This window comes from Bombina bombina, chromosome 9, assembly GCF_027579735.1.
Source record: "Bombina bombina isolate aBomBom1 chromosome 9, aBomBom1.pri, whole genome shotgun sequence".
NCBI classification, from domain to species: domain Eukaryota; kingdom Metazoa; phylum Chordata; class Amphibia; order Anura; family Bombinatoridae; genus Bombina; species Bombina bombina.
Window position 1 is genome coordinate 64,788,558 of NC_069507.1, and position 111,319 is coordinate 64,899,876.

A 111,319-nucleotide genomic window follows, 5' to 3' on the forward strand; every position below is an offset into this window, starting at 1 on the left:
ACAAAGTTTACCTTCACTTTAAACAACTTTTCATTTTTTACTTCCCTTTGTTGAAGGGAGTAACAATGCACTACTGCGAGCTGGCTAGCTGAACACCATTGGGTGCCAATGATCGTGGTATTGTATATCTTAGGTATGCTTTTCAACAAAGGATTCCAAAAAAGGTAAATTGAAAGTGTTCTTAAAACTGCATGCTTTAACTTTATCAAACTTTTTTTTGAGGGGGTTCTCATGCCTCTTTAAACTATCTTGAGTAAACAAAAATGGAACAGCATAAAAGTAATGCTTATCAATGGTCTTTTTTTATTTTCTTCTCAGCAAGAATCTTGATCTAATTCCGTTCACAAGGGTCTGATAGGCCAGATATTTTATTGTTTCAAATAAAATGTTCTTCCAATCTTTTATTATAGGGACAGTCGACTCTAAAAAAAAAAAAAAAAAAAAAAAAAAAGTATTGTGTTAAAGGATAGATAATCCCTTTATTACCCATTCCCCCAGTTTTGCCCAGCCAACATGGTTATATTAATACACTTTTTACCTCTGTGATTATCTTTTTAAGCCCTCTTCTGACAGCCCCCTGATCACATGATATTTATTGACTTTCGTTTTAGCCAATTAGTGCTGTATTGTGCACAATCCACGGGCGTGTGAACACAATTAAGTCTATATGGCTCACATGAACTAGCAGTCTCCTGTTGTGAAAAACTAATAAAAAAGCATGTGATAAGAGGCTGTCTTTAGTGGCTTAGAAAGAGGCAGGACATGTAGAGGTTTAAAGGTTATAAAGTATATTATATATCAATGTTGGTTTTTGCAAAGCTGGGAATGGTAGTAAAGGTGTCATCTATCTTTTTAAACAATAACAATTTTTGTTTTGACTGTCCCTTCAAAGATTGACAAATTTTATTTCAAATTGGTAGCCAGCTCAAAATATTATAATACCCACTGAAGTTATCTTTATATTTAAAGATATGTAAAAATATACAAAAATATAGGAGCAATGGCTCTTCAGGTGACTGGAATGTAATGGGCAAGGAGTGTTATTCAAAAGCCTCAGAAGCACCCCCCCAAGTTTTCAAATTGCTATACAGCATCTATAATCCTTATAAGTGACCCACTATAGAAGCATTTGTATGTCCGTTACGTATAGGGAGTTGTAGGTATTTTGTGCTGTAAATGTTTCCTGGGGTGGAGGATATCGGTGTTCTCCTCAGAAACCTTTTGCAAGCCGGGTGGCATTATGAAGTAGCCTTGGGTGGGGGGGCAGGAGTGTAATACTTTGAATTTATAACATTTTATGTTCTATCCAATGCACAAATTAGTTAAATAATTTAACATAAATTGAATTAATAAAAAAAAAATATTAGCTTAATTTTGGTTTCATTTTTTTTAGCCAGGTGGTGTGTAAAGATCAGCATGGTGGTGTGCCCCTTTTAATAGGTCCTGGGAAAACACTTGGGTTTCCTGTTGCAGGGGAGAGCTCTTAAGGGCCACAAGTTGCACAACCTTTTGCTTAATAAGTTTCACACTTATATACACAGTGTGACTTGTGTCTGCAAATGCAGTAAAATAGTTGTATATTCACTCTTCTGTCCTTCATATCGGCTTATTTTCACGTTCAGTTGCTTAGCATTGACATGTCATGTTGTTTGGTTTAATGTTTGCTGGTGTAACCTTGGAAAGAGGACTAACTGTTATTTATTTATTTTTTAAAATACTATTCAATTTTTTTAAGGAAAGACGATGACTTGTTCTGTAGCTCATCTTTCTTCCTAGGTGGGGAAAAAATAATCACCCTTCTGTATCTCAATACTGGCTGTCACCTTGCAGTATGACTTTGCATTCCTGAGTTTTGGTAGTTGATTTATGTTCTCCTTGTGTCGCCTGCAGTTCTGCCTATGACGGCTGTTTCTAGAGAGACATGTTGCCATCAAAAAGCTGAGCCGGCCTTACAAAACCAAACGCATGCCAGAGGGCTTTACAGAGAACTGGGCGCTCATGAAATGCGTCAACCACAAGAATGTAAGTCTGCATTTCCTGTGAATGTGATCTAATATGTGTGTCTAACTGTAGCCCCTTTCTCTTATGAGAGTTTATAAATAAGGACCTGCAATTCCAAATTTATATTTTAGTAATAGTAGTATTCTTAAATGAGGCTATAGAACATTGTATATTTATAAATGCATGTATAGATCTACTACTGCTGTGCTTCTAGAACTGTGTATAAGGCTGGGTATGCATACATCACTGTATTTGGAAGGATATATGACTTATTTTCAAATCTTTATAGAAGCTTGTCATAAATAATTTAAAACTGCATTGTTCTGTATGAAAAATAATTATTAGTTTTTGTTTTTTAAGGGGACAGGAAACCCCAAAATTTATTTCATGATTATCAGATTTGCTTCATTGTCTTATCCTTTGCTGAAGGAGCAGCTTTGCACTACTGGCAGCTAGCTGAACACCTCTAGTTAGCCAATCACAAGAGACAAATGTGTGCAGGCCACCAATCGGCAGCTAGCTCCCACTAGTGTATGATCTGTGCGTATTCTTTTTTAACAAGGAATACTAAGAGAACGAAGCACATTCGAAAATAGAAGTTAATTTTAAAGTGTCTTAAAATGACATGCTCTATCAGAATTATGAAAGTTTAATTTTGACTTTTCTATCCCTTTTTACGTAAGGTTCCCTTTGTGGTTTTTAAGTATAGTTTTGTATTTATTTTTTAATTCCTGCATGTGCTTGTTTCTCCCACAAAAAAAATATTTATACATGCTATTTTAAATTAATTGCACCAAATGTAAGGTTCTAGAAATATAACGATTAGTTCAGGGTTTTTTTTACTCAATTAGGAGGATTCCCATAATTTTGGGAAAAGAGTCAGTATTTTTTTTTTATTTTTCCTACTTAGACTGCTCAGTCAGGTTTTATGTAAATTCCTGTTTGAGTAGAGATCTTGTTGGTTAGTCATTGCTGTCGGGATGAGGGCAAGTAGCTTTTACCACTGGGGATTAACAGTATAAAGGATTATGATCCTTTGACCCAGCACAGCTATCACTGAGGTTTTAAATATGGATGTAAGACCAGCTTGACAGGAAATTGCAACCTGCTCCACATTCCTACTGTCATCTAGTCGAGGTGACACATATTTGACTTGTATCTAAAATATATTAAAATATATCCTGTTCATTTTGTAGTATCATAGGAGCAAAGACACTTCAGTTTTGGCCCTCATTTGTCGTCTTTTCTCTCCTCCTTTCTTTTTTTTTTGTCTTTAGATAATTGGGCTTCTAAACGTCTTTACTCCCCAGAAGTCACTTGAAGGTTTCAGGATCTGTAAGTGTCCCACATCTTTAGTTTTTTTTTCTGACTTTTTTGCTCACAATCACAAATTTTTGAAAGTATTCATCATATTAACAAAATTACCCCGTTTGTGCTATTCCTTAAAACTACTCCGGAGTTTTAAGTTACAAACATTTTTGGATAGTTATAGGTTAAAAAAATACACGGAAACTCTGCTAATGTAAAAGTAGTAATCTAAAAATACATTCAATTTTATTGCAACCTTCATTCATTAGTTCTTTTTATGCACCTCTGTCCGCCCCTCACTAGACTGGTGTTTTTTTTTTTTTTTTTTCCTGTGCGGCATCCAATCACATTTTGTGCTGTACGGCAGGTAATGGGATGGATGCTGCATGGAAACAAAATCAGTCTAGTGAGGGGTGGATAGAGGTGCAATATGATAGGAAGTCTGATGAAAGCATGTATTTCAAACGATGCATAAAAAGATATAATGAATGAAGGTTGCGGTAAAATCGTAACATTTTTAGATTATCAGAGTTTACATCACGTTAATCTATTTATTACATATGAATTGTGTACTTCATTTTACTTTTTATATCAACATATTTCTTATGGTAGAATTTACAGTCTCCAAACTATGAGTTGGCTACTAGGTTCCCATCACTGCTACTGACTGGTGGACTGAAGTGTGCAATAAGCATACTAAAACAATGTCAACAAAGCAGGTGAATAACAAAATTTATGCTATGACTTAAAAATGTATGGTAAAATAAATTATAAGTAGTGTGCACATTTTTCAGATTAATACTCGAAGATTTATTAACTCTTAGCTAAGAGGAAATATGTGATATAATTGTTTTAATGTATCTGTGTAGTTACCACCTTTTTATGTGAGTATGTAACTTTAAACTTCTGGTTTAATCTGTTATGTGCATCTCAGAGCATTGATTGACTAATTACAGTTGTGCTCATAAAGTTTACATCCCTGGCAGAATTTATGATTTCTTGGCCATTTTTCAGAGAATATGAATAACACAAAAACTTTTCTTTCACTCATGGTTAGTGTTTGGCTGAAGCCATTTATTATCAATCAACTGTGTTTACCTCTTTTAAATCATAATGACAACAGAAACTACCAAATGACCCTGATCAAAAGTTTACATACCCCAGTTCTTAATATCGTTTAATGCCCCCTTTAACATCAATGACAGCTTGATGTCTTTTTTTTTTTTTTTTGTGGTATTTGTGGATGAGGCTCTTATCTTCTCAGATGGTAAAGCTGCCCATTCTTCCTGGCAAAACGCCAGTTCCTGAAATTCTTGGGCTGTCTTGATGAACTGCACGTTTGAGATTGAGTCAGGAGAGTGAGATGGCCACTCCAGAACTTCACTTTATTCTGCTGTAGCCAATGACAGGTCGACTTGGCCTTGTGTGTTTAGGATCATTGTCATGTTGGAATGTCCAAGTACGTCCCATGCGCAGCTTCCGGGCTGATGAATGCAAATTTTCCTCCAGTATTTTTGATAACAACATACTTCATCATCTTGCCATCAATTCTGACCAAATTCCTGTGCCATCAATTCTGACCAAATTTCCTGTGCCTTTTGTAGCTCACACATCCCCCAAAACATCAGCGATCCACATCCGTGTTTTACAGTAGGAATGGTGTACCTTGTTGACTGCTCTCCAAATGTAGCGTTTTTGGTTGTGACAAAAAAGCTCAATTTTGGTCTCATCACTCCAAATGACTTTGTGCCAGAAGGTTTTGAGGCTTTTTCTCTGTGTTGTTTGGCGTATTGTAAGCGGGATACTTTGTGGCATTTGTGTAGTAATGGCTTTATTCTGGCGACTTGACCATGCAGCCCATCTTTCTTCTTACTGTGCATCTTGAAACAGCACATCACATGTTTTCAGAGAGTCCTGTATTTCACCTGAAGTTATTTGTGGGTTTTTGTTTGCATCCCGAACAATTTCCTTGGCAGTTGTGGCTGAAATTATAGTTGGTCTACCTGACCGTTGTTGGTTTCAACAGAACCCCTCTTTTTCCACTTCTGATTAGAGTTTGAACACTGCTGATTGGCATTCTCAATTCCTTGAATATCTTTTTATATCACTTTCCTGTTTTTATACAGTTCAACTACCTTTTCCCGCAGATCCTTTGACAATTCTTTTGCTTTTCCCATGACTCTGAATCCAGAAACATCAGTGCAGCACTGGATGAAAGATGCAAGGGGGTCTGTCAGGAGTCTAGAAACTCATTGACCTTTTATATACACACACTCTAATTACAAGCAAACAGATCACAGGCGAGGATGGTTACCTTTTAATAGCCATTTCAAACCCCTTTGTGTCAACTTGTCTGCATGTTATCAGGCCAAAATCGCCAGGGTATGTAAACTTTTGATCAGGGTAATTTGGGTAGTTTCTGTTGTCATTAGCTTGCTGATTGGTGGCTACATTTAGACACCAATCAGAAAGTGCTACCCAGGTGCTGAACATAAAAATGGGCCAGCTCCTATGCTTACATTCTTGCCTTTTCAAACAAAGATACCAAGAGAATAATAAAAATATGATAATAAGTGTAAATTAGAAAGTTGCTTAAAATTGCATGTTCTGTCTGAATCATGAAAGTTTAATTTCGACTAGACTATTCCTTTAAGGCACACCCTTTTCAGGAGCTGTTTGAAGATATTTGTATGGGTATATGCTGAATAATGTAAAAGCCAAGAAGCTCTGTCGTCCTGATTGTGAAGTCTGAAATTGATTCATTTTATATTTTTTTTTAAAAAATTACCTCATGCACAGTGAAGATGAAATATATGGATTGGCTTCCATTAATACCTTGTGTTATCAACGAGCATATCTGGACCAAACTATGTGCATTTCTTTCCAATGGCATGGAGAGTCCATCCACGATTCCATTCTTTACTGTTGGGAATTCAACACCTAGCCACCATGAGGAGGCAAAAACAACCCAGCAAAAGCTTAAGTGTCCTTCCCATTCTCCCCCAATCATGTTTACCTCTGTAACTTGGAGGTTTGCGAAGATGGTGCTCTAAAGAAATTTTCTACAAAAGGTGGTCTCTGTCGGCAATAACAATCAGGAGATTGTAGTTCCTTCCTTTTGTCCTAATCCTTCTCAGAAGGAACATTTTGTTGCACAACCTGGATGTGGTGCGTGCTTTTGAAATTCTATCTCCATGCTACCAAAGATTTTAGGCAATCTACCTCTTTGTTTGTGGTGTATGCCGGTAAGCACAAGGCCTAAAGGATACTACTGGTTGAGGAGTGTCATTCGTTTGGCTTATGAAGGTAGCAGGATTATGGCTCACTCTACCTATGCTGTGTTGTCTTCTTGGGCATTTTAGAACCAAGCTTCTATGGAACAAATCTGTAAGGCGGCAACCTCGGTCCTCTTTGGATACATTTCAAAATTTTACAAATGTTATGTTTTTTGCTTCAGCTGAGGCTTCCTTTTGGGGGGGAAAGTGCCTTCAGTTTAGATCTGCCTGCCTTATTCTCCCTCCCTGTCCACTTCTGTGTCCTCTCTAGCTTGGGTTTTGGATTCCCAGCAGTAATGACTGGAATAGTGGACCTCTCCATGCCATGGAAAGAAAATAAAATTTCTTTCCTATGGCATGGAGAGTCACAACGTCATTCCAATTACAAGTGGGATTTTCAACTCCTGGCCAGCAGGAGGAGGCAAAGAGCACCCCAGCAAAGCTGTTAAGTGTAACTTCACTTACCCATAATCCCCCAGTCATTCTCTTTGCCTCTGTCAATGGAGGATGTGGGAAGATGGTGTCTGAAGATATTTAATCCTTTTATGGGTACTTTTCCCTGCAAGCAAGGATTGGGCTATGCTGTGTCCTTGTCAATCTCTTTAGTAAGAGTAATGGTGGCTATTAGCGGCGAGGTAGTCTTTGCTTTATTTCTATATATGGCTATATTACTCTGCACACAGTATGGCACGGCACACAATATGGGCGTTTGGGTAATAGAGCGCAGGTGTTTCTAGCCGCATTCGTGGTCCTCAGCTGGGGAGTTTGTATAAATATGGTGCTGGGGTGTATGACTACATTTGCAACACTCAGTATAGGCGCAGCTCACGATCTGGGCGTTTGTGTAATGGAGTGCCGGGGTTCTCAGCTGGGGTTAATATGGCGCTGTGGTATATGGCTGCTTTGCAGAGCACTGTATAGACGCAACCTTAGTATGGTGCGCTGGTGTCTCCTTAGTGCTGGTGTATTTAGTCACATTCGCGGTTGTCCACTTGATAACAGCTCATTCCCGAGAGTTTATTTTATTTAGCCTTAAGCAGCTAATTCTGTCTTGTCTTACTCAGCTATGCTACCTGCACAGTACACTCTCACGCTTCACTTAGGTGATTGATTCTGGGCTGGCCCTAGGGGGTTATTGCAGCTTACAGCCGCTTAGTTATTTAGAGGGCTTGGTATTTTTCCTCACAGCTAGTCCGGTTATGCAGTTATAACTGGGATTGCTGGTGTTTGGGGTTTTGATAGTATCAGAAACTCCATGGCGGTTTTTCGCACCACGGACTGTGACGTTGGATAGAAAAGCTCCTTCATGGAGTTGACTCAGCATGTTTTCTAATTTAAGCGCTTCCTTCTGCATTTAGTAGGGGTTTTTCAGTTATGAAGCTGTAATGTTCCTTCTAACAGCCTCTGTTTATTTTTATGTTCAGTATTATCTGTAACTTTTCAGATACACATTTTTGTAACCCCTCTCTGTCATGGGGTATGTGTGCGTCTTGGCTTAAGACTTTTTTACAATTCTATACTCAGTCTTCTTATCAAAAGGGTTGTCGCCATCTTGTGGCTTTTTGATGTAAAGACATTTACTTACATAGCCCTTTTTTTATATACCTTCTATGTATTGGATGTAAACCATTTGGTTTGACTACTACAGATATTTCGTCTCAGGAATGAATAGATTATTTGACGTTCTCTAATTTTTCCTTTTCTAATGTCCCTCTAAGATACATTCCTCTTGTTAGAGGTTTATCCGGGGGACAGTGTCTATTTCCACGTGTTTAGCTCTAGTATTGGGACACTTGTATAGGTTACGATACTTTTCTCATTCTGAGGAACTTGTTTATACCTGTACGGTATTACGTAGTTTGCATGTAATTTCCTTAGTTTTCTAAGTAACCTTGCCGATTTCATCTTTTATTTATATTTTTTGGCTCAATGGATGCTTATTTTTATTATTCTGTTAAAATTATCCTTTTTTGTTTAAGGATTTTTTCAAAATATGACATTGTCCTTGTTATTGCATATTCTCTGTAAAGAATTTGCTCAGGCATATCAGGTTATTACTATATGTCCTTTCTATTTGAGGAGACTATTTCTCTCCTTGTTTTTGGTTTAGTTTAGTTTAGTTATCCTTATCAGAGATAATTTGCAGAAAGCCCGCTGGTGGCTTAGTGGTAAGTCACTGGGATATTACCTGAGAAAACCAGAGTTCAAGACCCCAACATGGGCATGACAATATCCCCTTTCCAAGGCTGACCTCTGGGCGGCTTTAGGTTTTCATCTTCATGCATTGATTAATATCAATCTCTCTATATCTAAAATCTTTATCTAAAATCTATATCTAAAATCTGTCTCTCGTGTATGGACTCTATTCCTTTTATATCCCCTCATATTGAGAGGATTCCTGAAAGGGTTTGTGCCTTATGTTAACCTATATAAGTTTCTTTTCAGGTTACCCTATTTAAGTAGGGCAAGCTATTTTAATCTCCCTCTCATTGAGGCTATTTCTGTTATGTCTAACATTTTTGTATTCCTTTTTATTAATGTTCCTAGGACTCTGTTTATTTACCTATATTAGGTATATGAAATCAAGTTTTGATTTATCTTAGATTGAGATGATCCGACTGAGGTTTTTTTTGTTATTACGGCTGGTCCTATGTAGCATTCTTCCTCTTAGAGGTCTATGGACTCTAAACTGATTTAGGTGGGATGTGGACTAGTGCCACCTCTCCTGAAACAGTGGGTTATGTTTTTGAACACAGGTTAAACTCTGCCTCCTCATCCAACAAGTGTTTCCACAGTGGAGTTCTAATAAGACAAGTCTTTTCTTCTAGTCCTTCTAGGACGATTTGTCCAAGGAAGGTGGCATTTTGTGTCCTTGGTAGGACAGTGATCTTAGGGATCTAGCATGTTTATCCATGCTATCTCTCTCCCAGTTTTCTCCAACATAGGTGTGTCCGGTCCACGGCGTCATCCTTACTTGTGGGATATTCTCTTCCCCAACAGGAAATGGCAAAGAGCCCAGCAAAGCTGGTCACATGATCCCTCCTAGGCTCCGCCTACCCCAGTCATTCTCTTTGCCGTTGTACAGGCAACATCTCCACGGAGATGGCTTAGAGTTTTTTAATGTTTAACATGTCTGAACTACCAGATAGATTGTGTTCTGACTGTGGGGAAGCCAAGGTTCCTTCTCATTTAAATAAATTTAGTAAAAATGATGCCCAAGATGATTCCTCAAGTGAGGGGAGTAAGCATGGTACTGCATCATCCCCTCCTTCGTCTACACCAGTTTTGCCCATACAGGAGGCCCCCTAGTACATCTAGCGCGCCAATACTCCTTACTATGCAACAATTAACGGCTGTAATGGATAATTCTATCAAAAACATTTTAGCCAATATGCCCACTTATCAGCGAAAGCGCGACTGCTCTGTTTTAGAAAATACTGAAGAGCATGAGGCCGCTGATGATATTGTTTCTGAAGGGCCCCTACACCAGTCTGAGGGGGCCAGGGAGGTTTTGTCTGAGGGAGAAATTTCAGATTCAGGAAAAATTTCTCAACAAGCTGAACCTGATGTGATTACTTTTAAATTAAGTTGGAACATCTCCGCGCTCTGCTTAAGGAGGTGTTATCCAATTTGGATGATTGTGATTATCTGGTCATTCCAGAAACACTATGTAAAATGGACAAGTTCCTAGAGGCCCCGGGGCCCCCCGAAGCTTTTCCTATACTCAAGCGGGTGGCGTACATTGTTAATAAAGAATGGGACAGGCCCGGTGTACCTTTCGTACCTCCCCCCATATTTAAAAAATTGTTTCCTATAGTCGACCCCAGAAAGGACTTATGGCAGACAGTCCCCAAGGTCGAGGGGGCGGTTTTCTACTCTAAACAAGCGCACCACTATACCCATAGAAGATAGTTGTGCTTTCCAAGATCCTATGGATAAAAAATTAGAAGGTTTGCTAAAAAAGATGTTTGTTCAGCAAGGTTACCTTCTACAACCAATTGCATGCATTGTCCCTGTCACTACAGCCGCGTGTTTCTGGTGCGATGAGCTAGAAAAGGCGATTATTAGTAATTCTTCCTTCTTATGAGGAGATTATGGACAGAATTCGTGCTCTTAAATTGGCTAATTCTTCACCTAGACGCCACCCTTGCAATTGGCTAGGTTAGCGGCGAAAAATTCTGGGTTTGCTATTGTGGCGCGCAGAGCGCTTGGTTAAAATCTTGGTCAGCGGATGCGTCTTCCAAGAACAAATTGTTTGACATTCCTTTCAAGGGGGAAAACACTGTTTGGCCCTGACTTGAAAGAGTTTATCTCTGATATCACTGGGGGCAAGGGCCACGCCCTTCCTCAGAATAGGTCTTTTCAAGGCCAAAAATAAACCTAATTTTCGTCCCTTTCGCAGAAACGGACCAGCCCCAAGTGCTACGTCCTCTAAGCAGGAGGGTAATACTTCTCAAGCCAATCCAGCCTGGAGACCAAGGCAAGGCTGGAACAAAGGAAAGCAGGCCAAGAAACCTGCCACTGCTCCCAAGACAGCATGAGATGCGGGCCCCCGATCCGGGACCGGATTTGGTGGGGGGCAGACTCTCTCTCTTCACTCAGGCTTGGGCAAGAGATGTTCTGGATCCTTGGGCGCTAGAAATAGTCTTCCAAGGTTATCTTCTGGAAGTGATTCATTCCTGTTCCATTAAAAGAACGAGGGATGGGGTTCTACTCCAATCTGTTCGTAGTTCCCAAAAAAGAGGGAACGTTCAGACCAATCTTAGATCTCAAGATCCTAAACAAGTTTCTCAAGGTTCCATCGTCCAAAATGGAAACCATTCGAACAATCCTTCCATCCAGAAAGGTCAATTCTTGACCACGGTGGATTTAAAGGATGCGTATCTACATATTCCTGTCCACAAGGAACATCATCGGTTCCTAAGGTTCGCATTCCTGGACAAGCATTACCAGTTCGTGGCGCTTCCTTTCGGATTAGCCACTGTTTCCAAGGATTTTTCACAAAGGTACTAGGGTCCCTTCTGGCGGTGCTAAGACCAAGGGGCATTGCTGTAGTACCTTACTTGGACGACATTCTGATTCAAGCGTCGTCCCTTCCTCAAGCAAAGGCTCACACGGACATAGTCCTGGCCTTTCTCAGATCTCACGGATGGTAAGTGAACGTGGAAAAGAGTTCTCTATCTCCGTCGACAAGAGTTCCCTTCTTGGGAACAATAATAGACTCCTTAGAAATGAGGATTTTTCTGACAGAGACCAGAAAAACAAAACTTCTAAACTCTTGTCGGATACTTCCTTCCGTTCCTCTTCCTTCCATAGCACAGTGCATGGAAGTGATAGGTTTGATGGTAGCGGCAATGGACATAGTTCCTTTTGCGCGCATTCATCTAAGACCATTTCAATTGTGTATGCTCAGTCAGTGGAATGGGGACTATACAGACTTGTCTCCGAAGATACAAGTAAATCAGAGGACCAGAGACTCACTCCGTTGGTGGCTGTCCCTGGACAACCTGTCGCTAGGGGTGACCTCCCGCAGACCAGAGTGGGTCATTGTCACGACCGACGCCAGTCTGATGGGCTGGGGCGCGGTCTGGGGATCCCTGAAAGCTCAGGGTCTTTGGTCTCGGGAAGAATCTCTTCTACCGATAAATATTCTGGAACTGAGAGCGATATTCAATGCTCTCAAGGCTTGGCCTCAGCTAGCGAGGGCCAAGTTCATACGGTTTCAATCAGACAACATGACGACTGTTGCGTACATCAACCATCAGGGGGGGAACAAGGAGTTCCCTGGCGATGGAAGAAGTGACCAAAATCATTCAATGGGCGGAGACTCGCTCCTGCCACCTGTCTGCAATCCACATCCCAGGAGTGGAAACTTGGGAAGCGGATTTTCTGATTCGTCAGACATTGCATCCGGGGGTGTGGGAACTCCATCCGGAAATCTTTGCCCAAATCACTCAACTGTGGGGGCATTCCAGACATGGATCTGATGGCCTCTCGTCAGAACTTCAAGGTTCCTTGCTACGGGTCCAGATCCAGGGATCCCAAGGCGACTCTAGTAGATGCACTAGTAGCACCTTGGACCTTCAACCTAGCTTATGTATTCCCGCCGTTTCCTCTCATCCCCAGGCTGGTAGCCAGGATCAAATCAGGAGAGGGCGTAGGTGATCTTGATAGCTCCTGCGTAACCACGCAGGACTTGGTAGGCAGATCTGGTGAATATGTCATCGGCTTCACCATGGAAGCTACCTTTGAGACGAGACCTTCTTGTTCAAGGTCCGTTCGAAACATCCGAATCTGGTCCTACTCCAGATGACTGCTTGGAGATTGAACGCTTGATCTTATCAAAGCGAGGGTTCTCAGATTCTGTTATTGATACTCTTGTTCAGGCCAGAAAGCCTGTAACTAGAAAAATGTACCACAAAATATGGAAAAAATATATCTGTTGGTGTGAATCTAAAGGATTCCCTTGGGACAAGGTAAAGATTCCTAGGATTCTATCCTTTCTTCAAGAAGGATTGGAGAAAGGATTATCTGCAAGTTCCTTGAAGGGACAGATTTCTGCCTTGTCTGTGTTACTTCACAAAGAGCTGGCAGCTGTGCCAGATGTTCAAGCCTTTGTTCAGGCTCTGGTTAGAATCAAGCCTGTTTACAAACCTTTGACTCCTCCTTGGAGTCTCAACTTAGTTCTTTCAGTTCTTCAGGGGGTTCCGTTTGAACCCTTACATTCCGTTGATATTAAGTTATTATCTTGGAAAGTTTTGTTTTTAGTTGCAATTTCTTCTGCTAGAAGAGTTTCAGAATTATCTGCTCTGCAGTGTTCTCCTCCTTATCTGGTGTTCCATGCAGATAAGGTGGTTTTACGTACTAAACCTGGTTTTCTTCCAAAAGTTGTTTCTAACAAAAACATTAACCAGGAGATAGTCGTGCCTTCTTTGGGTCCGAAACCAGTTTCGAAGAAGGAACGTTTGTTGCACAATTTGGATGTTGTTCGCGCTCTAAAATTCTATTTAGATGCTACAAAGGATTTTAGACAAACATCTTCCTTGTTTGTTGTTTATTCTGGTAACAGGAGCGGTCAAAAAGCAACTTCTACCTCTCTCTCTTTTTTGGATTAAAAGCATCATCAGATTGGTTTACGAGACTGCCGGACGGCAGCCTCCTGAAAGAATCACAGCTCATTCCACTAGGGCTGTGGCTTCCACATGGGCCTTCAAGAACGAGGCTTCTGTTGATCAGATATGTAGGGCAGCGACTTGGTCTTCACTGCACACTTTTACCAAATTTTACAAGTTTGATACTTTTGCTTCTTCTGAGGCTATTTTTTGGAGAAAGGTTTTGCAAGCCGTGGTGCCTTCCATTTAGGTGACCTGATTTGCTCCCTCCCTTCATCCGTGTCCTAAAGCTTTGGTATTGGTTCCCACAAGTAAGGATGACGCCGTGGACCGGACACACCTATGTTGGAGAAAACAGAATTTATGTTTACCTGATAAATTACTTTCTCCAACGGTGTGTCCGGTCCACGGCCCGCCCTGGTTTTTTAATCAGGTCTGATGATTTATTTTCTTTAACTACAGTCACCACGGTATCATATGGTTTCTCCTATGCAAATATTCCTCCTTAACGTCGGTCGAATGACTGGGGTAGGCGGAGCCTAGGAGGGATCATGTGACCAGCTTTGCTGGGCTCTTTGCCATTTCCTGTTGGGGAAGAGAATATCCCACAAGTAAGGATGACGCCGTGGACCGGACACACCGTTGGAGAAAGTAATTTATCAGGTAAACATAAATTCTGTTTTTTCTAGAATCTTTGTTTTTTTTTCTACATATTGAATTCTTTGTTGGAGTTCTGGATATTCTGTCTTCTCTTCAGGCCTCTATATGTCCTTCAGGGCTCTGTGTTTAGAGGTCATTGGTATATTGGGCTTCTAGGGTTTTTATTCCTTTTGCTTGTTTTCATCTAAAATCTTTTCAGCTATACATGCTTCGTCTATGGTAGGGGTCCTCTCAGACTTCTCGCAGTGGATATTTCCAAACTCCCTAACTAGAGTCTCTCTATCCAAGAGGATTTTGCAGGACCGCCTGGCTCATGGTTCATGCTTCCTGAGACTATCCTGGTGCTTGTGACCCCGGACTTCAGTTTTTTCATTTGGTTGCTTTTAAGTTATTTTTGTGGAAAGTTTTGTTTCTCCTTGCTATTTCTTCTGCTCGCAGAGTTTCTGAGCTTTCAGCTCTGCAGTGTGATTCCCTGTACCTTTATTTTTCATACAGATAAGGTGGTCCTTCATACTAAATTGGGGTTTCTCCCTAAGGTAGTGTCAGATCGAAACATTAATCAGGAAATTGTTGTTCCTTCTTTTTATCCTAATCCTTCTCATAAGGAACATCTTTTGCATAACTTGGATGTTGTTCGTGCTCTAAAATTTGACCTACAAGCTACTAAAGATTTTCGGCATTCTCTTGCCCTGTTTGTGGTTTTCTCTGGAAAGCCCAAGGGTCAGAAGGCCACTTCTACTTCCCTTTCCCTCTGGTAAGAAGTATAATTATTTTTTCTTATGAGACAGCTGGACAGCAGCCTCCTGAGAGAATTATGGCTCATTCCACTAGGGCTGTCTTCTCATCTTGGGCTTTCAAAAATGAAGCTTCTGTGGAACAGATTTGCAAGGTGGCAACATGGTCCTCTTTGCATACTTTTTCCAAATTCTAAAAATTTTATACTTTTGCCTCGGCTGAGACCTCTTTTTGGAGACAGGTTCTTCAAGTGGTGGTGTCTTCTGTTTAGGTCCTCCTGCCTTGCTCTCCCTCCCTTTTCATTCCGTGTCCTCTAGCTTGGGTATTGGATCCCGCTAGCTATTGGAATGACGTGGACTCTCCATGCCATAGGAAAGAAAACAAAATGTATGCTTACCTGATAAATTTCTTTCTTTCCGGGCACAACCCCACCCTCCTTTTTTAAATTATAATTCGGCAGGTTTTTTTTTAGTAAACCTCAGGCACCTCTATACCCTTGTGTTTTTTCTTTTTCCATTTTCCTTCGGCTGAATGACTGGGAATTATGTGTAAGGGAAGTTGTACTTAACAGCTTTGCTGTTGGAATGACGTTGTGGACTCTCCATGCCCGGAAAGAAATAAATTTATCAGGTAAGCATACATTTTGTTTTATACTTACTTGATAAATTTATTTTCTTTCCTGGCATGGAGAGTCCACGAACCCGCCCTTTTTTAATGCGGCGTTTTTTCCTAATCTTTTGGCAACTCTATAATCCTAGTGTTTCTCCTTCTCTTCCGTATTACCTCTGCTGAATGACTGGGGGAGTATGAAAAGTGAGAGGTATACTTAAACTTTTGCTGGGTTGTCTTTGCCTCCTCTTGGTGGCCAGGTGTTGAATTCCCAACGGTAATGAATGGATTCGTGGACTCTCCATGCCAGGAAAGAAAATAATTTATCAGGTGAGCATAAATTTTGTTTTCTTGTAGTCTAATACTGAGTTTCAGAAGGTCATACGCCTATGGTAATAGAAATCTTGTTTAGGTTGTGTTGTATTTGTGCAGATGTCTAATGCACATAATTGTCTCATGCTATTTGGCTGCGCTGTATTCTAAGCCAGATATCTCTTTTATTAAATCTAAAAACAATAAATCTCTTTCAGGTACATTGTGATGGAGCTCATGGATGCTAATCTGTGCCAAGTCATACAGATGGAATTAGACCATGAACGCATGTCCTATCTCCTTTACCAAATGCTGTGTGGCATAAAGCACCTACACTCTGCAGGGATTATCCACAGGGTAATTATGTCAACGTGTCTTTAAGTGTAGTATTTATCTACACATTGTTTACCAATCCTGTACCAAAGTAGTAGTTACTTGTTTGAATTAACTTGCCACCTGCTAAAACACCTGTAATGATTCATTTTCAAACTGTGGTTATTTCTTTAATGGGCGGATAAGCAGTTTAAACAATACTGCATGTAAAGGCTTATATTTAAACGGACATAATACTCATATGCTAAATCATTTGAAAAGGATGCAGCATAACTGTAAAAAGCTGAAATAAAAATATCACCTGAACATCTCTGTGTAAAAAGCAAAGATATTTGACTTCACAATTTCTTTAGCTCATCAGAGTAAGTGCTCTGTAAACAGTTAGAGCTGCTGTAAAGCTGTAAGTTGGGGAGGGGGGCAACAATGACCAATCAGCAGTGCTGAGGTCATGCATTGCACTTCTTTGCTGTGATCTCATGAGATTTAATTTAAACTGAATAGGAAAATAACATGGCTGTGTCTGCACATGCCAGATGCACACTCCCTTGCAAGTCCTGGGACAAACATCCTGACTGGCTGCTTAAAGTCTCTTTACAGTGGGGTGAGAATACTTAAGACATTTTGAGTTAAAATATCTTCCTTTTTTACATAGAGATGTTCAGGTGATATTTTCTAGTCCGCTTTTTACATCTATTAAATGCTTTAACAGTTGGGTAACATGTCTCTTTAATTTTGGTGCCGTGATACGGTGGGGGAACATTTAGTAAGTTAGATTTTTTTTTTTTTTTTTTTTCTCTGAAGCATTTGCACATTTTAAGGTTACCTAATCAAGTGCATTTAGAGCACACTGACGTTGTTGCATGTTTTCCCATATCGGGATTTAGTCATGTTACAAACCATTTATTTTTTTATCCCTGAAGAGCACGTTGGTGATAAGATTGTGAAAGAACAGGTTTTTGTATATTTTTAGATTTCAAACGTAGAATATTATAACTACAATTTGTGATCTGCTGGTAGAACCGAATCTACTATTTAGGCTTGTATTATTTTGACCTATGAGTATATTGTTTTTATGTTTTCACTGACTTCCCTGTCCCCTCAGAACAAAAGGACTATTGTTAACCAATCTCAAACTAATAAATATATAATTATATAATATATAATTTGAGCATAACTGTTTGCAGATGAGTAGTTAAAGAAAGATCTGGGTACTGCTGCCATCTTCTCTTAAAGGGACTGTATACATCAATTTTCATTTAACTGCATATAATAGACACTACTAATAAAGAAAAATATGCAAAGAAACTGATATAAAAATCCAGTATAAAATATTTTAAAACGTTCTTAGAAGCTCTCAAATTAGCACTGTTGATGAGGTTAGGCTGGGACACTCACTGAAATGGTCTGCGAAAGCAAGAAAATCAGACACTCCCTCCCCTACATATGAAAAGGTCCAATACACAAGCTAGAGTCTGTAGACATCAGTATACGGCTTGGTTAGGAGTCTGAAAATCATCACAATGTTATTAAAAAAAAATAAGCAAAACTATACAATTTTACAAAAACACCCTCAGATGGGCTATATAATGGATTGTCTACAAAACATTTATGCAAAGAAAAATCTAGTGTACATTGTCCCTTTTTAAGGTTGTTTAACACGGATTCAAACTAGTTAAAGGGACATAATACTCATATGCTAAATCACTTGAAACTGATGCTGTATAACTGTGAAAAGCTGACAGAAAAATATCACCTGAGCATCTCTATGTAAAAAGAAGATATTTCACCTCAGCTCACCAGAGTAAGTGCTGTGTAAAAAGTTATACTTCAGCTGCTGTCCAGCTGCAGGTAGTAAAAAAAAAATGAAGAAAAGAGCTCCAGCCAATCAGCATCAACAGTGCTGAGGTCATAAACTCTTTTACTGTGATCTCATGAGATTTCACTTAACTCTCATGAGATTTCATAGTAAACGTCCTTAAACTGAATAGGGAAATAACATGAGTGTGCATGAGGCTCACTCCCTTGCCTGTTCCGGGACAGGGATACTGATTTGCTGCTTAGAAGTTCTTTACCATGGGGTGTGAATACTTAGGACATTTTGAGGTAAAATATCTTTCTTTTTTACATAGAGATGTTCAGGTGATATTTTCTAGTCGGCTTTTTACAGCTATGCTGCATCACTTTCAAGTGTTTAAACATTTGGTATCATGGCCCTTTAATAAAAATGTGTTAAACCATTACTTAAACAGACGTATATTCCATTCTAATCACAATCGAATAGCTTAAAGTACATATTTAAATAATACACAATAATATTCATTTCTAAATGACCTAGTATACCCGCCGCTATTGCAAATAAAGCTTTTTCTATAGAAGTATTTTTGAGGCAAAACTGATAATCCTCCTTAAAAGAGCCAAGTAGAGCGAGGGTTTATGGTAGGGGACACTGATTCACTGAAAAAGTAGATAACCATAAAAAGCAGAGCAAGCACAATTGTCTGATTGTGGTTTACAGCAAAAGGCAGAAAGATAAATAATCTATATTACAATATTATTAGATTTTAAATCTTGTTGGAAACAAAACATAAGTATAATTATAATATATTAGGTATTCATTTTCAGAATTGGTGGAAAAATGTCAAGAATCATTATAATGATGTAGTAAACTGAACAAAACTACTGTGTGTGTGCTACTAATCCTGTATATGTTGATATCACAGGACTTAAAGCCTAGTAACATTGTAGTAAAATCTGACTGCACCTTGAAGATTCTGGACTTTGGGCTCGCCCGGACGGCAGGAACAAGCTTCATGATGACCCCGTACGTGGTGACTCGTTACTACAGAGCCCCAGAAGTCATCCTTGGCATGGGATACAAAGAGAACGGTCAGTGATCTTGTCCCCTCTTATTCCAATTTTTTTTATTTAAACACAGATCTTATGATCCTATAATTGTTTTCATTGTATTAATGATCCAGAGAAGTAATATATCTGCTCTTAAACCCTCCATACTATTATCAATCATGAAGAATAAAAGTACAGCAACCCCCCCCTCCCCTCCCGCCACTTTAAGAAATAGCCTGGTACTGCAGGATCCACTCCTTTTTAAGGAGATGTTTAATTTTATATTGTTGCCAGTACTTGAATCTCTTACCAATAACCTCTTTATGGAAAAAGAATCATTATAGGGGGATTCTCTTAGATCTGTGTTAAAATGTTTCATGAATCACAAGACAAACCTGGTGCACAATATGGATCACCTCATTAACCTCTTTGCTGCCAGTGAAATTAGTATTGATTGAATTCCATTGCTGGTAGCAACAAGGTAAATGATCGTCTAACCCCTCTGCACTGGCTTTGCTCCTCTGCCTTTGATCTCACCTTTTCAGGTTCTGTCTGCACTTGGCTGTTCACTTGTTTCCACTGACACCTTTTCTTTTTCTCTTGCTTTCTGCTTTTTTTTTCCACTATATTCTTTTTTTTTTTTTTTTTTTCTCTTCCTTCTTGTGCTATCACACTTAGTGGACTTGTGGTCGGTTGGGTGCATTATGGGAGAAATGATATGCCACAAAATTCTCTTTCCGGGAAGGGACTGTATCCTTGCACATATCAAGGTGGAAAAACAGACTAGCATACGTACATCATTCTGTCTAAAAGGGTCCATCTTTCTAAGAACCCAACTGAACATATGGTAGTGACATTTTAAGGGTTTGCCTCTTTTAGGTTTAGTTGTACTGTCTGTGTATCCAAAGCCTAACTAAATGATTTAGGACAGATTGTCAGACAATGCAATAGGTCTCTACTCATCAAAATGTTTACAAGATAGTGTGACGGATGTTGCCAGTCACTACTAACCTTCTAGAGTATGTGGATACATACAAATTAATTAGTTGCTCCTGTAGCACTGATGAACATATAAAGTGAGAATAGGCTGGAAAAAAATAGTCTGTTTAAATGTATAATGTGAGATGAGAAAATTTGTAATAGTTATTCTGGTGTAATTGCTATTTAAAGGAATATGATCCCAACATTTTTTTTTTATCATTCGGATAGAGCATGCAATTTTAAACAAAGTTCTTATTTACTTCTATTATCAATTTGTCTTTATTCTTATGGTATCTTTTGTTGAAACGAAGCGACATATGCTTAGCAGCCGGCCCATTTCTGAAGCACTATATGGCAGCAGTTTTGCAAAAGCACTAGAGGGGGGCAGCACTATTTCCTGCCATGTAGTGATCCAGATGCCTACCTAGGTATCTCTTCAACACAGACTATCATGGGAATAGATAATTAGAAATAAAATGGGAACTTTTTTTTAAAAAAAAAAAATAGTATGCTTTGTCTGAATCACAAAATACATTTTTTGGGGGTTTTCTTTTAAAAAAAAAAAAAAAAAAAAAAAGATAGTAAAATGTGATTTTAAAATAATTTTATTTCCAAAAAGAAAAATGTTCTATCCAATCATTTTAACATTTGAATGATGGTATTCTTTTAGAACCTGCAGTTTTAAATTTGGTAAATAATCTGAGTACGGACTAATAAATATCAAGCTAGAAAATCTCAATTTCACAAATCATTTATTGTTTTAAAATATATAATCATTTTAATACTTTTGCTAAGCAGCAAACTGCAAACACCCTGTTAGAATCTGTCACTCTCTGTGGTTCATGTTTGTTCTCAGCAGGATTGATCCTTCGCTTTATTTTTTGCACTAGAGAAACAAAGGTGTCTACCAGCACTAAGGGTTAAAGGAGAAATTCAGATAACAGAATGCACTTGAGAATAAACATGCAGTACTATGTTATGCTACAGAGGATCACAGTAATCTCTGAGCACTGTATAGCAGCTACACTTTTTAATAATGTTTTTGATATCCACATACAGCTGTTTGCATTGGGGCTGGGCTATTACTGTAAGAGGTCTGGGATTTGGAAGATGTTAACTTGTTCTCCTCTTTATATTAACGCATGTTTGTTCTGAAAGGTGGGATGCTTGTTTAACCCTCTCAGTGCTGAGTTCTGGCAACATCAAGCTACAATTCCGCAGGCTTTTTAACCTTGTTCTGATTTATTCCTTGGCCTACTGTTAAATTCAGCAGACAGATCACATAAGCAAGCGTCTGAGCTATTACTTGCATGGTGATAGCTTCTTCTTATGGGGTATCCCACAACATCTTTCCCCTCTATTCACCTTTGGCCAGGCACCAGGCCTCTCATCTATTAATGTCCCCTACATTTTGTTTTCAGTTGACATTTGGTCAGTGGGTTGCATCTTGGGAGAGATGATCAAAGGTGGTGTTTTATTTCCTGGCACAGATCGTATCCTTCCCATTGGCTTATAGCAATCGCCACCCACCTACCCAACCCTAAAGAGTACTGCCCTGCTTCCGCATGTCTACCAACACCAGAATTTGTTGCTGGAGCTGTCTCCATAAATCAGGTTTTTTTATGTAAGCTTTTCTTGTCAAGTGTGCCCTTTCCATCTGTAGAAGGCTAAAATGGTCATTATTAGTGAGCATTCAGTATCTATGCAATCAAGTGGCTTTTCCTGTTAGTTTTTTTTTTTAAATATATACATAAAATATTTGTATGATTTTAGTTTGCTGCACTTTTATATTAATTCTGAAAAAAATAGTTAAAAATTGACTAAATATTGTAATAGTCCATTATCGTTACCATTGTGAAAAGGAGAACGCCCTCTAATTCTTATTTTGTTCTGTGGAGCATCTTTTAAAGTTGGAGCCATTGTGCAACTTTTTAAGTAGATTTCATAGATCTTGTAAGAAAACGAAAGACCAAGTAGCCTGGTATTCATGGTGGGGATTTTGCTGCTTGATAATTCAGAGCTAGATCCTAGTTAAAGGGACATTTAAATACCACATTTGAATTCCCCATTTCTCTTGTTAAGTGTAGTCAGTCCACGGGTCATCCATTACTTATGGAATATATCTCTTCCTAACAGGAAGCTGCAAGAGGATCACCCAGCAGAGCTGCTACATAGCTCCTCCCCTCACATGTCATATTCAGTCATTCTCTTGCAGCCTAACTAGATAGGTCGCTGTGAGAGGTCTGTGGTGTTTTTTAACTTAGTTTATTTCTACAATCAAAAGTTTTATTTTAAATGGCACCGGAGTGTGCTGTTTATTCTCAGGCAACATTAGAAGAAGAATCTGCCTGCGTTTTCTATGATCTTAGCAGACGTAACTAAGATCCACTGGCTGTTCTCATCTGAGGAGTGAGGTAACTTCAGAGAAGGGGAATAGCATGCAGGGCCCCCCTGCAAATGAGGTATGTGCAGTAATTATTTTTCTGAGGAATGGAATTGACTGAGAAAATACTGCTGATACCAATGTAAAGTAAGTTCAGCCTTAAATGCAGTGATAGCGACTGGTATTAGGCTGATGAGTGTGTGTACACTGAATGTATTTTTCTAAGGAATGGAATTGACTCTGAAAATACTGTTAATACTGAAATAATGTATGAGCCTTAACTGCAGTAAAAGCGACTGGTAGCAGGCTTATTAATAACAATTCATAACTTTTCAAATGTATGTTTAAAACGTTTACTGGCATGTTAATCGTTTTTTGTGAGGTACTTGGTGATAAAACTTATTGGGGCATGATTTTTACCACATGGCCATCTTTGTTTTCTGCATAGAAACAGTTTTCTGAGCTTCCCCACTGTTGTAATATGAGTGGGAGGGGCCTATTTTAGCGCTTTTTTGCGCAGTCAAAATTCAGTCACAATCTGTCTACTTCATCCTCCATGATCCAGATCGTCTCTAGAGAGCTCAGGGGTCTTCAAAATTCATTTTGAGGGAGGTAATCAGTCACAGCAGACCTGTGACAGTGTGTTTTGACTGTGAGAAAAACGTTAATTATTAAATTGTTAATCCGTTTTTGGGTATTAAGGGGTTAATCATCCATTTGCTGGTGGGTGCAATCCTTTGCTAACTTAATACATTTACTGTGAAAAATTGGTTGCTATAACTATTTTGGTTCATTGTTATTTCAACTGTGACAGCTTTTTGTGCTTCTTAAAGGCACAGTAGCGTTTTTTATATTGCTTGTAAATTTATTTAGAAAAGTATTTCCAAGCTTGCTAGTCTCATTGCTAGTCTGTTTAAACATGTCTGACACAGATGAATCTCTTTGTTCACTATGTTTAAAGGCCAATGTGGAGCCCAATAGAAATTTATGTACTAATTGCATTGATGCTACTTTAAATAAAAGTCAATCTTTACATGTAAAGAAATTATCACCAGACAACGAGGGGGAAGTTATGCCGACTAACTCTCCTCACGTGTCAGTACCTTCGCCTCCCGCTCAGGAGGTGCGTGATTTTGTGGCGCCAAGTACATCAGGGAGGCCCTTACAAATCACTTTGCAAGACATGGCTACTGTTATGACAGAAGTATTATCTAAATTGCCAGAATTAAGAGGCAAGCGCGATAGCTCTGGGTTAAGGACAGAGCGCGCGGATGAGGTGAGAGCCATGTCAGATACTGCGTCACAGTTTGCAGAACGTGAAGACGGAGAGCTTCATTCTGTGGGTGACGGATCTGATCCAGGGAGACTGGATTCATAGATTTCTAATTTTAAATTTAAGCTTGAGAACCTCCGCATATTGCTAGGGGAGGTATTAGCGGCTCTGAATGATTGTAACACGGTTGCAATTCCAGAAAAATTATGTAGGTTGGATAGATACTATGCGGTACCGGTGTGTACTGACGTGTTTCCTATACCTAAAAGGCTTACAGAGATTATTAGCAAGGAGTGGGATAGACCTGGGGTGCCCTTTTCCCCTCCTCCCATATTTAGGAAAATGTTTCCTATAGACGCCACCACACAAGACTTATGGCAGACGGTCCCTAAGGTGGAGGGAGCAGTTTCTACTTTAGCTAAGCGTACCACTATCCCGGTGGAGGATAGTTGTGCCTTTTCAGATCCAATAGATAAGAAATTAGAGGGTTACCTTAAGAAAATGTTTGTTCAACAAGGTTTTATCTTACAGCCCCTTGCATGCATTGCGCCTGTCACTGCTGCGGCGGCATTCTGGTTTGAGTCTCTGGAAGAGGCCATTCGCACAGCTCCATTGGATGAAATTATGAACAAGCTTAAAGCACTTAAGCTAGCTAACGCATTTGTTTCTGATGCCGTCGTACATTTAACCAAACTTACGGCTAAGAACTCCGCATTCGCCATCCAAGCGCGCAGAGCGCTATGGCTTAAATCCTGGTCAGCTGACGTGACTTCTTAATCTAAATTGCTTAATATTCCTTTCAAAGGGCAGACCTTATTCGGGCCTGGCTTGAAAGAAATTATAGCTGACATTACGGGAGGTAAGGGCCATGCTCTACCTCAGGACAGGGCCAAATCAAAGGCCAAACAGTCTAATTTTCGTGCCTTTCGTAACTTCAAGGCAGGAGCAGCATCAACTTCCTCCGCTCCAAAACAGGAAGGAGCTGTTGCTCGTTACAGGCAGGGCTGGAAAGTTAACCAGTCCTGGAACAAGGGCAAGCAGGCCAAGAAACCTGCTGCTGCCCCCAAGACAGCATGAAGAGAGGGCCCCCTATCCGGAAACGGATCTAGTGGGGGGCAGACTTTCTCTCTTCGCCCAGGCTTGGGCAAGAGATGTCCAGGATCCCTGGGCGTTGGAGATCATATCTCAGGGATATCTCCTGGACTTCAAAACTTCTCCTCCACGAGGGAGATTTCATCTTTCAAGGTTATCAGCAAACCAAATAAAGAAAGAGGCGTTTCTACGCTGTGTACAAGACCTTTTACTAATGGGGGTGATCCACCCAGTTCCGCGGACGGAACACGGGCAGGGATTCTATTCAAATCTATTTGTGGTTCCCAAGAAAGAGGGAACCTTCAGACCAATCTTGGACTTAAAAATCCTAAACAAATTTCTAAGAGTTCCATCATTCAAAATGGAAACTATTCGAACCATCCTTCCCATGATCCAAGAGGGTCAGTACATGACCACAGTGGATTTAAAGGATGCCTACCTTCACATACCGATTCACAAGGATCATTATCGGTACCTAAGATTTGCTTTCCTAGACAGGCATTACCAGTTTGTAGCTCTTCCCTTCGGATTAGCTACGGCTCCAAGAATCTTTACAAAAGTTCTGGGCTCACTTCTGGCGGTACTAAGACCGCGAGGCATAGCGGTGACTCCGTACCTAGACGACATTCTGATACAAGCGTCAAGTTTTCAAACTGCCAAGTCTCATACAGAGATAGTTCTGGCATTTCTGGGGTCGCATGGGTGGAAGGTGAACGTTGAAAAGAGTTCTCTATTACCACTTACAAGAGTTCCCTTTCTAGGGACTCTTATAGATTCTGTAGAGATGAAAATTTACCTGACAGAGGCCAGGTTATCAAAACTTCTAAATGCTTGCCGTGTCCTTCATTCCATTCCACACCCGTCAGTAGCTCAGTGCATGGAAGTAATCGGCTTAATGGTAGCGGCAATGGACATAGTACCATTTGCGCGCCTGCATCTCAGACCACTGCAATTGTGCATGCTAAGTCAGTGGAACGGGGATTACTCAGATTTGTCCCCGCTACTAAGTCTGGATCAGGAGACCAGAGATTCTCTTCTATGGTGGCTCTCTCGGCCACATCTGTCCAAGGGGATGACCTTTCGCAGGCCAGATTGGACGATTGTAACAACAGACGCCAGCCTTCTAGGCTGGGCGCAGTCTGGAACTCCCTGAAAGCTCAGGGATTATGGACTCAGGAGGAGAAACTCCTCCCAATAAATATTCTGGAATTAAGAGCAATATTCAATGCTCTCCTAGCTTGGCCTCAGTTAGCAACTCTGAGGTTCATCAGATTTCAGTCGGACAACATCACGACTGTGGCTTACATCAACCATCAAGGGGGAACCAGAAGTTCCCTAGCGATGTTGGAAGTCTCAAAGATAATTCGCTGGGCAGAGTCTCACTCTTGCCACCTGTCAGCGATTTACATCCCAGGCGTAGAGAACTGGGAGGCGGATTTTCTAAGTCGCCAGACTTTTCATCCGGGGGAGTGGGAACTTCATTCGGAGGTCTTTGCTCAACTGATTCTTCGTTGGGGCAAACCAGATCTGGATCTCATGGCGTCTCGCCAGAACGCCAAGCTTCCTTGTTACGGATCCAGGTCCAGGGACCCGGGAGCGGTGCTGATAGATGCTCTGACAGCCCCTTGGGTCTTCAACATGGCTTATGTGTTTCCACCATTCCCGATGCTTCCTCGTTTGATTGCCAAGATCAAACAGGAGAGAGCTTCTGTGATTCTGATAGCGCCTGCGTGGCCACGCAGGACCTGGTATGCAGACCTAGTGGACATGTCGTCCTGTCCACCGTGGTCTCTACCTCTGAGACAGGACCTTCTAATTCAGGGTCCTTTCAAACATCCAAATCTAATTTCTCTGAGGCTGACTGCATGGAGATTGAACGCATGATTCTATCAAAGCGTGGCTTCTCGGAGTCGGTTATTGATACCTTAATACAGGCTAGGAAGCCTGTTACCAGAAAAATTTACCATAAGATATGGCGTAAATATTTATATTGGTGCGAATCCAAGAGTTACTCATGGAGTAAGGTTAGGATTCCTAGGATATTGTCCTTTCTACAAGAGGGTTTAGAAAAGGGCTTATCTGCTAGTTCGTTAAAGGGACAGATTTCTGCTCTGTCTATTCTTCTACACAAACGTCTGGCTGAAGTTCCAGACGTTCAGGCTTTTTGTCAGGCTTTAACTAGGATTAAGCCTGTGTTTAAGACTGTTGCTCCGCAGTGGAGCTTAAACTTAGTTCTTAATGTTCTTCAAGGCGTTCCATTTGAACCCCTTCATTCCATTGATATCAAGCTGTTATCCTGGAAGGTTTTGTTTTTGATGGCTATTTCTTCGGCTCGAAGAGTCTTAGTTATCTGCCTTACATTGTGATTCTCCTTATCTGATTTTTCATTCAGACAAGGTAGTTCTGCGTACTAAACCTGGGTTCTTACCTAAGGTAGTTACTAACAGGAATATCAATCAAGAGATTGTTGTTCCATCACTGTGTCCTAACCCTTCTTCAAAGAAGGAACGACTTTTGCATAATTTGGACGTAGTCCGTGCCCTTAAGTTCTATTTGCAGGCAACTAAAGATTTTCGTCAAACTTCTTCCCTGTTTGTCGTTTACTCTGGACAGAGAAGAGGTCAAAAGGCTTCGGCTACCTCTCTCTCTTTTTGGCTTCGTAGCATAATATGTTTAGCCTATGAGACTGCTGGACAGCAGCCTCCTGAAAGGATTACAGCTCATTCTACTAGAGCTGTGGCTTCCACCTGGGCCTTTAAAAATGAGGCCTCTGTTGAACAGATTTGCAAGGCTGCGACTTGGTCTTCGCTTCACACCTTTTCAAAATTTTACAAATTTGACACTTTTGCTTCTTCGGAGGCTATTTTTGGGAGAAAGGTACTTCAGGCAGTGGTTCCTTCTGTTTAATGTTCCTGCCTTGTCCCTCCCTTCATCCGTGTACTTTAGCTTTGGTATTGGTATTCCATAAGTAATGGATGACCCGTGGACTGACTACACTTAACAAGAGAAAACATAATTTATGCTTACCTGATAAATTTATTTCTCTTGTAGTTTAGTCAGTCCACGGCCCGCCCTGTCTTTAAGGCAGACCTAAATTTTAATTAAACTCCAGTCACCACTGCACCCTATGGTTTCTCCTTTCTTGTCTGCTTTGGTCGAATGACTGAATATGACATGTGAGGGGAGGAGCTATGTAGCAGCTCTGCTGGGTGATCCTCTTGCAGCTTCCTGTTAGGAAGAGATATATTCCATAAGTAATGGATGACCCGTGGACTGACTACACTACAAGAGAAATAAATTTATCAGGTAAGCATAAATTATGTTATTAAGCCAGATTACAAGTGGAGAGGAATTTAACGCTCCAGCTCGCATGCTAATAAGTTTTTCCATCTAAAGGGGAGGAGAGTCCACGGCTTCATTCATTACTATTGGGAATTAAGAACCTGGCCACCAGGAGGAGGCAAAGACACCCCAACCAAAGGCTTAAATATCTCCCCCACTCCCCTCATCCCCCCGTCATTCTTTGCCTTTTGTCACAGGAGGATGGCAGAGGAATGCCGGAGTTTCTGAGTAGTCTTTTATGGACGGTAGTACTCTTCGGCATGGGATTGGAGTTTTAAGTAGTTCTGTCAGCCTCTCGGTGAGAGCCTGGGCGAAAGTTAGAGTCCGGAGATGCAGGGAGAGTCTTTCTGCGAAACCATCCCAACTTATATTAACAGCTCCATAAGCAATCAGTGTTGATGAGTTTCGCTGCCTGCTTTCTTCACTTAAGTCCATGTCAGGAACGAGGCTACTAACCTGTCACACTTGAAGGGCCGTGTTCCTGTTCCACGGTGTAGATTCTGGTAAGATAGTTTCATTTTTTTTATTAATAATGATAACATAGAAGACAGGGTCACAGTGTGGCACCTTTTATCTTTACAGAATAAAGGATTAATATTCCTGTAAGGGGATTATTGAACAGGGGGGCTTTATACATGATGTTGTTTATTGTGTCATTGCTGCGTTATGTGCTAGATGAGGCTCTGGCAATGTGTGGAACTTTCAGGTTACTTGCGGAAACTTTGAGCTGCCATTTTTTGGTGCGTTTTTCTCTAGTGGAGGGGACGGTCCTGCCAGGCATTCCATGTGACTGGGTGTGGCTATCCTTCCTGTTGATCTGTGGCGCCGGAGACGTAGCGGTTTCTGCAGTCCGGGTCCTAGGAGGTGGTGAGTGCCCCGGCCATTGGTGGTATAAAGGTGCCTTTTAATAAATAAAATTAGTCTAACCAAACGCGCAAGCGATGGAGGACTCTGGCGCGTTGGAAGGCTCTCCTTTCTTAATAAAGTCTCATTCCTGTGTTTATTGTGAGGAGTTTCTGGTAGATCAGCCTGCTCAACTATGTTCCACATGCCTTGATAAAGTTGCAACATCTTAATGTAAATGGATGTCTAGTACTACTGAGCCGTCCACCTCTAAAGGTTCTTTGTCCCGGGAGGTGCGTTCCCTACATTCATCTCCGATTGCACATGCAGCACCCCGGGATCCAACCGTTACTCCTTCGGGAGAGATTTGTTGGCCGTCAGAATTTGCGGACCAACTGGAATCGGCAGTTTCAAAAGTGATCCATGCCTTACCACGTTCTCCTAAGCGCAAACGTAGGGTTTATCATAGCGGCCCGGCCCAGGGTTTGTCCTCGCTGATGGAAGATCCAGAGGCTCTATACGATGACGAGGCCCACTCTGACTCTTCGGATGAGAGGTGTCTTGGATTCTGGAGTGGGCGGAGTCCCACGTCTGCTCACTAAGCTATTCACATTCCAGGTGTGGACAACTGGGAAGTGGACTTTCTCAGCAAACAATCCTTCCATCCGGGGGAATGGTCTCTTCACCCTGAGGTGTTTGCGGAGATTTGTCACAGATGGGGAGGGCTGGAGATAGATCTCATGGCGTCCAGACTCAATTGCAAGCTACCTCGATACGGGTCGAGGTTCAGGGATCCCCAGGCAGAGCTGATTGATGCCTTAGTGGTTCCTTGGGGATTCAGCCTAGCTTACATTTTTGTACCGTTACCACTTCTACCTCACGTAGTGGCACGCATCAAACAGGAGCGAACCCCGGCCATTCTGATAGCTCCTTCATGGCCGCGGAGGACGTGGTTTGCGGATCTGGTGGGGATGTCATCCTCTCCGCCGTGGAGGTTACCCTGTCACAGGTATCTGCTGTCACAGGGCCCCTTTCAACATCAAAATCTAGATTCTCTGAGGCTGACTGCGTGGAGATTGAACGCCTAGTCTTAGGCGAAAGAGGCTTTTCTGAAGTTCTGATTGATACTCTAATTCAGGCAAGGAAGCCAGTCACTCGTTGCATCTACCATAAGGTGCAGATGACTTACTTGTCCTGGTGTGAGAAGCATGGATATCCTTGGCATAAGGTGAAGGTATCCAGGATTCTGTCCTTTCTCCAAGATGGTTTGGAGAAGGGTCTTGCCGCTAGTTCTTTAAAGGGAAAGATTGACATTCAATCTTTTGTTCAGGCTCTGTGGAGAATCAGGCTTGTCTTTAGACAGTCGACTCCACCTTGGAGCTTAAAGTTAGTCCTTAAGGTCTTGCAGAGGGTTCCGTTTCAACCTATGCATTCCATAGTCATTAAGATTCTGTCTTGGAAGGTTCTCTTCCTGTTGGCTCTCGCATTGGCACGCAGAATATCTAAACTAGCTGCCTTGCAATGTGATCCTCCTTATCTGGTGTTTCATGCGGATAAGGCTGTACTTCGCACTGGGTTGGGGTTTCTCCCCAAGGTGGTGTCTAACCGTAACATCAATCGGGAAATAGTTGTTCCCTCTTTGTGTCCTAACCTTTCTTCCTCAAAGGAGAGGTTACTTCATAACCTGGATGTGGTTTGTGCCTTTATGTTCTGTCTTCATGCTACAAAGGATTTCACACAGTCTACATCTCTTATTGTGGTGTATTCCAGGAAGCGCTAGGGGCAAAGGGTCTTTGCTACTTCTTTGTCTTTTTGGTTGAGGAGCTTGATTTGCTTGGCTTATGAGACAGCGCACATAAGCCTCCTCAGAGGATCACGGCTCATTCAACTAGAGGTGTGGCTTTGTCTTGGGCCTTCAAGAATGAGGCCACTATGCAGCAAATTTGTAAGGTGGCTACCTGGTCCTCCTTACACACTTTTTTACAAAGTTTTACAAATTTGACGTTTTTGCTTCTGCGGAAGCTGTTTTTGGGAGACAGGTTTTGCAGGCTGTGGTGCCCTCAGATTCAGGTCCGCTTTTTACCCTCCCGGTTTCATTCAGTGTGCTCTAGAGCTTGGGTATACTGTATGTTCCCAATAGTAATGAATGAAGCCATGGACTCTCCTCCCCTTTAGATGGAAAACATAAATTATGCTTACCTGATAATTTAATTTCCATGGAAGGGAGAAGAGTCCACGGCTCCCGCCCGTATCTCCGTTGGGCGGCCCTAAATTTATTCCTAAATTTACCCTGATATTTCTCCTACTGTTCCTGGTTCCCTCGGCAAAATGACTGGGGGATGAGGGAAGTAGGGGAGGTATTTAAGCCTTTGGCTGGGGTGTCTTTGCCTCCTCCTGGTGGCCAGGTTCTTAATTCCCAATAGTAATGAATGAAGCCGTGGACTCTCCTCCCCTCAATGGAAATTAAATTATCAGGTAAGCATAATTTATGTTTTTGTGCGCATCAGGTAGCACTCGTATTAAAATTTGAAAGTAAAAAGTTTTCGCTTGTGCGTTAACCTGACGCGTGTAAAAAGATGTACTTTAAATATCGCAATCGTGTAAAACACACTACTCTCATATAAACCCGACATTTAAAATATGAATATTTCACATTTCAATGTTCTTCACATAGCACACACACATATATATATATATATATATATATATATATATATATATATATATATATATATATATATATATATATATATATATATATATATATATATACACACACACACACGTATGCAAAAGTATAGGCACCCCTGATAATTTCCATGATTTTCATTTATAAATAATTGGGTGTTTGGATCAGCAATTTCATTTTGAGCTATCAAATAACTGAAGGACACAGTAATATTTCAGTAGTGAAATGAGGTTTATTGGATTAACAGAAAATGTGCAATGTGCATCAAAACAAAATTAGACAGGTGCATACATTTGGGCACCCTTGTCATTTTGTTGATTTGAATACCTGTAACTACCTAGCACTGATTAATTGGAACACACAATTGGTTTGGTGATCCCATTAAGCCTTGAACTTCATAGACAGGTGCAGCCAATCATGAGAAAAGGTATTATAAAGTAGCCAGTTGCAAGTTGTTGTTCTATTTGACTCTCCTCTGAAGAGTGGCAACATGGGAGCCTCAAAACAACTCTCAAATGACTTGAAAACAAAGATTGTTCAACATTATGGTTTAGGGGAAGACTGCAAAAAGCTATCGCAGAGATTTAAGCTTTCAGTGTCCTCTGTGAGAAACGTAGTGAGGAAATGGATGACAACAGGCACAGTTCTTGTTAAGGCCAGAAGTGGCAGGCCAAGTAAAATATCGGAAAGGCAAAGGATGGTGAGAACGGTCAAAAACAGTCCACAGGCCATCACCAAAGACCTACAACTTCTTGCTGCAGATGGTGTCACTGTACATCGTTCAACAATTCAGCGCACTTTGTACAAGGAGAAGCTGTATGGGAGAGTGATGCGGAAGAAGCCTTTTCTGCACACACGCCACAAACAGAGTCGCTTGAGGTATGCAAACGCACATTTGAACAAGCCAGCTTCATTTTGGAAGAAGGTGCTGTGGACTGATGAAACAAAGATTGAGTTATTTGGTCATAATAAGAGGCGTTATGCATGGCGGCAAAAGAACACAGCGTTCCAAGACAAACACTTGCTACCCACAGTACAATTTGGTGGATGTTCCATCATGCTGTGGGGCTGTGTGGCCAGTGCCGGTACTGGGAATCTTGTTAAAGTTGAGGGTCGCATGGATTCGACTCAATATCAGCAGATACTTGAGAATAATGTTGAGGAATCAGTCACAAAATTGAAGTTACGCCGGGGCTGGATATTTCAACAAGGCGACGACCCAAACCACTGCTCAAAATCCACGCTGGCATTTATGCAGAGGAACAAGTGCAATTTTCTGGAATGGCCATCCCAGTCCCCAGACCTGAATATCATTGAAAATCTGTGGGGTGATTTAAAGCGGGCTGTCCATGCTCGGCAACCATCAAACCTAACTGAACCTTCATCCAGAATCCAGACACTCATTACAGGCTATAGGAAGCGTCTAGTGGCTGCTATTTTTGCTAAAGGAGGCTCTACTAAATATTGATGCAATATTTCTGTTGTAAATTTATGCACCTTCCTAATTTTGTTTTGATGCATATTGCACATTTTCTGTTAATCCAATAAACCTCATTTCACTACTGAAATATTACTATGTCCATCAGTTATTTGATAGATCAAAATTAAATTGCTGATCCAAACACCCAATTATTTATAAATGAAAATCATGGAAATTGTACAGGGGTCCCTAGACTTTTGCATACGACTGTGTGTGTGTGTGTGTGTGTGTGTGTGTGTGTGTGTATATATTTTATATATTCTACTGATTAGAGATATCTTTTATACCCTCGTAATTTTAAAGTCCCCACACAAAGTTTAAGAATAGCGCCAAACCTGGTACAGGAATAAAAAGTGGAAACTAAGTGTGTAGTCTGTCGGTTTAAGTATATTGCTATTCGGCAGACAACTAAAATAATTTATTTTTTATACTTTATTTTTATCTTGGTCTAGAAGCTACTGTAACATCAGTCTATTGTCGCGCATTAAAAACCACCTGAGATTTGCTTGTTTACCTTTTGGCCATGTTAACATCACAGAATAAAGTAATGGGCAATAAGAGGGCATGTGGAGTGTTTTTAAGGACAACAAACCTTCTCAGTTGTTCCGTTGTGGGTCTTTCCATCCCCCCTTTGCTGTATGAAATACCATCTATTTATTGCAAGTGCTTTATTATGCTCTTTCTTTATACAGAAAGCAACTTTTTTGAACTGTCCTGATTCATACAGAGCAGAGCATGCAATTTAAAACTACTTTCGAATTCACTTCTACTATCAAATTTACTTTGTTCTCTTGGTACCATTTTTTGAAGAGTAAAGCTAGGTAGGCTGATAGGAACTAAAGAGCGTGCATGTGCCTCTAGCAGTCTTTGGCATCAGTACTTATAATCATGTATGACATTCGTATAAACATTGATGCAAACACTGCTATCAGATGGCTAAAGACTTGTGCACGCTCCTGAGCTCACCTAGTATTACTATTTAACAAGTGAATTAAGCAAAATTTGGGAATATAAGTAAATTGGAATGTTTAAAATGTCATGCTCCATCTAATCCATTGCAGTTTAATCTTGACTTTACTGTCCCTTTAATTAAAATAGGATATAATATTGTAAATCTATTCACTCTTGTATCATGTATTTCAAAATTATTGGTTATTTAATGCTGGTATTGTTTGGCATCCCTGGCGTCGTAAAGAAAAAAAAAAAGGATAGAGCTTTGAATTTCAATATTTTTTTTTAAAAAAAATACTTAGTCTTGGTTGTTAAAGAGCATGCCTACCTAGATAGATAGGCTCAGGAGCATGCACTGAACACTATATGGCAATATATAACATTTTGTTTTCTTTTTTACAATAGTAAACGGGATTGCAGTGTTATAACAGATTTCAAATTGTAAAGTGCAGCAACATGTTTAACCCCTTAGTGACCAGATCACTTTTCCATTTTCTGACCGTTTGGGACCAGGGCTATTTTTACATTTCTGCTGTGTTTGTGTTTAGCTGTAATTTTCCTCTTACTCATTTACTGTACCCACACACATTATATACCGTTTTTCTCGCCATTAAATGGACTTTCTAAAGATACCATTATTTTCATCATATCTTATAATTTTACTATTAAAAAAAAATAATAAAATATGATGAAAACATGGAAAAAAAACACACTTTTTCTAACTTTGACCCCCAAAATCTGTTACACATCTACAACCACCAAAAAACACCCATGCTAAATAGTTTCTAAATTTTGTCCTGAGTTTAGAAATACCCAATGTTTATATGTTCTTTGCTTTTTTTGTAAGTTATATGGCAATAAATAAAAGTTGCACTTTGCTATTTCCAAACCATTATTACTTACTTTGTAACACTGATATCTGTCAGGAATCCCAGAATATCCCTTGACATGTATATATTTTTTAGAAGACAACCCAAAGTATTGATCTAGGCCCATTTTGGTATATTTCATGCCACCATTTCACCGCCAAATGCGATCAAATAAAAAATATCGTTCACTTTTTCACAAACTTTAGGTTTCTCACTGAAATGATTTACAAACAGCTTGTGCAATTATAACACAAATGTTTGTAAATGCTTCTCTTTGATCCCCTTTGTTCATATATAGCAGACATATATGACTTTGGCATTGCTTTTTGGTAATTAGAAGGCTGCTAAATGTTGCTACGCACCAAACGTATATTATGCCCAGCAGTGAAGGGGTTAATTAGAGAGTTGTAGGGTTAATTTTAGCTGTAGTGTAGTAGACAACCCCAAGTATTGATCTAGGCCCATTTTGGTATATTTCATGCCACCATTTCACCGCCAAATGCGATCAAATAAAAAAAAATTGTTCACTTTTTCACAATTTTAGGTTTCTCACTGAAATTATTTAGAACGGTTACTGCAATCATGGCACAAATGGTTGTAAATGCTTCTCTGGGATCCACTTTGTTCAGAAATAGCAGACTTATATGGCTTTGGCATTGCTTTTTGGTAATTAGAAGGCTGCTAAATGCCGCTGCGCACCACACTTGTATTATGTCCAGCAGTTAAGGAGTTAATTAGATAGGCTTGCAGGGTTAATTTTAACTTTAGTGTAGAGATCAGCCTCCCACCTGACACATCCCACCCCCTGATCCCTCCCTGACCCCCCTCAAACGGCTCTCTTCCCTCCCTCACCTCACAATTGTCACTGCCATCTTAAGTACTGGCAGAACTTAAATAAAAGGATTTTTTTTTTTTATATTCAGTCTGCCGTGATGGATCCCCCCTTTACCTATTTGCCACCATCTTGGGTACTGGCAGCTGTCTGACAGTACCCAATATGCCCCAAATAATGTGTTTTATTTATATTTTTATTTAAAAAAACTATTTTCTGTAGTGTAGCTGCCCCCCCCTCATTACCCTACCCCCCCTCCCAGATCCCCTGCAAAACCATTTATTCCCCCCCTCTGTGTCCATCCTTCCTATACATTTTTAATGCACTTAGGTAAATGTGGCACATCCACCCGGCTGCACTCCCGCAGTGACGCGCAACCGTATGTAAGGTGAGATCCAGATACAGGACCATCGATGTGCCGCCCATCTGCCTCCCTGCTACAGCTCCCACCCACCAACGATCGGTACCATCGATGCTCTCTGCATCGGTGGGTAAGAAAGGGTATTGCAGTGATGCCTTAATATCAAGGGATCACTACAATACCCTTGAAACAATCACTTCCAGAGATTCAAACCCCAGAGCATGTGCCAGGCACGTCCTTGGTCGTTAAGGGTAGTTTTTTGTAGGACGTACTTGGCACGTCAGTCATTAAGGGGTTAATAAAAATTATGTAAATTTACACCAGTGATTTTCAGCCTTTGTGGCAATAAGAAATCCATGGACCTTACAATTTTCCATAGACTGTAAAAAGTTCCCTTTTTTTCCAATAGTCACAACTTGTAGCTAGTTTTTTTATGTGTATTTGTACACTAACCCTGACAAGTAAGAAATTGCAGTGAAATTGAGTGGACTAGTAACTTTTTTCCCTATACCTTGCCCTGATTCTTTCTTCATTCACCTTTTTCCTCTCTCGTTAAACATTTTGCTAGTTTTTCTGCATTTTCTTATAGATACTCTGTGGGGCTTTAGAACAAGGGTTTGAGATTCTATGTTTACTTTACTTGCTTCATATTTTGTTTAGAAAATCCATAACCACTTTTGACTGAGAGTAGATCTGTTTTCTAGGGGACAAGACTCTTAACATATGTCAGATTCCTCATTGTGATGAGTCTGGTTTTTCACCAGGTTGTACTGTTGAGTTTATCAGTGTAATCAAATAAATCTATTATGTGTCTCTAGATTGTGCTGCTAGTGTATGGTCCTGATAACGGAACACGTAAACTGGGTATTACACGACCAATACACAAACTGGCGTCTTTTAAATGTTATTTTTTCTAATAACTGATTAAAGGGGCATAGTAGTTATAGTAGATCTATATGGAGAATTGCTGAGCTGTCCGTGTGCTCTGCGATGCACATTACTAGATGAAAAGTTCACGTGCTGTTGGCTCCAGGTTTTCCTGAACTTCAAACCAGATATTGATCAGTGGAATAAAGTAATTGAGCAGTTGGGGACTCCCTCCCCGGAGTTCATGAAGAAACTTCAACCAACTGTGAGAACATATGTGGAAAACAGACCCAAGTATGCAGGGTATAGCTTTGAGAAACTCTTCCCAGATGTTTTATTCCCTGCTGACTCGGAGCATAACAAATTGAAAGGTAAGAGTCTATATAGCTTTGTTGATTAGGTCAACCCTTTTTTTATATTCATGGCATTTTGTATGTATTACAACTTAAAGGGATACTAAACCCAATTTTTTTTCTTTCACGATTCAGATAGTGCATGCAATTTTAAGCAGCTTTCTAATGTACTCCTATTATCAATTTTTCTTTGTTCTCTTGCTATCTTTATTTGTAAAGTAGGAATGTAAAGCTTAGGAGCCGTACTATTTTTGGTTTAGAACCTGGGTAGCACTTTCTGATTGGTGGCTAAATGTAGCCACCAATAAGCAAGCTCTATCCAGGGTGCCGAACCAATTAGCTCACCTGCTAATTTGATTATAGAAGTAAAATGTAAGTTGTTTAAAACTGTTTACTCTATCTGAATCATGAGAGAATTTTTTTTTTGGGGGGGGGGGGGGGGGTTCATGTCCCTTTAATGCAACACATTAACACAAGACTGCAAATTTTGTTAAAAATGTAGGAGCCGGCTCCAAACATTTTTGATGATAAATATACCCAGTCCTAGTTAACTCCAGTTATTTTTTTGTGAATTAGATCATGCCCAATTGAAGTTAAATAACAAAAATGGGTATGCCCATTATAAATATGGCTTAATAGAATATTAAAGGGAGACTGAACCTATTTTTTTTTTCTTTCTGATACATTTTAAGCAACTTTCTAATTTACTCCTATTATCAAATTTTCTTCATCCTCTTGGTATCTTTATTTGAAATGCAAGAATGTAAGTTTTATGCCGGCCCATTTTTGATGAACAACCTGGGTTGTTCTTGCTGATTGGTGGATAAAGTCATCCACCAATAAAAAAGTGCTGTCCAGAGTGCTGAACTAATAAAAAAGCTTAGATGCCTTCTTTTTCAAATGAAGATGGCAAGAGAACGAAGAAAAATTTATAATAGGAGTAGATTAGAAAGTTGCTTAAAATTGCATGCTCTATCTGAATCGCAAAAGAAAAAATTTGGGTTCATGAAAACGGCTAAATTTTGTTTCATGATTCGGATAGAACAAATCGTTTTATACAACTTTTTTGAATTTTTACTTGTAGTTGAACACATCTAGTTTGCCAATCATAAGAAACAAATGTGTGCAGGCACCAATCACCAGATATCTCCCACTAGTGTAGAATATGTGTTTATTCTTTCTTGTGATTTAAAAAAAAAAAAAAAAAAAAAAGAACAAATTTGCGTAACCAACACGGTTATATAAACATGCTTTTTACCTTGTATCTAAGCCTCTGCAGACTGCCCCCTTATTTTCGTTCTTTTGACTGACTTAAATTTTAGCCAATCAGCACTGACTCATAAATAACTCCATGGGAATGAGCACAATGTTATATACATGGCACACATGAGTCAGTACTGTCTAGCTGTAAACAACTGTCAAAATGCACTGAGATAAGAGGTGGCCTTCAAAGTCTTATACATTAGCATATGAGCCTACTTAGGTTTAGCTTTCAACAAAGAGTACCAATAGAACAAAGCAAATTTGATGATAAAAGTAAATTGGAAAGTTGTTTAAAATTGCATGTCCTATCTTAATCACAAAAGCTTATTTTTGACTAGACTGTTCCTTTAATTTTGACTTTCCTATCCCTTTAAAGGCATTCAATATAAATTATCATCTTATTTAATATTCATAATTACAGTATACAGAATAAAAATGACTTGTATGTGTTCCTCAGTGAGGTAGATCTGGGAGCAGCAGTTAAAGGGACACTGAACCCAAATTTTTTCATTCGAAAAAGAAGGCATCTAAGCTTTTTTTTTATTCAGAACTCTGGACAGCTCTTTTTTTATTGGTGGCTGAATTTATCTACCAATCGGCAAGAACAACCCAGGTTGTTCACCTAAAATGGGCCGGCATCTAAACTTACATTCTTGCATTTCAAATAAAGATACTAAGAGAATGAAGAAAATTTGATAATAGGAGTAAATTAGAAAGTTGCTTAAAATGTCATGCTCTATCTGAATCACAAAAGAAAAGGAGCATACTGGATACGCAACTTTAAAAGGATTTTACATTTTTATTATTTACTTTAAAGGGGCATTCAACACCAAAATTGTTGTTCTTTAAAAAGATAGATAACGCCTTTACTACCCATTCCCCAGCTTTGCACAACCAACATTGTTATATTAATATACTTTTATGACCTCTAAATTCCTGCCTGTTTATAAGCCACTAAAGACAGCCTCTTATCACATGCTTTTTTATTAGCTTTTCACAACAGGAGACTGCTAATTCATGTGGGCCATATAGATAACATTGTGCTCTTTCCTGTGGAGTCGTGCATAACAATGCACTGATTGGCTTAAATGCAAGTCTATAAATAACACTGAGATAAGGGGGCAGTCTGCAGAGGCTTAGATACAAGGTAATCACAGAGGTAATAAGTGTATTAATATCACAGTGTTGGTTATGCAAAACTGGGGGATGGGTAATAAAGGGATTATCTTTTTAAGCAATAACATTTTTTGAGTAGACTGTCCCTTTAACTGAACACCTAGCTGTGTACTGGTGTGTAACTGCTCTCTGTAGTGTTGTGAGCAAAGACACCAACGTGAAAACATCAAACTTCAAGGTACCAGGTCAGAACATGGAGTTGCCATAGTAACCTGGTACCCAAGATTTTTTGAGCCCTGTCTTATCCTTTCTTTCTAATGACACAAGTCCACGGATCATATAATTACTATTGAGAATATCTCTCCTGCCCAGCAGGAGGCGGCAAAGAGCACCACAGCAAAGCTGTTAAATATCACCTCCCTTCCCTCCAAACCCAGTCATTCTCTTTACCTACGTTAGAGCAAGGAAGTGGTAAAGTTAGGTGTTAGAAGATTCTTCAAGCAAGATTTTTTTTTTTTTAAGCAGTGCAAGATTGTTCTGCTTTGTCCTAGGGTGTAGCCGTAGTCCATATCAGTCTCCTTAGTAGAGCAGTGGTGGCTTTCAAGCAATGGGAACTTGTGGGGTAAAATCCTCACTGCACCTCCCATATATTTAATGCTGCCCTAACCGTGCAAGCCTGAGTAAGATTACTCAGTCTTTGTTTCTATCCATAGGTCCATGTGAGGGAACTGGCCTCTCAAACCTAGTGAGCTGCCTGGCAGAAGTCTTAAGGTAAGTGTTAACTATATTTTTTTCTGGGACACGCTGCAGAGAAAAAGATAGCACTTTAAAATATATTGTGGGACAAGTTACATTCGCCTATGATAGGGGGATGTTTATTAAGGGCAGCAGTAGCAGGCACTGGGGACGAGGAGACTCTTGGCTCAGTTCACGGTGGTGTGATTTTTACTTTACTCCTGATGGCTATGGTAATACATTTAGCCGAACAGGGGTTTTCATGTTGTTACGCCCACGATGGGCGTAGTTGGCTACGGAAGCAGTTGCTATTGCGCGCCTTTTTTTCCCTGTCGCCTGTGTTCCGAAGTGGGGAAGACAGCTGCGTGACAGATATAGCAGCGTTGCGGTTTTCGGACTGTAATTTGTAAGGTTGAGTCCGGATTAGCTACAGAATAGTTCACTCTGTTAGCAGGCAGGTAAGCACCTCAGCGAAGCTGAGGTGTAGAGTTGTCTGGAGTGTTTTTTGGGGGGCCACTTTGTTTTTATTAAATGACAGAAAAATAAAGCAGTTATTTTTTCTTTTAAAATTTAAAGGAACAGTAATGTTTTTTGGGGGGGCTATTTTCTGAATAAAATATCAGTTTGTTTTCTGTTTATTGGTGAATAAAGATGGACCAAGAAACCCTGCAAGATGTTACATGTTCTTTATGTTTTGAGGCTAATGTAGAACCACCAATCCCTTTCTGTTCCTCATGTATCGAGAGAACTTTACATTACAGGGATAGACTTTTTCCTGAGCAAACATTGTCTAAGGCGGATGCTGTTCAGGAGTCTTTTGACAATGTTCAAGATATGCCACAGCTTTCTCCTCATGCGTCCCAAAATTTAGCGTCCATACAGCCAGTGCCCTGCGCTTCCTCTATTACTCCACCTGGAGTTACCTTGCAAGACATCGCTTCCCATCAGCGGTATCTGATGCGTTGTCTGCTTTTCCCATGCTGCAAGGAAAGCGCAAGAGGAAATGTAATCAATCAGTGAGTAAGGTTGCTGACACAGTAGTGGCTATTCCGAATGTCCCTTCCCAGAAGCCTGCAGAGGAAAATACTTTGGTAGCACCTGAGAGTGAAATCTCAGACTCAGACAGTGTAATACCTTTAGCGGATACTGAAGTTGTTTCTTTCAGGTTTAAGCTCTAACACCTCCGTTTGTTACTTAAGGAAGTTTTAGCTACCCTAGACTACTCTGACACTACCGTCGTAGTCAATCCAAAGAAGTCTAGTAAACTAAACAAGTATTTTGACGTGCCTTCCATGGTGGAGGTATTTCCTGTACCAGATCGGGCTACAGAGATTATTGCTATCCCTTTTTCTCCATCCCCTATATTTAAGAAGATGTTTCCTATAGCAGACTCTATCAAGGAGTCTTGGCAAACAGTACCCAAGGTGGAAGGGGCAATTTCCACGCTAGCCAAGAGAACAACTATTCCCATAGAAGATAGTTGTTCCTTTAAGGATCCTATGGATAAGAAGTTAAAGGGGTTACTCAAGAAAATGTATGTACACCAGGGTTTACAATGGCAACCTGTGGTTTGTATTGCTACTGTCACTAGTGCGGCAGCATACTGGTTTGATGCATTGTCTGATTTTATTCGGACACACTCCCCTCGAAGAAATCCAGGATAGGATAAAGGCCCTTAAGTTTGCCAACTCCTTTATCACGGATGCTTCCCTACAGGTTATTAAGCTGGGAGCTAAGATTTCTGGTTTTGCCGTACAGGCCCTCAGAGCTTTATGGCTAAAATCTTGGTCTGCGGATGTGTCATCTAAACTTTTGGAGATTCCTTACAAGGGAAAGACCTTGTTTGGGCCGGGTTTGACGGAAAAGATTTCTGACATTATGGGAGGAAAGGGCCATTTCCTCCCTCAGGATTAGAGAAATAAGGAAATGGGACGTTAGAGTAATTTTCGTTCCTTTCGAAATTTCAAGGGAAATCCTTCCACTCACTCCTCCAAGCAAGAACAGTCCAAGCCTTCCTGGAGGCCCAACCAGTCTTGGAACAAGGGAAAACAATCCAAAAAGCCTGCTATTGAATCAAAAACAGCATGAATGGCCTGCCCCGACCCGGGGCCGGATCTTGTGGGGGGCAAGCTTTCCTTTGCTCAGGCTTGGGTTTGAGATGTTCAGGATCCCTGGGCGGTGGACATTGTGTCCCAGGGATACAAACTAGAGTTCAAGACCTTTCCTCCAAGGGGCAGGTTTCTGCTTTCAAGATTATCTGTAAACCAGATAAAAAGAGGCGTTCTTACACTGTGTTCGGGACCTTTCTGACCTGGGAGTGATAGTTTCTGTCCCAATGCAGGAACAGGGTCTGGGGTTCTACTCCAATCTGTTCGTGGTTCCCAAAAAAGAGGGAACCTTCAGACCAATTTTAGATCTCAAAAGTCTAAACAAATTCCTCAGAGTGCCGTCCTTCAAGATGGAAACTATTCGTTCCATTCTTCCCTTGGTTCAAGAGTGTCAATTTATGACAACGGTAGATTTAAAGGACGTGTACCTGCATGTTCCCATCCACAGGGACCATCACAAGTTTCTGAGGTTTGCGTTTCTAGACAAACACTTCCAGTTTTGTGGCTCTTCCATTCGGCCTTGCCACAGCTCCCAGAATTTTCTTAAAGGTTCTGGGATCCCTGTTGGCAGTGCTCCGATTATGTGGGCATTGTAGTGGCACCTTATCTGGACGACATTCTGGTTCAAGCGCCATCCTTTCAACAAGCAAGATCCCACACGGAAATGTTATCTTTCCTGCGATCTCACGGATGGAAGGTGAATTTGGAAAAGAGTTCCTTAGTTCCAACTACAAGGGTAATTTTCTCATTATGACATTGCGGCAGAATGCCAAGCTCCCAAGGTACGGGTCAAGGTCAAGGGACCCTCAGGCTGTACTGATAGACGCTATGGCGGTACCCTGGAATTTCAGTCTCGCATACCCTTTTCCCTCCATTCGCTCTTCTACCTCGGGTCATTGCTCGAAACAAACAAGAGAGGGCGTCGGTGATCCTCATTGCACCGGCGTGGCCTCGTGGGATTTGGTATGCAGACCTGGTGGAGATGTCATCTCTTCCACTTTGGAGACTTCGGTTGAGAAAGGACCTTCTACTTCAAGGGTCCTTCCTTCATCCAAACCTAGTTTCTCTGAAGCTGACTGCTTGGAAATTGAACGCTTAATTTTATCTAAGCGTGGATTTTCAGAATCGGTCATTGAGACCATGATTCAGGCTTGTAAGCCTGTGACTAGAAGGATTTACCATAAGATATGGCGTAAATATCTGTATTGGTGTGAATCCAAAGGCTTCTCTTGGAGTAGAGTTCGGATTCCTTGAATTTTGTCTTTTCTCCAAGAGGGTCTTGAGAGAGGTTTAACGACAAGCTTTGCCTTGTCTATTTTGTTACACAAACGTCTGGCGGATGTCCCAGACGTGCAATCGTTTTGTCAGGCTTTGGTCAGGATCTGGCCTGTGTTTAAGCCGGTTACTCCTCCCTGGAGTCTTAACCTAGTTCTTAAGGTTCTTTAACAGGCTCTGTTTGAGGCGATGCATTCCTTAGATATTAAGTTATCTTGGAAAGTTTTGTTTCTTGTTGCTATTTCATCTGCTCGAAGAGTTTCAGAGCTGTCTGCATTACAGTGTGAGTCTCCTTACCTTATTTTTCATGCAGATAAGGTAGTTTTGCGTACTAAGTTAGGGTTTCTTCCTAAAGTGGTTTCAGATTGGAACAGGAGATTGTTGTTCCTTCCTTGTGTCCTAAGCCGCCTTCTCAGAAGGAACGTCTGCTACACAATCTAGACGTGGTGCGTGCATTTAAATTCTATTTACAGGTGACTAAGGATTTTCGTCAGTCTTCTGCTCTGTTTGTGGTTTTCTCAGGGAAATGTAAGGGGCGGAAAGCTATGGCTACTTCATTCTTTGTGGCTGAAGAGTATCATTCGTTTTGCCTATGAAACTGCTGGAAAGCAGCCTCCTGAGAGAGTTACGGCTCATTCTACGAGGGCTGTTTCCTCTTCCTGGGCATTCAAAAATTAAGCTTCTGTGGAACAGATTTGCAAGGCTGCAACTTGGTCCTCTCTTCACACTTTTTCAAAATTCTATAAATTTGATACTTTTGCCTCGGCTGAGGCTTCTTTTGGGAGAAATGTTTTTCAAGCAGTGGTGCCTTCCGTTTAGGTTCCCGGTCTTGTCCCTCCCTTTTCTGTGTACTCTAGCTTGGGTATTGATTCCCAATAGTAATTAGATGATCCGTGGACTCACCGTGTCATTAGAAAGAAAACAAAATTTATGCTTACCTGATAAATTGTATTTATTTATTGACACTGTGAGTCCACGGCCCGCCCTGTTGTCTTAAGACAGGTTTTGTGGGTATGTTATAAACTTCAGACACCTCTGCACCATGTTGCTTCCTTTCTCTCCTTTACTTCGGTCAAATGACTTGGGTTGGAGGGAAGGGAGGTGATATTTAACAGCTTTGCTGTGGTGCTCTTTGCCGCCTCCTTCTGGGCAGGAGGGATATTCCCCATAGTAATTATATGATCCGTTGACTCACCGTGTCAAGAAATAAATACATTTATCAGGTAAACATAAATTTTGTTTTTGTTTTCCATGCAGCAGTGACTTTGTAGTATATTCTTCTGTCATCTGATAACGTGTCATGTTCTGACCTCCTTGTACAGCTAGCCAAGCCAGAGACCTGCTGTCTAAAATGCTAATAATAGATGCTTCCAAGAGAATCAATGTGGACGACGCTTTGAATCACCCATATATAAATGTTTGGTATGATGCACTGGAAGCTGAAGCTGTAAGTGTTTTTTGCTCATTTCTTTTACGTTTTCTCGCTCTCCCCTTCTTACCCCTGCTTTTATCTTTTCTCTCTTTGTTCCTCTGTTCCCTTTTGACTTTTTTTACCCCTTCTCTTTTTTTAAAGTTATTATTTCTAAAAGAACATAACTCATTTTCAATGTTTGAAATAGGAAAAATGAAAATAAATATATGTTTGTCTTCCTGAGGTATTTCACTAGACTGCTCTTGTTTTTTCTTTTTGTTTAATTTCCTCATTTATTTTTTCTCTACTCTGTAGCCTCCCCCAAAGATCCCAGACAAACAGTTGGATGAGAGAGAACACACTATAGAAGAATGGAAAGGTATAGAATGAATGCTTGCCCTCCAGATTACTATGCTAACTAATTATAATTAATTATACACAATGTATACACACTTAATTATCCAGAATAAAAAGTGTTAATTGAGGAAAAAAACTATAAATTTAACCAAAGGCTAAAGTGCCAGTTGTTAAAAAGTAGATTAAAATGTGAGTTTCGTGAGAGGGAATATCACTAAAAGAATATTTATAGTGAAGAAATTACAGATCATATTATTTGAACAACAGTGACCCTGTAGTGCTATGTACTTAACCTCCACAAAGCAGTTGCACAAAGTACAGCTCTGGAGCTACAGAAAACTGCTGGTCAAGAGCAGATACAGCCACCAAGCCATTCAGCAACATTTGTCACACAACCTTGTTGTGCAACTGCTGCTATTTGATTGGATCACCCGCCATTTCTGCTGGGGACCAGCAGCGCTCTGCAGCTCCCAATCTGTACTTTAACTGTGTTAACCCCCTTGTGGCACTAAACACATAGCTCTGCAGAATCGCTAGTGCTAAAATAACATATGCTGATGAATTAGAACAGTACATTTTGTACAAGAGATAATGTTCTTTGCTTACACAGTCTTTAGAGAGTGCTGAGGTCTCCATCACATGAGAGGTTAAATGTCATTTAAAAAGGTGCAGATCACATGCAACAGTAGCTGCTCACTCAATAGGGATTGAAAAGGATTATCATACATGTGTAGTAGTGCTTCTGTAAGAACCAACACCATGTATGCGCAGTAACGGTTATTATCCTGTATTCTTAGGTTGCTTATTGCATAATTAGGAGTGTGCCCCTTGAAACAACTGTGCTGAGGGGGGAGAACTTGGAGAACACGCTTATTTTTTTCCCCCCCCAGAATTTAAAAATGCTACTTTTTATGCTTTATGGATTGCTTCCGTGTCACCTCAAGGGTTGCAATAAAATCGAATATTTTTTTTAGGTCTCATACAAAAAATAGCTTCATTTGTAGTCTCTGAAATTCCAATTTTAGTTTCTCACTTTGCAGGTTTATTCATTTTCTCTATTCTAGTCGAGGATTGTTTTTTGTTAACTTGTTGGTTTATTTTATTGTGGCTGTTCTGCACTGAGCATTTAGTTACATCATCTGAAATACAGTCTCTTTTTATTGAACATATTGGCTTTTTTTTTCCTTTCCAGAGCTGATATATAAAGAAGTCCTGGACTGGGATGACCGATCTAGAAATGGCGTCATCAGGGGACAGCCGGCATCTCTAGGTTGGTACATCCTAAATAGTAATAATGTGCTACAGACTCCAGTCTGCCTCCTGCTCAATGCTCTCTTGGTTGTTAAAGGGACACTCAACTCAAAATTAATTTTCTTTCCAATGGCATGGAGAGTCCACGAATCCATTCTAATTACTAGTGGGAATTCAACTCCTGGCCACCAGGAGGAGGTAAAGAACACCCTAGCAAAGCTGTTAAGTATCACCCCCAGTCAATCTTAGCCTTGTACATCAGGAGGATGTGCGAAGATGGTGTCGGAAGAGTTTTAATCCTTTAATGGGTAGTTTCCCTGCAAGCAAGGATTGGGGCAAGCTGTGTCCATGTATTCCTCTTTAGAAAGAGTTGTCGGTGCTTTTAGCAGTTGGAAGGCGGCGAGGTAGTCTTTGCTTCTCTTCAAACATTTAGGCTAACCGCTATATAGAAAGTCAGGGTTGGTTACTCTGCATTTCTTTTTATTCAGGTCCCTGTCATAGGTCGGCTGAGTCTGTCATACCAGAGAAGCTGTTTCTGCCCTGCAGCTGGATCCACAGGTAAGTGCTTTTGCCTTCTAGGTTAGGATTCAGCGCTTTTTGGGGGTTAATTCCCTCAGTGGATGTGATTGGGACTAATATTTCTTTAATTCCAGGATATAATATTTTGGGCAGCACTGTCAGGGCACTAAACTGCATTGAGTAGTGTAAGGGGTTAACATCACCATTTTTATTTGTGAGGCTGGCATGAGAGGTGTAGATATCTTTGCTTGGGCTTTTATATTATGCCCTTATAGATATGGTTTTATGTTTTGGGCTAAATGCACTATGGCTTTTTTTTTACATTATATACAAAGCTTTTGTATGTTTGCTTACACTACAAGCACAGCACAACTTGCGCGCTTTTTGCTGTGTCGCATCAAAATTTAGTTTTGCGATCACGTGACCGCATTTACGCTCAGCGACTTTCACTTTCTCAGTCGGACTTGGAGAGTGGAGTTCAGAGGAGAGGAACATGCTCTGTCCTTTAAGTAGTGGTTGGGACTTTCTTCTCAACGGAATCGTGGGTTTTCAGTCCGTTTTGAGAGCGGTTACTGACAAATAGCTCTTTATAACTCTGGTTTATTTTCGGTGTCACAGGAGGGGCTATAGCAGTGCCTGTTATTAAATCTCCTCCCATATTTTTTTTTTTTTTTTTTTTGAGAATCAAAGTTTTTTATTGAGGGATACCAGGAGTACAAAATTAAAGCACAATAAACATTATACAAAGAGTAAATACATTATATATCACGGGCTTGTACATTCCTAAAGTCTCCAGTATAATATAAAATAATCACGTTCTGGCGTTCCCTCTTTTCCATTTTGTTTTGTTTCCTATGTAGATACATAATAAAATGATAGAATTTAAACAACCCTGGTAGATTATACTTCCTATAGAATGGTATATTAATTATAATAGAGGTGTATTTATTTTTGAAGGATTGACAAATTATAGGGAATCATAACAAGTTGCTCCTATTAGATACACGTGAACAGGGGGCAAAGAGCCTCATTTTCATGATAAACAAAAGACTAAGAGCAACTCATGACAAAGTGATGTTTGTAGCGGGTTAATACCGCTTATTTATCCACCTAATATAAGAGTGGATTATAGCTATGAGGGCGGGGGACGGAGCTATAGATTCTATTAGAGTTTACAAACTTTCCAGGCTGTCATCATTATAGCTGAAGTCTAGACATACGCTTACGTAGAAACCTGCTCAAATATCCTGGGTTTTTGTGTATAATACGGGTCAGATTACATTCTGGAACAATTATTCTCATAACAGAGTATCAGGATGTATGTAACATGAGATATAAGGTAGATAATATGAAACATAGTATAAAACGAGATATAAAGGGCTTCTAGAGGAGCTCCTCTCCTGGGGAGATGCCATCTGCCGGCGACAAGGGAAAAGGGAGTAGGGATATGACCCGCAGGCAACAAGTACCGACGGGAAAGGAAGGAGAGGAGTCCCTTCTGTATTATTTACGTATAATGCCAATTCCACTGGTCCGGCCGCAACCAGCAGAACAAGCCTAGATTAGTATACCTAACCCTTCTAAGTAAACATACATTATCCATGTATACTGCAACCTCCTGACTCTCAATTAGGGTGTCTAAAGTGAACTTTCTAACTTAGAATGATTTGAAAGTATAACCTTGACAGCACACAATATGTCCCAGATCTGCTTTTCAGACCTCCATTTTCTGTATATAGTAGCTTGATTAATTGGTTAGTTAGGTGGCCACTTATGGGTCATTAAAGTAGAGGAAACTGGTACGGCCTATGGTAACCAAGTTAATGGACTTATATGAGTTTCAGAGTATCCAATAACAGTCCGCAGGTAAGCACCTCTTAAAATATAGGTTATTGGACTAGAATAAACAGATTAGTAACTGAAAGTGAAAATATAATGGTAAAAGCTAATTGGTGATGGAGGAGTTTTAGTATATACCTTAGGAGTGTAGAAAACTCCCGCTGGAAGGGAGTGTATAGGATAAAAAGTTGAGCTGACTGTGATTTAGGGGGAAAAAACACATATACTTTTATTTGACTAAACTATAGTATTTTTGGGGTGAATGAAGGTATATGAAATGGGAAAAAAACAAGTCCTCATGATGGTAAGGATGGTGTGGATTTCAGCTAGAGCTGCCTGCGTAATGAGGGAGATAATGGGGTATTAATAGCTGATTACCCAAGCTGTAGAGATCTGCCTAAGAGTGTAGTGTGATATCCAGATGCCTAATTGACCTTATAAAAATGCAATTACAATCCCCATGGAGCACCTGGATATGAGTACATGAGCAGCCTGCATATATAGATAATCTGTTATGGAGGCATCATTTAGGAAATAGGTATACATTAGAGGTCGTGATAGAGATGGTAGGATCTTCAAAAGCGGCCCACCAAAACACAGGACATAGACGTCTAGGGTTCTAATGTAAAGTAAAAAAGCATATCTCAGACATCATCACATACCATAAAAAGCTAGAGAGGTATAGGGTAAAGAGGTAACTGATTTGTTTGCTGCACCATAAATACATTAGTAATATTCAGCTAGTTAAACGTTATAATATTTCTACTTGTCAAGGCAGGATCATACATGCTTATTATGGGCAGTCTATTTGAGAGATGATATCCTGCGACATCAAGCAGGCTACCCCAAATCATGTGCAAGTGTCTAGCAGCCCCCAGAGAAATATATGCAGTGACAAGGCAAAAGTAAAGTTAACAGAGTAAGGACTCATATAAACACTGAGTAGTGGAGAATAAAGTAGAGAAATTACTGTGTAGCACGTAAATAGAATTTTCAAACAACAACAACATAACCAGAGGCCCCATATAGAGTATTAAGTGGGAATACCACATTCAACCTATACCACACTTCAGCTGTTGAGCCAGTCCGTATGTGATGACCAGAAAAGTCCAAGTCAGCTTGCAAAAGGTCTCAGAAACATCTTCACGCCTCGAGGCCAAGGGTCTGATAGCGAGTAACTTCCTATGTGCTGCAAGGTTCTGTCTCTTAGTTTGTCTGGTATGTACTCGGGAGCCTCTTCGTCTCTTCTGCACTAAGGATTGATCTCCGCGACTCAGGATATAGATAGTGGTTTCTTTGCATAGCTGGAGACTGGTCACAACCTCCTGAGCCTTTGCCGGCAAGGGTACTTCCACCACTCTATTTGTTTGCGCAGCAGCATGAAGCTCACCCGTGTTTATAGGGCTGTCAGGATTCCACAGATGCGGGACGGGTCTCATCTCTGCTGGCACTATACCGGTTCTCGGTGCGCTTAGCTCGATGCTGATCAGTGTAGACGGCTGAGTGAATTCTACAGTTTGGTGGTCCACTAACTGCGCATCGCTGTTTACTTCTGCCGCCATCTTGCCTGCATGGCTGCCTCCGCAAGCAGATCTAATTTCTTGTATAAGATCATCCACCCCACATATCAGTTTCTGCTCCAGATCTTTTAGGAGAGTTTTAATTAGTAAGCGGGGATCCTCCTCCATGCTAAGTTTCTCCATCAATGTAGTTCGTGGGGGATGCCTAATAATAAAAGTCTAGGCCTTCACTTCGGCCTCTAGAAAGACCAAAGCAGCTCTCTGTTATAATTATATCCGTCATGAAAAAGCAGCCTTTAGCTCAGTAAAATGTCTTGTCAGTCTTCTGCAGTTAAATACCTCAGATTTTTGTATTAGCAGGATAAATGTGATGGAATATTTGTTATATTAGCAGAGCTTCATATTTTTGCTGCCTGTCAGGTCCGCTGCCCGGACACGCCCCCCATATTTGTTTTTTAAGGGACGTTTAGGGGTCTTTTCTTTTATTACTATCAAGTTTAATCACATCATAGACCTATATACATATATTTTTATTACTCCTGGGGACCAATAATAAGCTTATGGATTCAGTTTCAAGGGACACTGATAAAAAAAATTAGCTATGTCTTTTGACAAATGCTTGTATTGTTTGGAGGCTCAGATTATTCCTCTTGTGCAGTTTTGTTCCACATGTCTGAATAAAATGTTACTCTCTAAAAATAAAGATACCCTCTCAGAGCTATCTGTCTCTCAGGATAATGTTGTCCGTGACATGCCTCAACTTTCTCCTCAGACGTTCCAGTCTTTGGCAATTACACAAGCAGTGCCTTGCGGTTCCTCTCAAACAGTTCCTGGGGGTGTATATTTACCAGGTGATTTTGCTGTGCAACTAACTTCTTCAGTTTCTGCAGCCCTGAGTGCCTTATCTATTGCTGGTAAGAGAAAAAGGAAATCTCAGAACATTTCCACTTATTCCACCAAGGCTGCTTTAGTCAGTCTATCTCAGTTATCTAAGGAGGATCACTTTGTTGTGGCTTCTGAGGGCGAGATCTATGATTCTGAATCAGCTGTTGCTAGCACAGCTGACTCAGAGGAGGTACATTTTAGATTTAATCTTGAACACCTCCGTTTACTTTTGAGTATTTGATTTAAAACCCCAAATCTGTGGAAGTATTTCCTGTTCCAGATCGCATGTTTGACATATCTCAGGAATGGGAGAAGCCAGGTGTTCCTTTTTCCCTGTCTCCTGTTTTTAAAAAGATGTTTCCTGTTGCTGACTCTGTGCGAGATCTTTGGCGCGCTGTTCCTAAAGCACTATATCAACTTTAGCAAAGAGAACCAATATTCCTCTAGAGGATAGTTCCTCCTTTACGAACCCTATAGATAGGAAACTGGAAGGTTACTTAAGAAAAAAGTTTCTACACCAGGTTCTGCAATGGCAACATGTTGCTAGTATTGTGACAGTTGTTTTTGCGGCCTCATATTGGTGCAACTCCTTGTCCGATCTGATTTCGGGGAAGATCCAGGATAGGATCAAGGCTTTAAAGCTGGCTAATACCTTTATCTGTGATGCTAGCATGCAAGTAGTTCGTTTGGGGGCAAAGATTTCTAGCTTTGCCATTCTATCTCGCAAAGCCCTGTAGCAAAAGTCTTGGTCTGCTGATGTGACATCCAAGTCTAAACTTCTTTCTCTGCCCTTAAAGGGCAAGACTTTATTTGCTCCTGGTCTGGCTGAAATCATTTCCATGGTTACTGGTGGAAAGGGAGCCTTTCTGCCACAGGACAAAAAGAGTAGTCCCAAGGGTCGCCAAAATTTCAAATTTTTGTTCCTTTTGCAACTTCAAGGGACAGAAATCCTCCTCTTCTTCCCAACCTGAGCAAGCCAAGACTTCATGGAGGTCTAACCAGCCTTAGTATAAGTGTAAGCAATCCAAGAAGCCTTCCTCTGAGAATAAATCAGCATGAAGGGTCTGCCCCCGATCCAGTCATTGATCAAGTAGGGGGCAGGCTTTCCTTCTTTCAGCAGGCTTGGATTTGCGATGTCTCAGATCCTTGGGCAGTGGAAGTAGTCTCCCAGGGATTCAGGATAGGATTCAAATTTCAAGCCTGAAAAAGGGCTGATTGTTTGCCCGAAACGTAGCTGTTTTCTACCCTTTTTTGCACAATAAAGATCTTGGATTTTGCACTAGCTAGAGAACTTTGCTTTTTCTACTTCAAATCATGTCCTCCCAGAGGCAAATTTCTCCTGTCAAGATTATCTGCAAACCAGATAAAGAGAGAGGCTTTCAAGGGGCGGAGCCAGTAGCGGTTAAGATGGCCGCATAAACTCAGAGCTCCGAGTAAGCCTGCATCAACTAGAGGCATAAATGCCATCAAAATTGAGCTTTTTTTTTTTTTTTTTTTTTTTCAAAAGAGCTTTATTATCATAAGGAAGAACAACATAGTACAAACTTGGCTCTGGTTACAATATGAGCCTAATAAATTCTTAATACAGATGTGTTTTTAGAGGTTGAACAAAAAGTCTCTAAGGCTCCGAAGAGGCTTAAATCTAACAAGTTAATTCTTATAATGGCTCTGAGATGGTTTCAGGAGGGTGATCTCTGCTAACATCGTTTGGAAGATTGTAAGCCACTCTTGGGCTGTTGGAAAGTTCATATCTTTATTGTTTAGCGAGATGTTAGTGAAGCAGAGTCCAAGATTATCATTTGTATACAAAGTCCAACAGATTCGAAGTTATTGTAACAAACAAAAATATTTCTGGTCTAGTGCTGTAGATTAAATTCTTTAAACACCTGCAGTGTGATATGTAGTGAGGTGAGCAGTAGAGATAGTGAGAAGGGGTAAGGGAGGAAGGGGGTCGTCTGAGCTGAGTGAGGTTGAGAGGGTATGTCCAGGGGGGTTGTGATAGTAGGTCATGTATTCGGGCAGTTTTGTGTCTCTCCATAGTTGGTGAGTTACCTTGTCAGTCTTTTCCGGTCTGTTTTAGTCAGTAAACCCTTCAAGTGTCTCTGTGTGCGTTCCAGCGCATAAGCATGTATTCGTACGTCTCTAATTTGCCTAATCCGAGAAAGTGGTATCGCTCCATAAGGAGCAAGTTGTCCACCTGCTGTTTCCATGCTGTGAGATCTGGGATATCTGTGGATTTCCATTTTTGAGGTATCAGTGATTTGGCGCTGTTTAACATTATGTATAATAGGTTCTGTTTAGCGTTATCTTTAAGGTTTGGTAGGCCATGGAACAACAGCAGGCCAGGATCTTTATTTATATTTGTGTCTAATGTTTTGTTGATATGTCCCACCACACTCTCCCAGAATGCATCCAGTTTCTCACAGCTCCACCACACATGGTGCATGTCTGCGGGCGCGCCACACCCCCTCCAGCACCTGTTGCTAGCCGTATGATATATCTTTTGCAATCTCACGGGGGTGAGATACCACCTAGACATGTATTTGTAATTTGTCTCTTGAATTTTGGCTGATACTGAGGCTTTTTTATGGTTGCGAAAGATTCGCATCCATTCTGCGTGTGTGATAACTAGGTTTAGGTCTCTAGTCCATCTGTGGCAGTATGTGGGCAATTGTTCGCTCTCAGTGTCCATCAGTATCCCATACAGCGTAGATATGAGGTGGGGAGGAGGTAGTGTAGAAGCGCATAGGTTTTCGAAGCGTGTGTACTGTCTTTTAAGGTTTTTTTGTGAGTTCAAAATTGAGCTTTTTATATCACATTGGGCATTAGAAGTAAGCTCCACAATAGATTACCCAGTGCAAATGAAAATCGGACCTGGGAGCCATTTGCCGCAACTTGGCAGCCAGATCAGATTGGGAGGTGTGCGGCCATAATTGCGGAGCAAAAGAATAACATCTCCGACACAGCCCTAGATGCTCCGTGATCAGTGAGTCATCTCCCAACATCGGAGGACATAGTACCCTGTAGGAGAGCGATCTTCACTTACAGCTCATGTTGTCAGAGGAGCATATCAGAACCGAGGTAAATCCAAAGAAACACTGACAGTACTTAAGTAATCAACGGATCACAACTGGCAGCGATAGTGCGCCATAAAAGTACAGTGGGATTAGTATAAAAGACAAAAAATTCAAATTAGCACATTAATGCGAGCAGTGCTCTAATCTGACATTGATAATCGCTCAGGCCTTTCCAGTTTATTTATAAACAGGATAAGGATATATAACAGACAGAGAAGTGGGCCCCAAGCAGCCATCAATTTATTTACTACTCACATGACAACAAATAAACTATATCATAATTTTCAACACACTTTAGCTTGAAGTTCATTTGCACAGTGTGGTGAAGATTTGATTCAATACCTGCTGTATTTAAACGGACATAACATTTACAATTTGTTGGTTTTGCTGCTGCTGATACAAATAAAGAGACTCACATTATAAAATAATAATCTTTATTCTATCAAATGGCCTCCAAGAGAAATGCTAGAACTGACAGACTATCTAAGCCTCCAGTAAGCAAAAACTCTTCAGTGGCCTCATACTTTAATCCATCCGAAGGTGCCAGTATCTCAACATCTCAAGCATCTCCACCAGCCATGACCTCTCCACAGTCTCAGTTGATACATACAGTCTCACAGCCGTCAAATGTGGTACAAATACCTTCGACCATATTGTCCACTTTACCATCCAAACAGGATATTGCGGACATTGTGAGTGCCTGTGTTCGTGAAGAACTAGCTGACTTAGAGCAAGACATCAATGCAATCGGATTTAGAGTAGAGGCTTTAGAGGACAACAACGATACTATCAGAGAAGATATTGATGGTTTACAATCCCATGCAGATGCTTTTATTTCCACTATTGAGACCCTTCACTCCAAAATTGAGGATTTAGAGAATAGGAGCAGGAGGAAGAATTTAAGGATCAGGGGGGTACCTGAATCAGTCTTGCCTAAGGATTTACCCACATATCTACCTGCCCTGCTTAACCACCTCAGAGGGAATGCTTCTAAAGAGGAGATCCCATGGGATAGGGCACACAGAGCCCTCAGAGCTAGACCCCCAGATTCTGCCCCTCCTAGGGATATCATCATTAAATTAAAAAATTACAGGGATAAGGAAGAACTCCTTAATCTTTTGCGAAAAAAAACAACCAATAAGATTTAGAGGAACAGTGATACAGTTTTATGCAGACCTTTCACAAAGAACTTTACAGAAGCGCAAGGAATTTTCGCCATTGACACAACTACTGCGTAATAAACGCATACCATACAGATGGGGATTTCCCACTCACCTACTAGTTATTCACGAAGATAGAAGAGTAATATGTGATGATATATCAGAAGCATCAAAATTCTGCAAAATCCTAAATTTAGACCTACCGGATCTGAGCAACCCAGCCCCCTCAGGGCCTCCAAATAATACCCAACAGCAAAGTCGTAATACATGGTCTCTCACTCCAGCTAAGCCACAAAGGCGTCCTTCTACAGCACGGAATCTAGAAGCTGGTCTATAATCAACTATGGACACCAGTCCACCTTACTTTTCACATTACTCTTGGATTTACAGCCACTAAGGTTGTTGTCTGGCATCTAAGAGAACTCTACAATTTCCTATCTGCAACTGTATAATTGCTCAGTGGAATTAAAATCTACCATGAACCTCTGATACGTGAGTATGCTTATGATATAAGTGTACTAATGTAACATAAAGTGATGTCCATAAAGACATATTGCGAACTCTAAGGACAGAATAGCTCCACATGTTGGATTTCAAGACCATTATGAACATTCTAGTTATGTTAACTGTTTATTACATTTTTTTTAATTAATACTTTGTTCTCAGATATAGAATTTTATGTTATATATCAACAAAGCTAATATAGTATATAAGATAGGCTTACACCTATTTCCCCCCTGTTGCTGTTATTTACCTTTTATTTACATTGGTGTAAAGGTTAATACTTTTACCTGCACTAATGGTTAAAATATTGTACTCAAATATGGATTCCTGGCGGAATAAGTCAGGAATTAAAAGTTTTAGTTATTTTCATAGTTATTTTTGTTATGTTACTAAACACAGGTTACTACGACTGTTTTGTGATGCATTATGGTACCTCTGCTCAATATATGTTTATGTTGTATACGTGAACTCTGTGACAAATATGCCCGAATTTGATACTCTATGTATAATGATGTAATGGCCACTAAACAAAAAATATTTCCTCTTACAATTCTAACTCAAAATGTTAAGGGATTTCTTTCACCATGTAAAAGATCAAAAGCATTGTCGGATCTATACAAGAAAAAAAGACATTCTTTTCCTGCAAGAAACACACTTCAAGAAATCACAAATCCCTAGTTATTTCGGTAAACATTACACCCAACACTTCCATAACACAGTGCCAACTAAACACTGCGGAGTTGGTATTCTACTCCGTAAACATATCCCATTCACTGTTTTGCAGATAGCCAAGGATGGTGAAGGTAGATTTCTGGGAATAGCAGGACTAATGTATGGTAAACCAATCACATTGATTAATATTTACACCCTTAGCATACAACATCTGCCCTTTTTTAAGACAATGTTCATTGACTTTCTAAGGGTACTCCATGCAGGGAGGCTAGGGATAATACCATCAAAATACAAACCTTGATAGATTACGCCGTAAAAACAAAAATCCCTACAATCTTCGCGTCCATGGACGCGGAGAAAACTTTTGATCGCTTAAACTGGAACTTTCTTGAACAGATCCTGATTAAATTTGGTTTCCCAGACACTTTTATATTAAAAATAATGTCCCTGTATAGCACCCCAAATGCAAAAATTAGGTTAAATGACTCATGTCCCCGGCTTTCTCTATTTATAACGGCACAAGGCAAGGATGCCCGCTGTCCCCATTGTTATTTGCCTTAGCCATGGAAGCTCTAGCAGCTAGAATTAGAAACAACCAAAAAATAACAGACTTAACAATACATGAGAAGGATTATAAAGTTTCTCCATATGCGGACGATGTCTTTTTGACTATAACCATTCCGCTCGCCTCAATGCCCGAATTAAATTCTGAATTCCAAATTTACGACAGGTTCTCTAATTTTAAGATCAACGCCTCGAAATCGGAATTTATGGGAATAGAGATTCCCGACTCTACGCTTAATCTCATACAATCAACATATCACTACAAATTCCAGAAAAGCTCTTTAAAATATCTGGGCATTCAAGTTACAAATGACCCTCAACAAATGTACAATGCCAACTACTCTCCCCTATTGAAAAATATACAACAGGAGCTACAATCCTGGCGCAATAAAACCTTATTGTGGATGGGCAGATTGCATGCTATAAAAATGACTATCTTACCAAAAATGTTATATATATTTCAAACTATCCCAATTAAGCTACCTAAACTCTTCTTTAATAAACTCCAAACCATATTAAATAACTACTTATGGAACAATAAACGCCCTAGACTTGCTAAAGCAATTATATATCGACCTAAATTAAAAGGAGGGTTGAGAATGCCAAATCTTTACTGCTACTTTATAGCAAGCACTCTTACACGGATCATAGATTGGTGCAAACATGGTACCCACAAGGAATGGGTAAGACTTGATCATGATCTTGCACAAAATACGCAACTAGGTGCAAGCTGCTGGATTCCACACATACACAGGACCATACATTCATATACCTCAGAAATAACTAAGCTAACCTTTAAAACATGGGACAACTGTCTTGGTAGTTTTCCGGTGATTTCCGATATACCGTCCCCTTTGACACCTCTGAAACACAACCCAGAAACACAGATACCTTTTTCTACTCATTATGTAAAGGATTTATCCTTACGTGATGTCATACCATGTAGCATGGCCATAGATAATAAATCCCTTAAATCTAGAGCTGATCTGCAAGAAAAATATGGAAGCTTTTTCACCCCATGGTTTAATTATTTTCAAATAAATCATTATCTCACTACACATGCCAAGCATACACAATTCCATAGACCTCTAACTCCCTGCGAGTCTATATGCAAATCTGATTTGTATTCAAAAAGCTCACTCTCCCTGATATATAAATTAATATTGGAATACCACTCCAGAAACCTTCCGACTTACACAACTAAATGGACTGACGATTTTCAAACCCACATACCCTCTGACCATTGGGCAAGAATTTTCAGTAATATGAGCTCACACACTTTATCCATAGCACAACTAGAATTGAATTTAAAGCTATTGTACAGATGGTTCTATACCCCAACCAGACTAGCTGCTATGTATAATCTTAGAGATAATAAATGTTGGAGGGCATGCGGGGGAGAGGGAGATTATCAACATATATGGTGGACCTGCCCTTACCTTAACCAATATTGGAGAGAAATACAATTGGCGGTTAAACAAGCAACTAGCATTGAAATTCCTTTAGACCCTACCATATTTTTATTCAATAATTTACCCAAAATTAAATGTAAAATAAGACAAAGGCTACTGATCCTCTTACTCAATTGCGCCAGGAGACTAATCCCTAGGAAATGGAAAACAGCAGAGGTTCCCTCAGTCACAGAATGGTGCTCCTTAGTTACTCATACTTTGTCAATGGAAAGATACCATTATACTATTACGAAAAGATTGGATGATTTCTTAGACATAAACTTCATATGGGAAGAATACTGCAACTCTATAAAACATAACAGGCAAAATATAATACAGGTATAGGGATAAGTTGGGCATTTATATTCTATAAGATTTTGTGTTCTTAGTTGATAGGACCTAATGTCACAATGTAAAGAATTATACTATAGGGAGATGTAAGTCAACCAGTCGTAGTCGTCATTATTGTCCACTCACCATAGTTATTGGGATGACTTTTTAATGTTGTCATGACTAATTTGCTTTGTTTACATCCTCATCCTGCGATATGAGTATACTGTAACTTGTGTTGTTTCTATGTTTATTTGTCTACTTTTGTACTGTTCTCCTTAAATAAAGGAAAATTTTCAACAACAAAAAAAGAGGCTTTCTTAAACAGTGTCAAGAATCTTGCTTCTCTAGGAGTGATTGTCCCAGTTCCTCTGGTGGAACAGGGTCAAGGATTCCATTTCAATCTATTTGTGGCTCCCAAGAAAGAGGAAACTTTTCAACCCATTTTAGACCTCAAGTGTCTCAACAAATTTCTCAAGGTTCCGTCCTTCAAAATGGAGACTCTCCCTTTAGATCAGAAGGGTCAGTTAGTGACTACCATCGACCTGAAGGACCCGTATCTTCATGTTCCTATCCACATTGAACATTTCTAATACCTGCGGTTTGCCTTTTTGGACAAACACTTCCCAATTTGTAGCCCTACCCTTTGGGCCTAGCCACTGCCCCTCAAATCTTTACGAAGGTTCTAGGGGCTCTTCTGGCAGTGGCCAGATCTCAAGGAATTGTGAAGGCTCCGTACCTGGACGAAATCTTGGTTCAGGTGCCATCTTTTCATTTAGCAAGATCCCATAGGGATTCTCTGTTGTCGATTCTCCGCTCTCACGGGTGGAAGGTGAATCTGGAAAAGAGTTTCCAGGGTATGTTTTTTGGGGAAGACCAAAATTCTTGCTGCCTTTCTCTTCAGTCCTCTGTCCGTCCATCCATCAGTGGCTCTGTGTATGGAAGCAATTGGTTTATTGGTGGCTTCCATGGACACTATTCCTTTTTGCTTGTTTCCATCTGAGACCTCTACAGGTTTGCATGCTCATACAATGGAAAGGAGACCAATCGGACCTCTCTCAGAGGATTGTCTTAGACATCTGGACCATCTGTCCCAGGGCATATGCTTCCTGAGACCATCCTAAGAGCTTGTGACCACTTATGTCAGCCTTTCGGGCTGGGCAGCAGTTTGTGGTTCTTTAAGAGCTCAGGGACTTTGGACTCAGGAGGAGTCTGCCCTCCCAATAAATATCCTAGAGTTGAGAGCAATCTTCAATGCACTGATAGCTTGGCCTCGAGTGAGTTTGGTCTGATTTATCAGATTCCAATCGGACATCATTACTTCGGTGGCGTATATCAACTAGGGAGGAACACAGAGCTCCTTAGCTATGGAGGTGACTCACGTTCTTCAGTGGGGGGAGTCTCACAATTGCCTCATATCTGCCATCCAGATCCCAGGGGTGAAGAACTGGGTAGCGGATTATCTGAGCAAGCAGACTTTTCATCCAGAGAAGTGGGCCCTTCACCTGGAAGTGTTCTCAATAATAGCTCTCAGATGGGGGTTCCAGAGTTGGATCTGATGACGTATCGTCTAAATGCCATGCTTCCAAGATACAGCTCAAGATCAAGGGATCCGCAAGCAGTTCTGGTTGACGCTCTGGCAGTTCCCTGGGACTTCTGTCTCATTTACCTGTTTCCTTCGTTTGCCCTCCTTCCTCCGGTGATAGCCCGTATCAAACAGGAGCAGGCTTAGGTGATTCTAATCACTCCAGCTTGGCCTCACAGAATTTGTTTTGCAGATCTGGTAAAAATGTTGTCTTTTCCCCCATGGAAATTGCCCTTGAGGAAGGTCCTTCTACTTCTGGGTCCTTTCCTACATCCAAACCTAGATTCTCTGAAGCTGACTGCTTGGAGATTGAACACCTAGTCTTGTCTAGACAAGGTTTTTCCGAAAAGGTGATTGATACTATGATTCAAGCTCGTAAGCCGGTAACATGGAGAGTCCACAACCCGCCCTTATTTTTTTTTAAATATTTATTTTCATATTTCTGGTCCATTTGGGGTACAGAAAACAAGATGGGTGTACATAAGCAGATAACATATTTGGGGGAGTAATACAAAATAAAAATCATCATAGGAAAAAAAAAAAAAAAAAACACTCCCCAGCAAAGTTTGGACACCACTTAGTTTCAGCCAACTTATCCAATAAATATATCCCCATTCAACAAAAAATATCATGCAAACAGGAATTAATCCTCCTTCTAGCATAATATATAATTTAGAAGTAATTATCTGACACCCCCATATGGATACCTTTCCTTACTATATAGCAAAACCAGAAAAAGAGAAGAAAGAAAAAGAGAGGGAAAAAAAAAAAAATTAACGAATAATAATTACATAAATGTATTTAAATTAATTTAAGGATTCCCAATCAACCCTGCCCCAACAAGCCTCAGCAATCTGTCTTGCCTTCTAGGTATAACAACCAGTTAATTAAGCCTTAGCTAGACTATATCAGTCTTAGTCCTCCACTCAATCGGCGATATTTAGTTATTAGGACAGGCTTATTCCACCTTCTCCTCTTCCAAAAATTTAGAACACATAAAGACTTAATAAATCAGTGGTAGTTCGTTTCTCAATATGGCATTTAAGACATATTCCGTAGATCTAAGGGGATATATAATTTTCTTTTGTACTTCTATTGTTTGGGAGAGAATAAAAGTTTCCCATTTTCTAAAAAATCTATGGACTTCTTTATCTTTGACTTGATCTATCAAACATTGCTCCATCATCAAACCCGCCCTTATTTTAATTTTAAGATGGCTTTTGTCTTTTTCTAAACCTCAGGCACCTCTATACCCTTTGTGTCCTCTTCTCTTTCCATATACCTTCAGCTGAATTACTGGGGTTTTAAGGGAAGTGGGAGTGATACTTAACAGCTTTGTTGGGGTGTTCTGTGCCTCCTCCTGGTGGCCAGGAGTTGAATTCCCACTAGTAATTAGAATGGATTCGTGGACTCTCCATGCCAGGAAAGAAAACTATCAGGTAAGCATAAATTTTGTTTTTATGATTCAGATAGAGCATGAGATTTTAAACAACTTTCCGTATTACTTCCATTAACAAAATGTGCACGTCTTTTTATATTTACACATTTTTGAGTCACCAGCTCTTACTGAGCATGTGCAAGAATTGACAGTATATATGCATTTGTGATTGGCTGATGGCTGTCACATGGTACAGACGAGTGGAAATAGACCTAACTTTGAAATTTGCAGAAAAAAAAAAATCTACTACTCATTTGAAGTTCAGACGAAGTGCTATTGTATTCTCTTTTTATCATGCATTTGTTGTTTGTGCAAATCCACTGGATTTACTAGTCCTTAAAGGTTTCTTTAGAAATGAGAAATTCTTCCAGCTCTGCCGGAATTCTTACTGCAGCTAACCCTCCACTTTGCTTTCTCATAGCACAGGTGCAGCAGTGACTGATGGATCCCAGCCTCACACCTCGTCCTCATCAGCGGATGCTTCCTCCATGTCCACAGACCCCACATTGCCCTCTGACACAGACAGCAGCCTTGAAACCTCAGCAGGGGCGTTGGGTTGTTGCCGATGACCGCGTGGGGCAAAGGGGTACAAGTTGCAAGGAGGGAGGTGACAGGAATGGATCTCCGGGGTAGCACAATTTTGGGAATGTGCCACTGCTGTTACTTTAAAATTAATATTAACCCCTTAGCTGCCCACAAATTGTGATCACGCTACACTTGAGTGACAGGAAGTTAGTGTGAATACCTTTTATCCCTTTCTGTTCTTGGGGGGAGGGGATATAACATTCCCCCACTAGGACTTTGGACGTCAAGTCAAAAAACAAAACCAACAACAAAAAGAGTTTTAACTTTTTTTTTTTAGTCCTGTAATTGTGACACTTAAGTGCTGGAGGATTTGAAAAGCTGCCATAAAATATGTATTGTAATTTTATTTTTATTTAGGGTGGGTATGGGGGGAGCTCAGACTTTTAAGAAAAGGTCACTTTGGTCCTGATTGTCTTGAAAATTTTATTTTGTATTATTATTATTTTATTTTTTTCTGGTGCTGCTCAGTTTTTATGTTTTTATTTTTCCATAATTGTTAAGTCTGTTCCATATTTTAATAATTTAATTTTTCTTAAATATATATTTATGGGTTTATTTTCACTTGTATTCAGACCTCCTGTGCCAGTAAACCATAGGGAGGAAAAGGATATTGCTTCTTATTTTATAATTGTCTGATTTGAGGTATTGGCGCATTCACTCTTACAAGGCCATAAAATATATTTTACACAGTCACTTTGTGAGCGTTTAAACCACTAAGTGATGCAGCTTAGTCCTCAGAGAGGAAATGGCTGCAACAAACGTTTCCAAAAGAAGTTGTCTGTCTCTGTGGTACGGCATAAATTGAATTTCAGCTCTTAAAAAGGCTGATTTAAAGGGACAGTAAACACTTTGAGATTTGTAATATAAATGCTTAAAGGGACATAATACCCATATACTAAATCACTTGAAAATGATGCCGCATAATTGTAAAAAGCTGACAAGAATTTTTCGCCTTTTTTTTTTTTGTCCTCTCTACCTCTAGATTTCTTCAGCTCACAAAAGTAATTGCTCTGTGAAAATGAACAGTTGCTTTCAGCTACTGTCCAGCTGCATGTTTGGGGGGGAAAAAACAAAAACAGCCAATCCGTTTCATCTGTGCTGATGTCATGCATTGCTTTACTGTGATCTTATGAGATTTAACTGAATTCTCGTGAAATTTCACAGTAAACTTCCTTAAACCGAATAGGGAAATATGACTGTGCCTGCATATCAGCTGCACACACTCGTGCAAGTCCTGAGACTATCATCCTGATTGGCTGTTTAAAGTCTTTTTACAATGGGATGTGGCTACTGAGGAAATGTTGAGGTAAAATATCTACCTTTTTCACTTATAGATGTTCAGGTGATATTTTCTAATCCGCTTTTTACAGCCATGCTGCATCACTTTCAAGTGCTTCAACATTTTTTTTAATTATGTATAAGAAACTGGTTTAGTAGAATAACAAACTTATTTATTTTGCCTCCTTTTCCTGTAATTTTAAGTCTGAAAATTGAGGATTTTTTCAGTCCTGAGAACTGAAAGAACATGACAGATTTCACAAGCCTAAACCTGCTACATATCTGTATTTAATTTCCAGTTTGTTGTCTTATTGTTTCTGCTGGAGCCATACAATAGAGATTTTGTTGACACAATGACGCAAACCCTAAATAGCAAAGGCTCAATATAGTGTAGCTTAATCACCTAAATTATTTCTAATCTATATGATTTACTCTTAAAAATATCCATAAAATCACAAGTGAGAAAATTGCTTAGAATGATTTAATTATTAAAATTAGATTATGAGATAGAACATAGGTTAACTATTAATAAATATTAACTATCATAAAACCATAAGTTGGAAAAACAAAACTTTACATTAAACTTCCATATATGGATCTGGAAATTTAAATTTATCTGATTAAAATTCCTTATGGGAATCCTTATTCAGAATAAGACGTATACCAATGCATAAAACGTTACCATTTGGTAAAAGACTAGTGTATAGGGACGTCTCCATAGTTACACTATAAATGCGACGGTGATAATTGTAGTTCCAGATGCAAGGGAATCGCCTATTTCCAAGAGGTGCCGTTAGCACCCGGTAACACCGTTCATACTATGAGCTGTGCTTTTCTGTTATCCCTATGATTGGATAGGCTGCTGTCTCACGTGACTTTCTTACGTAGCTGTAAGCAAATGTGCTGGGACCGTTAACTTTCACAAATGTATCTAAAGTAGCTGCAACATTTGTAACAGTTCCTGGTAGAGATACATTTGTGTTTAAATATTCTAACAATGTTAAAACAGTCTTTAGCTCTTTTCTGAATCCTGTCTCCACCGTACTTATGAGTACTCCCTAGAGTTACACAGGATGAATCAGGGGAGCATACCCCTAGATGGCAGAGTATAGTCAACGCGTTTCACCCCGTAAAGGGCTTTATCAAGACACAATGACAGTGGCAAGCGCTATCTTTTTCCAGATGCAAATTCATATTAACTACTCTGTAAAAAAGAAAGTGGTGGGATGAGTTTGACAGTTTGAGAAAACAATTGCAGCAAACAAGTTGGTAATCCGTTCTAATAATCTGTAGACTCTGATTATATGTTAACCTTTTGGAAGGTTCCTGAAATTTTTCTGGCAAGATGTTTACTGTCCCCTTTAAAACAGGTTTTGAATCCATATAATGAGATCCTGATATGTCACCCTGTGATGCAATAACCGTGTCAGTCTATTCAGTGCACAGGGATTGTTTTCATGAAGCTCTACTTGATATACTATATATACAAAAACCGTCTTTAATGTGGTCTCCCCATAAAAAAAAAAACAAATGTATTTCTTTTTCTTTAGAGGGGGTATCAAGGTTAGTCTAAAAAGATAATGTTTTGTATATTTTAACTGTTAGAATGAATGCACCATACCCATGCAACACCGCCTACGTTTGTGTATTGGATACGTTTCACATGTCTAAGGATGAAGTTTTAAATCTCACTATGTTAAGGTTTTTTTCTGTCTAGACATACAGAATAACTGGCTGTTAATTCCCCGTCCTCTCTTGTTTGTTACTCGTACAGATCAATCATGCAGAACTGTGTTCTGGTTGTACTTACTGTTACAGGGGAGAGGAAATACACTCACGGGCAACAGACTTGCTACAATCATATAAACTGCCGACTTGTAATAAAAGATTGATGTTAGGGTGAAAAGTCTCAACATAATCTTGTGTTTAACAGCTATGTTTTATTTATGTTAAAGGGACATTCCAACCACATGGATACATTTCACTTTTAAATAGAAGCATTTTTTAAATATTCATGTATTAGCAAAAATGCTTCTTATAAAAACTCTAGCTGTTTCAAAAATGTATTTTAGTATGCTCCGTGCACCAGCATTTTAAACAAAGTTCTTGCTCAAAGAGCCTAAGGTGCTTGTATCATCTGGTAATGACTCAATTTGTTAATTGCTGACATGATACAATCCCCACTGACACACTGTGCAGCTGTAGTATTTAAAATGCTGGTGCTCTGAGTGTCTAGCTATGCTCCACATGCACGTGCAGGGAAAAAATCTTAACACTTAAACAGTGATAACTTTTACTAGAAGCATTTTTGACAATACATGTATATTGCAAATATGTTTCTATTCAAATATGTAACTCATTTATGTGTATTTAAATTTTGACTGTAATGTTCCTTTAATAATGTATTTGACGGTGCAGCCCTCTGGGATACTATTTACACCCATATGTGTTTTTGTTCCATACAAACAAGTCTTAGAACGATTCAGATAGAACAAACAGTTTTAAACAACTTTCCAATTTATTTCTACTTTCAAATTTGTTTTATTCTCTTGGTATCCTTTGTTGAAGGAGCAGCAATGTACTACTGGATTTGAGATGAGCACATCAAGTGAGCCAATGACAAGAGGACTATATATGTGAAGCCACCAAGCAATAGATAGCTGCCGGTATACTGTTCAACAAAAGATACCAAGAGAATGAAGCAAACTAGATAATAGTAGTAGATTGAAATTGTTTTTAAAAAGTGCATGTTCTTAGTGTTTCTCCATTACAATCAACAGGCCAGATTTTCATGATATCTGAACTAGAGCACTAGTGAAATAATCAGCTGTTCATGGTTATTAACCAGTTGTCACCCATCAGCGGATTATTCCATCTGTGCTCTAGTTAAATATCAGGACTGGAATTGAGAAATACTGCTCTATCTTTACCATGAAAGACATTTGGGTTTTCATGTACCTTTTTTCTTTTACAAGATATGACAAGTCCACGGATTTCATCCTTATGGGATATCGCCTCCTGGTCAGCAGGAGGAGGCAAAGAGCACCACAGCAGAGCTGTACATATTGCTCCTCCCACCCCAGTCATTCTCTTTGCCTTTGTTAGTGATAGGAAGAGGCAGAGTGAGGTGTTAGTTATAGTTTTCTTCAATCAAGAGTTTATTATTTTTAATGTAGTACCGCAGTGTGCTACTTTGTTATGGCTAGACCAAATCAGTCTCTTCAGTGCAAAAAGAGAAGCATTTGGTGGCTTCAAAGCAATGGGAACTTGTGAGATATAATTCTCACAGCGCCTCCCATAGATGTATGCTGCCCTGCTTGCAAAAGTCTGAGGGAGTACAGCTCAGTACTTTTTGTTTCCACAGGCCAATGTGAAGAGGAGAAAGGAACTTCACAAGCCGGGTGAGATGCCTTACTGCCGGGCAGACGTCTAAGTTAAGTGCTAATCTTTATTTTCTGGAGTTATACAGAAATTAGTATGCACACAAAAATGACTTAGCACTCTGTTTATAACATATCCCTGGGATCAGGGTACTTTTTCACTGGCAGTTCTGTGACAGAAGCAGCACATTTCGTCCTTCTATTTGACTCCCAGCGGCTTATAACTACTTGCACAGCCGGCAGGGAGGGTTATCCTATTTCACTACTTCAGTGTTATATAGGATTCTTGTGAGGGTACATGAGGTGTTGCATATCCCTGTGGTTTAAACTTGTGATGAAATGCAGACAGACAGGGTGCTCCTATTTAGTCAATACTGTGGGCTATTACTGTTCCGCTGTTTATATTAAGATAACAGTGGGAACTGACTGGGGAATTTGAAACGTACAGGATTTTTGTATTTCTGACGATGCCCCTGCTCACTTCGGCGTATGTTTTTCTCAGCCGACAGGTAATTTTATGTGGCTCATTTATGGTGTGAGTTTCCACCTAGGAGATGGCGTCCGTCAGGGGAGTTGTGCTTTTCAGCGTGTTACTTTAGTGCTGATTAGGACCCCCGGCGGCTCCATTTTATTTTTTGCAGAGTTTGCCGCGCGCAGGAGATTGAGCTCGATACGCCCACGATGGGCGGAGCTTTGTTACACGCCATTGTGTGTGCGCTGTTTGTCTCCTCATTGACGGCTCCATATTTCTCCTTCACATCTCGTACGCCCACGATGGATGGTGATTAGTGCCATGTGTGCACGCTTTAATTAGCTCATTGCTGCTAGCGAATCGCAGGGGCCTCCTCGGCTGTGTTTCACGAAACAAATACAGCTGAGAGGCCGTTCGCGCAGTCTAGAGTATTTTCTTGGGTGACATCTCCTCTGTCATGTTAGGCAGAGCGGTACCACAAGGGAACACTAGTTCCACACAAAGTTAGGCATGCTGGTCCCTCCTGTAGGAATTAATCGGAGGTGCAGCTGCTGTCTTGATAAACGTGAAAAGTTGATCTGTATTGTTAATTGCACAACTGCCCTATACATTTTAACCTTTTATAGGAAAGGAACATTCTCAGTTGGTACTGTTCCCCATAGGTTGTGTGAAATACTTTCAGTATTGGTTGCTATAAGCAGCATTCTGTCTCTATGACAATATTTTTTACAGGTCTTGCTTCTAATGCTTTTAAATGATTTAAACATGCTGTTGCAAAGTCTTCTTTACTGTTTAATCATCCTTTTTGAAGTTGGATGGTACAACAGATATTCAGTGGGTCATAGACATAAAGATGAGTCTCTTTCAGATTTAAAAAGACAGTACTGCTTTTGTTCTATGTACATTGTATTCATGATTTCAGCTGTTTTTTTTGTTGATTCATCCTTTATGGAAATAAACTTTTGTTAATCTAAGTTTTTTTCTACTCAGTGGGTGTCTCTTTACTGGCGCCTTGCCTACATCCTAACATGGCCTGTACTCAAATTTACAAGTACACTGCTGAAGCTATGTGATGTAATATTGCACGCGACCTTCATTTGCTTTCGTACAATAAAGTAAATAATGTCTGTTTTTACAGTTCAAGGGACAGTACGTGTAATTTTTATTGGGACATTACTGCTGTTTCTTTGGTGTGTATTTCTCCTTTGTGTGGAACAGCAGCACACTACAATGGAGTTTCATTTAAGATGTAAAGGACTTAAACCTCTTAGGTGTTTCAGTTATAAAATTTCTGATATTTCCTTGCAGATTACCAAGTCGGCTGCTAAGAGTTCGGGATTTTCCGTCTTAGCACGCAGTGCCTTATGGTTGAATTCTTGATCTGTGGATGTGTCAACTAAGCCTACGCTTTTGGCTATTCCTTCCAAGAGGAGGACCCTGTTCGGGCCTGACTTGAAGGAGGTCATTTCTGACATTACGGGAGGTAAGGGTCACCTCCTCCCTCAAGGTAAAACTCAAAGGGGACGACAGAGTAATTTGCGTTCCTTTCTAAAGTTCAAGGGAGTTCCCTCTTCCGCTAAACAGGAAGGGAATTATGCGCAAGCCAAGTCCACCTGGAGACCCAACCAGTCTTGGAACAAGGGTAAAGATCCCAAGAATATCAAACAAAGGTATTTAGGTGGCGCTAAAGAGAAGCTGTGGGTATAAGTACTATTTAAAAATATTATTGAAATGTTCTTTTAGAACTGTTTAAAAACTTGATGGATAACAGTTATCTCTTAAAAATATCTGATTTATTAAACAAAATATCTCCAATGCATAAATAATACAAATTACAATTCAAAGTCAATCACTCGTTTTGGCCCAAAACTCTATCAATCTTCACTCATACAACCTATCACTCCAAATTAATTTACCAATTTTTAAAATACAATGATAAAAAGGACTCCTAATAACAGGGTAGTTTCAAATTGATACTCCAACAATTCAGAGTTTTTCAAGCTTCTGTATAATGCTCCACTGGTCAAATGGGAAAAATAGATATATACATCATTGGTAAGTGCAGTTTCATAAGGATCAGAACGGCAACTTGCTGACAAATGGTTCAGATGATATCCGCTGTTAACGATTATAGTATCCTTATACTGCTTGGTTATTTTTACCACCACTTTTCTAAAAGTCACTTCCAAATAAAGAGACTCTCGTTACTAGGTAAGTACTGACAGTCTCTTGTTAACGCCTCTTTTGCAGGGCTTTTTAAGAGTGATAATCTCTTCTATTAGCAACTGACGTTATCAGTGCAGAGAACCCTGTGTTCACAATTAAACACGTTCTCACCTGCTCCTCTGTATGTGTATCTCCTGGCTGCTCTCTCCCGGCTCAGGTGTACTGCTCTTATTGTACCTCAAGTCGCCGGTGCTCTGTAGTAACGAATTTTCACTTGCGCAAGTCTTTTAGATAGTTACTCTCTGTCTCCCAGCCGTCAGGAAAGCCTTAATCTCTGCCCATAAGTACCGAGTACGCAGAGTAAAGCCGCTGTAGGTCTCGCAATGTTCTGTGTAGTATGCTGTTTACCTTCTACGCGTTTCACCCCTAAGGTGTGGGGCTTATCAAGATCTTGATAAAGCCCCACACCTTAGGGGTGAAACGCGTAGAAGGTAAATGGCATACTACACGGAACATTGCGAGACCTACAGCGGCTTTACTCTGTGTACTCAATACTTATGGGCAGAGATTAAGGCTTTCCTGACGGCTGGGAGACAGAGAGTAACTATCTAAAAGACTTGCGCAAGTGAAAATTCGTTACTACAGAGCACCGGCAACTTGAGGTACAATAAGAGCAGTACACCTGAGCCGGGAGAGAGCAGCCGGGAGATACACATACAGAGGAGCAGGTGAGAACGTGTTTGATTGTGAACACAGGGTTCCTTGCACTGATAACGTCAGTTGCTAATAGAAGAGATTATCACGCTTAAAAAGCCCTGCAAAAGAGGCGTTAACAAGAGACTGTCAGTACTTACCTAGTAACAAGAGTCTTTTTATTTGGAAGTGACTTTTAGAAAAGTGGTGGTAAAAATAACCAAGCAGTATAAGGATACTATAATCGTTAACAGCGGATATCATCTGAACAATTTGTCATCAAGTTGCCGTTCTGATCCTTATGAAACTGCACTTACCAATGATGTATATATGCTGATATCTATTTTTCCCATTTGACCAGTGGAGCATTATACAGAAGCTTGAAAAACTCTGAATTGTTGGAGTATTAATTTGAAACTACCCTGTTATTAGGAGTCCTTTTTATCATTGTATTTTAAAGATTGGTAAATTAATTTAGAGTGATAGGCTGTATGAGTGAAGATTGATAGAGTTTTGGGCCAAAACGAGTGATTGACTTTGAATTGTAATTTGTATTATTTATGCATTGGAGATATCTTGTTTAATAAATCAGATATTTTTAAGAGATAACTGTTATCCATCAGGTTTTTTAACAATTCTAAAAGAACATTTCAATAACATTTTTAAATAGTACTTATACCCACAGCTTCTCTTTAGCGCCACCTAAATACCTTTGTTTGATATTTTTCAGTTTATAACTACCTAGGAAGAAGGTAGTTTCCATTAGTTTGGCTAGTTGGGGTACCCAGCGCTTCACTTCACATTAATTGTGTAAACATCCCAAGAAGCCTGCTGCTGCTACCAAGACAGCATGAAGGGGTGGCCCCCGATCTGGAACCGGATCTAGTAGAGGGCAGACTTTCTCTTTTTGTCCAGGCTTGGATAAGAGACGTTCAGGATCCCTGGACACTAAAATTCGTGTCTCAAGGGTATCAGTTGGAGTTCAAAAATTCCTTCCCCAGAGGAAGGTTTCTTCCTTCACGATTGTCTATAGACCTGATAAAACAAGAGGCGTTCTTACGTTGTAAGTAAAAGACCTCTCCTCCATGGGAGTAATTTGTCCCGTGCCAATACAAGAATAGGGGCAGGGATTTTACTCAAACCTTTTTGTTGTTCCCACAAAAGGGGAATGTTCCTACCCATTTTAGATCTCAAGAGTCTAAACAAGTTTCTCAGAGTTCCATCCTTCAAGATGGAGACTATTCTGACAATTTTTCTATTGATCCAGGAGGGTCAATATGTGACTACCGTGGACTTAAAGGATGCATATATTCATGTTCCTATCCACAGAGATCATCACAAGTTCCTGAGGTTTGCATTTCTGGACAAACATTGTTAGTTCATGGCCCTTTCTTTCAGTCTGGCCACGGCACCAAGAATTTTCACAAAGGTTCTAGGGTCTCTGATAGCGGTTCTCAGGCTGCAGGGCATTGCAGTGGTGCCTTATCTGGACGATATTCTGATCCAGGAGTTGTCTTAACAGCTGACAAAGTCTCTTTCCGACATTGTTATGTCCTTTCTAAGGACTCACGGGTGGACGGTGAATCTAGAAAAGAGTTCACTAATTCCACAGACAAGGGTTTCTTTCATGGGAACTCTAATCGACTTTCTATCCATAAAGATCTTTTTGACGGAAGTCAGAAGGTTACAGATTCTGAATACATGCCGATCTCTTCGGTCCAATCCTCGGCCATCAGAGGCTCAGTGCATGGCGGCAATTGGATTGATGGTAGCTGCAATGAACATCATTCAGTTTGCTCGTTTTCATCTCAGACCTCTACAACTGAGTATGCTCAGACAATGGAATGGAGATTATGCAAATTTGTCTCCTCAAATAGATCTGGATCAGGAGTCAAGGGACTCTCTTCGTTGGTAGTTGTCGCCGGATAGTCTGTCCCAAGGGACGTCCTTCCGTAGACCCTCATGGGTTATAGTGACAACGGACGCCAGGATCCTCAAGCCGAACTGATAGATTGGCAGTGCCTTGGTCGTTCAACCTAACTTATGTGTTTCCGCCGTTTGCTCTCCTGCCCCGGGTGATGCTCGAGTCAATCAGGAGAGGGCTTCGGTGATTCTCATCGCTCCTGTGTGGCCTCGCAGGACTTGGTATGCTGATCTAGTGGACATGTCCTCTCTGCCGCCGTGGATGCTTCCATTGAGGCAGGACCTTCTCATTCAGGGACCCTTCCATTATCCGAATCTTATTTCTCTGCAGCTGACTGCTTGGAGATTGAACGCTTGATTTTATCTAAGCGAGGGTTCTCTGATTCGGTCATTGATACCTTGATCCATGCACGTAAGCCTGTTACTAGAAAGATTTACCATAAGATATGGCGTAAATGTCTTTATTGGTGCGAATCAAAGGTCTACTCATGGAGTAAGATTAGGATTCCTAAGATTTTATCTCTTCTCCAAGATGGATTGGAGAAAGGATTAATTAGCTAGTTCCTTAAAGGGACGGATTTCTGCTTTATCTATTTTGCTACACAAATGTCTGGCAGATATTCCAGATGTTCAATCTTTTTGTCAGGCTCTGACTAGAATCAGGCCTGTGTTTAGACCTATTGCTCCTCCTTGGAGTTTGAATTTAGTTCTTAAGATTCTTCAAGGGGTTCTGTTTGAACCTAAGCATTCCATTGATATTGTTATCTTGGAAAGTTTTATTTTTGGTTGCTATTTCTTCTGCTCGCTGAGTTTCTGAGCTTTCGGCATTACAATGTGATTCTCCTTACCTTATCTTTCATTCCGATAAGGTAGTGTTACGTGCAAACCTGGTTTTCTTCCTAAGGTTCTTTCCAACAAAAGCATTAATCAGGAAATTATTGTTCCTTCATTGTCCTAATCCTTCTTCTAAGAAGGAGCGTCTGTTACATAACTTGGACGTGGTCCGTGCCCTGATGTTTTACTTGCTGGCGACTAAAGAATTTCGTCCATCTTCATTATTTGTTGTTTTTTTTTTTTTCTGGAAAATGTAGGGGCCAGAAAGCTACGACTACCTCTCTTTCTTTTTGGCTGAAGAGTATCATCCGTTTTGCATATGAAACTGCTGGACAGCAGCCTCCTGAAAGAATTACGGATCATTCTACTAGGACTGTGGCTTCCTCATGGGCATTTAACAATGATGCTACTGTTGAACAGATTTGCAAGACTGCAACTTGGTCGTCTCTTCACACTTTTTTTCCAAATTTTACATTTTTTATACTTTTGCCTCGTTTGAGGCTGTTTTTGGGAGAAAGGTTCTTCGAGCAGTGGTGCCTTCCGTTTAGGTTCCTGTCTTGTCCCTCCCTTTCATCCGTGTCCTATAGCTTTGGTATTTTATCACATAAGTAAGGATGAAATCCGTGGACTCATCATATGTTGTAAAAGAAAAGGAACTTTATGCTTACCTGATAAATTTGTTTATTTTACGATAAGACGAGTCCACGGCCCTCCCTGTCATTTTCCAAGACAGGTCTTTATTTTTGTTAAACGTCAGTCACCGCTGCACCTTGGCTTGTCCTTTCTCTTCCTAACTTCAGTCGAATGGCTGGAGTGGGAGGGAAGGGAGGAGCTATATATATATACAGCTCTTTGCCTCCTCCTGCTGACCAGGAGGCGATATCCCATAAGTAAGGATGAAATCCGTGGACTCGTCATATCGTAAAAGAAACAAATTTATCAGGTAAGCATAAATTTCCTTTTTAAATATGTTCCCTAATAATACTTTACAGAGTGCATAAGCTAAAGCTGAAGATCTGTTTACTTCAAGAGGAATTGCTTGCTGTACTATGATTTAAAAGATTCCTCAGGCGAGATGTGAAGGGGAAAGCAAAACATGGAATTCACCAGTGAGATGGTTAGGGAGGGATCAAGGATCATCCTTAGGCCTTTTTTCACCCCAATGCTGATCCAATTTTGAGCTTTTTTGCAAACTACATTTTAAACCCTATTGTAAGTCAAATTTGCATGTGACCCACACAAATTATTTATTGTTTTTTTTCAGCAGGTGTCTCTAGACATACCAGATTTTTTTTTTTATTGCACATAAAATGACACATTCCCAATCCCCATGTGTTTTTGTGATACTTTATTTTTCTAAGATCTGTTGTGTGGTACTGCTCCAAGGCCACCATGTGAAAGAGCAGGAGAGTCTCTTTCACATAAGGTGTCTTGGGTGTTTGCAACAGCTAAGAGAGTTGAACTTGAGGCGTTTGAAGAACCTCCCCCCCATCCAGCTCCTTTGCAGCTACACTAAGCTTCCAGTTCTACCCCCTTTATGATGTCACCACCATGAAGCCTGGGAGAGCTGCCCTCTAGGCCACCAACGATCCCCATTCAGTAATGTGAGGGATTGCCAAAAACAGCAATTGATTATTGATCCCCCCCCCTAGCATGATGAAAAGTGCTTGTCATGCACCGACCGGCTGCGCTGTGCAAGATAAGCATAGCTCGTAATTTTTAGCAAAGTGGTTAATTCATATTGCTGCTGTTAGATATACACTCACCGGCCACTTTATTAGATGCACCTTGCTAGTACCGGGTTGGACTCCATTTTGCCTTCAGAACTGCCTTAAAGGGACAGTCCACACCAGAATTTTTGTTGTTTAAAAAGATAGATAATCCCTTTATTATCCATTCCCCAGTTTTGCATAACCAACACAGTTATATTAAAATACTTTTTACCTCTGTGATTACTTTGTATCTAAGCCTCTGCAGACTGCCCCCGTATTTCAGTTCTTTCTCTTGTAAGGTGTATCCAGTCCACGGATCATCCATTACTTGTGAGATATTCTCATTCCCAACAGGAAGTTGCAAGAGGACACCCACAGCAGAGCTGTTATAGCTCCTCCCCTAACTGCCATATCCAGTCATTCTCTTGCAACTCTCAACACGCATGGAGGTAGTAAGAGAGAGTGGTGAAATATAGTTAGTTTTTTATCTTCAATCAAAAGTTTGTTATTTTAAATGGTACCGGAGTTGTACTATTTTATCCCAGGCAGTAAATAGAAGTAGAATCTGCCTGAGTTTTCTATGATCTTAGCAGGTTGTAACTATGATTGATTTATGGAATAAACTTCCTCAAGAGGTAGTAGCAACACACACTGTGGGGGACTTTAAAAATGCATGGGACAAGCATAGGGCTATCCTACGAACTAGATAAGTTTATACTGTTAGGTAAGGTCGGGCAGACTTGCTGGGCCTATGGCTCTTATCTGCCGTCAATATCTATGTTTCTATGATCCATTGCTGTTCTCACATATTTCTGAGGAGAGAGGTAACTTCAGCGGGAGAATGGCGTGCAGGTTACTCTGCTATGAGGTATGTGCAGTTACAATTTTTTCTAGAAATGGATAACTCTCCCCACGTGTCAGATCCTTTGACTCCTGCTCAAGGGACTTACGCTCAAATGGCACCAAGTACATCTAGGGCGCCCATAGCGATTACTTTACAAGACATGGCGGCACTCATGGATAATACACTGTCAGCGGTATTAACCAGACTACCTGAATTTAGAGGTAAGCGAGATAGCTCTGGGGTTAGACGAAATGCAGAGCATACTGACGCTTTAAGAACCATGTCTGATACTGCCTCACAATATGCAGAAGCTGAGGAAGGAGAGCTTCAGTCTGTGGGTGATGTTTCTGACTCAGGAAAGATAATGCAACCTGATTCTGATATTTCTACATTTAAATTTAAGCTTGAACACCTCCGCGTGTTTCTCAGGGAGGTTTTAGCTGCTCTGAATGACTGATACAATTGCAGTGCTAGAGAAATTGTGTAGACTGGATAAAAACTATGCAGTGCCGGTGTGTACTGATGTTTTTCCAATACCTAAAAGGTTTACAGAAATTATTAATAAGGAATGGGATATACCAGGTGTGACGTTCTCTTCCCCTCCTATTTTTATAAAAAGGTTTCCAATAGACGCCACCACACGGGACTTATGACAGTTCCTAAGGTGGAGGGAGCAGTTTTTACTTTAGCAAAGCGTACTACTATCCCTGTCGAGGACAGTTGTGCTTTTTTTAGATCCAATGGATAAAAAATTAGAAGGTTACTTTAAGAAAATGTTTATTCAATAAGGTTTTATCCTACAGCCCCTTGCATGCATTGCTCCTGTCACTGCTGCGGTATTCTGGTTTGAGTCTCTGGAAGAGGCTTTACAGGTAGCGACTCCATTGGATGACATACTTGGCAAGCTTAGAGCACTTAAGCTAGCCAATTCCTTTGTTTTCTGATGCCATTGTTCATTTGACTAAACTAGCGGCTAAGAATTCTGGTTTTGCTATACAGGCGCGCAGGGCGCTATGGCTTAAATCATGGTCAGCTGACGTGACTTCAAAATCGAAGCTGCTTAACATTCCCTTCAAGGGGCAGACCCTATTCGGGCCTGGTTTGAAGGAGATTATTGCTGATATCACTGGAGGAAAAGGTCATGCCCTTCCTCAGGACAGGTCCAAATCAAGGGCCAAACAGTCTAATTTTCGTGCCTTTCGAAACTTCAAGGCAAGTGCGGCATCAACTTCCTCTAATGCAAACAAGAGGGAACTTTTGCTCAGTCCAAGGAGACCATACCAGACCTGGGACAAAGGTAAGCAGGCCAAAAAGCCTGCTGCTGCCTCTAAGACAGCATGAAGGAACGGCCCCCTATCCGGTAACGGATCTTGTAGGGGGCAGACTTTCGCTCTTCGCCCAGGCATGGGCAAGAGATGTCCAGGATCCCTGGGTGTTGGAAATTATATCCCAGGGATATCTTCTGGACTTCAAAGCTTCCCCCCCCAAAAGGGAGATTTCACCTTTCACAATTATCTGCAAACCAGATAAAGAGAGAGGCATTCTTACACTGTTTACGAGACCTAGTTATGGGACTGATCCATCCAGTTCCAAAGGAGGAACAGGGACAGGGTTTTTACTCAAATCTGTTTGTGGTTCCCAAAAAAGAGGGAACCTTCAGACCAATTTTGGATCTAAAGAGCTTAAACAAATTCCTCAGAGTTCCATCATTCAAGATGGAAACTATTCGTACCATCCTACCTATGATCCAGGAGGGTCAATATATGACTACAGTGGATTTAAAGGATGCTTATCTTCACATTCCGATAACAAAGATCATCATCGGTTTCTCAGGTTTGCCTTTCTAGACAGGCATTACCAGTTTGTAGCTCTTCCCTTTGGATTAGCTACAGCCCCAAGAATCTTTACGAAGGTTCTAGGGTCGCTTCTGGCGGTCCTAAGGCCGTGGGCCATAGCAGTGGCCCCTTATTTAGACGACATCCTGATACAGGCGTCAAACTTCCAAATTGCCAAGTAGTACTGGCATTTCTGAGATCGCATGGGTGGAAAGTGAACGAGGAAAAGAGTTCTCTATCCTCACTCACAAGAGTTTCCTTCCTAGGGACACTGATAGATTCTGTAGAAATGAAAATTTACCTGACGGAGTCCAGGTTATCAAAGCTTCTAAATTCCTGCCGTGTTCTTCATTCAATTCCGCGCCCTTCGGTGGCTCAGTGCATGGAAGTAATCGGCTTAATGGTAGCGGCAATGGACATAGAACCATTTGCACGCCTACATCTCAGACCGCTGCAACTATGCATGCTCAGTCAGTGGAACGGGGATTACACAGATTTGTCCCCTCTACTAAATCTGGATCAAGAGACCAGGGATTCTCTTCTCTGGTTGCTATCTCGGGTCCATCTGTCCAAAGGTATGACCTTTCGCAGGCCAGATTGGACAATTGTAACAGATGCCAGCCTTTTAGGTTGGGGCGCAGTCTGGAACTCCCTGAAGGCTCAGGGATCGTGGACTCAGGAGGGAGACACTCCTTCCAATAAATATTCTGGAAGAGCGATATTCAATGCTCTGTACATCAGATTTCAGTCGGACAACATCACGACTGTGGCTTACATCAACCATCAAGGGGGAACAAGAAGTTCCCTAGCGATGTTAGAAGTCTCAAAGATAATTCGCTGGCAGAGACTCACTCTTGCCACCTATCAGCTATCCATATCCCAGGTGTAGAGAACTAGGAGGCAGATTTTTTAAGTCGTCAGACTTTTCATCCGGAAGAGTGGGAACTCCATCCGGAGGTGTTTGCACAATTGATTCATCGTTGGGGCAAACCAGAACTGGATCACATGGCGTCTCGCTAGAACGCCAAACTTCCTTGTTACGGATCCAGGTCCAGGGATCCCAAGGCGACGCTAATAGATGCTCTAGCAGCGCCCTGGTCTTTTAACCCGGCTTATGTGTTTCCACCATTTCCTCTGCTCCCTCGACTGATTGCCAAGGTCAAGCAGGAGAGAGCATCAGTGATTTTGATAGCGCCTGCGTGGCCACGCAGGACCTGGTATGCAGATCTGGTGGACATGTCATCCTTTCCACCATGGACTCTGCCTCTGAGACAGGACCTTCTACTTTAGGGTCCTTTCAACCATCGATTTCTCTGAGACTGACTGCCTGGAGATTGAACGCTTGATTTTATCAAAGCTTGGCTTCTCCGAGTCAGTCATTGATACCTTAATACAGGCACGAAAGCCTGTCACCAGGAAAATTTACCATAAAATATGGCGTACATATCTTTATTGGTGTGAATCCAAGGGTTAGGATTCCCAGGATATTATCTTTTCTCTAAGATGGTTTGGAAAAAGGATTGTCAGCTAGTTCCTTAAAAGGACAGATTTCTGCTCTGTCTATTCTTTTGCATAAGCGTCTGGCAGATGTTCCAGATGGTCAGGCATTTTGTCAGGCTTTGGTTAGAATCAAGCCTGTGTTTAAACCTGTTGCTCCCCCATGGAGCTTAAATTTGGTTCTTAAGGTTCTTCAAGGAGTTCTGTTTGAATCTCTTCATTCCATAGATATCAAACTTTTATCTTGGAAAGTTCTGTTTTTGGTAGCTATTTCCTCGGCTCGTAGAGTCTCCGAGTTATCTGCTTTACAATGTGATTCTCCTTATCTGATCTTCCATACGGATAAGGTAGTCCTGCGTACCAAACCTGGGTTTTTACCTAAGGTGGTATCTAACAAGAATATCAATCAAGAGATTGTTGTTCCATCCTTGTGTCCTAATCCTTCTTCAAAGAAGGAACGTCTATTACACAATCTCGACGTGGTTCGTGCTTTAAAGTTTTACTTACAAGCTACTAAAAATTTTTGTCAAACATCTGCTTTGTTTGTTGTCTACTCTGGACAGAGGAGAGGTCAAAAGGCTTCGGCAACCTCTCTTTCTTTTTGGCTAATAATCCGCTTAGCCTATGAGACTGCTGGCCAGCAGCCTCCTGAAAGAATTACAGCTCATTCTACTAGAGCTGTGGCTTCCACTTAGGCCTTTAAAAATGAGGCTTCTGTTGAACAGATTTGCAAGGCGGCGACTTGGTCTTCGCTTCATACTTTTTCAAAATTCTACAAATTTGATACTTTTGCTTCTTCGGAGGCTATTTTTGGGAGAGAGGTTTTACAGGCAGTGGTACCTTCCGTTTAAGTACTTACCTTGTCCCTCCCTTCATCCGTGTACTTTAGCTTTGGTATTGGTATCTCACAAGTAATGGATGATCCGTGGACTGGATACACCTTACAAGAGAAAATACAAATTATGCTTACCTGATAAATTTATTTCTCTTGTGGTGTATCCAGTCCAAGGCCCGCCCTGTCCTTTTAAGGCAGGTAATTTTTTCATTTAAACTACAGTCACCACTGCACCCTATGGTTTCTCCTTTCTCTGCGTGTTTTCGGTCGAATGACTGGATATGGCAGTTAGGGGAGGAGCTATATAACAGCTCTGCTGTGGGTGTCCTCTTGCAACTTCCTGTTGGGAATGATAATATCCCACAAGTAATGGATGATCCGTGGACTGGATACACCACAAGAGAAATAAATGTATCAGGTAAGCATAAATTGTATTTTTGACAGACTTGCTTTTTAGCCAATCAGTGCTCACTCCAGGGTAACTTCACGTGCATGAGCTCAATGTTATCTATATGAAACACATGAGCTAATGCCCTCTAGTGGTCAAAATTCATTCAGATTAGAGGCAGTCTTCAAGGTCCAAGAAATTAGCATATGAACCTCCTAGAATTAGCTTTCAACTAAGAATACCAAGAGAACAAAGCAAAATTGGTGATAAAAGCAAATTGGAAAGTTGTTAACCCTTAATGACCAACACTGTATGGGGTACGTCCTGTGAAAAAATGCAGTTAACTACCGAGGACGTACCCCATACGTTGTTGGTCTTTGGAAGCGATCCTGATCGCTTCCAGCCGCTTTCATGTTATTGCAGTGATGCCTCGATATTGAGGCATCCTGCAATAACACTTTCTATCCGATGCAGAGAGAGTCACTCTGTGGCCCTCTCTGCATCGGCCATCGATGGCCGTGATCGTTGGTGGGTGGGTGTGGGTGGCCGGCCATCGGTGAAGGAGGGGGGCGGGATCGTGTGTGCGCACGGGCGCGGGTGGAAATTCCTACACTATGGGACAAATGTCACACAGTAAGTTGGGAGAGAGGACTGGGGAGGGTGGGAATCTAAAATTAAGGGATCTGGGAGAGGGTGGCTGGTTGGATGTTGAGGGGAGGGCAGTTACACTACAGAAAATTTGTTAATAAAATATAAAAAAAAAATTATTTCAAACTTGGTACTGCCAGTACCCAAGATGGCTCCCAATAAGGTAGAGGGGAGGGTTAGAGAGCTGTTTGGGGGGGGGGGGGCGGCAGGGAGGTTGGGGGCTAAGGGGGATCCTACACAGCAGAATAAGTTTTTTTTTTAAAAAAACAAAAAACTTATTTCTTTCAGGTAATTAGCAAGAGTCCATGAGCTAGTGACGTATGGGATATACATTCCTACCAGGAGGGGCAAAGTTTCCCAAACCTCAAAATGCCTATAAATACACCCCTCACCACACCCACAAATCAGTTTTACAAACTTTGCCTCCTATGGAGGTGGTGAAGTAAGTTTGTGCTAGATTCTACGTTGATATGCGCTCCGCAGCAGGTTGGAGCCCGGTTTTCCTCTCAGCGTGCAGTGAATGTCAGAGGGATGTGAGGAGAGTATTGCCTATTTGAATTCAATGATCTCCTTCTACGGGGTCTATTTCATAGGTTCTCTGTTATCGGTCGTAGAGATTCATCTCTTACCTCCCTTTTCAGATCGACGATATACTCTTATTTATATACCATTACCTCTGCTGATTTTCGTTTCAGTACTGGTTTGGCTTTCTACAACATGTAGATGAGTGTCCTGGGGTAAGTAAGTCTTATTTTCTGTGACACTCTAAGCTATGGTTGGGCACTTTTTTATAAAGTTCTAAATATATGTATTCAAACATTTATTTGCCTTGACTCAGGATTTTCAACATTCCTTATTTCAGACAGTCAGTTTCATATTTGGGATAATGCATATGAATAAATCAATTTTTTTCTTACCTTAAAATTTGACTTTTTCCCTGTGGGCTGTTAGGCTCGCGGGGGCTGAAAATGCTTCATTTTATTGCGTCATTCTTGTCGCTGACTTTTTTGGCGCAAATTTTTTTTTCTGTTTCCGGCGTCATACGTGTCGCCGGAAGTTGCGTCATTTTTGACGTTCTTTTGCGCCAAAAGTGTCGGCGTTCCGGATGTGGCGTCATTTTTGGCGCCAAAAGCATTTAGTCGCCAAATAATGTGGGCGTCATTTTTGGCGCTAAAAAAAAAAAAAATATGGGCGTCACTATTGTCTCCACATTATTTAAGTCTCATTATTTATTGCTTCTGGTTGCTAGAAGCTTGTTCACTGGCATTTTTTCCCATTCCTGAAACTGTCATTTAAGGAATTTGATCAATTTTGCTTTATATGTTGTTTTTTCTATTACATATTGCAAGATGTCCCACGTTGAAACTGAGTCAGAAGATACTTCTGGAAAATCGCTGCCTGGTGCTGGAGCTACCAAAGCTAAGTGTATCTGCTGTAAACTTATGGTATCTGTTCCTCCAGCTGTTGTTTGTACTGTTTGTCATGACAAACTTGTTAATGCAGATAATATTTCCTTTAGTACTGTTACATTACCTGTTGCTGTTCCGTCAACATCTAATACTCAGAGTATTCCTGATAACATAAGAGATTTTGTTTCTAAATCCATTAAGAAGGCTATGTCTGTTATTCCTCCTCCTAGTAAACGTAAAAAGTCTTTTAAAACTTCTCATTTTTCAGATGAATTTTTAAATGAACATCATCATTCTGATTCTGATAATGGTTCTTCTGGTTCAGAGGATTCTGTCTCAGAGGTTGATGCTGATAAATCTTCATATTTATTTAAAATGGAATTTATTCGTTCTTTACTTAAAGAAGTCCTAATTGCATTAGAAATTGAGGATTCTGGTCCTCTTGATACTAAATCTAAACGTTTAGATAAGGTTTTTAAATCTCCTGTAGTTATTCCAGAAGTTTTTCCTGTCCCTGGTGCTATTTCTGAAGTAATTTCCAGGGAATGGAATAATTTGGGTAATTCATTTACTCCTTCTAAACGTTTTAAGCAATTATATCCTGTGCCATCTGACAGATTAGAGTTTTGGGACAAAATCCCTAAGGTTGATGGGGCTGTCTCTACTCTTGCTAAGCGTACTACTATTCCTACGGCAGATGGTACTTCCTTTAAGGATCCTTTAGATAGGAAAATTGAATCCTTTCTAAGAAAAGCTTACTTGTGTTCAAGTAATCTTCTTAGACCTGCTATATCTTTAGCGGATGTTGCTGCAGCTTCAACTTTTTGGTTAGAAGCTTTAGTGCAACAAGTAACAGATCATAATTCTCATAGCATTATTATTCTTCTTCAACATGCTAATAATTTTATTTGTGATGCCATCTTTGATATCATTAGAGTTGATGTCAGGTATATGTCTCTAGCTATTTTAGCTAGAAGAGCTTTATGGCTTAAAACTTGGAATGCTGATATGTCTTCTAAGTCTACTCTGCTTTCCCTTTCTTTCCAGGGTAATAAATTGTTTGGTTCTCAGTTGGATTCTATTATCTCAACTGTTACTGGAGGGAAAGGAACTTTTTTACCACAGGATAAAAAATCTAAAGGTAAATTTAGGTCTAATAATCGTTTTCGTTCCTTTCGTCACAACAAGGAACAAAAACCTGATCCTTCATCCTCAGGAGCGGTATCAGTTTGGAAACCATCTCCAGTCTGGAATAAATCCAAGCCTTTTAGAAAATCAAAGCCAGCTCCTAAGTCCACATGAAGGTGCAGCCCTCATTCCAGCTCAGCTGGTAGGGGGCAGATTAAGTTTTTTCAAAGAAATTTGGATCAATTCCGTTCACAATCTTTGGATTCAGAACATTGTTTCAGAAGGGTACAGAATTGGCTTCAAGATAAGGCCTCCTGCAAAGAGATTTTTTTCTTTCCCGTGTCCCAGTAAACCCAGCGAAGGCTCAAGCATTTCTGAAATGTGTTTCAGATCTAGAGTTGGCTGGAGTAATTATGCCAGTTCCAGTTCTGGAACAGGGACTGGGGTTTTATTCAAATCTCTTCATTGTACCAAAGAAGGAGAATTCCTTCAGACCAGTTCTGGATCTAAAAATATTGAATCGTTATGTAAAGATACCAACATTCAAAATGGTAACTATCCTGCCTTTTGTTCAGCAAGGGCATTATATGTCTACAATAGATTTACAGGATGCATATCTGCATATTCCGATTCATCCAGATCACTATCAGTTTCTGAGATTCTCTTTCCTAGACAAGCATTATCAGTTTGTGGCTCTGCCGTTTGGCCTAGCTACAGCTCCAAGAATTTTTACAAAGGTTCTCGGTGCCCTTCTGTCTGTAATCAGAGAACAGGGTATTGTGGTATTTCCTTATTTGGACGATATCTTGGTACTTGCTCAGTCTTCACATTTAGCAGAATCTTATACGAATCGACTTGTGTTGTTTCTTCAACATCATGGTTGGAGGATCAATTTACCAAAAAGTTCATTGATTCCTCAGACACAGGTAACCTTTTTAGGTTTCCAGATAGATTCAGTGTCCATGACTCTATCTTTGACAGACAAGAGACGTCTAAAATTGATATCAGCTTGTCGAAACCTTCAGTCACAATCATTCCCTTCGGTAGCCTTATGCATGGAAATTCTAGGTCTTATGACTGCTGCATCGGACGCAATCCCCTTTGCTCGTTTTCACATGCGGCCTCTTCAGCTCTGTATGCTGAACCAGTGGTGCAGGGATTACACAAAGATATCTCAATTAATATCTTTAAAACCGATTGTACGACACTCTCTGACGTGGTGGACAGATCACCATCGTTTAGTTCAGGGGGCTTCTTTTGTTCTTCCGACCTGGACTGTAATTTCAACAGATGCAAGTCTTACAGGTTGGGGAGCTGTGTGGGGGTCTCTGACAGCACAAGGGGTTTGGGAATCTCAGGAGGTGAGATTACGATCAATATTTTGGAACTCCATGCAATTTTCAGAGCTCTTCAGTCTTGGCCTCTTCTAAAGAGAGAATCGTTCATTTGTTTTCAGACAGACAATGTCACAACTGTGGCATACATCAATCATCAAGGAGGGACTCACAGTCCTCTGGCTATGAAAGAAGTATCTCGAATTCTGGTATGGGCAGAATCCAGCTCCTGTCTAGTTTCTGCGGTTCATATCCCAGGTATAGACAATTGGGAAGCGGATTATCTCAGTCGCCAAACGTTACATCCGGGCGAATGGTCTCTTCACCCAGAGGTATTTCTTCAGATTGTTCAAATGTGGGGACTTCCAGAAATAGATTTGATGGCCTCTCATCTAAACAAGAAACTTCCCAGGTATCTGTCCAGATCCAGGGATCCTCAAGCGGTAGCAGTGGATGCATTGTCACTTCCTTGGAAGTATCATCCTGCCTATATCTTTCCGCCTCTAGTTCTTCTTCCAAGAGTAATCTCCAAGATTCTGAAGGAATGCTAGTTTGTTCTGCTGGTAGCTCCAGCATGGCCTCACAGGTTTTGGTATGCGGATCTTGTCCGGATGGCCTCTTGCCAACCGTGGACTCTTCCGTTAAGGCCAGACCTTCTGTCGCAAGGTCCTTTTTTCCATCAGGATCTCAAATCCTTAAATTTAAAGGTATGGAGATTGAACGCTTGATTCTTAGTCAAAGAGGTTTCTCTGACTCTGTGATTAATACTATGTTACAGGCTCGTAAATCTGTATCTAGGGAGATATATTATAGAGTCTGGAAGACTTATATTTCTTGGTGTCTTTCTCATCATTTTTCCTGGCATTCTTTTAGAATTCCGAGAATTTTACAGTTTCTTCAGGATGGTTTGGATAAAGGTTTGTCTGTAAGTTCCTTGAAAGGACAAATCTCTGCTCTTTCTGTTCTTTTTCACAGAAAGATTGCTAATCTTCCTGATATTCATTGTTTTGTACAAGCTTTGGTTCATATAAAACCTGTCATTAAGTCAATTTCTCCTCCTTGGAGTTTGAATTTGGTTCTAAGGGCTCTTCAAGCTCCTCCGTTTGAACCTATGCATTCATTGGACATTAAATTACTTTCTTGGAAAGTTTTGTTCCTTTTGGCTATCTCTTCTGCCAGAAGAGTTTCTGAATTATCTGCTCTTTCTTGTGAGTCTCCTTTTCTGATTTTTCACCAGGATAAGGCGGTGTTGCGAACTTCTTTTAAATTTTTACCTAAGGTTGTGAATTCCAACAACATTAGTAGAGAAATTGTGGTTCCTTCATTATGTCCTAATCCTAAGAATTCTAAGGAGAAATCATTGCATTCTTTGGATGTAGTTAGAGCTTTGAAATATTATGTTGAAGCTACTAGGAATTTCCGAAAGACTTCTAGTCTATTTGTTATCTTTTCCGGTTCTAGGAAAGGTCAGAAGGCCTCTGCCATTTCTTTGGCATCTTGGTTGAAATCTTTAATTCATCATGCTTATGTCGAGTCGGGTAAAACTCCGCCTCAAAGGATTACAGCTCATTCTACTCGGTCAGTTTCTACTTCCTGGGCGTTTAGGAATGAAGCTTAGCTTGATCAGATTTGCAAAGCAGCAACTTGGTCTTCTTTGCATACTTTTACTAAATTCTACCATTTTGATGTGTTTTCTTCTTCTGAAGCTGTCTTTGGTAGAAAAGTACTTCAGGCAGCTGTTTCAGTTTGAATCTTCTGCTTATATTTTCAGTTTTTTTCTTTATAAGATTTAAACTTTATTTTTGGGTGTGGATTTTTTTCAGCGGAATTGGCTGTCTTTATTTTATCCCTCCCTCTCTAGTGACTCTTGCGTGGAAGAACCACATCTTGGGTAGTCATTATCCCATACGTCACTAGCTCATGGACTCTTGCTAATTACATGAAAGAAAACATAATTTATGTAAGAACTTACCTGATAAATTAATTTCTTTCATATTAGCAAGAGTCCATGAGGCCCACCCTTTTTTGTGGTGGTTATGATTTTTTTGTATAAAGCACAATTATTCCAATTCCTTATATTTATGCTTCGCACTTTTTTCTTATCACCCCACTTCTTGGCTATTCGTTAAACTGATTTGTGGGTGTGGTGAGGGGTGTATTTATAGGCATTTTGAGGTTTGGGAAACTTTGCCCCTCCTGGTTGGAATGTATATCCCATACGTCACTAGCTCATGGACTCTTGCTAATATGAAAGAAATGAATTTATCAGGTAAGTTCTTAAATAAATTATGTTTTTAGTACTGCCCGACTTTCTGTCAGTACTTAAAATGGCAGGAACAATTGGGTGGGGGAGGAAAGATAGCTGTTTGGGAGGGATCAGGGGGTGTGATGTGTCAGGTGGGAGGCTAATCTCTACACTAAAGCTAAAAAAGCAATGCAAAAGCCATATAAGTCTGCTATTTCTGAACAAAGGGGGATCCCATAGAAGCATTTACAATCATTTGTGCCATAATTGCACAAGCTGTTTGTAAATAATTTCAGTGAGAAACCTAAAATTTGTGAAAAAGTGAACAATTTTTTTTTATTTGATCACATTTGGCCATTCACCACCACCAGCCTGAACCATTGATACAAGGCAGGATGGATCCATGCTTTCATGTTTACACCAAATTCTGCCCCTACCATCTGAATGTCGCAGCTGAAATCGAGACTCATCAGACCAGGCAACATTTTTCCAATCTTCTATTGTCCAATTTTGGTGAGCCTGTGTGAATTGTAGCCTCAGTTTCCTGTTCTTAGCTGACAGGAGTGGCACCTGGTGTGGTCTTCTGCTGCTGTAGCCCATCTGGTTCAGTGTTTGACTCTGCTTGGTGATGACTGCTACGGTGACTTCCCATAAGGTATTACTGGAGCAGTTGTGTAAAGTGGCCATCTGGTTCTTTACAAATCTATATGTTGATTCTTTATTGTTTTGTTGAAGCAGTCTTCGGCTTACTGTCTTTCTAATTTTTCTCACTGTATGTTTGATGATCTAAACTTCAACTAGAAACCTCCAAAGGTAATCATCGCCTGCTGTTTCATACGGTGTGTGTATATACTGTATATGTGTATATATATATATATATATATATATATATATATATATATATTTTACACTTATATACCCTTATAAAGGCCTAGAGACACCCATGTCCCCTTGTTTTAAAGCACAGAAGCCCCTCTTTAAAACAAAGCCCCTATGTAAGTTTTAATAGCCAGTAGATCACTGTGGTAATAGTGATTACCTGGTGTGAATAATGTGCATTTACTTAAAGGGAGATGAAACCCAAAATTTTTCTTTCATGATTCAGATAGAGAATACATTTTCAAACAACTTTCTAATTTACTTCTATTATCTAATCTGTTTCATTCTCTTGGTATCGTTTGTTGAAGGAGCAGCATCGCACTAATGGTTGCAAACTGAACACATGGGTGAGCCAATCACAATCGATTATTTATATATATATATATATATACATACATACATACATACAGGTGAAACTCGAAAAATTAGAATATCGTGCAAAAGTTCATTTATTTTACTAATGCAACTTAAAAGGTGAAACTAATATATGAGATAGACTCATTACATGCAAAGCAAGATAGTTCAAGCCGAGATTTGTCATAATTGTGATGATTATAGCTTACAGCTCATGAAAACCCCAAATCCACAATCATGCAATCAATAAAACAAGGATTGTACATAGAACAATATCGGATTTCTGAAAAGTATAAGCATGCATACTGTATGTACTCAGTACTGGTTTGGGCCCCTTTTGCAGCAATTACTGCCTCAATGCGGCGTGGCATGGAAGATATCAGCCTGTGGCACTGGTGAGATGTTATGGAAGACCAGGACGCTTCAATAGCAGCCTTCAGCTCTTCTGCATTGTTCTGTCTCATGTCTCTCAGCTTTCTCTTGGCAATGCCCCATAGATTCTCTATGGGGTTCAGGTCAGGCGAGTTTGCTGGCCAATCAAGCACGGTAATCCCACGGTCATTGAACCAGGTTTTTGTGCTTTTGGCAGTGTGGGCAGGTGCCAAGTCCTGCTGGAAAATGAAGTCTGCATCCCCATAGAGCTATAAGCCGTAATCGTCACAATTATGACAAATCACGGCTTGAACTAGCTTGCTTTGCATGTAATGAGTCTATCTCGTATGTTAGTTTCACATTTTAAGTTGCATTAGTGAAATAAATGAACTTTTGCACGATATTCTAATTTTTCGAGTTTCACCTGTATATATGCAGCCACCAATCAACAGCTAGAACCTAGGTTCTCTGCTGCTCCTGAACTTGCCGATATAAAGCTTTCAGCAAAGGAAAACAAGAGAAGGAAGCAAATTAAATAATAGAAGTAAACTGGAAAGTTGTTAAAAATTGTATTCTCTGTCTGAATCATGAAAGAATTTTTTTGGGTTTCATGTCCCTTTAAGTAGAGGCTCATGGGAACCACATGTGCAGATCAAAGTTATATAAATATACCGAAAGGCCATAATTTATATTAGCATCGACCCTTCTTCTTCATTTCACCAGCGTTTAAAAAAAAAAAAAAAAAAAACACAATTGTTTACAACCTTGTTTATTCAAATTTTAATAAAAATATACATTTTTCACACATTTACCTGTTTTCACATGTCATATTCATAAAATAATAATTAGTTTGGGTCTGCTGAAAAAAATAAATTATAATGTGTGTGTTTCTCACTGAAAAATGGCCCACAGAGGGGATTAAATGTGAGCAGCATCTAAATACTCCAAAACAGCCCAGCACAGGTGGAAATGACTCAGCAGTTAAGGGGTTAAAGTATTTATAGTTCTGTTTGCCGACAGCCAAAGTGCCCTAAACACTGGCGCTTGTGTACACGCCCTGTGGCCTGGCACTTGTGTACACTCCCTGTGGCCTGGCTCTTGTGTACACGCCCTGTTGTCTGGCGCTTGTGTACACGCCCTGTGGCCTGGCGCTTGTGTACACGCCCTGTGGCCTGGCGCTTGTGTACACGCCCTGTGGCCTGGCTCTTGTGTACACGCCCTGTTGTCTGGCGCTTGTGTACACGCCCTGTGGCCTGGCGCTTGTGTACACGCCCTGTTGTCTGGCGCTTGTGTACACGCCATGTTGTCTGGCGCTTGTGTACACGCCCTGTGGCCTGGCGCTTGTGTACACGCCCTGTGTCCTGGCTCTTGTGTACACGCCCTGTGGCCTGGCTCTTGTGTACACGCCCTGTGGCCTGGCGCTTGGGCTGCCATAATGTTAGAGAAGGAAAACGGGGTTCCTTTACATCATGTTCTCAATATTTGCACCCTAGTTTGGTCCTCTTTTTCTCTCCCTCTTTTCCTCTACTGCGGTCTCTTCCTGGCTAAATGCTAAGTCTGGAGGAATGTGTGCATGAGTAGTTCCTTGAGGAACAGTTTGAAGTTTCTGACCATCTACAAGTGGCTTGATGTTAACTCATTTGTCTTAAAATATCTCCTACTTTATGTTTTGCCATTCGGAACATGGAATTAATTTAATGGTAAGTGAAACCAAAAAAACTAAACAATTCTAATATATAAAATGAGAATTTGTACATAGAAACACTGACTAATAGGGAAACCCTGGCAAACTAAACAAATACAACACCAAATTAAATTTAACAAGCATTCTTCGTTTAATTGCTTGTTCTAGGTACTACATTGACTCAAAGAAATGCAAGAATGTCAGACAACCCAAAAGAGAAGACTATGAGATACTGTTTGATTTACATATGCAGTATGTTTCCTCATACAGTACTCTAATATAAATACTGAAATGTGCTTACAAAATGACAGTAGTTTACCTTGTCTCCTCAATTAACAAGTCCAGACTGGCACCTCCAGTCTGGGTGTAGTCTGGCATTGAAAAACAGTTGTGGTAAACAAGGTGTTAAAGGAACATAAAACAAGTTGGGATAGAGACAAAATATAATATGTACTTTAATTACTTTACCTACAAATTTATACTACAGTGCCTCGCCACCTTTCTTTTTAGTTTCTGAATTGTGAAGCTCCTAACTCCCCCCACACATTTCCTTCTATGGCTGTATCTATATTTATTTCATGTAATTGTCAAGAGTCCATGAGCTAGTGACGTATGGGATATACAATCCTACCAGGAGGGGCAAAGTTTCCCAAACCTCAAAATGCCAATAAATACACCTCCCACCACACCCACAACTCAGTTTTACCAACTTTGCCTCCTATGCAGGTGGTGAAGTAAGTTTGTGCTTGATTTTTTTTTGTTTTCTTCTATGATAAGCGCTTCTAAGCATTCTGAAGCCCAATTCCTCTCGGAGTACAGATGTGAAGAGAGTATCGCCTATTGATTTTTATGGTTTCTCTCAAGGGAAATCTTTTCAAGGGTTCTCTGTTATCGGTCGTAGGGATTCATCTCCTACCTCCCTTTTCAGATCAACGATATACTCTTATACCATTACCTCTGCTGATAGTTTTCAGTACTGGTTTGGCTTTCTGCTATATTTGGATGGGTGTCTTTCAGTAAGTATGTATCATTATTTAAGACACTTTCAGCTATGGTTGGCGCTTTATGTATTTATATAAAGTTCTAAATATATGTGTTTACTTATATTTGCTATGAGTCAGGTCTATGTATATTTCCCTTTGCAGTCTAGCAGTTTCAGTATGGGAATCATGTTTTAGAAAGTTTTTTTCTTACCTGGGGTATAGTCTTCTTTTTCAATTTAGAGTTTTGGGGAAAATTCCCTAAGGTTGATGGGGCTATTGCTACTCTTGCCAAGCGTACTACTATTCCTATGGAAGATGGTACTTCTTTTAAGGATCCTTTATATAGGAAAATTGAATCTTATCTAAGGTAAGCATATTTACATTCTGCCTATATTCTCAGGCCTGCCATTTTTATGGCTGATGTTGCGGCTGCATCAACTTTTTGGTTGGATAGCTTAGCACAATGGGAAAAAGATCCCAATTTGTCTAGCATTGTTAGTTTGCTTCAACATGCTAATCATTTTATCTGTGATGCTATTTTTTTTGTAGCATCAAGATTAATGTTAAATCCATGTCTTTGGCTATTTTAGCTAGAAGAGCTTTATGGCTCAAATCATGGAATGCTGACATGGTATCTAAATATAGGTTACTATCTCTATCATTCCAGGGTAATAATTTATTTGGTTCTCAGTTGGTTTCTATTATTTCCACTATTACTGGGGGAAGGGAGTTTTTTTGCCCCAAGATAAAAAAAATCTAAGGGTAAATCTAAAGCTTCTAATTGGTTTCGTTCCTTTCGTTAGAATAGAGAACAGAAAACCACTCCTTCCCCTAAGGACTCTGGCTCCAATTGGAAGCCATCTTCGAGTTGGAATAAATCCAAGCCTTATAAGAAACCAAAGCCAGCCCCCAAGACTGCATGAAGGTGCAGCCCTCAATCCAGTTTTGGATCTGAAGTTTTTGAAACACTTTGTAAGGGTCCCAACTTTCAAGATGGTTACTATAAGGACTATTCTGCCTTTTGTTCAGCAAGGTCATTACATGTCCACAATAGATTTACAGGATGCATATCTTCACATTCCGATTCATCCAGACCACTATCAGTTTCTAAGATTCTCTTTTCTAGACAAGCATTACCAATTTGTCGCTCTTCCATTTAGCCTAGCGACAGCTCCAAGAATCTTTTCGAAAGTTCTCGGTGCCCTTCTATCTGTAATCAGAGAGCAGGGTATTGTGGTATTTCCTTATTTGGACGATATCTTGTTACTAGCTTAATCTTTTCATTTAGCAGAATCTCACACAAATTAACTAGTGTTGTTTCTTTAAAGACATGGTTGGAGGATCAATTTACCAAAGAGTTTCTTGATTCCTCAGACGAGGGTTAACTTTTTAGGTTTCCAGATATATTCAGTGTCCATGACTCTGTTTTTAACAGACAAGAGACGTTTGAAGTTGGTTTCAACCTGTCTAAACCTTCAGTCTCCATCATTCCCTTCAGTGGCTATGTGCATGGAAGTTTTAGGTCTCATGACTGCAACATCGCACGCGATCTCCTTTGCTTGTTTTCATATGAGACCTCTGCAGCTTTGCATACTGAATCAATGGTGCAAGGATTATACTCGGATATCACAATTGATATTCTTAAATCCCAACACTCAACTCTCTCTGACTTGTTGGTTAGACCATCATCGGATTATTCAAGGGGCCTCTTTTGTTCGTCCTTCCTGGACTGTGATTTCAACTGATGCAAGTCTCACAGGTTGGGGAGCTGTCTGGGGGTCTCTGATAGCACAATGGGGTTTGGAATCAAGAGGCGAGGGAGGTTACCAATCAATATTTCCGAACTCTGTGCTATTTTCAGGGCTCTTCAGGCTTGGCCTCTATTAAAGGGACACTGAACCCAATTTTTTTCCTTTCATGATACAGATAGAGCATGCAATTTTAAGCAACTTTCTAATTTACTCCTATTATCAATTTTTCTTCGTTCTCTTGCTATCTTTATTTGAAAAAGAAGGCATCTAAGCTTCTTTTTTGATTCAGTACTCTGGACAGCACTTTTTTTTATTGGTGGATTAATTTATCAACCAATCAGTAAGAACAACCCAGGTTGTTCACCAAAAATGGACCAGCATCTAAACTTACATTCCTGCATTTCAAATAAAGATACCAAGAGAATGAATAAAATTTGATAATAGGAGTAAATTAGAAAGTTGCTTAAAATGTCATGCTCTATCTGAATCATGAAAGAAAAATTTGGGTTCAGTGTCCCTTTAAAAAGAGAATCATTCATTCTTTTTCAGACAGACAATATCACAACTGTGGCATATGTCAATCATCAGGGTGGGACTCACTTCTTTCATCACTAAAGGACTGCATCTCGGATACTTTCTTGGGCGGAATCCAACTCCTGTCTAATTTCTGCGATACATATCCCAGGTGTAGACAATTGGGAAGCGGATTATCTCAGCCGTCAGACTTTACATCCAGGGGAGTGGTATCTCCATTTAGATGTATTTTGTCAGATTGTACAGATGTGGGGTCTTCCCGAAATATATCTGATGGCTTCCCATCTAAACAAGAAACTTCCCAGGTACCTTTCCAAGTCCAGGGATCCTCAGGCGGAGATGGTGGATGCATTAGCAGTTCCTTGGCTTTACCAACCTGCTTACATCTTTCCGCCTCCAGTTCTTCTTCCAAGGGTGATCTCCAAGATCATAGTGGAACAATCACATGTGTTTCTGATAGCACCAGCATGGCCTCACAGATTTTGGTTTGCGGATCTTGTCCAGATGTCAAGTTGCCAACCTTGGCCACTTCCGTTAAGACCAGATCTTCTGTCTCAAGGGCCGTTTTTCCATCAGGATCTCAAATCGCTAAATTTGAAGGTATGGAAATTGAACGCTTAGTGCTTAGTCATAGAGGTTTCTCTGACTCTGTGATTAATACTTTGCTACAGGCTCGTAAATCTGTTTCAAGGAAGATTTATTATCTTGTTTGGAAAACCTATATTTCATGGTGTTCTTCTCATAAATTCTCTTGGCATTCTTTTAGAATTCCTAGAATTTTATAGTTTCCTCAGGATGGTTTTGATAAAGGTTTTTCTGCAAGTACTTTGAAGGGACAAATCTCTGCCCTTTCTGTTTTATTTCATAGAAAGATTGTTAATCTTCCTGACATTCACTGTTTTGTTCAGGCTTTGGTTCGTATCAAGCCTGTTATTAAAATAATTTCTCCTCCTTGAAGTCTTAATTTGGTTTTAAAGGCTTTGCAGGCTCCTCCTTTTGAGCCTATTCATTCTTTGGATATTAAACTACTTTCTTGGAAAGTTTTGTTCCTTTTAGCTATCTCTTCAGCTAGAAGAGTTTCTGAATTGTCTGCTCTCTCATCCTTTAATGATTTTCCATCAGGATAAGGCTGTTTTGCGGACTTCGTTTAAATTTCCTCCTAAGGTTGTGAATTCTAATAACATTAGTAGGGAAATGTTGTTCCTTCTTTGTGTCCTAATCCTAAGAATACTCTTGAAAGATCTTTACATTCTGTGGATGTTGTAAGAGCTTTGAAATACTATGTCGAAGCTACTAAGGATTTCAGGAAGACTTCAGGTCTATTTGTTGATTTTTCTGGTTCTAGGAAAGGTCATGTTAAAGCTTTTGATTCCCAAAGCTTATTTGGAGGCGGGGCAATGTCCGCCTCAGAGAATTACAGCTCATTCTACTAGATCAGTCACCACTTCATGGGCTTTTAAGAATGAAACTTCAGTTGATCAGATTTGCAAAGCAGCAACATGGTCTTCTTTGCATACATTTAGTAAATTTTACCATTTTGATGTATTTGCTTCTTCTGAAGCAGTCTTTGGTAGAAAAGTTCTTCAGGCAGCTGTCTCAGTTTGATTCTTCTGCTTATGATTTAAGTTTTTTTCTTGAAATTTATAAGAAATACTTATTTTTTTTGTATGGATTTAATTTTTCAGCGGAAAAAGCTGTTTTTATTTTATCCCTCCCTCTCTAGTGACTCTTCTGTGGACTTCCACATCTTGAGTATTTCTATCCCATATGTCACTAGCTCATGGACTCTTGCCAATTACATGAAAGAAAACATAATTTATGTAAGAACTTACTTGATAAATTAATTTCTTTCATATTGGCAAGAGTCCATGAGACCCATCTTTTTTTGTGGTGGTTATGATTTTTTTGTATAAAAGCACAATTATATTTCCAGTTCCTCTTTTTGTATGATTTTTTTACTCCTTATTTTATAACCTCACTTCTTAAATTCGTTAAACTGAATTGTTTGTGTGGTGAGGGGTGTATTTATAGGCATTTTGCGGTTTGGGAAACTTTACCCCTCCTGGTAGGATTGTATATCCCATACGTCACTAGCTCATGGACTATTGCCGATATGAAAGAAATTAATTTATCAGGTAAGTTCTTACATAAATTATGTTTTATTGTTCTTTTGGTAAAATGCAAAAGTGAATAGTGATTATCCCCTGGAGCATGCCTAGAAGTTGTAAACTCAGCTGAAATACAATGCCTGTGTCTAAACACTGATAGGGGGGGGAAGAGTTGGCTTTGCCAGGCAGCTTAGCTATGTAATTCATTTTGCTTATTTTTGAAAATTATTTTGAAATACTTGCCAGCAATTTTTAAACAATTTTTTTATGCAAAATATTTTTAATTAATTAGCCCTTTTAGGATATGCACAGATCTCAACCTGTTTTATGTCCCTTTAAAGCATTCAACACAGAGGCGTAACTAGAAACCACAGGGCCCAGGTGCAAGAATCTAAGAAGGGCCCCCCCCACCACCCCTCCAAAAAAGGTGAATTTAATACATTTTTTTTTTTTTTTTTTTTTTTACATTTAACACAGAAAAAATGTGAATCAGATTACATGTCTGCAAAAGGAGGTACCCTGTGCCCACACTCTGTGAGAAGGTCTGACCCCCTATTACTGTATGTATATATATATATATATATATATATATATAGTGACACTGTTTAACCCACCAGTACTGTATATAGTGAGTTAGTGACACAGTCTGTAATCTGCCGGTGAGATGGCTGGCCTGACCCTACCCGCCCAGTACTTTATAAAGTGACCACAGTAGTCTGTGACATGGTCCAGCCCCCCTGTACTGTATATAGTGGTACTGTATAGTGACACTGTTTACACCCTGCCCCCCTATGCTGTAGTAACAAGGTCTGTAATTTGCTGGTTCCACAAACATACATACACACACACACAAACACACATACATGCATAAATACACACACAGTCACATACATACATACATACACACACACATAAATACACACAGTCACATACATACATACATACATACACACACACACATAAATACACACAGTCACATACATACATACATACACAGACACATAAATACACACACAGTCACATACATACATACACACATAAATACACACACAATCACATACATACATATACACATACACATACATGCATAAATACACACACAGTCACACACATACACACCAATACACACCAATGGGTAAAACAGAAACACTAACCCCTGTAGTCATGTCACACTCACATGATATCAGTGCAGGCAGTGGTAGGTTAACGTTTTCTATTTAAAAAATAAAATGATAAAAAAGAAAATATATATATTTTTTTTAAGCTGGGCTCCCACCCTCAGGGGCCCAGTCGCACCTGTGTCCTCTGCACCCCCTGTAGTTTTGCCCCTGATTCAACACATTTGCAAACTTATCCAATATTTTTTATTTTGTTTGTACAACTGCAGACAAAAAAAAAATATTAAAGGAACATGAAACTCAAAAATGTTCTTTCATTATTTAGAGAATACAATTTAAAAAAGTTTACATTTTACTTCTATAATCAAATTTGCTCCGTTCTCATGTTTTTCTTTGTGGAAGAGATATCTAGATAGGTAGCGTGCACATGCCTGAAGAACTACATCACAGGAAATAGTGCTGCCACCTCGTGCTCTTGCAAATGTATAATATTATTGCAAAACAGCTGCCCTATAGTGCTGCAGACACGTGCACACTCCTGAGCTTACCTCCCTGCTTTTCAACAAAGGATAGCAAGAAAATGTTAAATAGAAGTAAATTGAAAAGTTGTTTAAAATTGTATTTTGTATATGAATTATGAATGAAACATTTTGTGTTTATGTCCCTTTAAATTGACCGTTGTTTAAGCAGTCGCACAACAGATGAACAAACGTAAGTTGTTTACTGGCTTGCAGGTGTGCAGTGGAGATAATTTTATGTACTGCAGTTCCAGTTTTTAATATAACTGCACCAATAATCAAAAATGGTCAATGTATTTATTGAGTATAGAGTTTTCAGATTAATGACTAATATGGAGTATTCTTATTAAAAGGGACGTTAAACACTAACTACATGATATAAGCATAGTATTAGTACTCTCTATAGCACTGGTTTTCAAACCTCCCCAACAGGCCAGATTTTCAGGGATACCTTAGGGGAGAGCAGGTAAAATAAAATAATTCACCTGCGCTCCAGTTTGGATATCCTCAAATTCTGTTCTTTTAGGGAGACCTGAAAACAGGTTTGAAAACCAGTGTTCTATATAGATATGGGTGTAGCTTTCACTACACTTCAGTGCTGACTTGTTTGCACGTGTGCAGCAACTCTCCTTCAGATACCTACTGTGTAACCTATGCTCAAAAATGGCAGCACCCATAATGAGAGGGAGGTGCATGAAATGTAGTTGGGATTTTATTAAAAAAAAATAACTTTTATTATTCCAGCTTTTTCTGTAATTTAAAGGGACACTGAACCCAAAATTTTTCTTTTGTGATTCAGACAGAGCATGCAATTTTAAGCAACTTTCAAATTTACTCCTATTATCAATGTTTCTTCGTTCTCTTGCTATCTTTATATAAAAAAGAAGGCATCTAAGCTTTTTTTCTTGGTTCAGAACTCTGGACAGCAGTTTTTGATTGGTGGATGAATGTATTCACCAATCAGCAAGGACAACCTAGGTTGTTCACCAAAAATGGGCCGGCATCTAAACTTACATTCTTGCATTTCAAATAAAGATACCAAGAGAATAAAGAACATTTGATAATAGGAGTAAATTAGAAAGTCGCTTAACATTTCGTGCTCTATCTGAATCACAAAAGAAAAAATGTGGGTTCAGTGTCCCTTTAAATCTGAAAATGGTAATGTTTCTACACCCCCAGAGAGGCTGAATCCAGTGATTGGTTGATATATACAGGAACTCATTTGTGTGTCCACTGCCAAGAAAGTAAAATAAAGAACATTCAAAAGACTTTCGGGTCAGGGCCTATGACACTAGGCACGCCCTCCAGGCCGCTATCCTATCCAGGAAGCCTTTGGCTTCAGTACAGCCCAGCACCATTAGGACGTCACGGAACCATTTATTTTATATACAGATCAATTGCAGTGAATCATTTTTGAAGTATAAATATTGAAATTAATGTCCCTTTCAATTAAACTTTGTTGCTTGTTAACAGAATTTGTAAGCATCACTACAATAGTTTAAAATACTATCATAGATGTGTTAACTGGCATATAATACTCAAATTACACAAAAAGGGACATGAAAGTCAAATTTAAAGGGCCACTTGTCGAAAAATGGCATGCTTTAACTTGTTAGAGCATGTGATTTAAAGACTATCAACCCTGCACTACTATGTGCTTAACACTCGCAAAGGGGTTAAATATACAGTAGAAGTGAAGCTCCGTACCTGAAAAGCACTGCTGGCACTGAGCAGAAGCTTCTGCTAATCCAATCAGCAGTGCTAAGTACACAGCAGACTGCTGATTGGATCAGCGGCAGCTTCCGTTTAGGTCTTGAGTTGCACTTCTACTGTGTGTTTAATACCCCTTTGCAGGGGGTAAATAAATGGCAATGCAGGGCTGATAGTCTAAAAGTGACACACTGACGAATTAGAGCATGTAATGTTTCAAAAAGTATGGCCCTTTAAGAAAGCATTTACATTATCGTGAAATTTGAAACCCGAGTCTTCTTGATCTTAACCTTTATTTTTAGTAAGGTTTCCAAATACAGAACAATGAAATAAAACAATATTACACAGTCTCCATTGGAATTATGAATAGGAACAACTCGGCCAAGCACCATAATGAAGTAATTACAAGTAAATATAAATTGGTGGAAATTTGTAAAAAATTTTAAAAAAAAATGCTGGAGGTTCCAGGGAGCACAGATGCAGAAGGAGGTTCCTTGGAACAGGAACCACAGCAGAAGGGAGAATGTTTAAATCCTTAAAGGGACCTAAAGTGCAGATATAATATGATTGTATGCAAACAATAGGGAAATAATAAAATGCTGTAACTATGTGTTTATCCCCTGCAAAATAATTTAAACACATAGTTAAAGTCAGTTCCACAGCAGAAATGCAGTACTTGGAGCAAGCTGAAAACACCGGGTGAACCAGTGATAAGCGACAATGTGTGTAGCCACCAGCTAGCTGCCAAAGTGTCTTAAAATGACATGCGCTATCTAAATCATGAAAGTTACATTTGATTTTCATGTCACTTCAAGGGTTAGGAAAAATCTATATTGAAAGCATCACTTGTGTCAAAATACAGATAAGTAGCTTATTTGTGTAACTCAAAGAACAACAACATGCTCCACCACTAACTTAAAGGGACAGTTTACTCAAAATATTTCTCCCCTTTAATTTGTTCCCAATGATCCACTTTACCTGTTGGAGTGTATTAAATTGTTTACAAGTAGCTCCTTTACCCTTATATTGGCATTTGAAATAGTTGATTTAGCATGTGGTATCCCCACCTATTCTGAAAGTTTGTGGCCGCAGGTACAAGCTATAGATAAGCTTTGTAAACACAGCCAGCAGAAGAAATTACACTCCTAGTGGGATATTGCAGAGATAAGGTAATACAATGTTGAGTTTCCATTGTTCTCTCCATGTACTGGTGATTGTTTTATGGACAGATATAAGATAAAGAATTAGGTATATGTACGCAATGTGATACAGTAATGAGATCTGATTATACCTACAAGCTCAACCCATTTTATTAGGTTGTGGCTACAAAACACAAAATCAGAGCTTTAATATACACAAATAAACCTTAAAAAGCTAATTTTCATACATTTTTTTACTCTGCAGTTGGTAAAAAAGCAATTGTAAACACATTAAGGGAAAAACTATTTTACAGTATACTGTCCCTTTAAAGGGACACTAAACCCAATTTTTTTTTCTTTCATGATTCAGATAGAGCAAGCAATTTATAAGCAACTTTTTAATTTACTCCTATTATCAATTACAGGCTATAAAATACCCACTCACTTTACTTGTATGAAGGAGCCACTCTGCACCTGCTACTTTATTAGGCAATGCTGGCCACTGTTATTCTTAGAAAACTGTACATTTCTGCAGTATATTTAATCTCCCTATCAAGGCCAATCAGTACAGAAATGTATCAATCAGTGTGAAGTCTGCAATGTGCCATTTTAATTCTTAGATTTGGAAAAACCTAAAACTACAGAATAATAGGGGTGAAAAAAGATATTCTGCTCTCAAAATGCTTTATGTCTCTTTAAATGGCTGCAAGGAATCCTGCATCATATTGATAGCTAAGCATGCACCTCTGTGTGTGACGCTCTCCTTTACATTTTTAGTTCTATGGGTCATTACTACTTTTCTAAAGGGACAGGCTACAGCAGAATTGTTATTGTTTAATAAGATAGATAATCCCTTTATTACCCATTCCCCAGTTTTGCACAACCAACACTGTTTTATTAATATATGTTTTACGTCTGTGATTACCTTGTATCTAAGCCTCTGCAGACTGCCCTCTGATTTCAGTTCTTTTGACAGACTTGCATTTTATCCAATCAGCGCTGACTCCTAGGTAACTCCACGTGTGTGAGTACAATGTTATCTATATAGCACACATGAACTAATGCCCTCTAGTTGTGAAAACTGTCAAAAATGAATTTAGATAAGAGGCGGTCCTTCAAGGGCTAAAAAATTAGCATATGAACCTACCAGTGTTCCCTCTAAGCTCAGTTTTGTGTGTGGTCCAGCAGTGAACCAGTTAATAAGAGAACCATACCTTGCAGTCTTCATTGTGCAGTGTTTGTTAATTGCATGGTGCGGTTACCTAATTAACTGTCTCACTGCTGGGCTGCACACAAAACTGACCTTAGAGAGAACACTGGAACCTACCTAGGTTTAGCTTTCAACTAAGAATACCAAAAGAACAAAGCAAAATAGATGATACAAGTAAATTGGAAAGGTTTTTTAAAATTTCATGTCCTATCTGAATCATTAAAGTTTAATTTTGACTAGACTGTCCCTTTAATTTCTTGCATTGCAACATTAGCATTGAGATTTATTTTGATTACAGCAGTAATGTATGTCCCAGTGTTACCTTACTTTGTAAAACACAGTCAGGATTGTGCTGACACAGGGATTCGTTTGCGCCCTGTCTGCCAGAGGCCAAATTAGGACACAGTCTATTTATTTAATCAGAGAGCCTTCCTTTCTGCACGTTAACACTTCTATTTTAAGCTGATCTTCTCTGAAGTTACAGTTAATTTATTATGATGATACAAACAATGCTTCAGTGTCCTTTAATAAGCAAAGAGAAAAAGGGATCAGAGAATCCCCAGAGGTGCGCTGGTGCTGAAAAGAAACTGTAGAGGTGCTGGATGAAAGCTGTGAATGATCCTCGTAGAATTGCGGCTGCACTCCATGAAGTAATCCGGATGGATACTCGGCTGTAGACAAAAAGAGAGGAAGAGAGAGGCGCCAACCATAAAACAGTATCGCAGGAGCAATATACCGGTGGTTCCCAACAACTCCCCCCGTGCTGGATATACTCACAAGCGATGCGGCACATGTACTGTGCCTAAAACAGCAGATCGGGACTATTCAGGGTCGCCCGACAGACACGCCCAGGAGCCGGTACACGTGATCTCCAGAACTCCAATCACAGGCGAGTTGTCCTGTAAGACTCGGATTGCCCGTAGGTCACTAAAAATGATAGTGACTGGTCTTGGGAATGAGAGGCGCTTATAAATGATAATAAGCATAAACCACTGTGAAGAAAGTTGCAAAATGTTTCGTTTTCAGAATGATGCTGTTTGTTACATTAAAGTTGATAAAAAAAAAAACAATTTAACTTTTTTTTTTTGCCAGTACTTTAGTGTATATTACTTTTCTGTCAGTTGAATAAGTGTATTGTGAATTTTGAGCAAACTTCATCTGCATACAGTTGGTGAGATAATAAAGTGAAATCAGCTTGTTAAAAATGCTTACAACATTTCACAAGAATTGTGAGACAGCTTCAGGCATACCATGGGAACGCCAGTGAACTTCCCTGTCCCTCACACTTTCTGAAGCTCTGTTTCTCTTGTTAAGTGTAGTCAGTCCACGGGTCAGCCATTACTTATGGGATTATATCTCCTTCCCAACAGGAAGTTGCAAGAGGATCACCCAAGCAGAGCTGCCATATAGCTCCTCCCCTCACATGTCATATCCAGTCATTCTCTTGCAACTCAACATAGATAGGTCGTTGTGAGAGGTCTGTGGTGTTTTTTAAACTTAGTTTATGTCTTCAATCAAAAGTTTGTTATTTTAAATGGCACCGGAGTGTGCTGTTTGTTCTCAGGCAGTATTAGAAGAAGAATCTGCCTGCGTTTTCTATGATCTTAGCAGAAGTAACTAAGATCCACTGGCTGTTTCTCGCACATTCTGAGGAGTGAGGTAACTTCAGAAAGGGGAATAGCATGCGGGCCCCCCCTGCAAACGAGGTATGTGCAGTAAATTATTTTTCTAAGGAATGGAATTGACTAGAAAATACTGCTGTTACCAATGTAATGTAAGTACAGCCTTGAATGCAGTGGTAGCGACTGGTATTAGGCTGATGAGTGTATGTGCACTGAAGTATTTTTCTAGGGAATGGAATTTGTCTAAGAAAATACTGTTAATGCTGAAGTAATGTTTGAGCCTTAACTGCAGTAAAAGCGACTGGTAGCAGGCTTATTAATAACACTTCATAATCTTTTAATGTTCAAAACGTTTACTGGCATGTTAATCGTTTTTTGTGAGGTACTTGGTGATAAAACTTATTGGGGCATGATTTTTCCACATGGCTAACGTTTATTTCTGCATAGAAACAGTTAACTGAGATTTCCCACTGTTGTAATATGAGTGGGAGGGGCCTATTTTAGCGCTTTTTTTGCGCAGTAAAAATTCAGTCACAGTCTTCCTACTTCATCCTCCATGATCCAGGACGTCCCTAGAGAGCTCAGGGGTCTTCAAAATTCATTTTGAGGGAGGTAATCAGTGACAGCAGACCTGTGACAGTGTGTTTGACTGTGATAAAAACGTTATTTGTTAAATTGATATCAGTTTTTGGGTATTAAGGGGTTAATCATCCATTTGCTGGTGGGTGCAATCCTTTGCTAATTTAATACATTTACTATGAAATTTTGGTTGCTATAACTGATTTCGTTCATTGTTATTTCAACTGTGACAGCTTTTTGTGCTTCTTAAACGCGCAGTAGCGTTTTTTATATTGCTTGTAAATTTATTTGAAACTATTTTCCAAGCTTGCTAGTCTCATTGCTAGACTGTTTAAACATGTCTGACACAGATGAATCTGTTTGTTCACTATGTTTGAAGGCCAATGTGGAGCCCCATAGAAATTTGTGTACTAAATGCATTGATGTCACTTTAAATAAAAGTCAATCTTTACATGTAAAGAAATTATCACCAGACAACGAAGGGGAAGTTATGCCGACTAACTCTCCTCACGTGTCAGTACCTTTCGCCTCCCGCTCAGGAGGTGCGTGATATTGTGGTGCCAAGTACATCAGAGAGGCCCTTACAAATCACTTTGCAAGACATGGCTACTGTTATGACCGAGGTATTATCTAAATTGCCAGAATTAAGAGGCAAGCGCGATTGCTCGGGGTTAAGGACAGAGCGCGCTGATGATGGGAGAGCCATGTCTGATACTGCGTCACAATTTGCAGAACATGAGGACGGAGAGCTTCATTCTGTGGGTGACGGATCTGATCCAGGGAGACTGGATTCAGAGATTTCTAATTTTAAATATAAGCTTGAAAACCTCCGTGTACTGCTAGGGGAGGTATTAGCAGCTCTGAATGATTGTAACACGGTTGCAATTCCAGAGAAATTATGTAGGCTGGATAGATACTATGCGGTACCGGTGTGTACTGACGTTTTTCCTATACCTAAGAGGCTTACAGAGATTAGCAGTTTCTACTTTGGCTAAGCGTACCACTATCCCGGTGGAGGATAGTTGTGCTTTTTCAGATCCAATGGATAAAAAAATTAGGTTACCTTAAGAAAATTTTTGTTCAACAAGGTTTTATCTTACAGCCCCTTGCATGCATTGCGCCTGTCACTGCTGCTGCAGCATTCTGGTTTGAGTCTCTGGAAGAGGCCATTCGCACAGCTCCATTGGATGAGATTATGAACAAGTTTAAAGCACTTAAGCTAGCTAACGCATTTGTTTCTGATGCTGTTGTACATTTAACCAAATTAACGGCTAAGAACTCTGGTTTCACCATCCAAGCGCGCAGAGCGCTATGGCTTAAATCCTGGTCAGCTGACGTGACTTCTAAATCTAAATTGCTTAATATTCCTTTCAAAGGGCAGACCTTATTCGGGCCCGGCTTGAAAGAAATTATTGCTGACATTACTGGGAGTAAGGGTCATACTCTTCCTCAGGACAAGGCCAAATCAAAGGCCAAACAGTCTAATTTTCGTGCCTTTCGTAACTTCAAGGCAGGAGCAGCATCAACTTCCTCCGCTCCAAAACAGGAAGGAACTGTTGCTCGTTACAGACAGGGCTGGAAAGCTAACCAGTCCTGGAACAAGGGCAAGCAGGCCAGAAAACCTGCTTCTGCCCCTAAGACAGCATGAAGAGAGGGCCCCTATCTGGAAACAGATCTAGTGGGGGGCAGACTATCTCTCTTCACCCAGGCTTGGGCAAGAGATGTCCAGGATCCCTGGGCGTTGGAGATCATATCTCAGGGATACCTTCTGGACTTCAAAGCTTCTCCTCCACAAGGGAGATTTCATCTTTCAAGGTTATCAGCAAACCAAATAAAGAAAGAGGCGTTTCTACGCTGTGTACAAGACCTCTTATTAATGGGGGTGATCCACCCAGTTCCGCGGACGGAACAAGGGCAGGGATTTTACTCAAATCTGTTTGTGGTCCCCAAGAAAGAGGGAACCTTCAGACCAATCTTGGACCTAAAGATCTTAAACAAATTCCTAAGAGTTCCATCATTCAAAATGGAAACTATTCGAACCATCCTACCCATGATCCAAGAGGGTCAATACATGACCACAGTGGACTTAAAGGATGCCTACCTTCACATACCGATTCACAAAGATCATTATCGGTACCTAAGATTTGCCTTTCTAGACAGGCATTACCAGTTTGTAGCTCTTCCCTTCGGGTTAGCTACGGCCCCGAGAATCTTTACAAAGGTTCTGGGCTCTCTTCTGGCGGTACTAAGACTGTGAGGCATAGCGGTGGCTCCGTACCTAGACGACATTCTGATACAAGCGTCAAGTTTTCAAATTGCCAAGTCTCACACAGAGATAGTTCTGGCGTTTCTGAGGTCGCATGGGTGGAAGGTGAACGTGGAAAAGAGTTCTCTATTACCACTCACAAGGGTTCCCTTCCTAGGGACTCTTATAGATTCTATAGAGATGAAAATTTACCTGACGGAGTCCAGGTTATTAGAGCTTCAAAATACTTGCCGTGCCCTTCATTCCATTCCACACCCGTCAGTAGCTCAGTGCATGGAAGTAATCGGCTTAATGGTTGCGGCAATGGACATAGTACCATTTGCGCGCCTGCATCTCAGACCACTGCAATTGTGCATGCTCAGTCAGTGGAATGGGGATTACTCAGATTTGTCCCCTCTACTAAATCTGGATCAAGAGACCAGAGATTCTCTTCTATGGTGGCTTTCTCTGCCCCATCTGTCCAAGGGGATGACCTTTCGCAGGCCAGATTGGACGATTGTAACAACAGACGCCAGCCTTCTAGGTTGGGGCGCAGTCTGGAATTCCCTGAAGGCTCAGGGATCATGGACTCCTCCCAATAAATATTCTGGAGTTAAGAGCAATATTCAATGCTCTTCTAGCTTGGCCTCAGTTAGCAACTCTGAGGTTCATCAGATTTCAGTCGGACAACATCACGACTGTGGCTTACATCAACCATCAAGGGGGAACCAGGAGTTCCCTAGCGATGTTGGAAGTCTCAAAGATAATTTGCTGGGCAGAGTCTCACTCTTGCCACCTGTCAGCGATCTACATCCCAGGCGTGGAGAACTGGGAGGCGGATTTTCTAAGTTGCCAGACTTTTTATCTGGGGGAGTGGGAACTTCATCCGGAGGTCTTCGCTCAACTGATTCATCGTTGGGGCAAACCAGATCTGGATCTCATGGCGTCTCGCCAGAACGCCAAGCTTCCTTGTTACGGATCCAGATCCAGGGACCCGGGAGCGGCGCTGATAGATGCTCTGACAGCCCCTTGGGTCTTCAACATGGCTTATGTGTTTCCACCATTCCCGATGCTGCCTCGACTGATTGCCAAGCTCAAACAGGAGAGAGCATCGGTGATTTTGGTAGCGCCTGCGTGGCCACGCAGGACCTGGTATGCAGACCTAGTGGACATATCGTCCTGTCCACCATGGTCTCTGCCTCTGAGGCAGGACCTTCTAATTCAGGGTCCTTTCAACCATCCAAATCTAATTTCTCTGAGACTGACTGCATGGAGATTGAACGCTTGATTCTATCAAAGCGTGGCTTCTCGGAGTCGGTTATTGATACTTTAATACAGGCTCGGAAACCTGTTACCAGAAAAATTTACCATAAGATATGGCGTAAATATTTATATTGGTGCGAATCCAAGAGTTACTCATGGAGTAAGGTTAGGATTCCTAGGATATTGTCTTTTCTACAAGAGGGTTTAGAAAAGGGCTTATCTGCTAGTTCGTTAAAGGGACAGATTTCGGCTCTGTCTATTCTTCTACACAAACGTCTGGCAGAAGTTCCAGATGTTCAGGCTTTTTGTCAGGCTTTGGCTAGGATTAAGCCTGTGTTTAAGACTGTTGCTCCGCCGTGGAGCTTAAACTTAACGTTTTGCAAGGTGTTCCATTTGAACCCCTTCATTCCATTGATATCAAGCTGTTATCTTGCAAAGTTCTGTTTTTGATGGCTATTTCCTCGGCTCGAAGAGTCTCTGAGTTATCTGCCTTACATTGTGATTCTCCTTATCTAATTTTTCATTCAGACAAGGTAGTTCTGCGTACTAAACCTGGGTTCTTACCTAAGGTAGTTTCTAACAGGAATATCAATCAAGAGATTGTTGTTCCATCTTTGTGTCCTTACCCTTCTTCAAAGAAGGAACGACTTTTGCATAATCTGGACGTAGTCCGTGCCCTGAAGTTCTATTTGCAGGCAACTAAAGATTTTCGTCAAACTTCTTCTCTGTTTGTCGTTTACTCTGGACAGAGGAGAGGTCAAAAGGCTTCGGCTACCTCTCTCTCCTTTTGGCTTCGTAGCATAATACGTTTAGCCTATGAGACTGCTGGACAGCAGCCTCCTGAAAGAATTACAGCTCATTCCACTAGAGCTGTGGCTTCCACCTGGGCCTTTAAGAATGAGGCCTCTGTTGAACAGATTTGCAAGGCTGCAACTTGGTCTTCACTTCACACTTTTTCGAAATTTTACAAATTTGACACTTTTGCTTCTTCGGAGGCTATTTTTGGGAGAAAGGTTCTTCAGGCAGTGGTTCCTTCCGTTTAAAGTTCCTGCCTTGTCCCTCCCATCATCCGTGTACTTTTGCTTTGGTATTGGTATCCCATAAGTAATGGATGACCCGTGGACTGACTACACTTAACAAGTGAAAACATAATTTATGCTTACCTGATAAATTTATTTCTCTTGTAGTGTAGTCAGTCCACGGCCCGCCCTGTCTTTAAGGCAGGTTTGAATTTTAATTAAACTCCAGTCACCACTGCACCCTATGGTTTCTCCTTTCTCATTTTGTTTCAGTCGAATGACTGGATATGACATGTGAGGGGAGGAGCTATATAGCAGCTCTGCTTGGGTGATCCTCTTGCAACTTCCTGTTGGGAAGGAGATATAATCCCATAAGTAATGGATGACCCGTGGACTGACTACACTACAAGAGAAATAAATTTATCAGGTAAGCATAAATTATGTTTTTTTTTACAATAGAGAAAATACAAAGTGTAATGTAATTTGTAAAAGATACACAGAAATATACAAAGAATTATCCTAATTTGTTAAAGTTACACAGAAACTTTCAAAACATTATCAGAATTTGTAAAATCACTGCTGGATCTAACTCTAAATGTATTAAATAATAAAGTTCAAAGCTTATATTTAATAATACTGAAATTACACAATCTGAAGTGTAAAGTAATATAAAATACAAAGTGTAAGTTTAACAAAACTCTCATATCATACAGTGCTATATTGCACTGGGCTTGTCTCTCCTTTACATACAAAACTGCATGGAACACCCCTTAGACAAGTATAGTGAAATTTGCCTGTCTAGAATCTTGTGAGAGATCTCACAGTGCTGGAGGGTTAGGCCCTTTTTGTTTTAATATTCAGTGTATTCAACCCCTGTAAAGTCTGCACTACAATTTCTCTCCAAGGTGTAGAATCTTTTATCACCAGGCCATAAGTGCTTTTGATTTGCCTTTTTATTATGCATTTATTATTAAAATTCCACTGTGTTTAGTGGTCCTGACCTTTAACCCCTTAAACCACCAGAACATAGGTACTAAATCACAGGGTACTTTGCTTAGTATACCCTGTTGACGTAGTTCTGCAGACCGCAGCCAGAGGCAAAAGGCGTCTGCCTTCATATGGTAAGGGAGCAGTGATCATGCTCACTTTACCTTATGAAGGCAGAACGCCAATGCATCGGCGTGTGATGCTGCAGTGGATGGTATGGGAAGGAGGCAGGCAAGTGGTGCATCACGGGAGGGGAAGAAGGAGGGGTCCCTACCATGGAAAACTTTTTGGTGAGGGTGTGGAAAGGATGGGCTGCTACACTACAGAAATAGATGAGGGTGTGGAAAGGATGGCCTGCTACACTACAGAAATAGGTGAGGGCGGGGGGCTCCAGTGATAATCCTTTGGGGGGGTCATTACACTACAGAAAAAAATGTACAGAAAAAAATGTATATAAATAATAAAAAAACATAAATTGGGTACTGGAAGGCAACTATCAGTACCTAAGATGGCTGCTATTAGATGGAGGGTGAGGGTGCAAGAGCTGTTTTGGGGGGGATCAGCTAAAATTAACCTTACAAGCTAGCTACCTGATTAACTTCTTCACTACCAGGAATTTCAGAAGTGTGGTGCGCACCTGCAATTAGCAGCCTTCTAATTACTAAAAAGCCAAGAGCATCTCTGCTATTTCTGAACAAAGGGGATCTCAGTGAAGCTTTTACAACAGTTTGTGTTATGACTGCACAAGTGGTATGTAAATAATTCCAGTGAGAAACCCAAAGTTTGCGAAAAAGTGAACATTTTATTTAATATGATCGTATTTGGTGGCGAAACAGTGGCATGAAATATATCAAAGTGGGCCTAGATCAATAACTTGGGTTGTCTACTAAAAAAAATATAGTTCTGATAGGTAGATTTTAAAAAAATGCTCTATTTAAATGGAGTGATAGCAAAAATGCTAAAAATGCCCCCGTCTTTTGGACTTTTCTCTGAAATTCACAGGTTTTAAGGGATTAATGGTGCACCACAGCCTCTATGACCAGAACTGTATCAAACACCCTCTGCACTCACACATGAAGAAAAGTACATGTATGAATAATCTGAAGATCTTGGGGAGGAATCTATGGGCTAGATTTATCAAAGCCATTCTCCTCTAATATCGTCCAAAATAACGCATACAAACAGATCTTCATATTTATCAAAGTACTCTGCACCTATAATTGCGCAAATCTGAAAGAAACTACTTTGCACTCCACTTGCATTCGCCTAGGCGCACAGGCGCGCTCCCGAGTGCACCAATATACATTAGTTATAGGCTTAATTTAACAGCCCGACCTACAAATACGCCCAGTTGCTTATTCATCATTGCTTTGCGCCGATAGTTTCGGCTGTAATTGCGTGTTGTATATTTCGCCATACAGTCGAACACCATTATAATACATGCTTTTACATCTTGAGATGCAGTACTTTACT

The 111,319-nt window shown here is 40.2% G+C and overlaps 1 protein-coding gene across 2 annotated transcripts; it reads left to right on the forward strand.

Moving 5' to 3' along the window:
- Positions 1–1,926: 1,926 nt before the first annotated feature.
- MAPK8 (mitogen-activated protein kinase 8) lies at positions 1,927–66,334 on the forward strand. Of its 2 annotated transcripts, XM_053692176.1 has the most exons (10): positions 1,927–2,022; positions 3,279–3,340; positions 16,231–16,369; positions 19,066–19,231; positions 21,592–21,663; positions 37,341–37,523; positions 45,325–45,449; positions 45,729–45,792; positions 46,963–47,040; positions 62,992–66,334. In XM_053692176.1, exons 1-10 carry the CDS (start codon positions 1,966–1,968, stop codon positions 63,132–63,134), a joined length of 1,089 nt encoding a protein of 362 aa, XP_053548151.1. In that variant the 5' UTR covers positions 1,927–1,965; the 3' UTR covers positions 63,135–66,334. The 2 variants fall into 2 exon arrangements, with proteins under 2 accessions (XP_053548151.1, XP_053548150.1); XM_053692175.1 differs by lacking the exon at positions 1,927–2,022 and having other exon boundaries at positions 3,331–3,336.
- The last annotated feature ends 44,985 nt before the right edge of the window (positions 66,335–111,319 follow it).

Bases quoted from the DNA above. Each gene is read 5' to 3' on its own strand.
- MAPK8 (XM_053692176.1), top strand. From the start codon at position 1,966: ATGCCAGAGGGCTTTACAGAGAACTGGGCGCTCATGAAATGCGTCAAC. The intron at 2,023-3,278 runs GTAAGTCTGCAT...TTTTGTCTTTAG, and splicing joins AATGCGTCAACCACAAGAAT to ATAATTGGGCTTCTAAACGT. The intron at 3,341-16,230 runs GTGTCCCACATC...AATCTCTTTCAG, and splicing joins GAAGGTTTCAGGATCTGTAA to GTACATTGTGATGGAGCTCA.